General features: G+C 42.4%; 2 protein-coding genes and 1 pseudogene across 2 annotated transcripts; 1 reads left to right on the forward strand and 2 right to left on the reverse strand.

Moving 5' to 3' along the window:
- Positions 1 to 47,647: 47,647 nt before the first annotated feature.
- Positions 47,648 to 112,512, reverse strand: Ell2 (elongation factor for RNA polymerase II 2). The gene is made up of 12 exons (XM_051172577.1): positions 112,220 to 112,512; positions 94,694 to 94,741; positions 72,572 to 72,693; positions 67,810 to 67,973; positions 60,967 to 61,226; positions 56,580 to 56,704; positions 56,330 to 56,414; positions 54,767 to 55,331; positions 52,635 to 52,698; positions 48,833 to 49,004; positions 48,028 to 48,072; positions 47,648 to 47,916 (listed from the first exon to the last, which is right to left on the reverse strand). The coding sequence occupies exons 1-12, from the start codon at positions 112,364 to 112,366 to the stop codon at positions 47,800 to 47,802; spliced, it is 1,914 nt and encodes a 637-aa protein (XP_051028534.1). The 5' UTR covers positions 112,367 to 112,512; the 3' UTR covers positions 47,648 to 47,799.
- An 11,601-nt stretch (positions 112,513 to 124,113) lies between these two features.
- Positions 124,114 to 124,197, reverse strand: LOC127212530 (uncharacterized; annotated as a pseudogene).
- An 8,164-nt stretch (positions 124,198 to 132,361) lies between these two features.
- LOC127212413 (uncharacterized) lies at positions 132,362 to 134,449 on the forward strand. Its single transcript, XM_051172502.1, has one exon. The coding sequence runs from the start codon at positions 132,362 to 132,364 to the stop codon at positions 134,447 to 134,449; it is 2,088 nt and encodes a 695-aa protein (XP_051028459.1).
- Positions 134,450 to 144,179: the final 9,730 nt, after the last annotated feature.

Genomic DNA, 144,179 nt, shown 5'->3' on the forward strand with positions numbered 1-144,179 from the left:
GGTGGTGAGGGCCTGGTGGTGAGGGCCTGGTGGTGAGGGCCTGGTGGTGAGGGCCTGGTGGTGAGGCCCTGGTGGTGAGGGCCTAGTGATGAGGGCCTGGTGGTGAGGGCCTGGTGGTGAGGGCCTGGTGGTGAGGGCCTGGTGGTAAGGGCCTGGTGGTGAGGGCCTGGTGGTGAGGCCCTGGTGGTGAGGGCCTAGTGATGAGGGCCTGGTGGTGAGGGCCTGGTGGTGAGGGCCTGGTGGTAAGGGCCTGGTGGTGAGGGCCTGGTGGTGAGCGCCTGGTGGTGAGGGCCTGGTGGTGAGGGCCTGGTGGTGAGGCCCTGGTGGTGAGGGCCTAGTGATGAGGGCCTGGTGGTGAGGGCCTGGTGGTGTGGCCCTAGTGGTGAGGCCCTGGTGGTGAGGGCCTGGTGGTGAGGGCCTGGTGGTGAGGGCCTAGTGGTGAGGGCCTGGTGGTGAGGGCCTGGTGGTGAGGGCCTGGTGGTGAGGGCCTGGTGGTGAGAGCCTAGTGGTCCGGGCCTGGGGGTGTGAGCCAGTGGTGAGGGCCTATAAGCCCAGGTACCTGAGAGTTGGGGAGCAGATTCTCAGGGCCTTCATGGATTACAGAAGGATTTAAAGGCCATCACGGACAGTTTATTGAGATGCTTTAAAAAAACAGGGCTGAGAAGTATAGTGAAAGAGTTTACGTAGCATGTGCAAAGCCCCTAGTTTAAGCCCCAGAAGCAAGAGAAAAGAAAAGGCGGTGCTGAAGCCTTTTTTTTTTTTTTTAAACAACTAGTGGCAAGCACCCCAGATCTAAATGAGGCCTGTGCCACTGGGAGCCAGCAATTTTAGAAGCAAGGAAAGAGCCTAGGATACTGAGTTGCCAATGTATCAGGCATTTCTTTTGTGTTTGTTAACAGTACATGCACAATCACAAAAGTCATGGCTACATCTGGGTGCAAAAAAAATATTCCTTAAATGTGAAGTGAGATGCTGAAAGGAAATGAAACATTTAGGGAAAATTAATTAGAGGGGACAAGCTGTCCTACCTAGAAACCATCACTGGGAACAGGTGTACACACCTGTTACCTGAAACGACATGACCAAAGAGCATAAGGTAAAATAGAAGAGAAACAAACACCAGAAAAACCATAGCCCAAGCTACCTATAGACACAGAGGATGTGGACACCGATTGGTCAAGAGGAAAGAGAAGGTGCTGCAAGGCCTTCCTTGTCCCGAGATCTGCTTCTGTCTCTCTTACAGCAACATTAACCCCACCCCCTCCCCATACCCGTGATAACAAGCATGCTTCATTGCTTTCCCATAGAACAAAAAGTTTGTGAGTTGGAACTTAGCTCAGTGGTAGAATATTATCCTGGCAAGTGCAAAGCCCTGGGTTTGGTTGGTCCTCAGCACCACGCTCACCAATAAACACCCTCTACCACAAAAGCAAAACAAAACACCCCCCAAACCAAACTCAGCAACAACAACAACAACAACAAACCCAAACCAAACCAGCAAACAGAAGGACAAGGGAATTAATATAAGGTTCAGTTAAAAGATTTTCAGGCAGATAAATGAGAAGTTTATCTGTGACAAAAATGGTCAATATATTTTTGCTTGTCAAAGTGTAAGTAGGGCCTGGTGGTGAGGGCCTGGTAAGTAGTCATGGGAAGGGGCGGGGCTCTCCTTCTGACATTTGGGATGTTCTAAGTGGGGACCAGGGGGAGGAAGGACTATTCCCGTGAAGGACTCCACAGTGGGGGCAGGCATGGGGCTGTGGAACCACTCACTCACAGCCAGAGGGAAGGCAACACTCTCTGTCCTGGCTGTGCAGGAGACCTCCCTCCTGTGGTCCGCTCAGATTTACACTCTCGACAAAGACCCACCTTGTCAGGAGCCATAGGACCTTGCCTGACCTGCCCCAGTGGCTGAGAGGCCCTGCTGGCTGAAAGCCACAGCTGTCTGCATACTTGGGATAATTATTCTGCCTGGCAACCACAAAAGATCCAGCCTGACCTTGAGAAAGAGAACATTTGGTGTATCGCGACTTCTGAATAATCACCCCACTCCACACCTGCTGTCCTTGGGCCTGGCCCAGAAGATTTTGTAACTTTCCACTGCATTCCTTCCTACCCCCCGCCCTCCCAGAAGCTCACTTTAAATTTGGATACCCCCTTACAATAAACGGCCCTCGACAAGCAATGTTTCCCTGGGCCCCTGTCTCTCTCTCGCCCATTGCTTTATTCACAGGTCACGACCCTCCTCGCCACTCCACGAATAACTGAACCTGCGGGTCGGGGACACCACCTGATGGTGTGCTTTCTGTCTTGGTAGCAAGGCAGGAGAGCCTTAGTTCTCAGGTTTATGGCCAAATCTTGGAACACACACCTGTGTCCTATAGGCCATGCTCGATGGACGCAGGTGCTCTCCCACAACCGGAAATCTAGAAACAGAAGCACGTGAACCCAGCTAAAAACTGCACTGGGCTCGGGGAGGTTCTTTGCTTAGACAAACCGTAGTCAGACTCCAAGATCTTCTGCTGGGTCCAGCTGTCCATTTCCTTCCACCCCAGATGTGGCAGAGAGTCCTGCTAAGGTAGTTTATCAGGACTCCCATGTCACTTCCACTATGCCCCAAGTGACGACCGTGAACTCTGCCTGGCTTCAGCCGGGATTCCGTTAGGTTGACCTAGCTCAAATCCTTATGTCTCCTGATGTTTCCACATAGTAACGGGCTAGCCTTTGCTCCTTGGTTACGAGTCCCAACTGCCCTTTGTGATTTGGAGTTGAGTCTCCCCTGCCTCAACACCCGCCTTGCAGTGGTTGTAGCTGTGGTTATGTTCCTGAGGAAGCTTTCTTCATTGTGCTTTAACAGGTACCACTGAACCTGCCCTCTGCCTTTAGCATTTTCTCTGGGAAAATCTCCATGTACGAGAAGTTTCTATTGTGAAAAGCTCAAAGCTTTATGGATAGGCTGGTATAGCCGAGTAGAGTGCTAATAAGTCATAAGCGTGGTGGTTTTCACTATGTGGGAGGCTTCATCTTCCCTGTACAGGTGATGCTCTTGTGCTTTGGAATGGATGGGCAGCCAGGCATGGATGGCACAGGAGCTAGGTCCTCCCTTCCTCCTCTTGCCTCTCGTTTTCTCGGGAACTCTCCCAGGACAGCTTCAGGGAGGTTGCAGCTTGTCCTCCGATGTTCTTGGGTCACGTCTCCTCCTCCTCCCTCCTCTTAGGAATATTTTGAAAGCAGCTAGTTCATTATTTGGAAATATATACGAAAAAGTACCCCTCTCAATCCCCACCCTATACTTAAGCGGGTACTAGTTTCTTGTGTGTCCTTTGGTGGAAAGCTTTGTGTTTTTCCTTAGCAGTCTCATGTTAGCTCCCCTTCCCCTTTTCTTGCTCTGATCACTCAACCATTTCTCTTGAAATGCTGTAGTCGTCACACACCTAAGGCAGTTTAGAATTTCATTTAACAAATATACTATAGCACACAGATCCTGTTTCCAGTCATAAGAGGTTCTGGTTTTCACTCTAGCAGCAAATTGACAATGAACTTCTCTCTCTCTTTCTCTCTCTCTCTCTCTCTCTCTCTCTCTCTCTCTCTCTCTCTCTCTGTGTGTGTGTGTGTGTGTTGGGGGGGTCAGTTGGTAGGTTCAGAGAACATGGAAGGGTGGTGAGTCTTGGTTTGCAGAGACAGCTGAAGAAACTGGTCTGTGATGTTTGAAGTCAGAGAGCCAGGAGAGATCACATCCTAGGGGTCTGTTACTATTGGGGAGCTCTGAGGCAAGCCACTGATGATTTGAAGTGACTCTAAAGAAACCTCAAGGGCTAATGTTATGGAATGCCACAAATTCCACAGATCCTAGAAATACTCCCAGTGAACTTCTCGTGTTGTTTGTGTGAGTGTCACTAGGATAGAAACTACCTTTGCTTTCCCAGCACCATTACCTGTAGGCTGTTCATATGGTCCCGTTGAACAGACAGTGGCACCTTGGTCCCTGTGGGGATACCCGGGATACCCAAAATCCTTAGATATTTGAGTCCCTTATGTAAAACGGTGTGACCTCTGCATATAAACTAGATTTTTCTTACTGGAGCCTCTAAATCTAGATTACTTACAAGTAGATTGCAAATGTTATGTAAATTAAATGCCATATTAGGTAAAAGAATAAGAAAGAGAAAATAAAGCTCTACACTTTTAGTACAGCCCAAGAAGAGATGTTAAGGGAGATTTAGGCACAGGATTAACAGAAGAAGTGACCCATGGAGAGTCCACACCCAAGCGTGTGGGTGGGGCGCTCAGCAGAGGACCGGCATTTGACTGTGAACTCATACAAATGGTGCTCTCAGGTAAGAATCTGTGGGCACCAGATGCTCGACCGCACCTTTGTGTTTCCTGTTCAAGACTGGAATCATGTGCCTCATTTTCTCATCATCTTCACCAGAAATAAGTGGGTGGCTGTTGTATTGACACCTGCTGAATTTCCTCATAACTGAAGGTTGCAGTCAGTAGTCAGGCAAAGCCATGCAGAAACACAGGAAACATAGCTACCTGTTGTTACTCATCTTTGGTAATTGTTCCTGTTGTAGTCAGAGGACGGTCAGCTCCATAACAACGGAGGGGTTGGGTAGGAAGAAGGTTTTCTCGAAAGAGGAGCAGAGTTACGCAAACTTCACTTCCGTTTCCAGGGAGCTGTATTGCGCCATTGGTAGAAATCCGAGGCCTCATGCTCATTTTTAATCCCAGGTCTGGGGGTGGTGTTCTCAGACTGTGCTGTAGAATACGGTAGAGATCAGCAGTAGTTCTGATTATTGGGGTCCCAGGATATTGGAGATGTTATATCCTTTAAACATGTCTGGACATATTCTGAAAACCATATTCAATATTTTAGGATAGTTTCATATATAGAAGATAAGAAGTATTTTTGTTGTTTTAATTCCTACTACCATGTCTGGAACTCAGGAAAAAGTCTTTGGCAGATGACTTGAAAAGTGGGAAGGAAAAAAGTATTGTATCAACTTTTGGGGTGGTGTCAGTTAAAATGTTGCAGTTGACAGAATGGATACTGATGAGATACATTTGAGAAGTGCTCAGCTATAGAAAGTAGACATGGTCTGGCTTGGGGCCAGCTGGGGCACCAAGTAAAGAAAAAAAAATCTTCAGCATAATGTGTGTGTGTGTGTGTGTCTGTGTTATGTGCGTGTGTGCGCGTGAACCCACAAGTATAGTCAAATACTGAGACTATGGTCACTTAGCCATGGGGGCTTCAGAAGCATCTGGCTGAGCTTGTTCCAGTGCAAACATGGATTTTTGTTCTTCTGTGCCTTCAGGGTCCGGTGCTGGAAAAAGATCTCCTGTGGCAGAAGCCTAAGGGGCAGTGTGTGGCAGTCAAAGACATTGCTTCTAGGAAGGCTGGCTTTGTTCTGAGACCGTAGCTGCCACTCTAAGGCTGTGTCAATACAGGCCAGTGGCACTCTGTGGGTCTCGGTACCCTGCTCCGAGGAGGAGGAGGAGGAGGAGGAGGAGGAGGAGGAGGAGGAGGAGGAGGAGGAGGAGGAGGTGAGAATTGTATTTGTGATAGTTCTGAAGCACTTTGCACAGTGCCTGGCCCCACTTGCTCAGTTAAGTTACTGGGACCTCATTCTGACCTCTCCTCAGCTTCCCAGTGCTTGAATGCATTCTGTAAGACACAGCAGTGTAGAAGATGGAATTTATTATAGAGCTTGTTGAAGGGACCATTTCAGAGTAAGAAGCTCTCAGGAAGGGACACCGGACAATAGCCAGATTCTCCCAACCTACACTTTAGGCAGCTTTTATACTGTTTCCTAGTCTCTGGAGCAAGCATGGCTTCCTATTTAGGCAATTGGCAGGCCCACTTGGATTAACTCTTAGGAAAGGGGCGGTAGTATCCTTTGTCCATTACCTCCTGCCGGGTAATAAGCTTTTAATCCTCCTGGCAGCTAACTCAGGCCTTCATCCAGAGCCGAGACTCAGTTCAGAACCTTTTTTTTCCCCCTCACCACAAATCACATTACAGAGCACAGTTAAAAAACAAAAACAAAAACAAAAAACAACTTAAAAAAAAATCTATAAAAATAGCCACGCTGACTTGAGGAACTAGCCTCCTGTTGTTGGCCTCAACAAAGCTCCTTCAGCCACTTTCTTCTATTTGGTCTAATTTGTAGCCATATATTGCTGTCAAGTCTTAAAGGGGGATGATTTCCATACTACCATCTTTATCTGTCACTATTTCTGGTCGCATTATAAAATTAATGCATTTTCCAGGGCTTAGGAAGTAGGACCCAAAGCTGCCCATGAGGAAGGGATCTATTATCACTGCTCTGCTAAGTTCTGGCTAGCTACCAAACTAACTGCGGCAGCTGATCCAGTCAATTAGGAAAGCGATGTGTCCACTCCAGCCACAGTGGAGGAGAGAGAGATGGCACTAAAGTCAGGAGGCCCCCGGAGGTTTGGGGGGGATATAAATGATGATCAGGAATGACTATGGCAATCCCAGTCAGACTTCTGAATCTGAGAACATTACCAGAATCAGATGGGCACAAAGCTGGACCCCCCAGGTTCCTGTGTCCTAAGGGAAGGAGTTGGAGAGAGACATATGGATAGCATACAGAAACAAAGGCAATCTGTTTTGAAATAGCACACTTCCAGGAAGAAGGGAATGGGCCAGAGCTGGGGAGGAGGTTAGAAGCACAATAGCAGACATTAAAATGAACTGGGACTTTTATACTCTAGTAGAGTGTGTGTGTGTGTGTGTGTGTGTGTGTGTGTGACTCTTCTGTGCATGCTCACCTCCTGTTGGCCTTTAGCTGGGTGTTTCCAGTCTTCTCTGCATTACGTCACTCTTCACTCTGCCCTCCTGGCACACAGTGTACCCCAGCCTTGATAAAGGAGAGAACCTTTTCAAAGTAGAAGTGCCTGGAAAGACTCAGCTTTGCCTAGGCAAAGTTAGAAGAGAAAACTCCCTGGAAACAGAGTAGAGAGGAGAAGGGCTGGTATGAAAGAAGGAAAGCTGGAAACAATAGGCCAGGGTTCAAAACATGATCCTGGAGACAGCCTGATGTTTCCTGAGACACCATTCCTTACATGTGCTGGTCCAAGATTCTTGTTTAATGAGCATGTCATTGAATAGTAGGATGGCTTGGATAATGCTTTCTGCTATTTAGCTGCTCTGTAGGCTGTTAGGGGTGCCTTATTCCACCTGCACAGACAGGACAGGGCTAAGCAGGTACTCGGAATCCTCGGCCATGGTTTGCCTGCCCAATGTCGCTTCTTCCTGCAGCATCTCTTCTGTTAGGGACCACCTACCTCTTCCTGACTGCCATGGCCCTGATTTCATCTCTTAGGTCTTCCTGGACATAACTTCTGCTAAATTTTTTATCGCCAGACCTAGCAGGAAGCTTGTGATACAGGTTGACCAATCAGCTTCAAAACAGTTTTGTCCTTGGTGGGACAGCTGAGTCAGGTCATTAAAGGCATTGAGAGGAAATGCCCAATACTGGATTGACTCTGTGAGTACAGTATGGATATGAGGCTTAGCATTGCTTGCCTGTAGGGGGCTCTGAGTCAGCACAGAACACAGCCAGACACCAAGTTCTCAGCACAAAGAAGCCTTATTACCCCCAGGGAAAAGCGGGAGGCGGGGCGGAGGCGGAGTGTGTGTATGAAGGTTGGGGAAGTGGGGAGGGGTGCTGTCTTTGGATAAAGGCAAGAGTCTCTACAGAAGTGGTTTTTAAGGAGAAAAGGGGAAGTCTGTGCTAGCATAAGTTAAGTCCTGATTGGACAAGTTAGCTAGGGTGGGCAAATAATGAATTTTGATTGCTGGACCTTGGTGTTTAATGAGCCAGTAGCCACATAAGGGGATAGACTTTGGGGGCTAGCTTCAGGAATGTGATCTAAGAGATCAACACAGGAGAAGGAAGGGCACAGGCTAGACCTGCCAGCGCCCTGTTTGCCACAGTCAGGCCAGTGAGAGAGCCCTTCATTGTCTGCACCTGGTATGAGAATGTGTGTCCCTTAATAAAGCCTGGATAGCAAATGTAAACATCCTTTAGGTTCATGTGTTAAAGAAACATGTTTTATTACCCTGGGGATTAGAGGGACACCTCACCACTTAGAACACTCTCTGCCCTTTCTTGTGTGGTGCAAAGCCCAGTTCTAACCTCAAAAGGCATTAGAGTTTACTCTTAAACTAAGTGTGAGTGACCATGGCCTGAAAACACATACTCAGGTTGTTCCAAATAAATGTTCCAGTGTGGAAACGGCTTTATGAAACTATTATAATGGCATGAACAGATGTAATTTCCTTATTTGAGTATATATGTATGTTTGTGTGTATGTATGTATGAATGTGCATATGTACACGTATGCACCTGTGGTCCACCTTGGGTCTTGAGGCAGGATTTCTCAGTCTTACATGGAACTTTCTGACTCAGCTAGGGTGGCTGGCTAGTGAGAGCCATGGTCCTCTTACTTCTCCCTTCCGTATAGGTGTGTGCTGTTTCCTCTGCAGGTCCTGGGGAGTCTAACTCAGGTCCTCATGCTGGAACAGCAAATACTTTGCGGCTGAACTCTCTCCACAGCCTATCAGAAGATGTCTTAGTTAGGGTACCTATTACTGTGATGGAACACCATGACCAAAGGAACGTAGCGAGGAAACGGTTCATTCCTTACTTCCACAGCACTGCTGATCATCGATGAGATCAGGACAGGAACTCACACAGGGCAAGATCCTGGAGGCAGGAGCTGAGGCAGAGGCCATTCAGGAGTACTGCCTACTGGCTTGCTCAGCCTGCTTTCTTATAGATCCCAGGACCTATCATGGGCTGAGCCCTCTCTCAGCCTCTCATTAAGAAAATGCCAGCCGGGCGTGGTGGCGCACACCTTTAATCCCAACACTCGGGAGGCAGAGGCAGACAGATCGCTGTGAGTTCAAGGCCAGCCTAGTCTACAAAGTGAGTCCAGGACAGCCAAGGCTACACAGAGAAACTCTGTCTTGTAAAACCAAACAAACAAAACAAAAACAAAAAAATTAAGAAAATGCCTTACAGTTGCATCTTATGGAGGCATTTTCTCAAGCAAGGGTTCCTCTTAGATAAATCTAGCTTGTGTCAAGTTGACATAAAACCAGCCAGGACACAAAGAAAAAAAAAAAAAAAAAAAGAAGCCAAATCAAACCAACCAAAACATAGGAAGAAACATTAGGCAGGTGGGTTATAGAGAAGAGGGGGAAGTCTCTGCTATAGGATTAAGATGTTGATGATGCTCTTAGCTTTTGTGTTGGTAGAAGCTCATGAACTCTTCAGTTAGCACATTACATTCCAAAAGGTTTCCAGTGACAGCTGCCAGATGCTAGGTCAGGCACATGGGTGGGAGGGAAATAAATCCTGTTCCGAGACTACTAATCATTGCCGAAGATAATTATCTCTGGATCTGCAGCATTCCAAATCTTACAATCACTACATTCAGAGCAGTTGGCCTATGGACTCATTAGCATAGGCATGGATGAGTTTTCCCTCTGGGAATTTCAGCTCATACTTCCTTGTGGCCACCCGGTTCTTCCCTCTTCAGCACTTGGAATGCTCCTCCATCCTTGCGATCCAGTTCAAGGGGGATGGAGAACTGGCTCAATGGCTAAGAGCACTTGTTGCTCTCGCCTCTCGCTAAGAACCCAGATTTGGTTCCCTGGACCCACTGAGTGACAAAACAGGGTCTGTAATCTCAATTCCAGGTGATACCCTCTTTCTGGCTTCCTTAGGCACAAGATACTCACATGGTGTACATACATCCATGCAGGCAAAACACTCAAACACATAAAAAAGATAACTTTTAAAAAAGGGACTCAATTCAAGTCATAGGTGGCATTACATTTTTAGTGTGAAGTGAGCATTTAGGCTAGAATCTGTGGAAACAAAGCAAAGCAAATAAAACAAAAGAAGCAAAGAAACAGACGCCCCCCAAGGACTAGGACTTTATGTTCAAAATACCCATAGAACCCTAATTAGTCAGTCTGGATCGGTTTAGTTGATGTTGGTGTGGTGGGCTTGGAGTCTACTTTGGATGGCTTTCAGGGTGACTTGTGGGCACCTTCATGGACTTCTGGAACCTGGAGAGGCTGCTTGAGAACCCCAGACAGACCCTTGAGAGTCTTCTAGTAATGTCCCCCGCACAGATGTATTTATGTGCTTGAATGTTTTGCCTACATGTATGTAGTCCACACATATATGCTTGGTGTCCAGCGAGGTCAAAAGAGGACATCAGATTCTCTGGAACTGGAATTAAGGGTGGTTATGAACCACCATGTAGGTGCTGGGAATTGAACCTGTGTCCTCTGCAAGAGCAAGTGCTCTTAAGCAATGAGACATCTTTCCAAGCCGTTTAATCACGCTGGCTCTTGCAATTATTATTATTTTTTTTTGTCACCACTTAGCATGTATGGATATATCACACAGTCTGGCGTACATGTACACTGATTTGGTGTGTGTGTGTGTGTGTGTGTGTGTGTATCTACATGAGTGTGTATGTTTGATCGAAGCTTAAACAGTCTTGTATTTCTTTGGGAGTGTGACTTGGATTTGAGAACAAAGGAACAGACGGGAAAGCAGCTTAGCCCACGGACCAGGGACATCTGGACCTCTTGACTTCCCGAGCAAGTTATCTGGGCTTCTGGCATGAAGCAAAGGAAATCTGGTGGATGCTGAGCAGGACACAGCAAAACCAGTTCAGAACTAAGACCCTACACTGCTCCCCACATCCTTGTGTACATTAAGTCAGTTTCGGGTAGACAGAAAGTTCTGGAAGATGTCTGCATGAGCTGGTCATGGTCTCAAAAATCTGGCGTCTCAGGACAGCCACTGGAACGGGGAGTTAAATTATTGCTGAAGATACCGGTGATGAGACCCGGGCAGGTTGCCAACTACCCACCTGTCTTGGTAATTTCCTTACCTCTGTGGGCAAAAAGCTTTCTTTCCCTGATTGAAGTCATTTTTACTATCATCTTTAGTCAGGGAGCTCTGTGACAACTTTTCGGGGTTGAGAGAAAAATATATACTTTTTTCAGTATGTGCTTTGTCCAAGGCTGGTCTTGTTCAATGGTTTCAAGGTTCAAATAGATACATTGTGGTTAGCGCTCCACCTAGTGGCAGTAAAGAGGAGTATACATGCCGAAAGAAATCTTTAACCACTGGACTGTAAAGGGGACCCAGGGAGTTAACAGCTCCATGCAAATATGTTGTAAAGGCAACTGAACCTGCACATGATCTTGCTAAAAGTTTAAACTAATGCTTTTAAAGGCATGTTAACATTAAAGAATCTCAAAAAAGAAAAAAAAAAAAAAGAGTCTCTGTATTTTAAAAAAAGATTATGTATACAATGTTCTATCTGTTTGTGTGCCTGCACGCCAGTAGAGGGCACCAGATCTCATTGTAGGTGGTTATGATCCACTACGTGGTTGCTGGGAATTAAACTCAGGACCTCTGGATTTAGCCCTCTGTGCTGGATTTTGTTGATGTGAAACTGGCCATTTCTTAGAGAAAGGAGACATTTCTCACCAGTACAGAACAAAGCTGTACTGTTTCTCAGACCTGCTGTTGTGCGTAACTGAAGTTCTAGGTCCTGTTCCTGAGCAACGCTTACTAACCAATCACTCCTAAAGGTGGCCCCAGCCAAAGGTGTCTTCCCTGTGGAGTCCCGCCCATGGCTCACACCACCGCCGAACAATTGTGGCACGTGTTGAAACCATCCTGGGAAGAGGCTCTTAGACTATTTTGAGTGAGGCTCCAAGTTCCACAGAAACTTTAAGCAACTGAATACTGAATAGACGAGGCCATCGAGGTTAGGGACTCTAGATGCCCCTGCCTTGTGGTCAGAGCACCTGCTTCTGAATGCAAAGTGGCGGACTGCTGGAGATATCATGGCCAAGATCATGGCGGGGTCATCTAGAACACACAGTCCAGGCTGCCACAAATAGCCCCGGCTCTGCTTTGCATGTTAGTTATTCCTCTTGTAGTTGTCACGCTACTCGGAATCAATGACTCATGCATGTCAGAGCATGCCTTCCTACGAGTTGTATGACATGGCTGCAGCACCTTCTCTCAAAGCCACACTGAAGGATCTGTAGGAGTAAGAAACGTGGATTCTCACTACTGCTGTCACAGCACAGGCTCTGTTACTCCTCTTAAGGCTGGGCCAATCCCAGTGGAGGATCGAGTGGTGGCACTGTGGGAAGAGACAGCAGCTACAATACCTGGTGCTCATCACACCTTCTTCTTCTTCTTTTTTTTTTTTTAAAGATTGTGTTTATTTATTGTTTATGAGTGCTCTATTTGCATGTACACCTGCATGCCAGAAGAGGCTATCATATCATATTATAAATGGCTGTGAGCCAACATATGGTTTCTGGGAATTGAACTCAGGACCGCTGGGAGAGCAGACAGTGCTCTTAACTACTAAGCCATCTCTCCAGCCCCTCAACACCCCTTCTTAAATTCTCCTCCTGATTCAGAATACCAATTTCTTATCTTCTAAAGCAAAACCCCTCAATACTGGAGGAGAAAACTTATGTTAAAAGGAAGACCACAGTTATATATAGTCCAAAGCCAACGCAGATACTTTAAGAGAGGACTGTGGGAATACTACTCAGCTATTAAAAACAAGGAATTCCCGAAATTTGTGGATAAATGGATTGAGCTAGAAATGATCATAATGAGTGAGTTAACCCAGAAGCAGAAAGAGTCAAATGGTATATACTCACTTATATCTGCATACTAGCCCAAGGGGCATGCCCCACGAAAGCCTTCACTTACCAGGAAACTGGGACAGAGGGGAGGGAAGGACATCCTATTGGGACTCTAAATGAGAGAAGCATGGGAGAATAGCAAAGTAGAAGGATCCAGAGGGTCCTAGAAACCTACAAGTAGAACATTATGATAGGCAGATTTGGGCCCAGGGGTCCCACTCAAACTAAGGCACCAGCCAAGGACAATACAGGCAGTAAACTTTAAACCCCTACCCAGATCTAGCCAATGGTCAGAACACAGTTGAGTGGAGAGTGGGATATGACTTTCTCACATGCTCTGGTGCCTCACATTTGACCATGTCCCCTGGAGGGGGAGACCTGGTGGCACTCAGAGGAAGGACAACAGGTTGCCAAGAAGAGACTTGATACCCTATGAGCAGATACAGGGGGAGGTAATCCCCCTCAGGAACAGTCATAGTGGAGGGAAATAAGGGGAAAATGGGAGGGAGGGAAGAATGGGAGGATATAAGGGATGGGATAACCATTGAGATGTAACAAGAATAAATAAATAAATAAATAAATAAAAAAGAAACAACACCCATCCAAAAAACAAACAAACAAACAAACAAACAACAACAACAACAAAAAACAAAAAAGAGAGAAAGAGAGAGAGAGGACTGTGTTAGCAACTCAAGGCAAATAAGACAATAAAAAAAAAAAAAAACCAGAAGCATGTAGAAATGTTGGTGTCATTAGAAAAAAGAAGACAACATGGGAGAAACATGTGATAGAGACCTTAAAGAAGGAATTTGCAAGTTGCTAGACAGGACAGCACTTTTCCTGGAAGAGAGAAGGAAGGAAAAACGACAAAATACAAGAGAAAAGTAGGGTATAGGAAGGCCAGAAATGTCAATTTCCTGGTAATAGGAGTCCCAGAAAAAGAATAGAACAGCTGAGACTTGGACATTTTTGAAGTGATGCAGATAATTTTCCTAGAACTCAGGTTGTGTCCCTGTGTCACAATATTCACTGACACAACCATCATAGGACCTTGCTCTTATAGTTTTGCTTGTGAGTCTAGCCTTGAATGGCTGAGCCATTTGTCCAGCCTAGGACCTTGCTCATATCAGCAACATTTTTACACAAAGGTTTGTGCATTCGTGTACATTTCATATCAGGAAATCCATGACTCTGTGTGTGCATGTGTGTGTGTGTGTGTGTGTGTGTGTGCACATGAATGCTACACACCACATGCCCCATCCCCAGGTGGGAGCCTCTAGGTCCAGCTGGCCTGGCTAGGCGCTGTTTCTGTCCCTGAGTCCACCTGACAGACTTGTCCTCGGGTCAGGCATCACGTATTGTCCTCATGGGTCTTGCCCTGGTCAGGCTGCCTGTCTGAGGCTGTTATCTGCTCTGTTAGATGTTTCTGTGACCTTGTCTTTCAGAAGCTTGGGGTCAGTGGCTGCATCTTTGTGCCTTCTCTGTGAGGGTCTGCTATGTTGGAGTTACGCTCTTTCTGTTGCCATCGCTCAGCGCGTCCTCTTTTACTCTATTAGCACGGTGCTTCTCAGCTTTCCTCATGCTGTGACCCTTAATACACGTCCCCATGCTGTGGAATTTATTGTGTTGTGACTTCATAACTGTAATTTTGCTACTGTTCTGGGACATAATGTAAATGTCTCCATTTCTGATGGTCTTAGGCAGCCCCCGTGAAAGGGCCATTCAACCTCCGGGTTGGGAATTGCTGGGTTAGAGGAAACTTTGATCCTGAGAAACCCTGTATCTGCTTGTAGAGCCTATCATGGCATTTATGTGAACAGCTCATTGATTTTTCTTACCTTATAATCCAAAGCATGGATTAGTAGTGTTTTACATGTGTAAGTGGTCATTTTCAAGTGCACTTTTTACAAACAGCATACCTTTCCCAAAGAAAAAATATAAAAGTGGGATTGTTGTGGCTAAAAGCCGAGGTTAAGGCCAGGGGCTCTCTGGTTCTGCACCCTGCCTCTCCTGTGAAGACCAGGACTGTATAGTGACCATGCAGAGCATACACTTCAGCATGTGCGACCCAAGGTGTGATCGCACAGCTCTGCAGATAAGGAGGGTCAAGATGCACTCAGCTGCTGTTCTGACTTTCTGCAGGGGAAAGCTGCAAGCCTGACTCCTTTCTCTCCCAGCTTGGTTGTAGGCTCTTCCAAGTAGGGGTGCTAGAAAGTTATCTGCACTTGTTCAGTGTTTTAAGAGACCAACTTTGCCTTTCTTTCTTTCCTCTTTCCTCTTTCTTTCTTTCTTTTTTTCTCTCTTGCTCTTTCTTCTTTTTTTCTTTCTTTCTCTTTCTTTTTGTCATTCACACCATGTATTTTAGCATTTTTCCAGATGACCAGGAACAGACAGAATGGGAGGTTGAGGCAGAAGGGTAAAGGTGAGGGGCAGGTCCCTATTTCCCTTCGTGCCTAAACACATGGGGACCAAGACATGGTGGAGGAGGTGCAATCGTCCCTCCCCTGGAAGGATGCATAAAGCCACATTCATGCACACAGAAGAAACACCCCCCCCCCCAATTCAGGGTCTGGGCCATCACAGAGAACAGAGCAGTGTGGACTCAAGGATGCAGGAGAAGGAAGCGCCAAAGTCCTGTTGGCCCATTCCTGCTCTATGCCCAAAGTCTTGTGAGCACCCCTCTTCTTTGTGTGGCCATATTTCTACAGCCTCCAGCTCTTTTCTGCTGCTGGGGACAAAGAGAAAAGGGGTAAAGCAGGAGACTGAAGTCCATCCCTTAGTTCCTGTCCCTCATGTCAGATGGTCTGTCCTCTACCTGGAGTGGGAAAGGGTGAGAGTAGACACTTAGCCTACCACCCTGTAGTAGGAAGAGATGTAGCCCAGGCCCTTGGGTGGCTTTTTGGAGGCACACACTTTCTGGTCATTGTAGACCACCCATCTGCCTTCCTTCTTGGTGTGCCAGGTATGGTGAACACACATGGTAGATGTGTCCACATGACGAGTAAAGGCAAAGAGCTTTAGATGCTCCCGGACCATCCTGGAGTCATCAGTGGGGCATCCTCTGCAGCTTCTGCATCTAGGTTGTCAATGAGGCTGCAGGTCTAGTGTACAGCCTGTTCTTAACACTTGTTCATGGCCAGCAGAGCTTCCAGGTCCTGATCTGTGGAGAAGCTCATAGAGACAATGGTGGTCACCCAGGCCTCTGGGGGAAAGACCAGCAGCAGCACTTGTGCAGCCAGGCCCACTGGATACGAGGGTTTGCAACATCTGGATCATCCATGTGTGACATGACCCACTTCATGGCAGCTTTGGCCCCGCCATCCCCTGTAGTAGACAGCTCTCCGGTGGGCATCCATAGGGAAGCCCATTCCACCAACTATGTGATGACTGATTCATCTGACACAGGTCCTTTCGGGACAGTGTCAAACAGCTTCTCTTCCTCTTCCGCCTGTAGCCCTGTACCCCTCAACTGGGAGAAATCTAGCTCTGCTGGCATCTCAAGGATGTGTCTAAGCCTGCAGTGAACTACTTGATCTGGGTGGCCAATGAGTCAGAGGAGGCAAACTGCCAGAGACAAGTTCTTTTAAGGCTAAGATGGGAGCTAAAAGGATGTCATGTCTACCACGCTTCGGTGGTTAACATTGTTAACTCGGCAGGATCTAGGCTCACCTCTTAGACAATCCTCTGGGCGCGTCTGTGGTTGAGTTTGTAGACTGGATAAATTGAGACTGGATGGTTCACCTTAAACGTGGGCAGCACAACCTAGGTGCAGGGATTTTTCACTGAATAAAAGGAGAAAGTGTGAAGGCCACCAGCAGTCACCTCTCTGCCTCCTGAGTACAAATGCAGTATGGCCAGCTCTCCCAGGCCTCTGCTACCATTTTCCCCTCCCACAATGGATTGTACCCTCCAACTATGTGCCCAAGTGATCTTTTCCTTCCTCAAGTGGCCCTTTTCAGATATTTTGTCACAATAACAAGAAAAGTAATGAATCGAATAATCAATTTCCAAAGCTGTCATACACAGCCCAGATTTGAAGGAAGAGAAATAGATTCTACTTCCCGATGGCAGGTGTCAGAAGTTTGCAGCTGCTCAACTGTGTGTCAGGCACGGTGCTAGGATCCCTCCGTGCAAAAGCAAACACATCTGTAGTTCTAGCACTTTGCAGCTGAGGCAGGAGGAAGGAGCCCGAGTTCCAGGCCAGCTTGGCTACACAATAAAGCCACGGCTCAAATGAACAAAAGAAACAAAACCAAATAGGACACAGCCCTGCTCAGAGAAATTTAGTTATGCAGGTTACAAAATGAGCAAACAGGTAGATGCAGAAACAGGGTCATTGCAGAGCATTGCCTGCACCCCAATCTCAACGAGATGCTCTGACAATTGACTAGGTGTGAACACCCAGGGTTTCACCCCCCCCACCCCCCACCCCCGACAGCACCCTCAGTGCTTCAGCCTCCACATACCAGGACCTTCTCCATGCTTCTTGTTTGGTCACCTTGAGGTCAGTCATGACTCAGAGCCTGCCACTGCTTCTCTGTCTATGCCATTACATGAGATGCCCACATAGGCCTTTAGTGAATTACGGAGAACTTTCTTCTTCTTCTTCTTCTTCTTCTTCTTCTTCTTCTTCTTTTTAATAAAGATTTATTTATTATGTATACAGTGTTCTGCCTGCAATATATACCTGCAGGCCAGAAGAGGGCATCAGATCACATTATAGATGGTTGTGAGCCACCATGTGGTTGCTGGGAATTGAACTCAGGACCTCTTGGAAGAGCAGTCAGTGCTTTTAACCTCTGAGCCATATCTCCAGCCCTGACTTTTTACTTCTTAACAACCCAACTTCAAATGCTTTGAACTGTTCCTCTTTACCTAGTACCCTTGCTTCTGGTGCCCTCACTTGGGCTATGAGGCAACATCAGGCTTGTAGACTACGTGGAGGTGACATGTTTAAGGCGGCCTTTGTTCTGCTCAGAAGGCTGACCAAGTGCCTGTTTTGGAAAGTAGATGGTGAACCTTGAGTCTGGTCCTGCCTCAGAGATTACTCACTGTGATAGGATTTTAAAATTCTTTATTTTACACACAATTGGCTGTTATGAAGGAGTAAAAGCAGCTGCAAACTTCTGACACCTGCCATCGGGATGTGGAATCTATTTCTCTTCCTTCGAATCTGGGCTGTGTATGACAGCTTTGGCAATTGATTACGCTATTCATTACTTTTCTTGTTATTGTGACAAAATACCTAAATAATTTAAATAAAATGGTTTATTTGTTGATAAAGTGACACACAAATAATAAAGTAAATGTGTTTATTGATAGAGTGATACACAAATAAAAGCAGTGTCTAAAGATAGAATAATAAAGAAATGACTTTTTAAAATGTCAACATTAAAAAAGTTGGTTGATTTAGGTAGGCAAAGTTTAAAAAATATCTTTTTAGAGCAACCTTAGATTTATAGTAAAACTCAGTCAACAGGAGTGTGGTATACTTGTTATATTGTGAAACTAGTCTGAAGACGCCATCATTATGGGTGGGTGTGCGGCCTTGTGGGGAGAGAGGGTGCTTGTTTTGGGCAGGAGGGTCTGCGGTGGAGTCCAGGTACTGAACAGAACAGGTATGGAGGCCAGAAAAGTCCAAAAGGGCTTCTATAGCAAGATTTGGATAGCTTCACCACTTACGGTCTGTACTTCATGTCTTGCCTTAGTACCATCTGTTGACTGTGCGGTGTTTTGGTTTTCCATGAGCCTAGAAGAAGCTGCTTTTGTGTTACTGCCCTCTTTCACTACATATTTAAACTTCCACAAACTGGGAAGGACCATTGTCCTAACGCTGGACATTCAGATTTTCATTTATCGGGTAGGAGACTTTTTAAATTGGTTTCTGGAAATAGCTTTCCAGGTTCTTGGTAGCACTGGAGGTTGGAAAGGAAAGTGTGTGGTGTGGCTGAGGATTGGAGGCCCGTGCTGCTTGGGGAGATGGGGGGCGGGGCGCGGAAAGCCAGTTTCACATTTCTTTGGCTTGTGGCTCTCCTGGGGGATGGGCCTCACAGGAGGAAGCCGGAAGGAGGTTGGGTATAAGCTGATACTGAGCCAATTCTTCCTTGCTCCTGTGGGAAGAGCCAGAGCATTCATTCACTCAGGGACCCGCCCCCCGCCCCCCCCCCCGCCCCAGCTTTTTATAACAGTGGTTTTTAACCTGTGGGTCTTGACCCCTTGGGGGAGTGTCACATAGCAGATAATTTGCATATTAGATATATCTGTAACAGTAACTAATTTACAGTTATGCAGTAGAAGTAGCAACAAACTGTAATATAGGGTGGCAGCATTAGAAAGGTCGAGAACCACTGTTTTAGAGTCTAAAGTTTAGACCAATACCTGGCGTCTGGCGTTTGTTTTTTTCTGCTGGTAGGGACTGTTGGCATCATGGGGGAAAACCAGACCTAGTGTTGGTGGAAAGTGAGCTGGAGCTGTGAAAAAAAGATTTTGACAAAATACATCACTGTGACTACCCATCAAGTTCAAACCGCCTTCTGGAACCTGCCAGTCTGTATAGAAGGTACCACCAGAGGGCAAACAGTTGCAAGCATAAATGCCCCTTAGCCACCTCTCATGTACGTGGCACCCCAGATTGTGTGACCGGAACATTTTTTGTTTTGTGGTAGGGAAGGAAGGGCCTGTCCTCCCACGGCAGCTCCTGGTCTACATCTCAACGCCATTCCTGTGCAATGGCGTCACTGCTGCCACTTTACAGCTTAGAAGCCTTGGACTCCAGAGCTCTCAAGGCTGATGCGGCCTCACAAGGCTCCTCACATGGGCTGTGTACTTCCAAACGGCACGACCTGAGGCCGAATCCACGCCATGTTTTACCGGCCTGCTCCTGATGAGCCAGGCACAGTTCCAAGTCTGTTCACTGGGGTCAGGGTTTTGAGTGTACTCCTGCAAGCTACCGTGAGAGGCCCTGTTTTCTTTTGCCCGAGAGTCCAGTCCATCACCTGACCTCTAACCCAGAACTATTTGTTCCAGCCGGTTCTCGGTCTGACATTCTAGTTAAAAACAAAAAGAAGGGAGGAGCTCTCTTTGAACCATCCCTTTACACTTGGGGTCAGGGGGAGCCTGTTACCTTTACGGTTAGAACGGATGAGTCGGCCATGCAGCAAGTAGTGCAATACACTGTAGTTCAGAGACTAGCCGGGCACCAATAGCTGGGAAACTGCTGCGAACGAGAGAAGAGAGACCTGGCCAGAGTCCTTCCCTACTCCTCCTTGTGCTGTGTGTCCTTAAGGCAGTTGACTGATCCCTCCCAGGACACAACTTCCTCATTTGTGAAGCTGAGCTTGTCACGGTGCACATCTCAGAGCAGTTTCAAGGATTCCACGGACGATTCACAGGAAAGCTCCAAAACGCCCCGCCCTCCCGCATCAGTGAGCCTCAAGCTCATCCGCAACTAGGAAGCTATGGCATAGGCCACCCGCGGGCTTGCCAGTGTCCAGTGAACAGTCTCAGACCTCCACAGCGCCGGAAGAGCAGAGCCATGGGATACCTTGCAGGTCCCGCCTCCAACAGATGTCTGGTCTCAGTAGCAGTGACCGAGCCTCGTGATTGTGACACAGCACATCTCAGAACTGCTAAATGTACACTGGCAAAACCCTAAACCAGACGCTGGCCAGAATTTTCTGAGACCAGCTTCCAGACTCAGAAATAGCCGAGGCTTGATGTCAGCCCTATTACAGCTAGCTGGGATCAACTTCATCTCCTTATCCTTGCTCAGCCTGTCTTTATTTGCATGTGGGCGAAGACTTTGGTAAAGAAGGAAGGAGCCTAGTTAGCTGCCATCTCAGCCATGGCCAAGTCATGAGTAATTCTACTAGCAGAGCCAGTATTTGGCACCCCCACCCCACCACCCTTTTCTGCTTATACAGAGTAGTGAAAGATTATATGGGATTACTTAAGTATGGATTTCTGTTAGCTGTAAAATTTAATACAAACCCAGTAATGAGGGTGGTGATGGTCACTTTTCCTACTTATTGAAAGGTCATGTCCTATCTTGCCCCCTTTACACACACACACACACACACACACACACACACACACACACACTCTCACACACACACACAAACCATGAATACACATGTGTACATGTTTGCCATGCTAGATTCTGTAGCAAGGAAAGGACCGCACGTGGAGTCTCGAGGTCTGGTTTGAATGCAGGGTACATATTTCTGCTAGTGTTCCTTGCAAGACTTGCAGTCAAGCCTGGCAGCCAGCAATCTCAAAGCTTGCAGAATTCAGAAACCTTGGTCTATGTCATCCACTCCCAGGCTGTTGCTTATCCCACAAAGTCCAGCAGATGGCGCTGTACACCGCACCGACGCACCGGCCTGCGTTGGCTGTCGGGAAGCCAAAGAGTTACTGTGCGGTGGGGAAGTGGGTCGGTTCCTGAACGGGAGCAGCAGTGGCATACGCAAACGATGACACACAGGCTTGACGAGGGCCTTTGTCATAAGCAATGGGACCTGGCGTCACCACCCAATGGAAAACAAAGTGCTTCTGCTTGACTAGCCGGAGATCATGGTTGCTCACTGCTGATGCCTGGCTTTTACAGGCAGCGTGAGTTTATGCGGAATTTCAGAGCCTTGCTGTGACTCAGATTCACTTTCTGTAAACTCGGGTCAACAGTCCACTTCCCTTCACGTAGGCCATTATTTCAACTTTTAGGTCAGCAACTGTTCTCGTGCTTATTGCAGGCTTTTGAGTATTTCATAAGTTCGATTTCTTTCCTCCTCCTCCTCTTTTCAAATTTTGAGATAAGGTCTCACTATGTAAACCTGCCTTGGAACTGGCCTGTGTAGACCAGTCTGACCTCCAGATCCACCGGCCTCGGTCTCCTGAGTGCCAGGATTAAAGGCATGTCTCACCACCCCCACACCCCTGCAACACTTGGCACAGATCTGTAGTATGAAATTTTTATCACTCAGCCCTTCAAAACTGGGTTAGTCTCAAATATCACACCGTTCTGCCCTTGCCTCGGGGGTGGGGAAGTGACGTGAACAGAAAGCCTGAAACTTGGATGGTACTAAACCCTATACACACTGTTTTCTTTGATCTTGTATATGGTTGTATCTCTTGTAGATTGAGAAGCCAGAGAAAGCTAGTTCAGGCTTCTTTGTAGTTCTTCACAATTTTATTGTCCTTATGCCAGATCTTAGCAGCCCCATATATTTGTATATTTGTTTCTTTCCTTATTAGTGGAGGTTTTTATCCTGTCTTACACATTTTATAGATCTTCTCTGGAGTACCTGAATTGCAGGCGTCGTTCCTCTTATACTGTGTGAACTATAATTGAGTAGAGGTGAATTGAACACAGTCAAACACTGCAGTACAACAGTCATTCTGATTAATGGGTGTGTAGCATATCCAGCCTGGATACATGGGATAGATGATTCATACAATAGATTGGACTGTATAGAACAGGATGAGATTTCATCACAATACTCAGTGGTATGAGTATGCATTTTAAAACCTAAGAATTATTTCTAGAAATTTCTATTTAATACTTTTGGAATATTGTTTACTATGAGGCTAACCAAAAACAACAAAAAAACATAACAGTGACTAAGAAGACTAGGAAGACAGTGACTGCTGTTTACATGTACAGAAATTCATGTGAAACTCGCAAACATTCTTGTGGCAGGAAGCCCCAGAGGGGATTGCTCATGGGGACAGTGATGACTCCACCAGGTGTGTTGATGACTGGCGTCAATCTGCTCCAAAGAGTCTGGCAGAGCTGGATAAATGTGGGAAAGACACAGAGAAGCAACAAAGCCAGAGGGGGCTGGGTAACAGTCGCCAGCCCGACAGGGGGTCCAACCCTCGAGGGACTCAGGAGGTGGGGGGGGGGGTTGGTCAGTTTCAGGAGGATGTCCTGTGTGGCTGCTGCCAGGGTCCTGTGGTTGGTGATGCTCTCAAGTGCTCTGCTCTAGAGCCCTCTCTCTTCCTGAAGTTCCTCTACTCATATTGAAGGAGAAACACACAATTTTTGGTCCTTTTAGGTTTACACTTAGGAAAAGAATAATCTTTGGGGGCAGAATAAAGTAGGAACCCTCTTGTGGTCTCTCTTCAGCCCTCTCTCTCTTCTTGGCCTTACTGATGTGGGCTCTGCAGATATCCTGCTTAGGCCTGGCTTTAACGGCACTGCAGGGGGCTGACAATGAGAGTGGGTATACATGATGGGCACCTGACAGACACACAAACACGACATCTCAGGCAAGCAAGCAGACAAGCAAACACATAGGCAAAGAAAGGAAACGCAAAAGTTTTTTAAAAATAAAGTCCAACAGATTTAGCTTTGTCCGACCAAACTGCTCATTGCCTCGTAGTGCACAGGGAAAAATAATGTGCGCGTGCTTACTGGGTTGCTGTGCTTGTGTGCAGTGTTGTGAAGAGGTTGGGTCTTCTACCCTTTTCTTTCTCACTAAGAGAAATATTGGGGTTGAAGGAAGTGAAAGAGCTCTGCATTTCTCCAAGTGTGTGTGGGTATGTTCTTTGTATGAGAAGGAACAAATGCAGATGGAGCTTTGAGCACTACATGTAGGTTATGACTGACCCAGACATGGGGCACCGGAGACCAGTCAGGCTGCGGAGAAAACCACCACCGTCGGGCCACACACACTTCTGTATGTATGTGCACGGTTCATCTGTCATGTCTTAAAGTAGCAGTTCTCAGATGATAGGTTGCAGCCCCCCCGAAAAAAAAAAAGACCATTGGAAAACACAGATATTTACACTATGATTCATAAAGATAGCAAAATTATAGTTATGAACTAGCAACGAAAATTTTCTTATGGCTGTGGTCAGCACAACATGAGGCACTGTGTTAAAGGGTCTCAGCATTAGGAAGGTTGAGAACCACTGTCTTAAAGGGCCTTTGCTTGAACAAATATTTCTTTTAATGATGTGTATGAATCTGTGTGGGTGTGGCACACAGGAGTGCGGTTGGTTTGGGCAGCCAGAAGAGGGCAACGCACAGGCAGTTGTGAAAGCCTGATGTGGACACTGAGAACGGAGCCTGGAGTCTCTGGAAGAACAGCAAGTGGTGTTCTGACCATCTGTCTCTCTTGCCCTATGTGTCGCCTCTTAATCTGACTTTGGTAGAGTGTGCAAGGTAGATTTGGGTGACTCCGGTGAGACCGAGAAAAATTCCCTGAGCACTTGTATGTGTGTCAACTGTGTGACTAAGGCCACTTTGAACAATGCTTTAGGATTTCTGCCCCCCCCCCCCCCCCCCCGCAACCTGAAGCCTTTGTGGAGTGACAGGGAAGATTATTTTCAAGTCTAAAAGGTGGTTTCTAGGGTCACCATGTCCCACCACAAAGTTACGGAGGAGGTCTGGCCAGTAGGGCCATGAGCACACTCCCCAGCTGTCAGGTGAGGCTTATACTCCGCCCCCCCTCCCCTAACCCCCCACCCCCACCCCCGAAACCATTCTGCCCAGAGGATCCCAAACTCTTGCAATAACAGCTGAGAGAAAGGCTAGACTTTGCTCCATATTCTCAGGCCGATTGAGTTTATGTAATTAGAGGATTGGAGAATGTCAGCCCAAGTTTTTATTCCACACGCCCCTTCCCTTCCTGAGGACTGTTTGCATAATGGAGATTTCCTGTCTGCATCTTCAGTGTCTAATTCTCTCCGGTTGCTTAAGTATTTGTGGCCATGTTTTACTGACTCATGCCCAGATGCTGGTGGTGAAACTGATGACCACGGAATGAAAAGAAGTCAGCAAGGAAAGCCCGGGACTTGTCCCCAGCCTGCCTCATGGCCTTTTGCTGACTCTTCAGAGTTAAGTTGCCAACAGATTAACTTTCAGAATTGATAGTCTCGCTCATCATCCTTCCTCACGCCGAACTGGAAAAAGAAGAGGTAAAGTCAAACGGAAGTGGTCAGCGGTTGTGTCCAGCCTTCCTAGATGCAAGCTCTCAGCGTCCCACGTCCCCCCCTCCCCCCAAAGCTTCTGTGCCAGCTGGCTTCCTACAGCGGGCTCAACTGCAGAGGCTTCACAGGGGGGCGGGGAATAGCTGAGTCACAATTGTGCATTTCTTTATAATCACACACGTTATCACCTCATCTGACACCGAAAGGAGGTGGGCAGGACATGAGACGCTCAGCAGAAATAAGCTCTGATGCCAAGGCAAATGCTTTCATGAGGTCAGAACTCTTTCGGAAAGTCTGGGGCTGATTGTAAAGTCAGGAGAGTCCCTTCCTACAGGGAAAAGAGAAGAGCCTAACGACTCACACAGTCATTGCTTTTGCCTTCCAGCTGCCATGTCTCATGCCGTGCTGGCCAGCCACTCTTGCCCTCTTCTTTCCTCACATCTGCCTTGCTGGCCTTCTCAGCACCTTTTTAGTTTAATTTTTTTTTTTTTAGAGGCAGAGTCTCTTGTTGCCCAGGCTCGCTGTGAACTCGCTGTGACTGAGGATGACCTTGAACTTGACACTGAGGTCCTCCTGCCTCTACCTCCAAGTGCTCGGATTAGGAATCTGCACCACCAGTCTCTTTCTGCTTATAGTTCTTGTCCTTCAGGGCAACTTACTTTCCTCCCGAAATGCACACGCAGTGCCCTCAGGGCATCGTCTGGGTACATCCTATCTCTAACTGATTGGAGGTTCTTCCAGGTAGAATCGATGTCTATAAATGTCTCCCCCCCTCCCCCCTCGCTTGTTTCTACCATAAGTGATCTGCAGTACAGGTAGCACCCGGTTTAAGATATAACTCATTTCCTGCTTCTGGCAACCAAATGGCCTTTCAATGATATGAACTCAGAAAAACAAAAAACAAAAAACAAAAAACAAAAACCCTTCCTGTGAAGGGGCCAGTGGCCCCTAGAATAGCCAGGGCATGCAAACTAATTAAATTTCATATTCTACCTTTACCCGAACATGACTTGCTGGGATCACCTATTAGATGACAAATCCGGATGTTTCTATTGCATGGTTGCTGTTTGCCACATGCTTCCTGGACAGGTTTCCAGGTAACCATAATGGCTGTGTGCTTCCGGGGGAGGAGGAGTAGAAAATAACTCACCTCTTTGGTAAGTGGTTTTAAAAATATAACAGCAGTTAAAAGCTATTAAAGAGCAGTCTTTCTTTCTGGCTCCTAAGGCCATATTTGTTTTGTGATAGGACACCACCCCTGCCCCCCCTACCCTCCCACCTGCTCCCCCTACCCTCCCACTTGCCCTCCCACCCCTACCCCCATCCCGTACAGCTTCAACAGAAGGCAGGTTGAAAGGGTAAAAGATTGATTTTTCTTCTGGTGCCCAAGGTTTCCCTCTCCATATGTTTGTCAGTCATGTGGAGGCTAGACAAAGTCCCTCTCATCGACTAATCCCCAATCCGTGGGTGGAAAGTTTATCCTGTTGGGCCCCATGAAGTGTCAAAGACCTTGATGGCAAGGGCTTGGAATGCCCACAATCTTTCTGCCCACTCTCATTTCCATTTAAACATTGCCAGGGAGATGGGCTTGGATCATGCGCCTGTTTTGACTTGATGAGGCCACCAGGTGACTAATCGCACAGGCTGACTATGGTGCAAGCAAGGCTAAGTGAGGCCCGACAGTCCAGTTTTGGAGGGTGAGAGGAGAATCTTCTCTGTCAAGGCATGGGTGGGGCTCTTCTTCCTGAGAACAGTGAGCATGGATCTCATGTTCATAACATCTGAGGCTCTGTAGCATCTTCCTCTGGGGTAGCAAAGGATAAATAGGTACATGGTGCCTAGGAGCTCTCATTTTTTTTGTGATATATTTCTTCGACACTAAGTGTTCACACAGTTCTTTCACAGAAGAAATTAATCTAAGATCTTCTGTAGCATTTTCTACCCATGTGCACTGCCTAGAGTAAAAATGCCACCATGTATGTACAGTGATTATGTCGCCACTCCTGTTTCCTACCCTGCAGGTCTTGTCCATGAGCTCTTCCATCTTTTAGTGTACATTGCTTCTTAAAGTTGACAGAATTCTGTTACATAATATAACTCCTAGGTCTTAAAAATGCCAATGCCCATCTTATATAGTGAGTCTATATAGGACCAAATTAACATATGTATGTATGGCTTTTAGAAGACACAAGTGGAGTTGTATAAGGCTTTACCTATGTGAAGCATAGCTGCACATGTATTTGGTGTTTGCTGATTCTATGAAAAAGAGAATTCCAGGTAGTCCTCAAAACCCGCTTCACTAGTTGGCTTCCAAGACTCTCAGAGCACTGGCCTCACAATTTCCTTAATTATTTGGAGCCCTGTAGGTGTGGAATGATAAACACGCGATGGTTCATGTTGAGGCACATCGAGGCTTGACAAGGTGAGTGTCTCCTCCAGGAGCTCAGAGGAGCACAGGCCTGTCAGGTTCTAGAAAGCAGAAACGCGAAGGTCTGAGAGTTCTCACACGTCGGAGCAACCAAGGCTCATTTTCCTCGTCCCTCCCACCTATAGAGGTGGCCATTGGAGAGAATGCGGGCCCAAGGCTGCAGATGGCCCTAACTAGAGGGTAGCATCTCTGCCCAGCTATGGGCCAGAGAGAAAAAAGGGACAGTCATAGCAAAAGTTCCACTGTGGGTGGATTTCAAGGCCTAGAGCTGAGTTGCTCTTAGGCGCTCAGTGCTGGGGCTTAGTTTATGATTTTACACATTTGTCTTCTGGCTGGATGGCTACAGGCAAACAGACAGCTCATTAGGAAAATAACCAAAGGGCTAAATATAATAGAGGAAGTGGCTAGGCGCAGATCCTGGGCAGACAAGAATGGCTCATAGCACTTCACAGGTCACCAGGACCCACGCCAACCAGCCTGTCTCTCTGAGACCAGCTATCCAGGCTTTGTCAAACCAGGAAGGGAGGAGGGTTCAAAGGACCTTTTGTGGAACACACACACAGCTCTGGCCCCTGAGATTCAAATCAGGATCTGGAAACTAGTGAGGCAGCCACCTGCATGCATAATGCTTAGAGACAAGCCAGAGTCTGCCCTCCTCACACCGCTCACTTCCCACCGCGTCCACTCCCCACCGCACCCACTCCCACTCCATTATGAGCCCCACAGTTTCCCTATTGCTAGGACATTGCTTAAAAATATAAAATAAAACCTCCTAATTACAATATACAATGTGAAAGTTATTGGCTCATATATACAGAACAAAACATGGTAGACTATAGTTTTGTTAGGTGTTTGCAGAAAATTATATATTTTGTTTCTGATATAGATTATATTACCTGGGGCCAGTAAAAGGAATGCTTTAAAGATACATCATAATACACTTAATAAATATAATATTTATTCATGGGCTTCTAACAAAATTTCAAACATCATCTATCTATCTATCTATCATCTATCCTTCTCCCCCCCACCCGTCTCTTTCTCTTCTGTTTCTAAACAAAACAGATCTATGAGTAGATCAAACAGCAAACTTGCTAAAATTGGAAATAAAACTTAACTCATAGTCTGATTTATTTTTGACCTCTGGTTTTTGTTGGCTCACACCTTCAACACATGTTGTTATTTCTTTCTTTTCCATAAAATGGGCAGTGATGCTACTGTGTTCTTGCCTATCAGAATTCTGCATTACAAATTCTCTCAGAAAACCTGGGTATTGTGTCAGTGTTGACAGCTTTGTTTCTGGGTCTCACTAATCGTCAGTCAGCACACAATTCTTGTTTTGCTTAAGCAACTTAGTTTTCTTAGAGCACAACACCAAGGGCTTTGGGAATCTAGGGTTTATGTCGCAAGGAGACCATGTCAAAGAGTGGAAGACCTCACCCCATCCTGGCTCATTTCCTACTCTCTATTCTGTGGCCTCTGGTTGGTCCCATGGGTTCTCTCAGACTCCGTTTTTGCAGCTGCTTACCTCACAAAGTTGCTATGGACATTAAACAAAACAATAGTTATCAAAACACTGTTCAAACATAATTTCTGTATCATTACTAGTAAAGTTTCTATTTTCTACCAAGACAAAGGAACATTGGCAGTCATTCATTTGGTATGTTTTCTTCCTATTCTTGACATTTATTTAACATGCTTCTCTTTTCTATTTTTGTACGTGGTTCTCTTAGAATTTTATAAGTTTAAAATGATTCTGTCATTATTGAGTCATAACTGAGTCAGCCATTGAAAACAAGAGTCATCTGAAAGTCAGGGCAGAATTGTCTCAAATGTACTAGAAACTGACGTTATAAAGTCAGTGCTTGGTGTAGACAAAGAATCTTGCTTCATTGTAAAGTGCTAACTGAAACCCCGAGTTGAACTTACAAGCACAAGATACTAGTGTATGTATCTAGGGAACTACCTGTGCAGCCTGGACAAAGTCAGAAGTGTCTAGAACAGCTGTGGAAGGCAACGTTGAACCTTCAGGCCTGGTAACCTATAATCATCCTTGAAGACAAGAGGGTCATCATCTCAGCAAGCTGAACAAAAGTGCCAACCAGTGAATTAGACCTATGGTTATGCAATGTCTTGCCTTGCAGTTTAGAAAGCTTGCTGACAATAGGTGTGCGTGCTCTCTCTCTCTCTCTCTCTCTCTCTCTCCCTCCCTCCTCTCCCTCTCTCCTCTCTCTCCTTTCTTTTTCCCTCTTTCTCTCCTCTCTCTCCCTCTCTTTTCTTCCCCTTTCTCCTCTCTCTCTCTCTCCCCCCCCCCCACCCGCTCCCTCTCTCCTCTCTCTCCTCTTTCTCTTTCCCTCTTTCTCCCTCTTTCTCTCCTCTCTCTCCCTCTCTTTTCTTCCCCTTTCTCCTCTCTCTCTCTCTCCCCCACCCCCACCCGCCCCTTTCACCGAAGTTTCTTGGCCTAGAAGGGCTGAATCTCTGTCCAAGGCCCCTGTCTAAACTGAATTCCCTAAGCGTTGGTCATTATTACCTGCCTTGTTTCTATTGTGATCGAAGTATTTATAAACCAGCAGTTCAAGTTCATCTGTGAAGCCTAGCTGGTACTGAGACTCTCAGTTCTGGTTTGGAACCATGGCCTCATTTAAGCATATGGTGGAGTCCTCGGCCTCCTTGTAGAATGATGTTGTTTGCTGGAAAGCACAAGCAAAACAAAAAAGAACCAAGAAAACCAATACCCGTTATATGTATGTATGTATGCATATATATATATATATGCACACACATGTGTATGTATGTATGTATATATATATATATATATATATATATATATATATATATATATATGGTTTTCAAAGACAATTAAACTATGCTAATGTTGCACAGATGGTTCTTTATGTTAGATCTACTAATGGGCTTAATAAATATTTGATATCAAAATATCCAGGAATTGTACTTTATATAGTTATTTTAAGGTATTGGCAGCTGTTGTTAGCACCTATAATGATGGTAGTTTGCAACTGAAAGAGGTTCTAAGCTTCAATTACAGGTTAGTAAAGACATTTAAGATTTTTCCATCTCCAGATTTGTAGACTCTCAAACTTCTCCCCACTAATACTTTTCATCACTATAGGTACTAGAGTAAGCACCCCATCACAGTGGCTTCCTTGCTATTAGTGTAAAGCACAATCACATGGACAGCACTGGCTTTGTCTTCTTGGTAGATCTACTTTTAAAATCCAGGTTTCAAGGTTGGTGTGTGTGTGGATGTAGGGCTTTCAGTAATGTGCTTGCCGCATAAGTATAAGGACCCAAGTTTAATCCCCCAAACCCATAAACACAGGCCTGGCGGCTGTAATCCCAGTATAAGGGGTACTGTATAGATAGGTGGCTTCCTGGCACTTGCTGGCTAGCTAGCCTAGCCTACCTGGAGAGTTCAAAGACATGCTCTTTCATAAAACAGAATGGAAAGTGACTGAGAAATGACACCCCAGGTTGATCCCTGGCACGTGTGTATACGCGCGTGCGTGTACACACACACACACACACACACACACACACACACACACAAAACAAATTGGCCTTTACAGGTTGTCCTCAAGGCTTTTATAGTATGGATTTAAGGGCAAGAACTGATGAGCTTGGATTGGAAACAGCAGTGAATGTGCACTGTATTTGCACTGTGCCTTTGCTAAGATGACCAGATATTCGTAAAGATAGGTATAATTTGAGATGATTTTCAGAGCCATCTTGACTTTAAGAGCATCTAGGCTTTTTAAAAGAAATTAGAAGGTTGGCACAAAAATGGGTCAACAGCCAGATAAACATTACCTGAGCCTCCATCCAGGGGTGGCATGAGAGTGGGGGCAGGAAGAGATGAGAAATATCTGGGCGCAGGCACTTCTGGCAATTTCCATTTACAATGAAAATAAAAGGGTTTAATGGCTCTTGGAAATCACATGCTGTAACCTGTTTTAATTTCTGAATAAATTTTAGGAGAGAGTGTTATCAATGTCTTTTAAAAATGTGTCTTGCCGGGCGTGGTGGCGCACACCTTTAATCCCAGCGCTCAGGAGGCAGAGGCAGCCTGGTCTACAAAGCAAGTCTAGGACAGGCAAGGCTACACAGAGAAACCCTGTCTCAAAAAACCAAAACAAACAAACAAACAAAAAAATGTGTCTCACTTTGTAAGTGATAGCATCATTAGCAAATTTTAATGTCTAAGGTTAGGTATGTATTATGTAAAGTATGTATTATACACATACTTTGCGGTTCTTTTTGTCTGTGAGACTATTAGGTACAGCATACCAAGAAGCTAGATAAACATCACTTTTAGAAAACGAATGAAAGGTAATAAATAAATAAACTACCAGAGAGCTCATGCTTCCGGCTTGTCCCTGAGTCATGAACGTGTGATATCTAGATAAATATCTGAAGGCGATGCAAGGCTTTGGTCCAGGCTGAGTCAAGACTACACAAGGGAACAGCTGAAGACAGGATGCAACATAAAGCTTAGGAAACGTGGAGATGAAAGCATATTCAGAGAACAACAAGTCTACTTCTAAAATGGACCCTTTCTCTGAACTGGAGAACACGCAGTCATGACAACAGAAAGCCCTGGCTTTGGGTAGGGCTGACCACTGGCTCTGGACAATAGGTGTCATGGACTCCTGCAGTTGTCAGCATGTTTTCTTAATGCCACGTGCTTCACAGGAGTGTGAGTGTTTCCTGTCACTTGATGTCAACATCTCTTAGAAGCAATATGTTCTCACTGACTCTAGCCTTTGGTGGTCATGGCGTCTAGTGGAACCCCCCCCCCCCACCCCCCGCAAACTGTGCTCAGTACTGTCCTGTACATCCAACTCTGCTGAGCCCAGCGCTGGACTTGCTTCTCCTCCCTTCCCAGAGGCTCACGACAAAAGCCCCAGCCATGGCTCTATACGGAGATTTTCCCATTTGACCTTGGGAAAAATAGCAGCATCATACTTTGCTAGAACTCATCCTTGTAATGTTGTCAATGGAACTGTGAAACATTGAGGGTTCTGTGCTCTGGTGAAAAATGTGTTCCCTGCTTTGCTTTATACAAGTCATTTCCTTCCTGGAACATTAAAAAAAAAAAAAACCAAAAAACAAAAAACCAAAACCCAACAACAACACTGCACACAGCGTTCTGGAAGCAGTGGGAGGATTAAGAATGACCTTTAGCTGGGGAGTGAGGCCAGTACAACTCCGGAAGATTCTGACCTATTTTCTTTTCACGTGTATCAAGTTGCACCTCCATGGAAAACACGGGCAAAGTCCCATGCCAGCCTGGGGCAGATCCTTAGAATTCTCAGCAGAATGGTCCAGTTCTGTAAACTGAGGGTAAAACCCAGCTAAAATCTGCTGAAGGTGTCACCAGTCACAGTGGGGCTGACATGTTGATAATCCACCTTCCGTGCACTGGTTAGCACTTGATAGCTGAAAGAGCAGTTTCACAGTAGTGTCATTTGAGCCCTCAGAGGCACACAGTGCAACATGACCCGCAGGTGTTAGACAATTACATAATGAATACGGAGGAGCACCCCTTCCTCAAGAACCTTTGCATATGTTAAATAGTTCATAAACTAACATGACAATTAAGGGATGGATCATGTTACACAAACAAAGAAATAAAACGAACATTTAAAAAGATTTTAAAAGTGTGATATTTTTAAACCAGACACATAGATAAATGGACCAGAGTATAAAGGGTCCGCACATGAATACAGTCACCTAACCTTTGACAGAGGTGTCAAAGACACGCATTGGAGGAAAAACAGCCGCTTCTACAACTAGTGCGGGTAAGGTGCATATCCACAGGTTAAATCAATTCAAAAGGGATCCAAGAGCTTAATGAAAGAGGTGAACATCTACAACTGTTAGAAGCAAATGGAAGCAAACACCTCAAGGTACAGGCAGAGGCAAGGACTGTCCAACAGCTCAGGAAAGAATCCCAGGAACTGACAAACAAAATCAAACAGCCTCTGTGTAGCAAAGGAGACCACCAGCAGAGCCGGCCTACAGAATGAAAGAGAATCCTTTCCTGTTGTACTTCTGAGAAGGGGTTGATATTCAGTCTCTGAAGAACTCCAAAAATTAAACACCAAAGCACCAAATCATCCAATCAATAAAGTGGACTAAGGAAGTGAAGGCAGTTCTCAAAAGAAGAAATACAAATAGCTAATGCATATTTGAAAAGGGGCTTGATATTCCTAGGCAGAGAAGTACAAGTTACAACTGCTCTGACTTTCTAGCTGATTCCAGTCACAATGACTGTCATCAAGAAAACCAATGATGGGTCTGGAGAGATGGCTCAGAGGTTAAGAGCACTGGCTGTTCTTCCAAAGGTCCTGAGTTCAATTCCCAGCAACCACATGGTGGTTCATTAACCATCTATAATGAGGTCTGGTGCCCTCTTCTGGCCTGTTGGCTCACATGCAGGCAGAATAATGTATAAATAATAAAATAAATCTTAAAAAAAAAAAGGAATATGGGCAAAGAACACATATGCACTGATGGTCACAGTGTAAATTGGTGCAATCACTTTGGAAATGACCACTAAGGTTCCAAAAAATAAATAAATAAATAAATAAATAAATAAATAAATAAACACCAGATGCATTCTATTATGTAGAGAATGCAGACTTAAAGTATACACAAGTATATGTATGCAATGGAGCATGACAATAGAACTTGAACTGCAAAAAGAGAGGGAGAAAGGGTGACAGAATCCATGTGCTATGAAAGTAGAAGAGGGCACTGTTTGGGTGGAGCACGTGGCTCAGCAAAGAAGAGGGGTATAAGGGAGAGTAGTGGGAGCAGTGAATAAAACAAGGTCTAATGACGTGTGTGTGTGTGTGTGTGTGTGTGTGTGTGTGTGTGTGTGCGTGCGCGCACACACACGAGGGCACATGCATGCGCATGCACACACACGCACATAACCACAATGAAACTTGTTTTCGTATGACAGCCCGAAATTAATAATAGTTTTAAAAATACCTGCCCACTATGAGCACCACACAGGGATTTTGACATGCTTTATTTTCTTGATCTTTAAATCAGGCTGACCATGGTAGGTGTTTGCATCATTCCCATGGCTTTGTGGTTTTACCAAGAGGCAAGCCCATGGTTTATAAAGCTCCCAAACCTGCACTGTTACCATTATACAACCTTACACAGGACCGCATAAGATAAATAAACCAATCCCTTAGCTTAACAGGATCATCCTTTTGTCCAACTCCCCATAGCACCTTCTACCACCCATCATTTTCTTCACTCTGTCATTGTTATTAGTGGGGACTGGCCCTTCACTGTATCTCACTATGGCAACTTGTACATTTTCCTTACTGATGCTACCATATGTTCTTTGAAAGTAGGTCTTACTCATTTTTATATCTTTAGAAGCATTTTTCCCCAGTGCTCTGCATCTATTCTCTTAATAAATCTTTTAGAGAGAAGATAATTTATCATAACTTAGGGATTTCATGGGCTGGAGAGCCTAGAGAAATTGTTAAGCTATTACCTAAGAGGAGGGGGAGGAGGCATAGAGTATGTTGGCTTCACTCCTACAACACCCGTCACAGGGTCTGCCCCCGTCCCCGCCCATCCCCAGCTTGGGTTCTTTCACTTTTTTGAGACAGGGTATCATGTAGCTCAGGCTGGCCTCAATCAAACTCGCTGTGTAGTCAAGGATGTCCTTCGATTGCCAATCGCCTGGTCTGTACTTGCTGAGTGCTAGGGTTACAGGTGTGTTTCGCTCCAGTTATAGTGGCTCTGTGGACAACCCCAGGGGTTCAAGAATGCTTGGCAGGGACTCTTCCAACTGAGCTACATCCCTGTCACCCAAAATGACTTTTAAAAGTAGGAAATATTGGCATAAAAAGTCCATCTACAAGACAACTAGGAAGCAGCTAGATATGATGAATGTGCAGAAAGATGAAGGAGGGGCTTGAGAGCTACTGACCTACCTGCAAGCTCCTCTGATGGGACGGAAGAGCTGCAGGGATGCCTCTCTTCAACACGGGGAACAAGGATGCAGACAGGACAAAGGAGGAATGCAGAGCCTCCCCCCTGGGGCCTGGTTCTGCTTTGCACAGAAAGAAAGGATGCTCAGACAGATGGCAGGAAGTTATTGGGCAAGATATGTTTATTTTCTCTGAAAATAGCCATCCTATTTAGAAGGTTAACAGGGAGTATAAAAGGCAGGATGGCAGACAGCTTCGCATCTGGCTGGGCAGATTCAAGCCACAATAAACAACAACAACAAAGATGTAGAGCTGGCGTGTCCATCGTGACACTTACTGACAGCCTGCCTGGGCAGCCCACTCACCTGCAGGGTCAGCAGACCGCAGCTGAGTTTGCACCCCTGACTCAGCACCACAGTGTTTCAACCTAGCAAACCAGGAAAGGGTCCTTCCTTTAGAACTCAGCAATGCTTTACATGTACCTAAACACAACACCAACCTCAGATGAAGACAGAGTCCCAAAACACCAACGCAAAGAAGCTCTGTAGTTAAAAGGATGAAGAATAAACTCAATTTTTAAAATTACATTTATTTATAGGGGAGGTGGCACGCGTGTGGCCGTCAGAGGCCCTTGAATTCGGGTCATCAGGCTTGGCAGTAACCACCTATAATGACTAAGATATCCTGCAAGCCCAAACAAACTCTTAGGAAAGAAAGACTGTTTCAGAAAACCAAAGAGTTTTCTTTCACATATTTTCTATATTCTCGAAAACAAAAACAAACAAACAAACAAAAAACCAAAACCAACAAAAAGCCCCATAACCAAACCAAATTTTTAAAAATCCAAGAAACAAAGAATAAAACTTAAGCCCTCTATCACTGAGGTAAATGTTTTCTACCAGCCTGAGCAAGGTGTGGCTCTGCTCACCTCTGTAGTGATTATCTTACCTCACCCACAATACACTAGGAATTTAAACATAGTTTTGAATAAAGTGCGAGAATATCTGGGTTGTACGCTGCATTTTACTTAGTTTTTGAGTACCTTTTCTCTTGTATTGTTAAAGTTGGGTTTTAAATTGTTAATGGGTTAAATGAAAGTAAATGAAATATAGTAGGAAAGAAATATAGTGAAGGAAAAATAGAGAAAAGATAAAGTAGGGTAAAAGAACACTGAAAGAAATCGAAGTAATGAGATCATCAGAACAGTGAAAATCACAGAGCAGATATTGTGAAAAACGGAGGTCAGACTACAGAGAATAAAACAGCTTTAAAGCAGGAGGCCAAATAAATGAAATTAAGCAAAAAGAAGATGACAGCTGGTAAATACAAGCACCTGCCAACCAGGGATAATAGCTGTCTTTGAAATAGAGAACAGAATAAAGGGAAGAGGAAAACATGCCTGAAGTAAAATCGGACTCCGCTGAAGTCCAGTAGGATACAACTGTGCACACAAGGGTTCAGGTAACAAAACCCCAACTGAGGTGACCACACCCTAACACCAATGAGCTCTGGCCCATAGAAACAATGTAAGGACTTTATGACTGACTCTACAGAAAAAGCAAGCTTCGTGTAAGGGGAAAAAGAACAGGATAGTCTTTTTTTTTTTTAATCTTTTACTTAAAAAAATGTTTTTTAACAGAAATAGTCGTCAACTAGCAAAGGGGAAGGAGTGTATAAACTTTGGTAAGTAACCAGTAAAAATACAGTCTCAGGAAAGGGGAAGGCAGAGGCAGAGGGCTTTGGGTCCTTTTCAACACAGGGCAGAAAAACACATGCAGAATCTGGGCTAAAGAACCAAACACATGCCTTTAATCCCAGCACTCGGGAGGCAGAGGCAGGTGGATTGCTGTGAGTTCGAGGCCAGCCTGGTCTACAAAGTTAGTCCAGGACAAACCCTGTCTCAAAAAAAAAAAAAAAAAAAAAAAAAAAAAAAAAAGAGAGAGAGAGAGAGAGAAAGAACCAAGCACATCACCGTAAACCATAGACCCATAAACAGCAGGTAACATGGACATGACACACAGTGCAGTACACAGACCCAAAGCTTGGCTGGGAAATGAAGCGGTTTCCATGTCTTCCTCCCAATCCACAGTGTGGAGCCAGAGCCGACTCTGGAAAGAAACGAACTTCGTTTCCTGCATCCAGAAATTAACAATGTAAAATTAAAGGTGGTTCTTCTTCTTCTTCTACTACTACTTCTTCTTCTTCTTCTTCTTCTTCTTCTTCTTCTTCTTCTTCTTCTTCTTCTTCTTCTTCTTCTTCTTCTTCTTCTTCTTCTTCAAGTTTGGCACTTATTTTTGGAAATTCATTAAACATCTGCATAATTTTAGGTTTTTAAGAGACTTTATGAGGAAAGTAGGGCAGAGACTGTAAAAGGGTCACGTTTTGAACGTGAACACTGAGATAAATGAGAATTCCTCTGGGTATTGTTGGTGAGAATTCCAGACTTTCACAATGAGGAATAAATAATCTAAATCTCAGGAGTGATTATAAGTTAATGTTAACAACTATATTATTTATATATATTAATATATATTAAAATAAAATCATGAAAAAGCATGCAGCTATTAGCAAGAATGAACTAGGTCACAACGGACTACCCTAGAATAATGTGCAGGCAACGTTGCTTAGTAAAAACGTACATTTGCCATCTTATTTGGACAATAGAATAAAACAAAACATCTCTGTCAGGGTTTTGTCACATGAAACCTTCTGTGCCATAATAACTATAGCCTAATAATAAACATTTACTAGGCCATACTTTTAAATTAACTGCAGCAAGGACCTTTTTGATATCCTGGACTTATCTGTGGGTTTAAGGATAAGCCGTTAGAACGCAGTCAGGGATTATACTAGTTTAGTAAAGTGGTGCTAGGTTCTTCTTTAGGAGTCATGACCTCATTAGCTCTGACAGTTGGCTGTTTCCATTACCATAAATGATTTGTCATGTTGAAGACGATTTACGTCCAATTAGCAGCTGTTGGTCACTTCCAAGATATAAGTGCTGCGACTACTGTACCTTCAGGGATATAAATCCCTATGCTGGGCATCCCAGATAGGGAGGACTGGATTGCACAGAAGCTTCCTGCAGTGTGAAAGCTAGTCCTAGGGAGCTTTTAGGGTCAGATCCAACACGGAGCACATCACCATCCACCAACATATTAAGAAAGCAAAGGCCATGTTTTTATTTTCTTCTAGATCACCATTAGGTCATGGGCTGGAGTTAGGAAGACAATCAGGTCAAATCACTTCGCTTAGGAGTTCTCCATTAGCTCCTGTTCCTGCTCCCCATCCTGGCCCAGCAGCTGGGATTCAGGACCTGTTGTCCAAACCTGACCCCTCTGCCCTGGCCTGCTTCTGCTGTCATGCTGTGCTCTGACCAGAGAGAGAGAGAGGCCTCTAAGCATCATTGTTTGGTTCTTAGCATTTGCTCTACCTTGGCATTCAGTTTCGATACCTGCTAGTTGTTTTTGCTTGACTGAGTTTTGGGTTATAGGCCTTTTGAAGGCAGCAATTCTGCGTGTGTGTGTGTGTGTGTGTGTGTGTGTGTGTGTGTGTGTGTGTGTGAGAGAGAGAGAGAGAGAGAGAGAGAGAGAGAGAGAGAGAGAGAGAGAGAGAGAGAGAGAGAGAGAGATCTGGGAGGCAGATTATCCCGACAGGTCAAGGCCTGACACATCGCAGCTTCAGCCAATAGCCTGACTCTGACCTTTTGAAGGATATTAAACTAGAACAACCCAGCTAAGCTGCTTGTGGAGGCCGACACCCAGAGACTGCATGGGATAACAGACGTTTGATGTTTTAAGACACTAAATACAAAACCACAGCCACATATATGTAAGTAACTAGGCATCCTGGGGGAACACTCATAATGAGAACAAGGGCAATTTCAGAACCACCCTTGTGCTCTTCACATACACAGCCACTGCAACGTTTACACCCCCTCCCCCCCCCCCACCCCCCCCACCCCCCCGACGCCAGACCTCGTAGGACACAGGAAATGGTGTAAATGACCATTAGAATGGCTAATAATGAATGTTACCAAGTCATAGTTTCTAAAATGAAAAGGCATCACGGACTACAGTTGTGGGGTAGTAAGAGTACGGCATTTATTTGATCACGAGGGTCAGTTACCTTATAGCTGAACACAGAGTAAAGGTCAAGACAAAGGAGCAGCAGTGTGGACAGTCCCCCTTGCTCAGGGTTGAAGGGAGTTCCATATACATTGTGACACATACCAGCAGCGGTGATCATATCAACAAGTGGAAAGTAATCTGGGCACAGTGGATGACATTTCACTTCCAGGCAGGGCACAATGGGAGTGGGAGCGGTGACTGCACTAGCAGGAGCCCTAGAGGGCTGTTAGTGACCTGTGGGACGTCTCAAGTGAAGGGCTATGGAAGCACAAGAGGGAAGCACTTCCCTAAGAGGCAGGTGTTTACTCTCTGGGAGGAGACAAAGCAGTGAGAATACGGCATGAAATTTTACATCCTGCCAAAAGGTTTTACTTCAGTGGGAAAAACCAAACTTCATGGAAAGAGAATGCAGGTGGCCTGTGAGGAGATGTGCACCAAGTCAAAGGACAAATTCTTAGAGCTGGCTGACTAGAATTGGGGTCTAGTAGAGATACCTGACCTGCATTCTTGTCTGTCACTCATCCAGTCTGACCCTCTTGCGCCGTTTCTTCTTTGTAGGTCTTTCCACCTTACACACTAAAGGTGGTTTAAAGCAAGAGTCAGTTGGTGCCTGTGAAATGTTGTCAAGTAGCAAATAAACAGAGACATGTCCCTCCTCTTGCTCCTTGGCATTTTCTTCTTGCTTTGCTCCTTGTTCCCAGTTTTCCCACCAATAACACTGTTAGGGTTCCATCACACAGATGGCCTGACTACTGCCAGCAGAGAGTGCTGGTGACAATTTTAATAGTACAGGCATTCTCTTTTTCTGTGTGGCCTAGGTTTCTTGCTCTAACTACAGGAGTGTCTATGCAGAGAAGGCAGCAGCAGAGCTGGGCTGTTCTGTGTGCTCATAATGTACCAGCTTTTGCCTTTTCTAAGACAGGCATCAAGACCACTCCTGGGAAGGAAAGTCACCAGCCTTCCCATCCCAGACCTTTCTATGTTAAAATGCTATCAGTCCATTTTGGAAACTGCCCTGCAGGAATCAGCAACATGGGAAGGCTACCAGATGAGAGCTTCAAGTACCATGAGGCCAGAAACCAAAATGTATGGCCCCCAGGAGCACTGCGTTCATGTCTCTTGGGCTTCGCCTCCCCAGAAATGCTTTAAAAAGGCGAAGCAACAGTCAAGGAGCAAATGCAAAAGCAAGAGGGACAGGCCTGTCAAGGCTTTTGCTAGAGAGAAATGCATTGGATAAACAGACATTGGGTGCCAAAGGCTTTTCCAGGTGGTCTCTTTCTTCCCAGTTAACCTTCTCAGGCTGCCATTAGCTCCACACTGCTTCCCTTGGGGGACTTGGTTATTCCCTCACTACGGTGCCCCTTCACTTCTTATTCTCAAGTTAAACCCACTGTGTCGTGGTTGCTACAGTTGGACTCATTTTGCATAATGCGTCCTTGTCTTGTTCAGTGGTGTTTCCTGGTTCTCATGCACAAAACTGAGGTGCACGTAGATACTTGAACATAGAATGATAGGGCGAGGAACTAAAAAATTATGCAACAAGGATTATCAGAGGATTTCTGGACAGTTTTTGTTGATGACCCAGGACAGTTGATACCATCTACTTCTAATTCCATAACAGAAGCCAGACCCTGAACCATCCGCCAATGAGGCCTTTGAAGAGGGTGTTGGAGAAAGGCTAGTATCCCCCCCTCCTCCGGCCCCTCCCCTTGTCTGGTTCCTCTTATCGGTGTAAGGAATAGAAAGTGAAAAGCGGGCTGGTGTTACACTTCCTACAGGTTTTTACACAGAACCCAAGTCCTGTTCTTCCTTACCACAGGTTAATGGAAAAGCTTCATGACGGCCTCTTCCAATGACTACTGACTCCTTAAACTAGGGTGAAGGAGTCTGAAGGCTGGTGTCACATTCATACTTGACATAAGTAAACAACAGAGTACAGATGCACTTGGGAGGTTGCTGTACCCTCAGTGAGGGCCAAAGTGCTTATTTAAGGGTGAGAACATACATACCATTTCTCTGGTTTTCATGATGGTCTATCTATTTAAAAAGAGGCCTTAGGTGTCTAGCTTCCTGCGTGGAAAAGCCAAAGATGGCTGAAGAGAGGAAGATTCTGGGGGCTGGGGTAGGAGATAATGGGGACTCCCAAGGCTGGCCAAAAGAGAGGCTAGAGGCCACAGAGGTGTGAGAGGCCTGAGCTTCCCAGTGTCTGGAAGAAACCAATGCCGATTTCACAGGTGCCATGCAAGACCCCTCCTGCCCCATGACTCCCTACTGCTCCCTTCCTTTCACCCTGACATAAACTGAGTGGTAAGAGGAGAGGGAATGGCAGGAAGTCTTGGCTGTTAGCCTAAAGCAAGCTGAAGACAGGAGAGGCTCTAATTTTAAACACACTGTGGCATTTTGGCTGTTATGCAAGGCTGGACTTATAAGGTACTGAAATGAGACGCATATTACAGTAGCCGCTCTGGAGAAATTATGGGACCTGCCACAACGTCACTGCTGAGGCACCTTCCGGGGGACACCTGAGAACAAACGATGTTGCTTTAGGATTACAGAATCCAGTCACTCTAGCTCAGGGAAACAGTATTCAGTACCCCATCCCAAATCATGATATCCTAAGTTGCCAGAAAAGTCCAGAGTTGAGGCAAACTGTCCTGGGTCATGATGGCAAGCCCAGAACTAAGACTCACACCAGGATGTAGGCCTACACAGCATTTCAACGGCTTCCCAAGCTTGTAGCGTGTTGCTCTGTGGTTCCTGTTTCCGAACTGCTGGCCTTTATCCTCAGCCATAGAAAAACAATGTTAAGATACGCGTATAAACAGTATGGAGGAGCAAGGTTGTTCATTCGAGCAAGCCAAGCAAGAGCAGGGAGGAGCAGGTGGGGAGGTGATAATTGGCTCCTACAGCAATAGAGATTTGTCAACAGCAGAGAGGGGATGAGGGTGGATGTTGGAGTGGCATGCCAGCAGTCCCTAGTGTCCCCTTACAGCTGTTCTCAGCTGCAGAGTCTATAGCCCAGGTGGCTGTAAGACCCCTGGAGACCCTCTCTATTCTCCTTAGGCAAGTCTGATTTAAATGAACTTTTGTCTTTGAGAGGAGGAGCCTAGAGGTATAAAGAGTCACTTTTCCTAGTAGCTTTTCCCCAAAGCATCTTATGTGTAATAAACCCTCTCAATGACCCTCTAGTGATGAGGTGGTAAGAATTACTAGGCTTACAAACAAAAAAGACTTTTTGTGAAAAAGTCGAGAATTTTTTTTTTTTTTTTGACCATTAGTACAATGAGAATCAGATGTAACAACTCACTGAGAAAAAGCAGCCTTAAAAAAAGAGTTATGTGGGGCTGGAGAGATGGCTCAGCGGTTTAAGAGCACTCATTGCCTGTTCTTCCAGAGGTCCTGAGTTCAATTCCCAGCAACCACATGGTGGCTCACAACCATCTATAATGTAATCTGATGCCTGTTCTGGCCTGCAGGTGTACATGCAGGCAGAGTTCTGTATACATAATAATAAATAAATTTTAAAAAGTTATGTATATGTGTGAGGGCCTGTATATATGTCTGTGCACTACATATGTGCTCATGGAGGCCAGAAAAGGACATTGGATCTATTGGAACTGGAGTTTCAGATAACTGTGAGCCTCCTGACCTGGGGTCCTCTGCAAGAACAGCAAGTGCTCTTAACTGCTGAGCCATCTCTCCAGGCCTGAAAAAGTGATTTTAAAATTCTACTTAAAAGTATATAAAAGCATTTTAGATATAGCCATTTAATATATAAGTTAGATTGCATAAAGTGTGGTTTTAACTAAAACAAACAAACAAACAAACACCCAAAACACCACAACTCTGTCCTTTATAAAGATAACTGGAAAAGAGCTCAAGTTTGGAACAAATGTGCATCAGCACTAAGTGTGTAAGTTACTGGTGCTAAGTTAGTGTGGTACTTGAAGATTAGATCCAGAGCCTTTAAAACATTCTGCATTGTGTCTGTCTACCACAGCAGTTCAGTTGCCATCATGCCAAACTCTAGATAGAACTCAATGGAGTTGTTCATTGATACTGCAGCAAAGCTTTGCACATATGAATCAAAGAGAATGCCACAGCCAGGACTCTGCCAACCTGTTTAACTTAACTATGCTCCGTACCACTGTGGCCAATGCCTGTGCTTGTCTGGTCCTTTACCACTTCCTGTCTCTGAATCAGTTTCTAGCTTGGCTGCTGCCCTACCTGGGGAGTGTGTGAGCTCCTGGGACCTCATCTTGCTATGCCATGTGCTGTCAGTAAGCGTTATCAATTATAAAATGAAGGCAGCTTGTGGTGAACGTCCTGGATGGCTCCAGTATCTTTACCTTACAGAAACATCGGGGTCCTTCAATTATCCTCAGAGTGTCTGCCACTTGGACAGCTGAGCAAGTGCTAAACACAAAATAAATGTCAATAAAAGCATGTGTTGAGTTTAAAGAAACATCTCTAGAGATGCTGTGACTATGCTGGGAAATTAGTGTACCAACTGTAGACTATTATCTTTGACCACGTCCTTGAGAAGTGAGAGAAAGAGACTGAGAAAAATATTCGGCCAGCTATATAGCTCAGGAGGTAAAGGTGCAAATTACAAAGCCCAGTGACCCAAGTTCTCTGCCTAGGAGCCACACAAAGCAGAGAAATGACTCAAAAGTTGTCCTTTGACACATGTACACATACACATAAATATGTTAAAAAATTAAAAATTTAGGAAATGAAATCAGACCCTATATATACAAGTTTAAAGTTGTAGCCAGTGGTAAAAGTGATCTAAAATGATTTCATTTCAGATTCCAAAGGAATCTGGAGGTATGAATGACCCCTTTGAAAATATTCAGTTAATCACAGCAAAAGGACAGTGCCACAGACTACAATCTGCCACTGTGACCATTGCCTACATCCTGGCTTTGAGTGGACAGCAGCAGGACACAGGCACTTGTATGCTTCAGTGGACTCTTGCAATAATCCAAATCCTTTCTTCCTCAGTGTTAAATATGGCCTTCGTCAAGAGTCTGTCTCGCTTATTCTTCTGGCAATGCATTAGCGAGCACCCTTTCTATGCCAGGCACTAAGCCAGAGGATGCAGGTGGTGGAGCCAACAGGACAGTCTCCACTCTGTTGGAACTTAAGAATGTAACTAGTATCCAGTTATAATTGTGACAAGTGCCATGAAGGAGAAGCACAAAACCAAGAAACGTGTATCAGTGCGCATGAGGACTCAGCAGAGAGGCAGGGGGTGGAGCTGGTGATGCAGTGTTTATTTAGCATGGAAGCCCTTGGGATGGGAGGAACCATTGGCTCTGGAAACAAGAGTGGTGAAGCAGAGCAGGGTGAGCACACAGCAGCCCTGATCAGCTGTAAACCCAACGGGAAACCATCAAGTCTGAAGGACAGGCAAGAAGCCCCGGGCTCTCTAATGCAAACGTGGCAGCTAATCACGTGGGCTCCCATTCAGGAAGCGCTCTCTAGAATCCCAAAGACCTAAAAAAAGGAGTGTCCATTGGCCACTTGCAAGTTCCCATGCTGTCCTAATAATTGAAAACCTGCCTGGTGGGTCAGTTCAATCAGGCAGGCTGAAGTTGAGAATGAGACGTCTCTGATTCCCAACTTGAGAATTAGGCAATCCTAAAGTACCAGAACCACCTGCAGCCACTGCTGTCTTCCCAGTGCAACCTCTGAAAAGTAAAACCAGAAGAGTAGGTATGCATGGGCCTAGCATTCAATAAAACCCAGTGCTCCACCTTGAAACCTCAAGCCTACTTCGCCTTGCTTACCTTGTAGTCAGTAAAAATGGATTTACTCTCTTTGTCTAGAAAGCAATGCTTCCACAAACAATTATCTGCACTGGCCAGGTATTCACAGAGCTGATTTGGGTGGCTGGTTTTCACTGACTTCTCAAAAGCTTTATGTAAAGAAACTTCCACCTCAACAATGAGGAAGTGTAGTCTTGCTTTAGGGCTGAGGGCGGGAGGGAAATGTCTAAAACTAGCAGTGTAATGGTCTGATGGTGAAGGGCTGCTGCCTCAGCGATGGCTTCGGGACTCTTCATGTATCTTTGAGGATCCTTGTAAACTTAACCAGAGTCTCTGGTGAACAAATATAGTTGCAGGTTTTGCTTTGTTTTGTTTGTTTTGTTTTTTTTTTAAGAAGCCAAATTTTATTGAACTGAGGCATTCACTCAGCACTTAACACAGATTTCTCAACACGTAGGGTTGCTAGTTGCAGGTTTTAATGCCAATGCTCAGCTGAGGCCTTTACTTTTTTTCTACATTATTTCCTCAGAAAATGTTTAGAAACTAGAGTATACGTTCAGCTGGGATGGTCTTATGTTGGGTATCTGCTAAAGCTGGAGTCTATAAACTCAAGTTTCCAGATTAAAGGACTTACAATTTAGACCTACATAAACCTGAGCCAACTGAATTGTTACACATTAGTTTGTAAATGTCACTGCAGGGACCTTGTGAAAATGCAGGTACCTGGGCCCTACCAAGGGATTCTAGTGTGGGAAATGCCAGCCATTCAAGAACCCCACCTTTGAGAAACATTGCTTATAGCAAAGAACAGCAGCAAGCTCTGCACGGCCAACACGTGACTAGCATATACTACTGAAGTCATTACCTCAGGAGACTCTACCGTGGTAACGGGAGGCCCCAGTTTAGTGTAACTAAGCTTCTTTTCTTCTTTTTAAATCCAGAGTTCAAGATAAACTTCCACTTAATAATCACTGTACCAATATTGAGGTAAAAGAAAGAGCAGAAGGCATCTCAAAGATGAAATGGAACTTTCTAGAAGGACCATGATACACAATGAAATCTGCAGTGGTATCTGAGCTGCAGAATGAAGGGGATCTTGTCTCAGTGGCTGACAGCCTCTGTACTTCTAACACACTCAATCTTTGCAGTTAACGTTCCACCAGAAAAACTCAACATCGGAGTTAATCCCCATATTCTGTCACATGGCCTCATTGCTAACAGTTTCCAGTTTACAGTGATACACAACAAAATTATTCACTTTTTTTGGATGCTGGAGACAAACATCTTTATTAAAGATACTACCAAAATTTTGGCAAACATTTCAAAACAGATTTGTAAACATAATGCTTCCCTTTTCAACTGGCAGCACTGTGAAAGACGATACAAGGTAACACAACCCGAATCAACATTAGTTCAAAATCCTTATGTTTTGACCACATAACTTATGTTCCCACATGATAAGACAAGTGATAGTTTAAATCAACGTTAACAGAGAAACTCCATGAAATGAAAGTTTGTGCTGTTTGATGAATCACAGTATGTTATGGTTAAATATATCTACTCTTTTTTTATATTCCTGGTATCCAGGATGAAAAAAAAAATCTTTAAATATACATCTGATGTAGATAATAGCTTCTTTGCATATCTCTCTTCAAAAAATACTTTATAGCAGTATATAAATAGGTTACCTACACATTTAATTTTATCATTTTGCCCCAAAACTATAAGATCTGTTTCATTTTTATAACATATCTTTTTTTGCCCAACATTAATAAAGCTGACAAACTGTTGAAATGGAAATGCTTTTGTCTTCCACAATAGAAGTAGCAATTTAACAGAAACAAACAAACAAACAAACAAACAAACACCAACAACCTACTGTAACACTCATCAGTTGTTTAACCTGAGCGTCCGGCCTACTGAGAGTAGCAGCTTTTTACCTTCATGCAGCTCACATCCACAGCAGTTCTGCAGACACACAAGCACACATCCTGACAAACATACACATGTTCTGACGCTGGTAGGCCACAGTGTGCTTCCCGTGGCTGTTGTCACTGGGGATTAACCATACGATGTACACAACTAGGAAACACCTTAAGGCAGCCATTGCAATGGGAGGTTTAACTTGTAGGGCAGATTTAACACTCCGGAGCCAGTCAGCCCACATCTATGTGTGTACGTGTATGCATATACATACATACACACATAATGCACACAATTTTCTATTTTTCAACCCTCCACAACAATGTTTTGATTTTTTTTGTACTTTGTGCAAATGTCTAAATAGTCTACCATTTAAGGCAAAGAGTTTGCATTAAGAAAGGTCAGAAAATAGGCTTATGTTTATCCAAAAGCATTTCACCTTGCACATTACTGTTTTGTTTTAAACACACGCAACTCTTTTGTGTGGACATTGCATCCCTGATATCTAAAAAAAAAAATCATCTCTAATGACAAACACAAGTTTTCAAGGAAAAATTGATTTGAAGTAGAGACACTGGATCCCCAACTCTAAAAAGTTGCTCCTATCAGCAAATAAGTTCAGGAGAGTAGGAGGGGGAGTACCAGAAAAAAAAGCAGCTTCAAAATCCAGGGAAGCAAAGTGAAATGGAGAGAGAGAGAGAGAGAGAGAGAGAGAGAGAGAGAGAGAGAGAGAGAGAGAGAGAGAGAGAGAGAGAGAAAGTAACTCAAGTTTACTAATACTGAAACTTCCAACAAGCAAAGTTTCATCTTTTAGAATCTAGAGGAACTCATCTGGAATTTTAAATAAATAAGCTTAGGTTTATTCACATCTTCTGGTCCAAGCAGAGCGCTAACGCCAGGACTCTGCTTGCTGTTGGTCAAATTCACCTATTAGTCTTTTGATGTGAGCCAGCTTGTTATGAAGATACTCGCATCTGTATTTTTCTTCATGGTAATTGGGACTGGACTGCAGACAAAACCAAAACGAAACAAAACAAAAAAACAGTGAGGAATTAGGCCACACAGAATCTCCCCTGCTTCTCACTGTAGGCCACAAAGGTACAGTGGTGGTACCAACCTGCTTGATCTTCTGATATTCTTGTAAGACTTCTTCATGAACATTCTGCAAAATTAAAAATCACAAATAAGAAGAGAAGGCCTTTTAGGGGGCAGTACTACATCTAACAGCGACCTGGAAGGTTTAGGAAATACTGAGGAGGAGATATAGCTTGGGACATTTTTATGGAGGACAATTTGGCAGCAGCTATCAAAATAGCAAGCGCAAACTTGACTCAGCAATTCTGCATATTCTGCAGGTCTACTGCTGCGCGGAGCTTATGATGCAGATAGCAGCTCTGTCCAGCAAGAGGATCCACACTAAGAGAATACCCCTCAGGCTACACAAGGATACCAAGAGCACAGTAAAGAGAACACAAGTGCCTGCTGAGCTGATGTAAAAATCCTCTATGAAGAGCTGTACTAGTGAAAAAAAAAAAAAAAAAAAAAAAAAAAAAAAAAAAAAAAGAAATCAAAGTACAAAATAATACGGATGGTTTGGTATTCTCCTTAAAAGCAAGAGGTAGTATTATATTTTAATTGTTTGATCACTTTTAAGATTTCTTCTCAATTTAATAAAACCAGGGGACACAATTATGATTTAAGTTACCAGAACATAATGCAATGGTGTCTTTTACAACTGCAGAAAACTGACCCTACTTAGCTGAGTTTTGTATGTTTCACAATACATTATATATTAAAGTGGACTGCATTTACTTATTTAATACCTATTACAGGTATGTGTGCTTCCTAAAGCAGCAGAGAGAGACTGGTCTGCTAGACAGTTTGCTCTACAGCTAGTGAGGAACGAGAACATGTCCACTTACCTGGTACTCTTTTGAGCCCGGAGAAAGGCGTTTTCGTTGTGCATCCAGTTTAATGAATCTCCTGGCTACGGTCTCCATCCTGGCATGCAGAGCTCTGTACTCATCATACTCAGCATTGAAGTCATCCTTGTAATTCTGGCGTTGCTCGTAAGAGACAATAGCAATATATTTTCTAATGAGAAAAGACAGAGAAACAGGATAAATAGAAAGAATAAGCATGGTGGTATGAGTCTGCCAGTTAAGTCAAATACTCAAGACACTGCCCTCTTGTATGTATGTCCTGTAACTGAATGCCACTCTGCCTCCGGCGTGTTGCCAGGGCACTTTCACAGGACCTTCCAGGTGAAATGATTGGATAGAAGGCTGTAAGGTCATCCATGGAGAACGGATGAGGAAAAGATCTCAGTGGCAATGGAACTCAGAAGGAACCACAGAAAAAGAAAAGTGTTTATACAGACTTGCTTGCACAGCCTTTCCCTATTCCAAACAATCTACTACCACACAGTGGAAGAGATCAAGCCGTCTGTCACAAGTCACATGAAGACAGAAGTACTTGATGGTAGCATGACACCAGGAGGATGCCACACAGTCACGGACCACTGAAGTCTAGGCTGTCCCAGGACCCACTGCTTTGTGAGAGGTGTCTGTAAGACCTGTGGCAAGCAGAAGCTGCCAACAGGAGCTTCTGGCTTGCTTTCTCTGTTCCTTTCCTGATACTTTTTCTTTTTTCTTTTTCTTTTTTTTGGTTTTTCAAGACAGGGTTTCTCTGTGTAGCCTTGGCTGGCCTAGACTCACTTGTGGACCAGGCTGGCTTCGAACTCACAGAGATCTGCCTGCCTCTGTCTCCCAAGTCCTGGGATTAAAGGTGTGTGCCACCACAGCTGGTCTTTCTTGATATTTCTAACTAGACAAATTATTAAAAAAGTAACAGAGTATGGTCCTCCACCAAAGAAAGTTTCCTTAGTTTTATCTCTTGCCCCATTTTGGAATAAAGAAAGATTGTGTGTGTGTGTGTGTGTGTGTGTGTGTGTGTGTGTGCCTGCATGTATGTGTGTGTACCACATGTGTGCCTGATGCCCCGTGGAATTTAGGAGAGGGCATCAGATCCTCTTCAACTGGAGGGACAGACAACTATAAGCCACTTAATGTGGGTGCTGGAAACTGAATCTTAGTCTTCTTGAAGAGCAGTCAATGCTCCTTAACCACAGAGTCATCTCTCTAGACCTCCTTTTTTGGTTTTTGAGACACGACCTCATTGCCCAGGCTGCCCTTCATTTTACCATGTGGCAGAGGCTGGTCTTGAAATCACGATCTTTTTACACCTACTTGTGTAGTAAGATTACAGGTGTGACTACCTCAGGCAGCACGTTCCAACAGTAAGTCACCCTTCTACAACAGAAGGCCAGTGCTGTACTGCTTAGCCTACTGTACTGTCTTAACAGAGCGCCACAAATCCATAGCTAGTCCTGAGAGCCTAATAAGCGAAGGCTGCCTTCCCAATGTGCCAGTGATTCAGCAGTAAATCACTTAAAAGGTCATTTTAATAGTAAAACAAGCAGCATCATTAGTTCATAGTTAGCTTTTTTTCTCCCCTTTGTTTTCCTGCCATGGAAGGCCCAATTTCCTTGATTATTTTGGGTTAAAACTGACACTAGGCAGCTGGTGGGAGCTGCAGAATCCATCTTGGAACTTGGACCTCTCCAGATGGTTTTATTTAATCTTACCAGTTTTACTTAAGTTGCTGTATCACACTTTCCCTTGCTGGGGAGGTGAGAGAAGTGATGCAGTGTGCAAACTGAGCGTCCTCATTAATATTTTTATTTCTGCTGAGTTTGATAGTGTGGAGGTTGGGTTTTCTAAGTGTAACTGAGATAGTGCTAGTGCTGATTTAAGCTGCCCTGCTGGTCTCTGGTGCAAAAGGACCTTTGCCAGCCCCACAGGGACAGACCTCCACAGACGGTGCTGTGTGCACGGCAGAGGGAGCCCCAGGGGTACAGGAGGTCCCCGGGGAATAGTCATATGTAAGTAGGGACTAAGCTCATCTTGAAACTCAGGTTTAATTCATTGTGTAATATATTTATTTCTCTTTCTAGGAATCTGACTTTTGGTATTTTATTTAATAACTCTGTTAAGGAAAGCAACAACTAGGCCAACAATTGTATTGCTGTTTGATACTGGCATTTTAACAAAACCCAGTATTTTCAACAAATTCTTATGATTTTACAGTTGGTTTTTAATGAGGTAACAGAATAAAAACACACAAATATGAGAAAATTCACAATCTTAAGTAACAAAAGCACTCTTAGTATATAAAGGTTATTGTGGTTAAATATAAATTACTCTAAGACTGCTCATGGAGGTTTTAGTGAGTCTTCTTTTGTTTTGTTTTTTTTATGAGGAAACTTAAGTTCTGTGTTCTGGAAATGTTCTTGTTACTTTTAGAAAACAGCTTTGTTGGTTGGTATAAAACTCAGTTTTTAGTTAGGGTAAAATGATACCTTTTATTTAAGTAAATCAAGCATTCAACAAAAGCCTTAGATCAAATAAATATACAAGCTTTGCTGAGGCAGAGGATCAACACTTTTAAGTTTCTTGCTGAAAGACAATTACAGTAACATGTCAGGACTAACTAAACACTTCTTAAATACAGTCAGTCACTTAGGTTGCCAAACACCACACCAGTTTTGAATCTGTGGCAGACATTTTATGATACACAATTTTATACATATGGCGATTAGTAAGAAAGATGTAAGATTTATCACAGGAGAATGCTAGTGGTACCCTGACTGTGTTACGTCCGGGCTCAGCTCTCACAAGTCTAAGGAGAGGCAGGTGGGTGAAGGGCTGAGACTCCTCAGCAGTGGGCCCTGTGGGTTGTCAGGGAAGGCTGGGTGCTCACCTCTGACCAGGCGGGAGGCTGTTTGCACTACCTGATGGCAGAGTCATCAGGCTCCAGTCAGCTGAGAGGCGGTAACTAGCACAATGCTTTCGCATTCTCCAGCAGCTGAAGCTGTCACACTGGTGTTAAGCAGCAGCAACAGCTTTGTAAATCTACCATGTTCTCTCCTCTGCTAAAAATGAAGGTCCCAACCTCGCTCACTAGGAGACAGCACTTTATGTTCTATGTTGTACCTATTTTGCAAATTTCTTTCATTTTGAAAGCTATCTTCTATCCAAGCTTTTTGCTCTTTCGTGTTCCACTTTTCCGGGCACTTGCAACTTAATTATTTTCTTCTTACAGAAGCCTTTTATTGTATGAAAAAGCTAGAATTATAAGTCCAAGTTATAATTTCTGTGATAAGCACTTACAAAAACATCCCCAACTCAGCAGTTAGCAACTTGCTGTCACAAGAAAAACTTATACCTGGTATTAAAGGGAAATGATCTAACTTTCCTATTCTTTCCTCTTAAAATTAATTTGAAAAAAAAAAAAGACCCTTATTTACATAAAAATGAACCCATGCCTGCTCTGTATTGTTCAGTGCAGAGGTTCAAGCATGCTGGCAGCACTCTGGGCCCCTCTAGGGGCTGTGCATTGATGGACTGTTGGCTTTGAAGGCTCCGATGCTCAGCCTGGCCCTGGAACAAAGGATGCACTGGCCTGAGCGGAGAGACGCAGCATGCTCCTGCAGAAGGGTGGACTCGGGACAGCAGGCTCAATGGCGGCCTTTCCATTGCAGAGGTGGCTCCCGGACTCTATTTCTGGAACTTCTCACTTTGTTGATTTGCAAATTATGGGAAAAGAATTTGCAAACTTTCTAAAATTAAACAACTCTCTCCATGGGGCAGACAGAAAACTTACAGCAAATAATCTGGGAGTTCAATTGTTGAAGAAGGCTCCGTGGAGGCAGTGCAACCTTCAACTCCTATGAAGGGGGAAAAAATCAGAGTGTTCATCAACCAGTGTGGTTATCAAATGCCTCTAACTTTAAAATAGATTAGAAACATCTGGAACACTTTTCCTCAAATTCTTTTCTTCCACCTCAATGAGCAACAGCAAGCATACAATTGAACACACACAATGGAGGCCCGTGACCAGTGCCAGTGGAGCTGATGGCAGGCATTGAAAGCACCCTGGCTACTGCAGTGTCTGCACAATAAAGGAATTCCATCTTAACCCAAGGTCAATCTTCTGTGCTTTCATCAACAGTTGTGGCATCTGCCTAGCAATTCAAAGCCTGTGGTGGCAGATGCAGCCAGACAATGGGAGATACAAATTTTACATCAACATCTACTTTTCACAGAATTCAAACGAGGTGGAGGCAGAAGAAACAATGAAGGCAGGTAGCAGGCTGTTTGGGCCTCACCCTTTTCATAGCCAGTTAGTGGTAGTGGGGAGGAAGTTTCCCCACAGGTTCACAATAGGCATTAATGAGAGTGGACTCATATTTCTCTGAACTGTGGTTCTCACAGCACCAGACAGATGATTTAAGGGAAACAAATAAGAAACTGTTGTAGTCACTCATGCCATGCTGTAATAGTGGGTAAATTGTCAGTATTGCACTGTTCAGCACACAGCTATCCGGGCACATGCTTAGATATTTTATTACTCTTTAAATTCAAGGTACACTTAATAACTCAAACTCTAATTTGCTGGCAAAACATATGTGCACTATAAAATAAATGTGAATATTTGACAATTTCTCAGTCTTTTAAAAGGTAAAATACACTAAATAAAATATATACACTCAGTGGCCTTATTAGTCACCTATAAAATTTGACCTGGGCGTGGCCATAAGAGAGTCTTCAAGGAAGAACAGCAAGTATGGAAACCTTGCTCCTTGCCACAGAGCTGTAACAGATAACAGATATGGAGGGTGCACGTCTCCACCTGCGATGATCACACTTAGTTCTGAAGTTTTCCTACATAGCGCCAATGGAGGATTTAAAGATACAGGGCCCATTTACCCAGGTCTCCAACCCTGAGAACACAAGTTTCTGTGGTAGGTCTTAGCACACTGGAATCCACTGTTCTTGACTCTAAAACGACTCAGAGTCACCCTATGAGGGTAGAAGTGTAGAAAGGAGAGGCTATCCAGAAATCTGGCTTATTAACTCTAAACATGAAATTTTACTTCATGGGTTAATCCTGATGTGACAACTTCAAATCCAAATAGTAGTACAGCAGGAAATAAGATATACCTTGGCTATTATCTAGTGCTATGCTGGTCTACATACTTCAGGAAGTATGCTCTGCTGTGCAGTACACCCAATCCAGGTCACCTGTACCTTACTATAACTCCTCCTCTGCAATTTTACTAGGAGAAAATAATGAGAGTGTCTTCCACATGGCAGAATGTCAGTGAGATCTTGGGATTTCAGGTGTTCAGGGTTAGAAGCAAGATATGGACTAACAAGTGGTACTAGTTTCCTGACAATAATGTCCTTACCTCCCTCAAAGCTAGTACAGCCAGCAACCTTGTGAAGCCAGTCACTTCCATCGCAAATGCTGCTGCTGTGAGCTTGCGTGTTTCACAAAGAACTTGACAGTGTTTCTGTGCTAAGATCAGTTACAGCAGGAGTGCCTCTGGCTTATCAGAGAGGAGAAAACAGGTATCTATACTGCCTACTGTATATCTGTTTAAGTCAAGAACGGCATGTGCCTGTTACACTGAGGTTGCACAACATGACAGAGAAGACGGAGAAGAGCAGCGAAGGGGAGTCTTTAGAGAATGGCAAGGTGACTGTGAAGTGCCAGTATAAATACACACACAGGGGCCATGTTCAGTACTTGGCTAAAAGAACACTGAAATGATAGCCACAGGGTGAAAGGAAAAAACGTGCTACAGAAGCACAATATTAAGATTAGTTAAATAGATCATTTGTGTAGAAAGCATTATTCTAAGCAGCAGCATCTACAACTCATAATAGCATGTTCTTCCAGCTTATTTAATACGGGACACAGGTTTTTTCTTTTAAACAAACGTAAAATACCTTCATTGGGACTTGGACTGGCGTTACTCAGCTTGGCAGTTTCTTCTCTCTGAAGGTCTTCCTCCTTTTCCTCCACGGTCTCAATGTCATGATTCTTTGTTTGGTCCTTTTCCTTGTGTTTTTTAGACTTCTTTTTGGACTTCTTGTGAGATACTGGATGGTTCTCTTCCATAGGCGTTGGACACTTTAGCAGAGCTGAGCCAGGGGGCACCGTTTCCAGACAAGTCCTAGAGGTATATTTGTCTTGCTGGTCCTCAAAGATGCTACCATTTTGACTAAAACTGTCAACAGGTAGGTCTTGAGTTCCCCGGCCTTCTGGAGTGCTAGGGGAATTGGAGTTGGAATTTACAGTCTGAGGAGGATTTGAGACAGGCAGGTGGGTTGAAGGCAGTGGTGAGGGTGTGGAGATGGCAGCATCCGCAGGGGGCGGTAGGAGGCCTGCAGACTTTTCACTGGTGGGATTCAAATGGCCATTTAATGTTGGTGGGACTCTGTTTGTCAGGTGAGATATTCGAGCTTTTTTGTTCATTAAAGGATCAATGAAATCTGAATCCAGAGGCCGTTTCTGGGGGTTGGAGGGGAGAAAAGAGTAAGCTTTGACAGCTGAGCAGCCTACTCATCCATACTATACTCTAAGCTTAGTCAAAATGAAATCACAACAGACACCCCCCCCCCCCCCCAAAACACACACACAAACACACACATGCGGGGAGGGGGAAGAAGAGAGAACACACCGTCTAACAATCCCAAACCAAATGTAAAGCCAATATTAGTGCCAAGCAGAGCTTCTAGATCTTCTAGGCTACCCTGAGTCCCAGAAACTACTCTGACTTATGTGCACTAGACCACTCAGGACAAATCTCCTCAAATCAATAAACTAAGTCACAAACTAAAGGGTCCTCCAATGTCTAGTAGAGGGCTTTTCCCCAAGTGTGATCTTTTCCCACCCCTTAACTAAGGAGAAGGAGCTATTGTCCATGGTGGCTGCAGTTGGCCCTCTCTGGCTTGGTGTGCACTAGTAAGGCTGGTGAAGGGCAATGTGCCCACACTCTGGTTGTGAGTGTGTTGACTGTCACTTAGCAGTTTAACCATCAGCACATAGTGAATGGGCCCATCCTGTAGATTCAGCTGTCCTTGTTGAAATGCCATTTTAGTTTTTCACCGTACATCTATGCTCACAATGTTGTAAACTGACTTTAAGAAGAGGCATTTAAAACATGCCACCCCTTTTCAATTTGTCCCAAACATATTTTCCATAAGAATGTTCAAGACACATTTCAGATAAAATCAAGTATCTTCAATTTTTCATGTAACCCCAAAGCTGAAAACTTTACCATAAACTGAAGTTTAAAAATGGCAAGCAAGATATGCATTAAGTACTTTGACAGGCAGCTTGGCATAGTGTAAAGAATTCTAGATTGCGGTCAAAACTGAAGCCTGGGCATGAATGAGTTGTGGGCTTTGGGCAGATAATCTGTACAGTTTCCCTCACTCATAAATCAGAGACTGACTGAGCGCACTGACCTGCTGGCAGGCCTGTGATCTCAGAACTTCCTGACATACCTGAGGAGATGAGGCAGCATCCTTGCTGGAACACATGGGAGACTCTGACCGGCTAGTGCCAGCATTCTGAGACGGGTTTAGTTTTCTGTAAAGGAAAACACATTTTTTCCAGGTAATAAAGAGGCCTCTGAAGTGCACATAAGGCTAGCCTTGCTTCTTAATCCCATCTCAACAGTAAAATAACACTGTGACTAGAACATTACTTGTTTGTGCCATTTTTTAAAGACAAAAGGGAGGGAGGGTCCCTTACCTAGAGAGCACCGACTCCAGTGACCGCCTGTCTGTCTCGCTGTAACCTGGCCAGTCTCGCTGGAGCTCCTTAAACACATAATCCTTTAAAGTGTAGGAGAGATCCTTAGGATTCAGATTGGCTACCTGCAGCAAAGTGAAAACAGAGCATTAGCTACTTTTGCTGGGAATATAAAACAGGCTACACGTGATCCCCCTGGAAATATACTCAAGGGATGCTACATCCTATCACACAGACACTTGTGTCTTCATTGCTACCCTACTCATTCTAGCAAGGAAATGAAGACAGTCTAGCTGTCCATCTTCTGTTGAAGAATGGATTAAAAAAATGTGGCACATACATGTATACACATGCACAGTGATTTATTTATTTTTTACTTAGCCATTAAGAAAAGTGAAATTTACAGGAAAATAGATGGAATTGGAAAATATCATATTAAGTGAAGGAATCTAGTCTCAGAAAGACAAAAACCCTCATGATCTTTCTTACGTGTTTACCTTAATGTTTGATTTTTGCAGGTATGTAGTTTTATAAGCTAATCCATGCCACCAGAGCCATATGAAGGTCAGGAGAGAACCCTGTGGAGTCAGTTCTCTCCTTCCACCTTAGTATGGGTTCTGAGGAGCAACTCTAACCACCAGACCTGCAGAGCAAGCCCTTTTACCCACTGAACCACTTCCAGTGCTGCTGAGTCACAGGGAAAATCCATGGCCACTTCCATTAAAGCCGAAAACAAACAGGACCTAATGTCAGGTTACAAGCCCTCAGTGAGCAGCAGCAATGCCTGTACAATTGCTATCAATTTTGATAATCTTGTCTTTCCTTTCTTTTTTGGTAACCAAGTTTATTCCTTGTATCTGCCAGCTTTCCTGGAGAACTATTTGTTCAAGGCCCTTGAAATCCCCTCAGAACGATAAGCTAGATCAGAAATTAAAGGTTCCTCAGATCTGCTACAGGACTTTTCCCCAAGTGTAGTCTTTTCTTACCCCTTAATTACAATTCCTAGAATGTCCAGGGCAATAATCTACTTACAACACAAATCTATAGGCTTATGCCATTAAAAAATTTTACTAACAGCTTCATACGTTATATAATGAATTTTAGTCATTTTATCCAAGTAGCCTTCGTTCTCATCCGCTCAACAAGTCTCCCTCCTACCCACTAAAAATACTTACGGTAGGAACAAGGTATGCCTGCCTGTAAATATGGGAATGGTCTTTGCATGCTATCAGATTTAATAGTGCTTGTCACAGATGAACACTAATTTAGGATTAATGTTGCCATAAAGTAGCAGTAAATAAATAAACAAATAGAAGCTGCACCTGGACTTGCTCTGAGGTGTAACGTACAGAACAATGGTTTTCTTTTTCTGTTCTCTCTGACAATATGCTAAGGAACTCCACACCTGTACCATAGTTCCCTCCTGGGGTTTTCGTGTGGATGGACAGCTTCCCCTCCCTCAGAGGTCACTTCCCTCCCTCAGGGTCTTTCTTTTAATGTCTCCTATGCTCATGCCTTTCTATGGGGCTGTGCTCAGTAACGGCCTCCTGCTTGATTTTCTTCTTCTCCTACATGAATTCACTCAACTGCAACATTTACAATGCCCAGTCTGTAGGCTAATCGCTAAATGGCTCCAGCCCTAAATGCTCTTTGAATATGAAATTGCCCACCGACATCTACTGGATATGTCTAATAGACATTTCCAAAGAGAATCTTTGTGGCACCTTGGCCCACCGCAGCCCTCACACCTGCCCGCTTTCTGTAATTCTCTAATCAGTAGCTCAATATCCACTGAACTGCTCTGTGCAAAATGTACTCATAACCCCAGGACCCATTCTTTCATTCTTCATCTCTGTTAGCAAGTCTTTTCTCAAAATGTATCTCTACCTTATGAAACCAACTCCGCCATACTGCCAAGACATCACCCCTTGATTCTGCACTAGACTCACTGAAGCAGTCTTTCTCCTCTGCTCTCGACCTCTACAAGCCACCCTTGCCAAAAAAATGAGTGGTCTTTTTCGAAGTATAGAACAGATTACAGCATATTCTTCCTTAAACTCCAATGTTACTTCCCATCTAACTCAAAATCAAATGGATCACCTCATCTCTGGTCTGCCATGCCTAGAACTTAGTCTCCATCCCTTCTACCAGGCTTCCAGAAACAATGATTTTCCTCGTCTTCTGCTTTCATTTCAGTTAAGAGGTAGCCATCCAAAAAAGAGGCCCCAGTACTCCCCTTTATGAGTGGGTCTCTGGCTCAGCCCCTCTCAGTGCCACATCCTTCCTGAATTTATCTTGTGGATGCACTTCAGAAAGCCACGGATTAGCTGGTTGTGGGGTAAGCACAGGGCTTTAGCACCTTATGATGTTATCTGGTATAGTTCAGGCAGTCATTAACTCTATGATTCCCACAGTCCCCCATATAAAATTAATCTAGATTTATGTATCTTTCCATATACTATAAATAATCTCAAGGTTACTTACAATAGCCAGCAAATATAAATATTATATACAAGGTTGTTATATGTTATTATTTGGGGAATAATGGCAAGGAATAAAGTCTGGGTATGTTTAGTATAGATGCAATGAAAAAACTGTGATCTTCAATTAGCTGAACTCGTAGGTGTGTGTAGAGCCTATTGATACAGAGGACCAGCTGCACCAAATGAATGGAAGGAAAGTGATGAATGTGAGTTTGACTCAAACGTCCAAAGGCTAAGACCAAGATTATTCAGGTTTATCAAGTTGCTGTTTTTATTTATTCTAAGGAAAAGGAAGCTATATATTTGTACACCAACTTAATGACAAACAGTTTTAAACCACATCTCCTTGTACATAGTTAAGTATTTTACTATTTAAATTAATAACATTCACAGCATGCTCAAAGAAAACAACAATATCCATTAGCCTCGGCATCTTTGCTAGCTAGTTGGTGATAAAATAATCATGGTTTGATAATCTGCTTATTCTGTGACTGACTCTACATCTTTTCATGTCAGTTTTGGTCGCTTTCACAAAGCAAAAGTCATATTAGCTGTTACGATGCTCAGGATAAGGGACAAACAGGTAAGTAGCTTAAGTCAAAGTTATTAAGATATGCCTGTTTTCTACCTTGTGAAGATAAAATGATATATGCATCAAACGCCTAGCCACACTCTTCCTGGCATGAATTGCGGAAGTGGTAGGTAGGCCAATAACTCTGTATCTGTTTCCCCTAGTCTAGTGGTTTCAGCTCATATTGAACATCCTAATTATTCAAGGCCTTTATATAATATTGGTGCTTACATCCTTCTTCCAGATACTTCATTGATTTGTGTCGAGTGGAATCTAGCACAGGCACTTTTCTCCCCTTTTCTTTCTTTGCTTTTTAATTTTTTTTTATTTTTTGAGATTTTGAGATAGAGTTTTTCTGTGTAGCCCTGGCTGTCCTGGAACTCTCTCTGTATATCAGCCTGGCCCTGAACTCATAGAGATCCACCTGCCTGTGCCTCCTGAGTGCTAGGATTAAAGGCATGCATCGTCGCCGCCACCACTACCACCCAGGTAGCACATGCACTTCTTAAAAGGGTCCTTGGGATATTGAAATGTATAGCTAAGATGAAACTATACTCAATGATTCTGCAAAAAACCTGATCAATAACTCTCAGACCCAATTGTTCAGGATCAAGTATTTCCATTTTAAGATATGTCTATCCATACTTAAAACACAGTAGTAGCTTGTACTCTCCGTCATTTTGTCCTATTTATCTTCTGTCTCAGAGGGTGATACACAGATTTTTCTCGAGATGTACTTACCATGTATTTTGTGATATGCAACCTGGCTCTCTTTCCCCAATAGAAGACTGATCCAACACACTCTCTCTCATATTCATTTCCCCTTTTTATCCTTTCTCTTTAGTTTTAATAAGGGCTATCTGACATATAGATTAAATATAAATTTAAATTATTTTCACTGGGCAGTGGTGGTATACAACTTTAATCCCAGAAGAGGGAGGCACAGGCAGGCCTGTTCTACAAAGAGAGTTTCGGGACAGCCAGAACTACACAGAACAACCCTGATGTCCTAATTTAATAATATTCAAGAGTTATATTTTGTACATGAGATTTCACTGTCTCTAAAATAGTGACAATATTAATAACAAGAGCCACAGAGGTTTTACAGCCAGAACTCACTCTAGCTACAGATGGCCCTGAACTTGGGATGATTCTTGTGCCTTCTGAGTGCTCTGATAGGCATGTGCTGTTTTTATGAGGTCCTGGGGGGGGGGGGGTCAATCCAGGGCTTCAAGCCCACAAGGAAAGCACCATATCAACTAGGCTACACCCACCGAGGGCTCTGAAGCTCAACAGGAGGTACTTACACATCCCGCACTCTAGCTGTCCTCACCTGTTGCAGAATTGCTCCCAAGGAGTTCTTGTCTTTTTGATTGACACCATCTCTCTGCAGTCGGGCAAGCAGCTCAGGTTTCTTGTAGGCTTTTAGCGCCAGTAAGTGAATGACCCTGTCCCTGTATGGCCTCTGAGAAACGCTGCTGCCACCGTGTGTCTTTCGAATTGTATTTGCAGGGTTCATGGGGGTTGACCGTTTCCTCTCAGGCACTGCATCTGAGACTGCTTGAGGTGCTTTCCGTATTTGCACTCTTTTCCCTAAAGTTCAGTGGAAAAGACACTGTTATAGAGCTATGCACTGTAATATAATGAGCATTTCAGCTTCCACATCCAATTTAGGTAACTTTAAATTTCTAGAAAAAAATGTCATTTTATTTCAAATTTTACTCTGAAGAAACATACCAACAGGAAGTATTCTAATGAAGCTGCCTAAAATATGGAGTAGGAATGTTAGTAGGATAATTTTTAAAGTAAATATTAGAGATGTGCCTTTGCCATTTAGCTACGCATGGACAATAATTAGTGATACAAACAACAGAACAGAACACGTCAGATTGTTAACTCTTTGCCGACGGGTAGAAATAAGGTAATTCTGATGCTGCCTTGCATTACTTATACAGTACTGAAATCTTCATGTAATGCATCACGTCTAAAAGAGCAGATGTGACTAGAAACAGGAACTCAATACTAAGGGATATTGCCTCACAATAAATAACACCAGGAAACACGTGTCAGACTTCGCAAGAAAACACACTACCCCAGGCAGTGGCGTAGAACCTGCGCATACTGGGAGCCACTAGCGATAGAGATGGTCCTTCTCGCTAAACAGTAACACATTTTAGGAGTAAAATCCAGCCAACCAAGCACACACACACACCGCAGAAGAGAAGACAATAGGCCTGTTATTATAAACTACACAGACAGGTCAAGTATAGGCATGGAAATGGTACAGGAAGACAGCACTCCCTCAGGGCCAGTGTTGTTTTTGTCAGTAACGCTTTCTGCCTGGACAGAATACTGACAAGTGGCAAGTGGCACCTTCTAGAAAATGTGTGCTGGAAGTGACCTAAGAACCCTCGCTACTCAAATCTATTCGGATAGCACGTCCTACTTGTCTCTAGTAACTGCTCCTTTGTGAAGGACAGAAAGCAACATAAAATCCTTTATAATTTCTAAAGTAGAATCTCTTGGCTTATTTATTACACCTTATGCCCAACTCCATCCTGTCTGGTTAAGGAGAAGTGGAACCGGAAATGAATGCAACAAATGGGGTGACTGCACTAGGAATAAGTCTAAGAAGTACAAACGATGGATAAGTAAGAACAATTCTCATGAGCTGTGTCTGAAGATAAATCAGTTTCAGGTAAATCTACTGTTTCTCTCCAGGCTGGGCCCAGACAGAACTTAGGAATCACCCTAACTCATTCCTAGGAAACTTATGTCAGCTGGTCAAGTTCTTTGCAATTTGGACACAAGTGATGGCAAATACCAGATAAAATTACTGTCTAGTGAAGGAACATAGCACTAAGGGATACCGCCTCATAAGACAACTAAATTTAATTATGTGAAGTTTTAGAGGCAAACATATAACCATGTTTTATATATTTTATAATTTAGAAACAGCTGGATCAACATTATATGGAAAAGGACTAATATTTAGCATGTACCAGTTATGGTGTGGTGAAGAGAAGGCTATGTATACTAAAAATCTTCAAGCCAGTAGGTTTTTTTTTTAAAAGGTGAGCCTTATCTCCATTTCACAGTTGAGAGATCTGGGGTTTTCAGTGGAAGATGCTCAAAATAGTAAAGTGTATCCCGGCGTGGTGGTGCACGCCTATAATCCCAGAACTCGGGAAGCAAAGGCAGGTGGATTGCTGTGAGTTCGAGGCCAGCCTGGTCTACAAAGCAAGTCTAGGACAGCCAAGGCTACACAGAGAAACCCTGTCTCAAAAAACCAAAAGAAAAAAAAAAAAAAAAAAAAAAAAAAAAAGGAAAGTGCTTACTTAGCATGGTAGGAAGGCCTGTGATTACGCCCAAATCTCCTCACTTGTACCTCTTCGTGGGAAAGGTTTTATGACCAAATGCCTAATTCTGTCCTGCTGTTTCCTGTTGGGCTGTAAGCTCTGTGAGGGCAGGGCCATGGCTGCCTTCCACCAGCACAATGAGTCAGTACTAATGACAGAACAGCAGCAAGCAGAGGCGCAGGAGTCAACATAATCTCTACTTTCCCAAATTGCCAGACTGCTAGTCCGAAGGCGCATGGGAATCCATAAATGCAAATCATTTTTCAGCTGTGACAGTATTACTATCATACTCTCTGATCGTTCAGTAGAAATTTCTGGAGAAAAAATAGGGTCAGAGTCACGATACTTTAGGAAATAATCTAAATTCCACACTTCCCTCCTGCTTGCCAATTTCTGTAGAAAAGAACCTGCTTAAGTCTTTTTCCAATGAAGCTGTCACTGAGAAGGAATGAAGCCAGTTGGAGAGGAACAGTTCCATCACTCTTCCTGCCTGCTCTACCTTAGATCCCTGCTCTCAAAATGGCTCCCAGGGGTTGCTGGGTTTACTCTCACCCTCTGAGAAGCAAGCATAAGACACAAACAAAAAACAAAACAAACAAACAAAAAACAAATGAGGCTCGTTTTGCCTCAAAGAGCAAGGAGAGTGTGGTATTTGATAAAAAAAAATTGGATTCTGACGAGGGAAAGGACTGAGTCTCAACTGAGGCCTAGTACTCCCAATACACCAACCTCACCATTCCTTCAGGCGGCTGGTTGTTGGCTGGGTGGCCATGCCTTTCAAATGGTTGGATGAACTATTTGAAACCCAATAACACTGGCACTGAATTGCATTTAAGCATCACATGCTTGCTGTCTCCCCAAACCTTTGTGCCTGTTCAATCAGGAAGGAGACCCCAAGACTAACAAGATGCTGTAGACAAAGAACACTTAGTGATATAAATATCAATAGGATTGAGATGCTAAAGAAAAAGAGGAAAGATGTTACGTTCAAAGGCAGCAGGGCAGCTGTATTTTTTATTTTTAATATTTGCCTCAGAAAGGCCCACTTTTAAATAAAGCCTGTGGGAAAAGTGAATTCTCTTCCCAGACCCAACTGCTAATCAATTCCCTGGGCTCCTTTGTATACAGCAGCAGTGGTACCCACAGGGCTGGCTAATCTGGGGCTAGGGCTGAATCACTGCTACATTTATGAGCCCATCTCTAGTTCCTCCGTTTAATACTAGATGGTAAAATGATTTCTCCTTCAGCCGGTGGCTTTGAGTAAACAATGTGAGAGAAAAATGTTAAAGTAGGCCACCAGAAAGAGAGTAGGAGCCACAGCCATCTTCTGTAGTTGTTTTTCTGCTTGATGGAAACTAGCCAGCACCTTCAGCAATGGAGACTCAAGGCTGTCGATACTATCAGCAGAGCAGCAAGGACAGCTTCGACTCTGGTTAAATACCTAATCTCTACAATAGTCTCTGCTGGCACCATTTGGCACCTGTGGTACTCTTTCAAAGGTTTAAAACACACACACACACACACACACACACACACACACACACACACACACACACACACACACCATCAGAACTGGCATAAAAATGTCAGATTGACAACAGATCTTAGATGTTCTCTAGTTCAGACACTCCTTTATCTAGTAGCTGAGAAAATTAACTCACCTAGTAACTAGTTCCATCATTCAAATATATGCTAACTCATCAAAAATAAGGAAGGCGAGGAAACTGAGAAGAGAATCATGACTATCAGATCTGCTGGGTTGTTTCCCACACCTACCTAAGTTTCAATATATACAAAGATTTTTTTTCTCCACCAATTCTCCAGAATTTAGGTCGGAGTCAAGAGGCAGATTTGCCATATCAGGAAACAAAGTGCTCAGGATTAGTGGCGTCTTCTCATAAAAAGATGACAATGCTCACTACTGACACCAAGGCTACTAACGAGGTAACCATCATGTGGTCTAAGTAAAAACCTGGTTCCTCTCCAGACCAACAGGATTGCTCTTTGTTTCCTACAAGAGAGCTTCAGAAGCTCAACAGGCCAGGGAAGTAGGCCAGGTGACCCCTAGACTCCTAGCCGTACAGACTTCATCCCTTAAGCTTGGCTTGTGGCCTAGCTCAGCTGGCAGAGGCCCAGCCTGGACCTGTGCCACACCACACCACAGCAGGACCAGCATGACTCTTGTCTGCCTCCACCCAGGCTCATACCACTGAAAGGAACCTTGTTCTGCAGGTACCTAGGCTGGCATAGGTCAGCGTTTGGTGTCATTTTACACGGCACAGTCAATTATAAGCTACATGGGGAACTCCTGCTATTTAAGAACGAGAATACAATTTGCTCATGAGGACATGTGCACATCATTAACTTGTTCTTTCTCTGAGCCCAACAACTAGATTTGTAAAATGGAGAGATGGTCATAGAGTATCTCAGATGTGGAACTGCAAAGTACTACAAAGTACTGACATATACCTTGTATATAATGAGCACCCAATAAATACTGAGTAATATTAACACTATACATTTTATAGAACTGAATGAGCCAAGTTTTATAAAAAGCAGGAAAATACAGATTGAGCTGCCTAGCAGGAAAGGATCAAGTGGTAAAGTGACAGAAAAACCTCACTTGCAAATTATCCAGGTAGAGTAAAACTCCAAATAAACAACAGCAAGCTCAATGGGACCCTGAGTCTTCAGAGTTCATCTGGCTTTCACTAACACTACTATTGGCTTTAAACTCTAAGGTGAGAAACCAGAGGCAGTCCAGAGGATACAAATAGAAATAACTAAAAGGTTGCAACACAGGCCATATGAAGGAAAGCCAAAGGGAGCTGGTGTTAAGTGACTAGAGAGAATGGCTGGGGAGGCCAATGACAAGATTTCAGACCAGAGAAGAGCCCTGTACAGTGATGGTGAGTGGCTAGGGCACTGCGGACAAAACTGGAAGGAAAAGAGTAAAGAGGATATGCAGGATGGAAGAGAAAACTGCAGGGCTTTGATAGAGTTTGGTTTAGACCTAAACTTTGATAAACTTATACTGGGCCACCCCAAAGGCATATGTAAATTATAACCCCATGAGAAACCCTGGGAGCTGTAAACTTCCTGGTACCATTAGAAAGTACACAGCCAGAAAGATTCCCGGATGTTGAAATGTTTGTCACATTAGTTGAGTGTGGGGCTCATGCCTGTAATCCTACCTCTTATGACACTGAGGCAGGATGTTTGCAAACAGGAAGCCAGCCTGTTTGACACAGTAAGTTCCAGGCTACCCCAGGCTACCCTGGGCTCCAAAGTGAGCAAGCAACCAAGCAAGCCCACATGCACCTTGTAAACTAGTTGTGTAAACTGTAAGTGAATTGTACGTAGTTCCTACAGTTTCAAAACAAACAGAATATGTCACCAACACAGTGGGAAAAGTGTGGTAGTGTTTGCTGCTTTTCAACTAAATCTAGGTGAGAGTTCGCAGCTAGTTATATTAGGGGAAAAGTCGTTTTGATAATCTGAGTCTTCTACACTAACTGCTTTGTTGTTTATAAAAGTGTTGTTTATAAAACAACACTTTTAAAAACAGTGACAGACAATTCACACTTTTAGAGTTCAAATGTTAAATGGAGGAAAACTTTATGGATTGAAAAATAATTTGAGATTTAGCCTATTAACACAGACAGCTAATTAAATTATTTAATAAGGAGAAAAGAGAAAGAAAGGCAGCTGAGTGAGACCTGTTACTTCACTCCACAGGAAAGGGAAGATGAAAAAATCTCAATGTTGGTAACTTACTAGTCCGGGTGCTGGGTCCCGTGGGTATAGATGCCTGGGGAAGCCATGAATTGTTGTTAAACCAAACTAAATGTATCTAAGCTGAGCACCAAGTCCCAGGAGGTTTGGCTTTGTTCCAAAGACACTTATTAAAGGCACTGGTGGAGCCTCTCAAAGTTGAAGGCAACATAGCTAGATCAGCAATGCAAAACCAAAGCACTTACAGCAAGCCTGGAAAGGTGTTGACTAAGGGATTTGGATCTGTAAGAAACCATTTGTGGAAACATTCCCCTTTCCAAATTAATATCTATTCATCATTTACACTACAGCGACCGGAGCCTTGAACAGCTCACCTTCTACCATTTTGATCTTGCTAACCACTCTGAACTGCCGTATTAAAGGCTCAGGCACTGCCCATAAAAGGCACACTCATCTTGCTGATCTAGTCTTGCTTCCCTTCCATCCGATGAACATTTGCATGTGTTGATGATAAAACCGATGGGGGTGGGGTGGGGTCTTAATTAATGGGTAGATGAGAATGCGGATCCTAATTGTGACTGGAGAATCATCACCCTGCTGCTTGGCTGTGACACTCCAGCATAAGCACTTTTATAATACAAGCTCACTATTGTATAATAATCCTCTGTAAATACAAGCCAAATCTATAAGGCCAGGCTATCAACTTACGCTTCTTTAATAGATTTTGAAATAAAATAGCTCTATAAAGTTACAAACAGGAACCGCACTGTCCATCATAGAACTTACATCATCCAACGACAAGGAAAACACTGAAGGTCGCTATCACAACCTCATGCAGTATCATGACCAGAACCCAGTACTGCAAAAGTTTCAAGAACTATAAAAGTCATAAAACTTTAAAATATGTTCTTTAATGTATCAGCAGCCTGAAGGGGGGAAGGATGCCTTTTTTTTGAACCATGTTGTGGAAAATGTCCTGAAAATTAATTTCTGTGTCTTCAGTCTTAGTATTACCAGTTACGTACAGCCATCTTGAATTTGTCCATTCAAGCAGTATGACGAAGGAATATGTCTATACAAACCTACATATGGTCCACCGGGTTTAATGACTTTTGTGCTTCGATTGCGGGATTCCTCCTCTGCCTGGGTCATTCTTTCTCGCGTCATCTGATAGGAGTCGTTTGTAGCACACACTGTAATTTTATCTTGTATAAATCCCAGGCAATTGAGCTGGGAGGCTCCAGAGCTGTCAAACAAGACAGTGGCTTTGTTAGAGATGACGTTCATTTTCACAAGAGAGGCAAACAAGAATCTTACTATCCTAAAATCAGTAGTTTAAATAAGTTAGCAATCCTATTTTTTTTTTTTTTTTCCGAGACAGGGTTTCTCTGTGTAGCCTTGGCTGTCCTAGACTTGCTTTGTAGACCAGGCTGGCCTCGAACTCACAGCGATCTGCCTGCCTCTGCCTCCCGAATGCTGGGATTAAAGGCGTGTGCCACCACGCCCGGCAAGTTAGCAATACTAAAACAGCTGATGCTAATTTTTAAATATGATTATTTAAGATGTTTATGCCCTTACTTTCCTTTTTATATTCTGAACAGAATGGGTAAAATGAGCTCCTACAGACCAAACTGAACTTTGAACAACCGTGCTGCAGCGAAGACAAGTGTCCCAGCAAGCCCTGGAATTCTACTTCAGTCAATTGGATTTAAACTTTTCCTGCTACAGACATGAGCAATGCTTAAAACAGTCCTTTTTTAGGAAAAAAAAAATGATGTATATGCTTTAGAGAGGACAAGGTAAGACTTTATTCACAATCTTTTTATTTCCAATAACGTATTAGTAGTAGAGTTAAAATTTGTAGAATCTTTATTTAGCACTTCCTTAAACCTCTATATAGTGAATACTAAAAAAAAAAAAAAAAAAAAAAAAAAAAAATTGGGGCAAGCAGTCCTTGCTGAAACATACATTAGGAAAGAAAACATCAAAACAAACAAATATGGATGCTAACAGTGACTCTTACAATGGCTTTTCTTCTAATGTAACATGGAACAGCTCTAATAATGCAATCCTAAACATCTAATACTAATCCTAAACATCTAATACTAATCCTAAACATCTAAACAACTAATACTAATTTTAAAATGTAGTGATCATTTAAAATGTTTATGTCCTTATTTTTTAGGTCACAGTAAAGTCACGCCTAATATTTTAAAGGAAAATACAATACGCCTCACAGCAAGCTGAAAACTATGTAGTGAAAATGGCACTTCTGCTCCTCTTCCCAAATGGAATGGAACAACTTTGTTACGGCACTGAGAAGTTGACTAAACTTCTGTAAACATTGCCAATAACTTCATAAGAACTATTCTTAAAAACTTAATTCATCCCATAAATATTACTTGGCAGAACAAAACCCAGGACGAGGACAACGCAGAGGTGGCCCCTCCTCCAAGGAGTTGCTTCTCTGGTGGGGGACAAAGATGGGCAAAGTGGCTGAAGCAAGGAACGAGGAATACCTGGGAAAAGCATGTGGACTCTGCAGAGGAAGTGATGTCTGAGCGCATCATACAGCTGACTGAACAAGAGGGAAGATGAACACGAGTGCTGTAGACAGACAGCCTGTGCAGGCCCAGAGCGAGCACGGCCTTCATCCAGTTCAGTCAAAGACAGACAGGGTAATTAGGCATGAAGCTGTAGAGTGAACAGTGCATCATGCAGGGCCTGGGGGCTCGTTATGGATTTTGAAGAGAGTAAGAGACTGAACACAGAAAACTAACTCAGCTGTGCTGTGGAAAGATCAGTTCAGATGGAGAACAGACAAGGACGAAAGGGAACACAGGAGTGAACAATTTGCGACCAGTTAGGGGTCCAGTGGTCTGCTAAAGGATCAGAGCTAGGACGTGGCTTTTGAACAAGAGCACAGTAGTCAGAGTACAAGCAGGTAAGCTGACTCCAGAAATGTGGAGGAGGCAGAACTGAAGGGGTTTGACCAGTGATTAGACACGGGAGAGAGGAAGAGGGAGAAAGGCAAGATAAAGGTCATGTCCAGGTGACTAGCTATAGGGCCCCACCTACTGCAGTAAAAAAATAAAGGGGCAGGGGACAGTTTGAAGGACAGGGAGGGCAGCAATTAGCAAACAGGAAGAGAAGACGATGCTAAAGAGGTGCAGCCACTGATGCACTGTGGAGGACACTATGACAGTGCTTCACCAAGTACAGTGGTGAGTAGTGTGGGACAGCGGACCAGTGCGGAGAATTGTAAGATGCTTCTCATGTGTGCACTGGCTTTAGGGGCAAGGAAAGGCCCCTAAATGAAAGGGAAAAATATTATATATGTATTTTTTAAATAAGGAAGACTCGAGTAGCTTTGAATACTGATAAACCAATCAAAGGGAACCAGGGAGGAGGTCTAATTCCTTCCGTAATGAAGTGAAGGTCTGGTGTCGGGGAGTCTGCGTTGTAGCACATCTCCCTATGACCTCATGTCAGTCACGAACTAGAGATTTTATATGAAAGCTAAGGAGTGCTCAGCTGCGCAGGCTGGAAGCTCTTCTCCAAGGAATTCTTTACTTGTGCCTGTCAACTTTGTAACTTTGAAAACAGGGAAGATTCACAGTGTACAGTGGTTCCCTTTGTCTCTCTTTGGCCTGGATCACTGTTTCCCACACTTGAGTAGGCATTACTTTACGTCCTCAACTATGCATTTTCAATAAGCTTGTGAATAAGTACACTGAAGGAATCTTTGGAAGATAATTTTGACTTGAGAGTTCCCCCATTTTATATGAGAAAGGTTTTGAAGGTGGAGAAAGGCAGCAATGGAGACCAGTTACTAATGTTTGTTGACTATCCATTTATTGAGCTTCTGTGTGCAGCTCAGCCCATTGACAATGTGGCACTATTATAAGAGTGAAGACTAGAAAGGATGGGTCTGGATTACAGGTAACTCATTATTGGACTGAGAATTAGGGTCTCTCTACATATCCTTGGCTGTCCTGGAACTTAGAGATGCACTTATCTCTGCCTCCAAATGATAGGATTACAGGTCTGACTGATGTCTGACAGAAAAGGAAAAGTGTTTGGTGCTGTGTTTTCTAGTGGAAAGGGACATTAATGTATTTGCCTGAATTCTCTTGCAAAATTATCTGTTTCTCTTCTTTTACTGTATCTTAAGACACTTTTGTATATAACCAACCTTCCTTCAGTATTGTCCAGGGTACTTTTTATAAGGTGATATGGACAAGGTATAAACTAAAATTTAACATCCTGAAGACAAAAGTATCTCAGATGGTGGCACCATAATTGGACACTGGAGTGCTTCTGCTGCATAAGGAGCACTGGGCTAGAAATTTGGAAGACTCAGTTCTTCTGGCCAGCCACAGCCTAACACAGTGACCTAACTGTGGATAGGTCGCTTCTTAAAAGACCCTGATAGCTGGTTACTCTACAGTCTTTTGAGGTGCTATCCAGGAACTTCCTACAGTGATAGAAATACCCTGTATCTTTGATGCCCACTGTGATAAGTACATGTGTTTTTTGAGACTGTAATTTTTAACAACTGAATATACATAACTACATGTAGCCAGAAGATATGGAGGCGAATGGTGCATAAAAGGTTGTATAATCTGTAGCATATGCAGTTCATACCAAAGTTTTAGGGGCCATTATTTTAAAGCTACACCAATATATACTACTCAGGCTGTTTGAGCTAAGTGGGAACAACAGTTTGGAACTTTTTCAGGAAGGTGTTTCCTGTTCCAGCTTCCTTCTCACAGCAGTTCTTACAGATTCATGTACTATGTAGATGAGCCACAAATATGGACTGATGTTAGTGCTTTGCTCCAGTGTCAAAGCTTTACACTGTGGGGGACTGATACTCACAACCTTTCGTCTTCATCCAGGGGCAGAATACACACTCCTACTCAAGGCTTTATCACAAACCACAGCAGAGCAAGCAAATGGCTCATTGTTTCCTAAGTCTAGTAGGCCAGAGAGTCATGGCATCTAGGGAGTATCCAGTCTTTTGTCCTTCTTTTATTTTATCTTCAGTTTTTTTCTTACATTTTTATTGGAATTAATGTCTAGTATCTGGCAGTCTGTGCAATAAAACTGAAAGAAGTCTTGCTTTGCAGTGGTGGTGTATACCTTTTATTTTTGTTTTTTTGAGACAGGTTTTCTCTGTGTAGCCTTGGCTGTCCTGAACTCGCTTTGTAGACCAGGCTGGTCTCGAAGTGATCCACCTGCCTCTGACTCCCGAGTGCTGGGATTAAAGGCGTGTACCACCACGCCCCGCCCGGTGGTATATGCCTTTAATCCCAGCACTTGGGAGGTAGAGGCAGGTAGATCTCTGAGTTCGAGGTCAGCCTGTTCTACAGAGTAAGTTCCAAGACAGCTAAGTCTACACAGAGACACCCTGTCTCAAAAACAACAACAACAACAACAACAAAAACCCCAACCAACCAACCAACCAAACATCTCCCTTAAGGCAAGACTTGATAGAGCAGAGGAGTAGAAAGAAAGCATGCAGGTTATATATTTTTTTCCACCTTACTTTTACATAAGTCCTTACTTAAATACAATGAACATTAAAAAAAAAAATCTTCCAAACTGACTTTAATTTAAAAACTCATTTTATAGTATTTTTGAATTCTGTAACTTTTGTGACTATACTCCAGTGGCATACAATTTCTAGTATATGATAGGTAGTTGATATGTTTAAATAAATGAGCTGTGTAATCAAATTCAATAAACATCGAGGAGGTAGTTAATAAGCATTTTGTTAACTAAAAAAAAGCACTCTTAATGCAGAAATGCCCCCGCCAGCATGCCCTTGGAATTACTCACCTGGAGAGTGTTTGCTGGATGCAATCAAAGCTACCCTGGGGGTTATCTCTCCCCACGTTTGACAAGTAGAAGTTAAAGTTGTGGACTTCACTGAGGGGATCATTTTTGGGAATTTTGACAAGCTAAAAGGCAGGAAAGAGAGAAACACTTCAGTGCTTATGAAGCTTTGCCTTGCTGTTGCTCAAGTGATTCATATGATAACCTCCTGATGCACATCCCTCTTCAGAGCATTTAAATGACAAGAGTTCAAGCAACGTGACAAACATGCCTATAACTCATTCCAGTTTTGTTTCATTTCTACCCATAAGTGTGGGTAATCACTCCTGTTCAGATGTGATGAGTCCTGCTGAACAGCTTCTAGATAATATAGTGGTCTCTGAGGTATACTCAACGGTCCAGTCTTCTGCTGTCCTGCTGCAAACACATTTCACATCTTAATTCTAACTTTTTTGAACTGTACTTCTGAAGAGCAGTAACTAGTACCACAAAGCACACGTGCAGCTGGGGCATCCTTGATGTCCCAGCCATGGGAACCATCCCGCATTTAGTCTCATGTCTGTGCCACAGAGTCACCAGCACACAGAGGACACATGGCACGTCTCTCCCAAGCTGAGTCCTAGGCAACGCTCCGAGATGGTCACACATGGTTTCCCTTCTATTTGTTTTTGAGACAGAGTCTCAGTAGCCAGGCTGGGCTTTAACTCATACAAGTTGAGGTAGGCCTTGAACTCCTGATCTTCCTGCTTCTACCTCCCAGGTGCTGGGACTATAGACACCTAGCTAGGTGTTTTTTTTTTTTTTTCCTGAGGCTTTCCTCAAGTTCCTGTTTCCCTGCTAGAGAGGAATAGATTGCCTATCAGCAAGGGTTTCCTTTGACACCCATACTTCATGCATATGGCAGGAGCTTAAAGCCTTGTGGCAGGGAACCAGAGTCTGTTATTAGTTGCTCCTTTTTTGTCAGCACCTCATGTTTTCGTCTCTGGTTTACATGGGCTTCCACTGTGTTAAGTGATGGTTAACAAAGGGATACACGGGTATGTGAAACATGCACCAACACTCTCTAGTCCCCAGACACACTGGATCCTAGTAGCACAGTAGACAAGGAGTTAGGAACATGTGTTTTGCGATACCCATTCAGCTCAAAATCTGTTTTCTCCGCTACTGAAATAGTACAAGGCACAGTACAGTGGCTCTACACAGGTGGCACCGACACAGACGAACTAGTGAATGCATCCCCGTGTTATCCCTGCCTGTGCAGAGGACACGCCTGACTTAAGCCATGTAAAGGAGCTCAAGCTAAGGTAAGGAAGTTGGAGCTACCATCTCCAAGCCCCAGAAGAAGGAAGGAAAGCTAAGAGTGGATGGATGTCTGTTGTCTGGCAATGGTGGTCACGTAATAAATAGCTGCTCAGGAAATAAGAACTTGAAGAAGTAAGTCATAAGAAGCACGTCTTCCGAGGAGGTCCAAATGATGTGTATAGAGCTAGAAAGATTTCTGTGTATCAGATAATCCATACAGCTTCAATTATCCATCAGTTTTAATGATCTTTGCCTCTTTATTTTAGTCTCAATCCCTGAAGAACCAAGTCTCCGCACATATTGTTTACTCTGTAAGTATCTCTTAGGGGGCCTATGGCACTCTATGCTTCCTTCTTGTTTCTACCAGCTCTAAAGCGCAGCACCTTCCTGAACGTGTCTTAATCATGTTTGCAGGTTCTTAGCAAGCTTCCTTACCAGGTGTACAAACGCCACCCCTTGTCCGTATACACACAACATCTTCATCCTGTATTTCTGAGAAAAGCAAGAGCCAAACGATGCTAGTGCTGGACACAGAAGTACACACGCCCCACTTTGAGATGGTGTGTGCACATGCTGAGACAGTGCTCATTTGTTTCTTCCCCCTGAGAGAAGCAAGGTCTTGCTGACAGGAGTACCACAACCAAAAGCCTCCCCTTAAGGCCTGGGAGAGGAAGTGCGAACGTTGGAAAGGTTGGACCTCTGATGAAATCCTCCTCGACCACGGAGGATCACTTTCTATCCACTTCTATCACTTTCCATCCTAACCCTCCATCTCACCTTGCAGAACCTGGCTATTAGGGGGATTTTCACAGTGGCTAAGGCGTCATTGCCATGTCAGGCTGCAGTCTAGCAGTCTAAAGTTTCTCGTTTGTGTATCTCAGGCTTGGAAATAAGATACCACTTTTCCACTCAGAGTATAGAAGATTTGTCCTATTTATTAGATTACAGCTTATATTTTAAAAAACTATAATCATATATATTTTTCTATTTTTAAAATGAGTAGAATGTAATCAAATTTTATAAATGCATATTATTCATTCAGCAAGAAGTTTTAGCATACTTCATCTTTAGCTCAAGTATCTAACAGAGCTCCACATAATAGCTAAGTCTTTAAAAAAAACATTAATTAAATTTTGCCTATGTATGTATGTATGTATGTTTGTATGTATGTACTTCACATGTGTTATATGTACTCATGTGTATGTGTGTATGCTGTATATACTAACGTGTGTGTGTGTGTGTGTGTGTGTGTGTCCCAGAATAGGAGAGAATCACAATGAAATATGGGTATATAGCCAGCTGGTTCAATGCCTTTACTGAAAGGTTTGAAATTTATCACACTCAGGTTCAAATGGAACAAAGGGTGATTTGGCTACGTCTCTAAGACATCTGGGAAGATATTCCTGGCATCTCCTGGGAAGTCAGAGACACTAACAGGTACCTCGCAGGGCACAGATTCAGCAACAAAGCATTGCTCAGTCTGAAAAGCCAAAGGCTTTAGGTTAGAGACAGGTAAACTGTAGCCTTAAAACAGAAATCAGATCTCACTGACTTCTATAAGACAGAAACTTATGTCTTTAAAGAAATAAAATATCTACTTCAAAGGTAAAGAGTCATTTTACTTTGATTCCGTATTTTAGTCTAACTTCCAATGAGAAAATTGAAAAGCAGAAAAGATAAGCAAGAACCTACGAGAGCCATGGGATAGCTAAATATTCTTTAAATATAGCTTATGTACTTTATTTCATCTTATAACTTCCAATGAGAAGATTAAAAAGGCAGAAAAGATAAGCAAGAATATACGAAGCACAGAATAGCTAAATATTATTTAAATATGGCTTAATCACACTCATTTACTTTTCTTTCTCCAAATGGGAGTAACAAAACTTAACATATTCAGCTAAAAATTTTAAATAGATCATGAGTCCTTAAAGACATTCCTCCGACTAGAGGAAAAGCTTAAAATACTTAAAATTAAAATTGAGAAGTTCCTCTCTCACCAAGGGATGTTCTTGCAAGATTGCTTCTAAATTAGGCCTCAGGACTGATTTCCCATGAGAGTCAGCCCAGTCCTCCAGGCTGATCCTAAGTCCATGCAAAACAGCACATGCCCTCCCCGCACCCTTCCGCTTCTTGTGTACCCCAAGCTTGACGCCTGGTCCTTAGGAAAAGGAGAAGGATGTACTACTATTTAGGTAAACTGTGGGAGAGGACTCCTATATGTCACAGTAGAACGGTGCATATTTCCAGTTTTATTGAAACTCTAGCTCTCTGTAATGGCTCTGAGTTAAAGAAGGTTTCAGACTCACCCCAGATACGGCCTTCACTGGAGCCCTCTAGGTTAGTTGTGATGTTCTTTGTCTCTCACCTGTTTTGTCATATACAACCTGCTTTTTCCAGTGTCAATTTTCCTGCTGAGGGGCTAAAGGGCTACGCACACTTGCCAGCTGTAGACCTAAGTGCTACTTTGTACAGGCATTTCATTCTTGAGGGCATACTTAGATACAAATAAACTGCATCTAATTTGCACCTTGAGAATAAAATATTATTTAGAAAGTATTAAAGATTGTGTGATTTCGGCTTCTTATTTAGGATGAAGGATGTAGAAATACATCTCCATATCCATATAATTGGAAAAAGAGTTATTAATTTTCATTCCAAACCCAAGAACCTAAACATCAAAGGCTTAGGTCCACAATCCACAACCTTCCTCTCCAACTGCAGTCTGTCTTCGATAAAAAGCCACACAGAAAATGTTTCAGGAAACTTTCAGACATTTATAATTAACATAGGCATTGTATACCACGGTGTGTAAATCAAAGCTTCTAATTACTCAGACACAGGCTCAGGCATGTGGCAAGGGAGTACTGTCTGAAAGGTCATTTCAACATAAGTTGCAGAGCTGCTATCTTCAGGATCTAGGACAGAAGAGCACGTATACACTGCTGAAACTCGTACACATGCACACTGCTATTTCTTCAAAGTAGATGCTGCCTGAGCTGCAGAAGTTCCCCACTGTTAAGTAAAATACTCCATACTGGATCAAAGCATATGCTAGATTAAAAAGAAAACCAGTCAGGCCTTTTCAGCTATTGGAGTGTTTTGTTTTGTGGATATTACAAAAGACTTAAATGGCAGTGCTCTTCTTTGGCAGTAATTAAGAGCATTAATACCTAACTTTTTCTGCTACTGCTTTGCTGACTGTAAAGGCTCATAAGACATTTATGAACCAACAGTCAGATAGTTTGATATGGCAGTTCTTGGAGTTGAAGTTGAACCATAGGACCAGGGGAGGCCAGATTATTTTTTCAAATTTCTTCATTTTATAAATTAGAGACAAAGAGGCTCAGTGAGCTGTTCAAGGTTGTATTCACATTTAAAATTGCCACCCTTATACTCTCAGACCACTCTCTCTGCTCCATGGCTATCTGAAACACTCATTACTTCGTAATACTGACATATTATGTTTATGGTATTTCGTCCACCTCTAGAACATAAGCTGTGCAAAGACAGATGCCTTTGTGCGCTTGTGAATGTACTGCCAGCATCTTGAATGGTACAGAGCACAAAGTAGTCACTCGATCTGCATCTGCCGAATGAGAAAAACTGTTGATTAATGTCTCATGCAGAACTAGAACTGGTGTCTGCTTTCCTTCCACTCATGCTTCCAAAGTATGCTCAGACGTTTTATTTAAAAAGAGGGCTTCTATCCTCAAATAAGGTCGGGGAATGCCAGGTTAAACAAAACTCTCTTGGCTGTAGATCCTTTGAACCAAAGCGTCACTTACCAATTAGTGTGACCTAAAAGTCTACTTCTTCCATCCCTCCAGCACCTCCGAAAGGCAGTGTGTCTCTTAGTGTCATCTGACTGGTATATCACCACTCAGCTCCCCAGTGTATAGACTGCACGCTAAGCTTAGATATAGGTAAAACTTGCTGTAAGAATTAGGATTCTCTGTTGCTTTCGAATTCTTCCCAGACTTCTAATGATTCTGATTTCCTAACAATCTAGAAAACGGTTTAGAGATGTGTATTTGCATGTACTATACAGGTCCCACAGCCCTGAGGCAGAATAGATAATCCAGAATCAGAACAGAAAACAGAAACCTGAACCTGAAAGCCACAACCTGAATGAGAGCTGCTGTGATGACTCTAGGCCCCACATGATAGGTTTAGGGAAGGAAAAAAAAAAAAAAAAAAAAAATGGCCCCAGCACAACCCACATGTACAAACCAATGCCAGGGACAGAAAGTAGGAAAAGAGGTATCCTTTAAGGGCGACAGTAAAAATAAAGTATGGAAACACAAGGAAAAAACTAAGGGCAGAGGCTGAGAGATTCTAATACTTGCTAGAGACATTTGGACGTTATTGACATACTGTTGTTGATGAGAGCAGTGTAAAATGTCAAATGCAACTAAGAGAAATACCGGACGTCATAAAAAGAAACACCACCTCATGTTGTGTAGCAATTCACATAAATAATTCTGGATAATATAAATCACTTGCTTCTTTTTTTTCTTTCTTTCTTTTTTTTTCTGTAGCAAGATGTGTGCTAAGGGAGGAAAACAGAAAAGAGACTAGCTTTCTCTTCTAGTCTCCGCATACCTCACTTAGACCCAGCTTATTTTGGAAGTAGTTCAGGGTTAAAAAATGCAGCAGCCCAATACTGAAATCTGCCTTTGCTGCTGTTGCTCTTTTGTGGCAGAGAGACTGACTAGAAAAATGATTTCTAAGCTGGACACTTTATCCCTGAATGTTTTCTTTTCAGTTTGTCACCACTTTAGAGGAAACACTGATTTCTACAACTGGCATTATTTGTAAAACTACAGTTTCATTTATTTATTTCACAAATAACTTTGTGGAATATTCAGTGAGTGCTATTATGTTGTGAATTTCCATGGTATACTATTCAATAAAACTAACTAAGACCTTTGCCACTATGGCAAAAATGTACAGAAATTTAGGAGGGTGCTGGTGGTGGCTAGGACCAGGAGATGGAGAAATGGGTAAAGTTCTGATGTATTTTACAACAATGGGCAGCGGAACTCCCAGAAATGTGAAGTATAAAGGAAAACAGTAAATGATGGCATAGTGTTCTGTCTGAAAAAGAAAAATGGAACTGCTTGAACGTGCACACACATACGGACGCCCCACCACCTCCCTCTCCGCCTGCCATCTTGAAAGGGATGATGAGTACCTAAGGGTAGCAGAACCCACTAACAAGCTGGGCACGTATCTTAAACACAACTGACCACTGCTGGTTTCGCCAGCTAAAAAGGGCTTCAAAGTGAGTTCTGTTATGACTCACTTTGCAGCTTCATGGCTAAAATTACTTAGAAGACACCAGGTGGCTAGGAGTAGGCTTGTTAGTAGCTGGGCATTTCCAGGAAAACATGTGGTGGGGTGGGCAGTTATTGGTAAGGGAAAGATGTGAACAACAGATATTAGAGACAGACCGGGGGAAAGCTAGATGGCTGAAGGGACGAGCATGAGAGAATAATAATTTATATTTAAAAATAAACGGAAATTTGAGCTTAATGCTAAAGCAGCTTTTGGAAGACAGTAAGAGAGACATGGGGAAAAAAATCTATGTAGTTTGTTCAAAGTGCAGTCACGGCTGAACTACACATATATGCAAAGTCTTGGGGAGCAGAAACTCAAAACCTACCAGTGAGCTCAGCGATTCTCATTATTCTTATTTTAGGAAGGATTTAAAAATCATGAATACATTACATAGAATTGATGCTGACATAGAAAAGAACTGGATTGTCTTCACGTCCCCGAGTCATCTCCCAGAACACTACCAGAACCCTACTTAGCTCATCTCCTCCTCAAGCCACCCTTGACACCGCAACTCGAAGCCATCACATGCTTCTCTTTTCCTCCCAACTGTTTCTCAAACATGTGCTCTCCTCTGTCTCTCTTGCTTTGGTTCTGATGCCCTCATTCCTGTGACCATGTCTTTCTGCTTTCATTTTGATCCCGTGTCAGTTCTATTCTTAAATCATTCAGTTCTTACCCGCTAACTCACTCAGTTTTTTAAAGTCAAAATCACTCTCAAATGCAGTCTGAACACATCATTCCCATATAACCACTGATTTTTTCCCCCACCTCGCTGTCCATAAGTGGTTGGTAGATTGAAGCTCCTTTACAGACACACAGAGTTCTCTTTTACTAAACCAGCTGAACTGGGCCTCACTCTCCATTGTGTACTTAGTCTTAGAGGCAGTACTATGCCACCAGAAAGCACTGGGCTGTGTCTCTACTTCTTGTTTACCTTGTGGCAACACTTCTTTTATTTATGACTCACCTCAGGCCCTTTTCTCTGTGAGGGAACCATGCCTCCCTGGTGAGGCGAGCTGAGTTGTACCTGTTCTGGGTCTCCACAGTCCCCTCACTCTTTACTTCTGTTAAACACTGAGTACTGAGTTATGCCTTTCTCTCTCATTAGACTGAGTTGTTTAGAATCAAGGGCCATGGTCGTATTCTTTTTTTTTTAATGTTTGGGACATTGTAGCTGCCTCATAAATGTTTGCATTTATACAAACAAACAACCACGCTAGTGGTTAAAAAATTACAAATGAATTTGAAATAGTTCACTTAAGGCTCTTTGAAAAACTAGGACTGCCCAGAGAAGACACAGCTGGAGGGTAGAGCTGCCTGCTGTGAGACACGGATGAATGTCAGTCAGGGTGAGGAAGCTTCTGACCTCTCTTGTGCTATGTTTAGCCTGAAAACCTAGGCGAAGTGGCTTCTTGGGTTTGTGGTACTTAAATTTATATTACACGCTTGTCTTTTTTTAAAAAAGTGTAGGTCATCATTACTAAAATACAGAAACTCTGGCCTCAAATTCCATCTGAAAACACACCCCAACCTCTTAAAAACACATCTTAAAAGACTCTGGGAGACAGTTTAAGGACTGGGGAGAGCACACTAAAAAAAAAAACGTGGGGAGAGACCAAAAACTCGGTTGAGAAATTTTTCTGGTCAATTTTAAAGCAGACATTTGTCTTTTGAAAAAAAAAAAGTTTGTTTTTTTTTTTTTTTGTTTTTTTTTTTTTTTTTGTCTGAAACAAAGCTCAAATCTGAGTCCTACAAGGAAAAAAATGTTACATGCGAACAGCAAGTTCTGAATCTCTGCCTGTCTTCTCTCTTCCCGTCCCTCTGTGGTCAGGAGGAAAGCCACACCACGCCAGGAAGAACTGCAGGCAAACGCTGGCAGACCCAGGGTGTGTGCCTGGCAGTCACCAGCAGTGGTGTAAATCTAGTGGAGAGACTGGGACCTGACAGGTAGGAGCTGCCCTGAAGATCAACAGAAAGGTTGGCCTAGGCCTGAGATTTTGCAAAACGCATGGTTTTAGCCCAGTTCAATCAACATCACCACGAAAACTTGCACGCTCACTAATAAAAACAACTGTTGTGTATGAAGAAAAATATTTCCGAATTGAAATAGAGGGGTGTCCAGCTCTTAATTCTGTGTTCCACTATCAACTAATGTCAAGATTTTTTTTTTTTTAAAGCTTCTTAGTTTTCAAAATTAAATCTTCTGGCACTCATCTATCTCCCAATGGAGTTGATTGGTTGTCCCTCTCCCACCCTTTTCTCTCCTCCCCTCCTGACTTAACTCCTGGAAGCAAGCAACCAGTTGGCCTTAACTGAAAAAAAATAATGTAAAAGAATAAGGTTGGCCACTTGTTTAATTATCATTTTAATAAATATACTGAAAAAGGTGGTTGACCAGTTGACCTTTCCTTTTTGTTTTTCAAACTTCTTGTGCTGAAGTACAGTCCTAAAGAAGAGTGAGGCCTGGACTATTTGAACCTTTTATACATCTTTCCCCAATTATCTGCTCTGAAAATAATTCCTGTTCTAGAATATGCATATATAATTCCATAAAATGCATTTCCATTTAATTTTCATACATCAAACTCACATGTTAATTTCCTAAAACCTATAAAGAGATAAAAACACTATTCCTAATTTCACAGCTACTGATGCCGAACATCAACTACTAAATGAGAGGACATAGTTCTTATGGCTAAAGAGACCTCAGGTAACAGGATGCCATATAGGAGATGCAAAAAGAACCTATCAAACCTCCAGATAAGTTGATTTATGACTATAAGAAATAAAAGGTTAAAAGATGTCTAGGGATGGTATGGCTGGCCCATTGAGAAGACCTGTCTCCACACAGAGGAAGAGATATTGTCAAAGAAAGGGTGAGTACTTACACACGAACGGTAGAGTAATACTGCATGTATACAATGCAGACAATGAAACATCTAGGTGATTATCCTCCATATAGCCACAGACTTCTAGAGAGTACACCACCACCCACTAAGCCATCACGCCAGGACAAAAGTGCTGTATGAAGTAGTAAAGTATTTTCACCTCATCATAGCCAATAACTCACTGAATTCCTACAGTGTGAAGAAGCCATGTGGGAGGGGGAAAGAATGTTCCTTACAGGAGACCGCTCCAAAGGAGAGCAGAAATCCAAGCATGTTAAATTATTAGGATTATAAACAATGGTAAGCAGAAATGTCAAAACAGCAAAATGTGTAAAAGGTTACATAAATACTGTATTTTTATAATTACTGAAATAAGGTAGTTATCTCAAAGAGTCTCATAAATTATAAACATAAAGACTATCCCCACTATATTGAAGAGAAACATGAGTAATAAAAAGAAATGGAAAGAATTCAAAACCACTCCTTCTGGCATTATCAAATGGAGAAAACATTTGATTATACTTCATGGCACCTTAAAACACTACAGTACTTAGCATATGCCAGGTATAATTAAGCAAATCATACATCAGTTTTTAAAAACAGATTTATTTTATTTGTGTCGAGTGTGTGTGTGTGTGTGTTGTACCTGCAGATACTGGAAAAGGATGTTGGATCCCCTGGAGTTACAGGGGATGAGCAGGCATGAGCCACCTTACATTAGTGCTGGGAACTAAACCCAGGTCCTCTGTAAGAGAAGTGTGTACCCCTAACCACATCAATTATCAAATGATGATTAAAAAAAAAAAAAAACAACCCATATGCATTCAATATTGGCCAGGGAAATCACCCCCTGAGAGCACTTCCAAAGAGAACAGAAAACAGTATCCTTCCAGAGGCATTACTGAAAACCATTCACACTCCCTGACCTATTGTATTCTACATCTCTGAACCTATCCTAAGAAACAGAGATGAAAATAAAACAAAATGCCCAAGGATGTTCCTTGTGGTGTTATTATGCATAATAACTGTGTAAGTAATCACAGAATAGCTAACCTTTACTATACAAAAAGGATCCTACTGTGGCTTTAAACATAGAACATTTAAAAGTAATCAATAAATACATTGTCTCTGTAGTTTAAAAGTTTTATTTAGTTTTTTTATTTTTATTTTTATTTTTTTAAGATGAAGTCTCATGTAGCTCAGTCCAGCGTCAAACTCACTATGCAGCTGAGGCTGGCTATGAACTCCTGATCTTCCTGCCTTCGCTCCCAAGTGCTGGGACTGCAGACATGCAACACCATACCCAGTTGCCTCTGCAAATTTTTAAAAATTTATGTGTAAGAATGAGAAAAAAATATACTAGAAGAAATCCAATGGAACTGCTTACCATTGGTCCACACCGCTGTCCTCATCTTTATTTTTTTTTCTGTACTTTAAACAGTTCTAAAATGTTTATTCGCTTCATTTATCTTTCAAACAGAAACAATACAGGGTTTATAAAAATAAATTAGATTTTAGGCTATTACTATGCAACTTGCCCTTCATGACTCAGTCAGCTTAAATATTTTGAAAGCTGTATTTAAGAAAAAAAGTGTCATCAGCTGTAAGATGCTAAGAGTTTCTTCAATATTAATCTTGACTTGTAAGGTTCTTTTCTTCAAGTTCTCTAAGGAAGATACAGAACATTACCATCCCTAAAGAACAAGAAACAAAACTAACTGTGAGCATCTTAAGTCCTATTTTTCTTTATAAACAAACACAAGACTTTCAGACCGCTGTGGCAGAGCAGGTCAGCACTTGCTCACTGTCCAATGGAAATGGGACTTCATTCCTCTTAAAGGCAGTCTCTACCGGAGTCAACCCAAATGAATTGTTCATCAGTTTCCTACTGAGCTCAGTCTTGTTAACCTAACTCTTCTAAGCACACTAGCCCTTCAAATCTAACTGCTGCTGCTGCTGCTTATTCCCTAATCGGCCTTTTACAGATTTCACCCTGGGTAGGCCTCAGTAGCCCTCCCAATACCACTGCCTCCATGCCTTAACTCAGCAGGCACACTCCTCTCCTCCCACACCTTTGATAATGGTAGCAACTCCGCCTGTGGAGAGAGCAGACAGAAGGCTTTCTCCACTGATAGATGACAAGGCAGCTCTATCAGTAGCTAAGCGGCACAATACTCAGCTGTGTCTAACTCCAGATAAAGTCTCAAGACTTGCCTTTTCCAGTCCTCTTGTCAGCTTGTTAAAAAGCAAACAAACACAAAACAAAACTTTAATATTTAGCTTTTTACCCAGATTTTCATATCAAGCCTGACATCTCCAAAAATTTCTCTTGTGTTTGTTTATGTACATTTAGAAAATACTGGTAACAAATGACCTTTTTGGGGGCATCTATTAAAACATGTTGTAGTTTTCTTTTTCATTTAACCCATGAAGATAAAAGAAATACATTTAAAATTAGTAATAACAAGGACAAACCTTAATCTATATTTTTACTTCTACAAACAAATACATTTTGAATTACAAAGCTTGACATCTGTAAAATCACCAACTTGTGGACAGCAAACTCGGTCTCCTCCTCTGAGCCTGCCTTTCCATACCAAAGGTAACAACCAGTACCAGAACTTCTGCTGTTACCACTGCGTTTGGCTTTTAATACCTTTATCATATGATAACCACAAAATGTGCCTTTCACCTGAATGGCTACTCAGGACTATACTCATTCGATAAAATGGTATCACCCTACTTGGTCTTCAGCCCAGGTGAAAATTTTCACCACTATGCTGTAGAGCTATAATGATGTGATAACTGTGGGGCGTCCTACCGTTGAGTCAGTCCACACAGTCCCTCTAGTCTGCTGCTGCTCCTAGTAGTGATGCGCATTTAAGTATTCATAAGTAAGGAAGTATTCTCTACAGCTGAAAAAAAGTCTGTAAGTGCAGCTTCATGTCAGAATCGCTCTATAAATACATCTCCCTGTTTACTAGAAACAAGCCCTTTGGAGTCACTTTCGAAAACCCTTTTGGTACAAATTTCTAGTGTTGATGCCAACTGGGCAGCTCCACGTTGACAGAAGAAGGCTGGAAGAGCTATGAGAGACCTACCTAAACAGCTGACCCAAACAATCACTCTTTTGTTCTCATCCACTTCGATCTTTGAGTGATGCCTATCCATCCAACCAAATACGCAAGCAACCAACACAGAGCGAGCTCAACCTTCCCATTTACCTTTTCTCTCACCAAGGTCAAAGCACGTTAAAAATACAACTCTGACCACATGACTGACTATTAAATTAAAACTTAAATTAGGTGACGGTCTCCTGAAGTGTTTGAAAGGCACTGATGGTAACCGCCTGGAAGAGAACGGCATTAGTTCAGCAGACTGTGGTCAGGATTCTTTGCACTATTTTAACTTTCTATTACTTGTATTTAGTGTGTGGATATTTTGTCTGCATGCATGTTTCTGTACCGTGTGTGCCTCGTGCCTGCAATAGGTGAGAGAGGGCATCAGAGCCTTGGGAACTGGTGCTGCAGCTGGTTGTTAGCTGCCAAGTGGGTGCTAAAAACCAAATTCAGGAACTGGGCAAGAGCAGCAAGTATTCCTTACATAGCGAGTTATCTCTCCAGCCCCATCTCTTTAGAACATCTCTTTTTATTTATTTACAGGATTCTTTTTAAATGAGAAGAGAATATAACAAAAGGAAGCCTTAATGTACAGATGAAGTTAAGGTAAATAAATCTCACACAGTGGAACTTTTGTTTCAGCTTTGTGAATGTGTGAGCCCATATGTACTAAGGCCTTAAGGGAACTGTTTTGACTTGGTGCGTGGTCACGAGTGTATGTGTGGGGTACGGGGTGGTATGCACATGTATGGTTGCTTATTACATGTGACTGCGGAAACCTACACGAGTATTTCCTCTATAATTTTCCACCTTTATTTATTTTTTTCAGATGATGTCTCTCACTAAAACTGGAGCCCATTGACTGGCTGCATTGGCTGGGCATGGAAACCCCAAGATACTTCTACCTCTGCCTTTTAGGGATAGGGTAAGGGATGGACACCGCCACACCTGTTTTTTGTGTGGGTGCCAGAGATACGAACTTAGGTCCTTATGCTTGCACAGCACAGACTTCACCCACTGAACTATCTCCCCATGCACAATTGTTTGTATTAATGAAGATGATTTGTAAATATGTTTGAAAGATATTCATCCTCAGATATAACTTCCTCCCATCAGAAGTCTTACTCAGAAATTGTTAACAGTTATAAGTCTTCGCCTAAGAAAGACTCTACATATTTGCACATCTATATACACACACCATACCACACACATTCATACACATTCTATTTTTTTATTTTTAACTTATTCAAATTACATCTCAATCGCTATCCCCTCACTTGTATCCTCCTGTTCCTCCCTTCCTCCCGCTTTTACGCCATTCCCCTACCCTATGTCTATGACTGAGGGGAACCTCCTCCCCCACCATATGGTCACAGCCTATCAAGTCTCATCTTGGTAGCCTGCCTATTCTTTCTCTGAGTGCCACCAGGCACTCAAGGGGAAGTGGTTAAATATGGGGCACCGGAGTTCATGTCAGAGTCAGTCTCTGCTCTCCACACAACTGTGGATAATGTCCTGTCCATTGGCTAGATCAGAGTGGGGGGTTTAATGTTTACTGCGTGTATTGTCCTTGGTTGCTGCAGTAGTTTGAGCAGACCCCCCCCTCCCCCCGCCCCCGGGTCCAGATCTGCCCATCATGATGTTCTTCTTGTAGGTTTCTAGGACCCTCTGGATCGTTCTATTTCCCCATTCTCCCATACTTCTCTCACCTAGAGTCTCATAGGAGGTCCCCATATCTATCCCAATCTCCAGGTAAGTGAAGATTTTTCAGGGGACATCCCTGTTGGGCTAGTGTCCAACTATAAGTGAGTCTATACCATGTGAGTATTTCTGGGCCTGGGTTAACTCACTTATTATGATCATTTCTAGTTCCATCCATTTGCCTGCAAATTTCAGGATTTTCTTATTTTTTAATAGCTGAGTAGTATTCCATAGTGTAAATGTACCACAGTTTCTTTATCCATTCTTCGACTGAAGGACATTTAGGTTGTTTCTAGGTTCTAGCTATTACGAATAAGGCTGCTATGAACATGGTTGAGCATATGTCCTTGTTGTGTGGTGGAGTCTCTTCTGGGCACACACACACACATTTTTTATAATGAATCCAGCTATGAGAAAACTGGATGGGAAAGTTTTCAAAGTCTGGATTTCCAGACTTTACCACAGACCTCCAGAGAGATTTACAGACAAGCAATTCCATGAGAATTGGAGACACCTGCCACCCTGTTTCCAGTTTGCTCATACTGTGAAAACTCAGGTCCAAAAAGTATTCACCTCTTCTCTTACCAGGTAACCCTGGTGACATTATAAACTTAGCTCCAAAGGGACTTCTCTGATGTCTTCCTGTCTATCACTTTACTTAACAGTTGGTGAGGTGATCAACAAATGTGTATAGGAATGCGAGAAAAAAATTAAAGACATATGTACTGAGCACTTAATCACAGGAAGGTAGGGAAAAGAACTGATGCCTTGAACTGAATCAGGCAGCCTCCTTCGGCAAGCAATGCAAGGCCAAGTACCACCTGCTGGCATTTCAGTACCATTAACTTTACAGCAACAGTTCACACATCAGGAATAAAATCACCGTCTCCTCCATAGCATTGCTGTAGTAATTAGGCAAGAATAATATACTTAAAGTGCTTAGAGTCCGTAGCAGCAATACAAAATTCATAAAGATACTTCTTCTCTTTAAATTCTCTAGATTTAACAATACATCAGGATAACAGTAATAAATAAAGCAGCTGAAAGACGATATGAAGCCATCAGGGTGTTAGATACTTGCACTGCACTGTCAAGAGGCCACTGAATCTAGGAGGCTAGCAAGTTGGAGAAGAGTCACGGCCTGATGCAGCACTATGTACCTCAAAACGTCAGACTATGACACAATGAACGTGAAGATGCTGCTGATAACGAGATGCATCCTAGTTCAACTTAAATGTTAAAATGGAAACTGCATACACACACTGGAGCCAATGCCACCGTTTTCTTTAACATGTGTAAAATGTTGTCTGAAATAAGATCTGGAGCACTACATATTCTTTGTTTTTTTTCAAATACAGTTCTTAAAATCTTGTCATTTGTGCACACAGGACATAGAAAGAGGTCAAGAGCTAATGGTTCAAATTTAAGATGTAGTTTAGCTAACAATAGGAAGCACCAGTGTCGTTGACAGATAAAATTATTATTTTCAAGCTTAAATCACTGAGTGCTATCAAAATGACATTATCTGTAAAAAACATATGACTCAGTTGCATGAATTTTAGTTTTTCACGGGTAACGACCCGTAAAGCTATCAATGACAGATTTTTATCAGCAAACAATATATTACATAATGTCGGTTAGGACTAAGGGCTAGTTAGCAGCTGGAGGTCACATTTACCGCTGTCCATCTGCACTGTCTACCCTGGTGCCTGGATGTTGCTGAGCAGAGACTGGAAATCAGCGCCCTGCTGAGCAGTTTGTAGCATCTGTGACCCTTCAGATTGGCCAGCTCCAGTCCTGTTCCCCAAAATGAAGGGCAGAAGGGATGAGCACTCCTCCCCACACTCATGCTTTTGGGGACCTATCTTACTATGCTCCTTATTGGGGTCTCTGCAAAACTGTAGTTAGGAAACACTGCCAGATAGTTCTCCGAGGCCCTACAAACATAGGCTAAGTCACCCTCTTGCCTTCTGCCATTCTAAAACACCTGAGAGGCAGGGGCTAGCCTAGGCTCTTTTTTTGTGTTTTAGATGCCTGTAACAATACCCACTCATGCTGTGAAGATACTGAATTTAGCTCACTGCCTCTGCTAATTTAGAAAGCCCAGAGGCTAGTCCTTATTCACGAAGAAAAGCAGGGCACAGACGAGTGACAACGTAAAATTAGAGAGGCGGTTGGTTCACAACAGCTTCAAAGTAAGACTTCACTCATTAGCGATAATGAGCGTCCAGAGGCAGCTCACATCTTTAGCTAAATGAGATTTTTAAAAAAAAACTATGTTCGTGTGAATACAAAAGTTAAATAATTAACACCTTAGACAATATGCAAGAATTGTAATTCAACATAAATATTAATATAAATGTTGTTTTTAGGCATAAACCACTATAGTATGCAAAACATTAAAACAAAATACCATGATAGACAAATATAACTTTAAGAGTCTTCTAGAAAGAGTCACATTCAGAGACAAGAGAATCTATTGGCCTCTAATCAGCAACTTTTGAGCAGACTGACTAGACACAACTGTTTGCAAAACTAGTGGGCTAGCCAAACCAGAAACAGCAGGGGCCAAGAAGCCAGAGGAAGGCATATCATCTAAGAGAAAGGCAGTGCTGAGGATTTATTTTTGTCTTTGCTGCTTGTTCCAAGCCCATAGTTATCTTTGCTTTCCAGGTACCAAGTTGGGTAGGGAAGGGCAATCTGCGGGAAGCATATGCAGGGTGAGTTGAAATTGCCTACTAATTTCAAATACTATATAATTTAGCCTTTTAGACCCAATCTTCTCCTCAATCCCTACAAAGTAAAATAAATAATTAGCAAAGTATTTCTGAATGCTATGCTAAGGTCAGAGCTTAAACAGGAAATTTCAAAGCAAAATCCAAACCTCTGGGCTTTTGAGTTAATGATGCTAGTGCAAGAATTTACAGCACTATTCAAGCCATTAAAGCTACCAGTTATATCAGGAGTTCCCTGTGCCTTTTTGGAAGGCAAACATTTATAACTTGTTTGGCTGGATTCTTCTGTCTTGAAAAGGCAGGTGTGATGGTGTTTCACTCAGTATAAAAAAATACATAGTATATAGAAATTTTTTTCAACATCTTTCAGATAATTTCAAAATTGTATATGCCAAACTACTATTTTTTTATAGCCTCTGGAAATACTAAATATGAAAGTATGCAATTAAAAATAACTTATAAATAACATTCTCATAATAAATACTGAGATAATATAGATTCTACAATCTCATACCACGAAAATTTTTAATATTATTTCTCATTTTCCTAGGATGATCATTCTCTAGACAATAGTACGTGAAGCCACAGCATATCAATTACAAGGGCAGCACATACCAGCATTATTTGCTAGTAGAAATCTTGCTATTTTAGATGTTATCCCAATTATCACATTTCTCACATTTATTTGTGAGTACAAAATGTCGTGTGAACACACCGTTCTTAATTAGGCTTTTAGAATTTTATACATTTATTGCCAGCACAGACTTTCCCTCACTCTCTTCCTTTTTAATATAACGTCTTGATAGGTGCCCCATGCTGGCCTTAAACTCTAAATTTTCTGGATTCAGCATGCAAAATGCTGGCATTACAGGTATATAACATATGTATAGCTAACATATACCATTTTGAACCCGCAAAAACCTTTGTTTAAAATGTTGATTCTCACAGTCAAAAACACACACAAAGCCTTGTTATTGATGGTTCCTATAGAATGAATAACCCTTTTATAGAAGTGCTGTGTGAAAGTTCTAGCTTAAATCCTTTATTTAGTATTAACCCTTTCCTGCATGTGTTTGTCAGGCTGGAAATCCTGTAAGAGTGAAAACCGTGTGTTTATATTATTTCATACTAATGCAAATCTTGGGCATTCTAGCATATGCCTGTAATATTAGTGCTTTGGAAGCCAAAGCAAAGGATCTCCAGTCCTAGGCTAGCCTGTGACATGTAGGAAGGCTTCACAAAATAAACCCATAAGCTGAGCGGGTAGCTAAATGCCTGTAATTTAAGTATTTGGCAGGGAGAAGTGGGTGGATTCTTTCAAGTTCAAAGTCAATCTGACCCACACTGAAAGTTGCAGGCTAGCCTGGGCAACACAGAAAGGCCATATCTGAGAAAACCAAAACCAAAACCAAAACCCAAACCCAACCAAACCAAACCAAACCAAACCACAACAAAAAAATATGAAACCAAGAAGCAAGCAGAACAATTACTTAACCTATGAACTAAGTCAATTAGGTACTTGTATAGTTTGTGAAATAACTGTTAGTTGTCAGCTGTATCAACAACAGCTGGCTGGATCAACCACTGAGTGAACTTTCCAGAAACACTTTTAGAGCTCGCCAATAAGGTGGGAAGAGCGTTTCGCCAACTCTGTTCCCTTAGAAACGTTCAATTCCATAAAGCTACACGGACTGGTTTTTCAAACTTCACTGGAATAAACATCCTTGACAAAGTCACCTGCTTTGCTTTTACTATTTAAAAGGAAGAGAAAAAAGTGCTACTTTTTGTAAAGCTTACTTAACTATGAAGATGCAGCTTTTGGAGACTGGTACACTGTGCTGTCATTTTCCTCTGAATATTCTAACTTAAAAATCTTAAGTAAACCTGAAGTCATATGTAGGTACTCTAGGTATAGATTAGACCTGTGAAGATAACTGGCTGCACCAAACGGGAGAATAAAGAAAGATATTTTTAGTTGTACTCAGTTCCTAGCATTCAAGGTTAGCATTCAGAACCAACTGCTCCCCTACAGAAAACAGCCTCAATGAGCATCCCATTTCCTATGTGCCCTTTCATACTATAGGAAAGGGGTCGGATGCCTCTGAGACACAGTTTTCATTTCCTGCCATGAAAGCTGCTGCCCAGCTATAGAAATGAAACCCAAATAACCAATGACTCTTAGAATTCCACTCTTTAACAACATGCTGTCATACTTTGATGTTTCAGTCTGTATTTATGTAGAAGTTAGCATCAACCTAACAGAACATGTTCAAACGGCTTGAATTCTAATCTGCCAAGATCTAAATTCTGACCCTCCACAGACATTACAGCAGTGGGGGTGGGGATCCTATAATTACAAGGAGGAGTGGCATAACCATGCAGACTTAGCAAAACTTCACCAGCCAAACAGGGTATATCTGTAACCCAGTAAGCTCACCTTTAAAAGGCCACTTTAATGATGTTTCAGTTACACTTCAAATTTGCTTACATATGGTACTATCGTGACAGTTAAGGTACATTTCCAGTTACATTTGATATAAAAAGACAACATCTCCCACCAAGAAAGTTATCTTTTGTGGGAATTCTAAGTTTAATCCTTCCAATTTAAAACCCTACACATTTTCCACACAGGAAAACTTCGTAAGTATACTCCTGAAGGGTTTGAAAAGCCATCAGGCACAGGCAATGTTAACTTATCATGGCTGTAAAGAGAAACAGAGGAGCACTGTATAGAAGACCCTCACAGTCATGGCTCTGCGTGCTCCCTGTGGGCTGTGCCAACCCACTCTCTCCCCTGTAATGAGTCTTTGTTTTTACTAAGTCCCAAAGGGCTGGGGAGAGCGCTGCAAAGGGAAGGGGGAAGGGCAGACGGAATGCAGCTGCAGGCTCTAAAACAATGCTGAGTCCATAATTTTGTTCTCAGGAGAATAATAAAAAGGGTAGAGTGTTGATGAGACAGACACAGAACAAGCAAGGTAGGGCCAAGCATCCTCTTCTCTCAGTCTACAGTGCCTCCAAGCCTCGTGCACTACACAAATATAATCACAACTTGTTTGAGCCGAAGCTTACCTGTTAAAATTCAAACACACATTGAGAGTTAAACCTGTCAGTCATTTTACGACCAAACTACCTTTGCCAGCAAGGGACAGAGCAGTATAAGCAAAGATCAGTAGTACAAGAGGGCTGGACACACGGGGAGAGAGCCGAAGGCTCCGCCGTAAAGTGCCTTGCTCGGTGGTACCCAGGACCTACGCTGAGCAGCAGACCCAGATCCCATGTCTGCACGTCAGAGTCAGAATCAGAGCTCAGTAGCCCCAAGTGTTCACTCCGTCATTTGGCTGTTGTGTCTTAACGTGGGCCTCCTAAGAAAATGTCTCTTATTTGCATTTTGTTAGCCTGAGATCTCAACCAAGTTAAAGAGAAAATTAGAGGAAGCAGCAGATCTAGGAGAGCAGTGGCCCCTCCAGCTCCAAACAGCTCAGGCCTTACTTTCCTGCCTGAGGTGCTGCTGGTGTCGCTCTCCAGAAAAGCCGGCACTCTCGGGCTCTAGGACTCAGGCCTGCCACTGGGAGCTTTCCTTCAAATACTACACATGCCATTAAAATCTGCAGGAAATCCCAGAAGCCTTAAATAACAAGTGGACTAACCCCTCAAATATAGACTCACATGCAGTTAAGTAATCACCACTAAAAAGCTCTACAGCAAATCTCAGAAGAACGCTCATCCATGAACACTGAGTTACTAAGGAGGAAGAAGAAACTTCATTGTAAAGCCGTCATGTAGAAGCAAAGCTGACATCCACACAAACATCTCCTACAAGTTAGCATTATACAAAAGGCTTACAAATACTGTACTCTTAGTCCACAGAATGATATAATTAATCTGGCTCCAAAGTTTTTCATATTATAAGGTTTAAAAAGACTGTATTATTATATAGGCATATTTTTATATTTCTGATGTTATAAAAATTTACAAGTATGTAGATTTACAATGAGCAAGCTTATAAGCCTCTTCCTTGAGCTTGCCTTTTTTCTGAAGCCCTAAAATCCACTTATAGGTAATCCAATGGCCATGCTATAGCTCACATATAGGAACAGGAATACTAATTAATTCAAGCAAGGAAGCAAAATAAACATCTATTTAGTTTGTTAATGTTAAATATTAATAGCAACAATTAAAAAATAATACCAGGGTTGGAGAGATGACTCGGCAGTTAGGAGCACTTGCAGCTTTTGCAGACAGCCCAGGTTCCATACCCAACACCCGCATGGTGGCTCGCAGCTGTCCGTAACCCCAGCAACCCACAGCACCCGCATGGTGGCTTGCAGCTGTCCATAGCCCCAGCCACGCACTTCTTACCTCCAAGAGCCCCAGACGCACATATGATACACATTAATACATACAAACAAAACATCATATACATAAAATTAATAAATGTAAAAAAGCTAAATTACTCCTATAAAGTTAATTATCTATTAAAACCACAAAATTTGCAGGTCCACTTAATTAAAAGTTATCTATTATGCTTGTTGTCTTTGGTGTTGGTGACTGGACCCAGGGTCCTACACATACCACCTCCAAGCTATACCCCTAGGGCAGAATAAAACAGATGTGCAAAACTGCCTCTACTAGCAGAGCATGTTATCTGTTTGTACATTTAATTTCCTACTGTGTAAAATTAAGAGATTAAGCACACAGCTATATTTTATTAATAGTAACAACTGTAGTCATAACTTGCATGAAATTAGGTCTTTGCTTAGTTGTGGTAAATATACTTCCATAAAACCATGATGTTTAGTCTTCAATGACAAGGTTTAAATACAGCCATCCATGATTTGAAATAAACAAACAAAAACCCATCAGTAACCAGCTCTGAATTGTTTTTTAAATAAAGACAATTCAAGCATCTTAAATATCAGTTATGAAGCTCCCAAAACATGAGACTGATTATATGAAGAGACTAAGATAAAAGCAGAATTTTAAAGCTTTTTGGTATTTTAGACAATTAGATTTTAATCTTAAATTGATATTACTCACCCCTTGGAGTCCTTGGAACTGAATTGAAGGTTGAAAAGGAATTAAATTCTATAAAAAAGAAAAAGAAAAGAAAAACAGTTAAACTTTCGTTACTATGACACAGAACTAAATAATTAAACCTCAAATGTATGTGCTTTTCTGTCTCACATTATGAAAACCTTTTTTAGTAAATGGTGACGTCTGCATGTAATCACAGCTGTTCACATTTCTATGCTAATACAAACAAAAAGTACATTTTGGCAGTACAGCAATCATGACTGCAAATTGACAGACATGATTTACAAGAGGAAAAAAAATACACTAATTCATAAAAAATTCCAGGTTTCCTATTTTTCATAGGAATGGGAGGAAGAGAAGGAATAATTGGAGGAACCTTGAAAATAAAATTCAACATGGCACCACAAAGGTAAAAATTAAAAGTCCAGGAACCAACCAACTGCAGTTCTTCACCCCTCCCAATTTTGCCAAAGACTCACTTTTACTTAAGAGTCCAAAGGTGTGCCAATTCACCCACAGAACCCTTATTAGGACAGTATAATTTCTTGAGATCTGCTGTGGCTTTTTGGGGGGCGGGGGGCAGTAACTGCAGCATTTTATCACAGAGCTGTGCATTTGGAGGAACAGCTGTAATTATAAATATTAGCCACCATTTCCAGGGGTTCCCAGTCGCTACTCTATGTTCCAAGAGAAGGCATTTTGAATTGTTAACAGAATTGTGGGGAAATTAGACTTGAATAGTACTTAATAGGAACACATCAGTTTTAAAAGCACTTTTCATTCCCTTATATTTAAACCCAGTGAACGGAAATGAGAACTGGTGTCTGCCTCGTTTGTGCCTGAAATAAGGAGAGAAGCCTCTATGCGCCCTTCCCTTTGGCACAGCACATACCACTTCTGGGTCTTCCCACACTCCTTTGCAGATCTGAGCTTATTAATCAGGCTTACAACAGAGTAAAGGGGGAAGACGGAAAATTTCTTTTTGGCAATTAGGGGAATATCAGAATCTGAAAAAAAGTGGCATTACTATTTAGAAAAATGGATAATGTCCAGGGAAACATTACGCTAGACACTGTATAGTTCTACCACTATAAGGTAATATTTAACTTCAGACATAGGGACAGAATCAAAATGCTTCTTGGTGACAAATTCAAGTCTTGATGTGGAAAAAGTCAGGTTCTTTAAAAAGGCAAGATGAAAAGGTAATGGTTGATTTGGGGGAAAAGTCAATGGTGGCGCATTCTAATTCATAGGTTTCTATGGAAAAAAAAGTGTGGATTACTTTTCTTTCAAGGGGGAAATCTTACCCTAAACTATCTTCCATGGCTAACCTTACTCTTCCTGAGGTAAACCCTGTGTGCAGAGCCTGTGGAACCCCTCTTCACGTGGGACTAGGGTGGCCCTCCACAGTAGCTTCTCAGCATTTCCATTAGTCCTGCCTCCTTGACTCTCCGGACTTTTGCTTGGAGGCTGCTCAGAGCGGCCCTGGACTCCTGCTCCCACTGGCACTGAGCTTCTCCACCAAGCCCATCCACCCTCCTGTGCCACTTAAAGGCACACGGTTTTCAAGCTGCTGACTTTCCCACTGCATGCTACCTCTTCCTTGTGCTAAGAGACACTAGCCCTTGTTTCAAAAGCTAGTACCTGCCCCTTCCTCATTCTACCTCAGCCCCACCCTGGAGGCCTGCTACACTTGTAGGATGACAACTGAATCTCTTCTCCGTTCCTTGGCTGTCTTTCTGCAAATGGCTCCTTACTACTGCCTACAGGACAGTCCTCATTAGAAACCCAGCAGCACAATCGTTCACTGGCCAGCAAGCACTAACATGACTCTCCCTCAGCCTGGCAACTCCCCTCCATCGCTGGTCCTTGTGTTCCATTAATAACTACGCTGGTGAAACACAGGACTTAGATTCTTTCATCCTGCGACTTTCCTCATATGGCCTTGTCCTCCACACATCTGCTGTGGGATATAGGAGAGCAAGGGGGTGGGGGGGCGCCTAATCCTCTATGCTTGAGGTCACATTTTAGGAGGGAAAAACCTGAGAATGATCGAGCACTAGGTTAAGTTTACCAGGAAACAAAGTAAGAATTCCAAGGAAGTTTAGAATGCAACTTAAAACAAACACTAGAAAGGCCAAAGGGACTATGGGAAAGGTAGATCTTGAGCAGCTGATAGAAAACAAAAAACCCCAAGCAAACAAAAACATGCTCAAGAGAAAAAGTTTCTTTAGGAAAAACAACAATGATCAGTCTATGGGCAGAGGGTATGTCAGCAGTGCAGAGGTCTTTATAAAAAAACAAAATGAAGGACAGAAAGTAGAGCCATCAATTCCTGCCCGAGCTCTCCTAGCTTTGACATCTGTCTTTGTTTTTAGTTTCTGTCTGCCACAGTAGGTAAGACACTTTAAACTTGAGATTTCTTTTCTTTTCTTTCTTTCTTTCTTTCTTTTTTTTTTACTTATTAATCATCATTTTATTTGTATATAAATTATTTTACTACAATTATTTTTTTATTAATTTATTCATATTACATCTCGATTGTTAGCCCTTCCCTTGTTTCCTCCTATTCCTCCCTCCCTCCCACTTCCCCCCTTCTCCCCTCCCCTATGTCTGTGATTGAGGGAGACCTTCTCCCCCTATATATGCTCTTAGAGTATCGAGTCTCTTCTTGGTAACTCTCTTCTTGGTAATTCACTATCCTTCCTCTGAGTGCCGCCAGGCCTCCCCATCCAGGGGACGTGGTCAGAAACGGGGTACCAAGATCTCTGCTCAAAGAGTTTATCACCCTGTTAAATAACCTTAACCCAACCTCCTGGCAATCTCGCACTGATGATCTTTAAACTTTGTCTTCAATGTGCTAAATAATTAAAGGCTCTTAAAATTTTCTGAATAAAGACAATGATCTGAAAAAAAAAAAAGAACAAAAGAAAGCTGTTGAAAGTTTTCCCCCTTCCTTCCTTCCTTCCTTCCTTCCTTCTCTCTCCCACCCTCTGTCTCTCTGTCTCTCTCTGTGTCTCTGTCTCTCTATGTCTCTCTCTCTCTCCTCTCCGCGCCCCCTCAAGGAAGGCAGCATTTAAAATATAGGAAGAGAAATGAATTAGGGTAGGTAGGTAGGGGAAGGCTGGGAAAGTGGCTTGAAAACAGCTCCAGGGGCTTTAGAAGATTCTGAATTAGTGTGACTTGCATTTGAAGTCAACAGGAGATGGTGAACCCACAGACACTCCCAAGGCCCAATGAGAAGGTGCGTTGATAGTCTGAGTATCAGTTACCAGAGAAAAAGGGGGCTAGCAGTCATCCACTAGAGTCAGTATGCAGTAGATTCCCTCAAATTAAGCTGTTAGTCTCCTTTGGAGGTTCACGGCCTACTTCAGGTATTTATCACCCGGCAACCGAATAAAGGCCTCCCTCTCTAACCTCTAAGTTTTCAAGGAGCTAGCCAGCCCTGTCAGACTGGACTCTCAGCATGTCCCACAGCCTGAGTGGTTCTCCTCCACTGTCACGGCAAAGTGAATCTTATAAACACATACATATCAACATGACAATACCAAACTAAGCTAATTCATTTTTGTCCAAGTGGGTTCTGTTTGCTTGCTTGTGGTTTTGTTTGTTTGTTTTTTGGTGGCTGTTGTTGTTTGGTTGTGTTTTTTGTTTGTTTGCCTAGTTATTGTCAAAAGAGTAATGTTCAGGGCTGGACATGAGATGGCTCAATGAGTAAAGTGCTTACTGTGCACGCATGAGGGCATGGATTAAGATGCCCTACACCCACAAAAAGCCAGGCATGCTCATGCATGTCTGTAACCCTAGCACTGGGGGTGGAGATAGGTGATCCTAGGGCCATACTGGCTAGCTTGATTAACTGCAACTACCAGTCCAGGTTCAGAGAGCACCTCTGTTTCAAAATAAATAAATACAATAAAGTAGAAAGTGACTAAAGAAGACACCTGATGTCAAACTCCGGTATTCTTACATGCCTGCATGAGAAAGTGTGTCGGGGGGGGGAGGGGAACATGTACACATATAGACACATGAAAAGTAGTAATGCTCAAATCATTGTATATTTAAAATAAGATTTAAAAAGCATGTCAATTTTAAAAGATAATTCTAGGTGGCCTGAAATGATTCAGCATGCTTTACAATAATGCTAATTCAGTAAATACATTCCCATTTAGGGATAAGGTATTGATGGAGCTTCAGTCTTTGCTGTTTAGCTTTAATTAAACATTTGTAGCACATGGCTCTTTTGAAAAATTAAGTAACTCTAGGGCAGTGGTTCTCAACCTTCTTAATGCTGCAGCCCTTTAATTTCCTCATGTTCTGGTGACCACCAACTATAAAATTATCTTTGTTGCTACTTTGTAACTGTACTTTTGCTTCTGTTATGAATAGAAACATAAATATTTCTGAACATAGAAGTTTACCAAAAGGGTCACGACCCACAGGTTAAGAACCACTGCTCTAGGATTTAATTTAACATCATTTGAGCAATAAGCAAGATAGAGATATGATGTCTACACCCAGCCAAGAAGCACAAGATTGGGAACAGCAAGAAAATTTCTTTTTTAAAAAATATTTTATTAATTTATTTATATTACATCTCAATAGTTATCCCATCCCTTGTAGCCTCCCATTCCTCCCTCCCTCTCTCCCGCTTTCCCCCTACTCTCCTTCCCTATGACTGTGACTAAGGGGGACTTCCTCCCCCTGTATATGCTCATAGGGTATCAAGTATCTTCTTAGTAACCTGCTATCCTTCCTCTGAGTGCCACCAGGTCTCCCCATCCAGGGGACGTGGTCAAATATGGGACACCAGAGTTCGTATGAAAGTCAGTTCCCACTCTCCACTCAACTGTGGAGAATGTCCTGTCCGTTGGCTAGATCTGGGTAGGGGTTCGAAGTTTACTGCACGCATTGTCCTTGGATGGTGCCATAGTTTGTGCCGGACACCTGGGCCCAGATCTGCCCATCTTAATGGTCTTCTTGTAGGTTTCTAGGATCCTCTGGATCCTTCTACACTCCATTCTCCCATGCTTCTCTCACTTGAAGACACAATAGGATGTCCTCCCCTCTGACCCACTTTCCTGGTAAGTGAAGACTTTCATGGGACATGCCTCTTGGGCTAGTGTCCAGATATAAGTGAGTATATACCATTTGACTCTTTCTGCTTCTGGGTTAACTCACTCATTATGATCATTTCTAGTTCAATCCATTTGTCCACAAATTTTGGGAATTCCTTGTTTTTAATAGCTGAGTAGTATTCCATAGTGTAAATGTACCACAGTTTCTTTATCCATTCTTCTACTGAGGGACACTTAGGCTGTTTCCATGTTCTGGCTATTATGAATAAGGCCGCTATGAACATGGTGCAGCATATGTCCTTGTGTGCTGGAGCATCTTCTAGGTATATTCCAAGGAGTGGAATAGCTGGGTCTTGAGGAGGCCTTATTCCCAGTTTTCCGAGATAGCACCAGATAGATTTCCAAAGTGGCTGTACTAAGCAAGAAAGTTCTTTAGATGTTTTTCATCTAAAAGATTCTTTAAACCTCTTAGTAGTTTCAATAATCTTACCCCTTCGGCTAACTCTGTACACATCTTACAAAAAGACTCTTATGTACAGAACAGAGATAGATCCTAGCTTCTTAAAGCCTGTGTCATGATCTCTCGTATAGACAGGGTTGTGTAACTGAATATAGAGACAGGGCACAAAGATCTGCAACAGCAAAAGGTTTCTGAATGTGCAATTATATTTTCAATTATGAAAATCAAACTCAGATTGTGTTGGAGTACGTGACTGCAAGGCAGCTTCAGTTCTGAATCTACGATAGAGAAACTTATATACACTATGGATGCCATCACTTCACACAGTGTCAATGGACACCATTTGAAACACCTCAGCTCATATTCAAAACTGCTGTGTGTTGGGAAATGTGGTGCTTTTATTGCATATGTTATAGGGAAAAATAGTTTTCTGCTCTAAATGAAATGTAAATGTTTAGTTACAAACAGCAATGACTCAATTTGGGATTAGGATAGGATTTCTAACAATTTCTAAAATGGCCATTTTGTGCTTTTAGTACTGACAATTTTGAAATAAAACTACTGACCGACTCTGAAAAACTTTGAAGGTATCTACATCCTACAGTATCAAAGATTCAGCCAAGATTTAATTCTCTGTTCTCTGTGTAAAACAAGCATATCCAATCATTACATTAATAAGCAAATTTGGTTCTGTTCTAGTAAAAGGTAAAATTATATGTATACAAAAGAACTGTCTTAAAATAAAAAGTAGATTTCTTTATAATTGATCATCAATGTTTGCTTTGTATGCCTATTTTCATACTTATATCCTATAGGCATATAAAAAGGTTTTGGTTTTTTTTTTTTTTTTTTTTTTTTTTTTTTTTTTTTTTTGGTTTTTCTTTTTGGATAAAAAGGGGCCTTGAGTGGAAAAAATGTAAGAAACTCTGGTATAGACATAGACAACATTAAAACACTCATAAGTTGGGTCACTCTTGGTGTTTACTATTTCAAACTATTCTATAACAATATCTATACTCTATCTATGACCAAAGACATATATATCCACATATTTCCAAGTACTCAAAAATATATCAGAGCCATATTAGAACTAGAAAGTTCACTAAGTAATTATACTAAATGGCATTGGTTTTTCTGTGTTACCTGGGTTTCTGACATGACCTGCAGGGTCAGATAGAAGCAAAGCTTGGGTTTCTTGGGAACTGAATAAGAAAGTCTCAAACACCCTTCTTTGCCTCACAAGGCCACACAATGCCACACAATGCCACACAATGCCAGAAAGTTACTACACATCATAAAACCAATCTACTATTTTGCTAGTGAGTCAATCTAATCTCAGGTGAGAGAGAAACCTCCTTTTTACAGATTTGGGAAAACCAAGATTAAATAGCATTGTAAATGGTAATTTCTTTTTAGCTATTAAAGCAAAGAAAATAAATAACCCAAACAGAAGAAGACAAAAACAAACAAATAAAAACCAAACAGCAACAAAACCCACAAAACACCCAAATTTATGTAATACAGTCCTTGTTTTGAAATAAGAATTCTGAAGAAGCTGTACTTATTTAACGCAAGGCAAATTAAAAAAAAAAAAAAGACATTGCCCTAAATCTTAGGATTTCCAACAGCTCTTAAGTGAATACGGAAGACAAGAGTCTGAAGTGGAAAACCAGCCAGACTGTGATCCAGCCCTCTAACCAACAATTCTTGAAGTATCCCACCATTTCCCCTCAGGAACCTCATGTGGGCATTATAATTGTATCATAAGCTTAATGCTAAATATAACTTGTAAAAAAAAGGCAAACAAAACGTTGTTCCCAAGGTCATGAAAAGATTTGTAGCAGCCAAGTCTCAAAGGGGGCCATTATAGGAGATGACACTGGCAAAGTGTGTGACCATATTCAATGTTTTAAAAGACCACTCTGGGGGCTGGGTCTAACAGGCTATGGGGAAATCATGGAAACCCAGAAGTCAGCTGCTAGCTAGCTCAAGGAAGTGGTCCTGAAGAGCGAAGATAGGGCTGCGACTGGAATGGTGAAATGGCTGGGGTCAGATTCTAGATATTTTAAGACGGACAAGACTTGATGACAGATCAAGTGGGCCAAGAAGAGACACATCAAGGACTATGAATTAGCTTTTAGACAACTGGGAAATGTGGTCATGAACTGAAATGGGGCTCAGTCAGGTGCCGTCAGATCAAGAAGTGAAAGAAAGTCAGAGAGGGAAGATGCTGAAAGAGGAGTGGGTGGTGAAAGCCACCAAAGCTAATTATGTGAATATACAAATGGTCAAAGAATACAAGAGCTATATTTGATACAAGTTTGAGGTGCCTGTGAAATGCTGATGAACAGGTCATTTGCTAAAAGTAAGTGTATAAAGTGGAACAGGGCTGGCTGGCTTGCTTTTCTTTCTTTCTTTCTTTCTTTCTTTCTTTCTTTCTTTCTTTCTTTCCTTTCTCCCTCTCTCCCTCCCTCCCTCCCTTTTTTCCTTTTTCTTTTTCAAAGACATTCTCACAAGGTAGCCCTGGCAGGCCTGGAACCCCCTATGTAGACCAGGCTGGCTTTAGACTCATGCAGAGATGTTTGTTGTTAGTTTTGAGATAAGGAACTTGCTTAGAGTCAAATCCATCTGATCCTCGTGCCTCCCTTCTGTGTACTGGGATTATAGGCTAAAGCTACCACACCCACCTTGAAAAGGTGTGATCTCGAGATAAACATTTGCAATTCATCAGTATATAGATTCATAGTATACATTTAAATCCTCACAACTAGATAAACTGACCCAGAGAGTGAACAGACGGGAGAGTGGGAACCTACAACAACATGCAGGGACAATCGAAACAGAGAATGGTCCGCAGAGGAAAGATGGAGGAATTCCTGCAACTGACTGTTTCAATACAGAGATACGGTCAGTGGGATGAAATGCCTGTCTTCCCAGACTGCCTTGATTGTGGGACCACAGGGATAGAGATGTTTGGAAACAGGTAGATTCAGAGGTGTGGTAAAGACAGTAGGCTCAGCAGGTGACAGCTGAAGACACCAGCTCGCTTCAAAATACACCTTCTCCTTTTCAGCGTTTCCTCTTTAACACAGATGTATGTGCTTCCTATCTCAGCCTTTCATTATAGGAAGAAAACCATCCAACTGAGTTTTTATGATATGAGTTCTTTTCCTAGTCCCTTGAGGCAGCATGATTTCTAACATGGAACCAGAAGCAAAGATAACGTTACCCTAAAGACACACATAGGGTAGTGGCATGGCCTATTGGGTAAATGTGCTTGCCACCAAGCCTGACACCACGGCTAGATTTGATCCCCAGTCCCCTATAGTGGAAAGAAAAACCTGACTTGCAACACATGTCCCCTAATCTCCACATGTGTGTTGTGTCACACTCATATCTACACATAAACACATAGGCAAGCATACATTAAATAACATATATAATAAAAAATTTAAAGATACACTAACAGTTAGCATATTAAAGTCTCTAGGCCAGTGGTTTTCAACCTGTGGGTCATGACCCCTTTGGGGATCACCTAAAATTATTAGAAAAAAATATATTTACATTATGATTCATAACAGCAGAAAAAAATCACAATTATAAAGTAGCAACAAAAACAAATTTATGGTGGGGGGGGGGGTCACCACAACACAAGGAACTGTATTAAGGGTCCCAGAATTAGGAAAGTGAAGAATCACTGCTCTAAACTAATCTTATATATATATATATTTAAAAAGTTCAATCCTGGTGTTACCCTTCCACAAGCTTGCTGTTGAGTGATAGTCCTCAAGTGGAGGTTAACTCCATTAATCAACAAACACTGAATCAGTTCATTATAGTGTTTAACTCTCAGAGACAAGCAATTAAGGAACACACACACACACACACTCACACTTCTGTTAAAGGCAACAGCAGGTAAGTGCTGAATTCCTACTCCCAGAGCCAAAACCAAAGCAACTCCGCAAAACAGCGAGGGGTGATCTGGAAGAAGTAATGCTGGCATACTAAGGGCCTTCAGGAGCTAGGATATTTCGACACTTAAAATGTCAATCCAGGCATGTTACGCAGAATTACTTAGTTTCAGTAAACACTAATGACAGAAACCACAATTTCATGCTAGAGTCTAATTAGATTTTCATATTATCTTTGTTCTGTGATGACCATATTAAAGGTAATTTCTAGAGGTTATTGAATAAAGGAAGTCTATAAAAAATACAAACAAAAATGTAAAAGCTCTTTCCAGCTTTCTTTAAGATTACAATTTCCATCCTATGGAGGAACAGACGTGGCATATGAGCAAGCCTATCTGCCTCAGATTCTCACCTGTATTTTCTTCTCTCTTTGAGATAATGGCCTCTAATCCTCCCTCTCTCCTCTCTCTCCTCTCCTCTCTCTCTCTCTCTCTCTCTCTCTCTCTCTCTCTCTCTCTCTCTCTCTGAGACAAGGTCTCTAATTTCTATAGTCCTGGCTGTCCTAGACTCACTTTCTACACTAGGCTGCCCTTGTACTCACAGGGATCGGCTGCCTCTGCCTCCCCAGTGCTAGGATTAAAGGCGTGTGCCAACCAGGCCTGGCTTCTCTTTTTTATTTCTAAACACAAAACATCTAATCAACCGAGAAATATTTTGATTGCCAAGCAAAAGATGTAATGAATTTTCACCAGAAATGGTGCTTATTGCCTTAGTTCCCGCCCCTGTCTCATGCTCCACCTGTCTCTGCCTCCCCCCTTTTAAGTGTACCCTGACTAGGATCAACACCAACAAATTCTGACTTGATCCTCTCCTCTAAAATCTTAAGGTCCAGTGTTCATCTCTAATAAATGGCAATGGTGGCCCAGCGGAGACTCCACCATCAGACCCGGCATCCTAACTCTTCTTCTTACATCCAGATTGACATTATAGTCATTCTGAACACCAACCCAACACTATGAAAGCACTGTTCAAAGCACCTTCCCCTTCCACTCAGCCTCCCCACAGCAACGAAGAACAAAGCACAAGCTCCTTGGCAGAATGATCAACTGCTGCTTTCTCAAGCCCAGGTATTTCTATCTCCCTCACTCCAGGTTAAGAGGAACAGGGTTTTTCTGCCAATTCTCAGAAACTGCCCTGGCTTTTCTAACACTGTTTCTTATTTACCTTTGACACTCTGTCTGATGGAGATATGGTCCCTCAGACAGGTTTCTAGTCACTAAAAGTCTTAATATTCAAGTCTTTTAATACCCAAGGTTCATTTCTTACAAATCTTTTTTTGTTTTGTTGTGTATGTGTGTGTGTGTGTGTGTGTGTGTGTGTTTTGAGACAGGGTCTCTCTGTGTAGCCTTGGCTGTCCTGGACTCACTTTGTAGACCAGGCTGGCCTCGAACTCACAGCGATCCACCTGCCTCTGCCTCCCAAGTGCTGGGATTAAAGGCGTGGGCCATCATGCCCAACCTGAGGCTTGTTTCTAAACTAATAACACAAAAGACGCAGGGAAGCAAAGAAGTCCCTGCTGGTTTAATGAAACAGTTACTACCAAACTACTAACCTAATGTCCAAAGAACAGAGGTCAGCACAAGGTGCTGATCTGACTCATGAGTTTTTAAGAAGCGAGTACATTAATATCCTCTCATGTCTTCTGTTACATGGCCACAGCAATTTGAGAGAGGTTTGGATTATGTGACAAAAAACTAGTAGAAACTCTTTGTTGTTGTTTTTGAGACTGGGTTTCTCTGTGTGTAGCTCTGGCTACCCTGGAATCACTCTGTAGACCAGGATGACCTCGAACTGAGAGATCTGCCTGCCTTGGCCTCTAGTAGAAAACTCTTAAACCAGCTCTTTCTGAAGTTTGAAATTATTCACAAGAACCCTAATACCACAGCAGGTATTACAGATGGTAGAAATTGAGGAAAGAAGAAAGGAAATTTGTTTAAAAGATAAAAAAGCATTAATAAAACAAAGAGAAAGAAGTTCTGCCTGGTAACCCTGATTTATGCTATGTCTTTTTGCTTTAATTTGGCAGTAGAAACACAGCCAGCAATTTATTATATTCTCTTCCCCTCGGCTTTTCTACATTTCTGCTTAGGTCATAGAAAATGTTCTATGTGGTATGTAGGAGGGTCAAATGTGGGGTGTTCTCTCTCCCTCCTCCCCGCCCCCCTCTTTCCCCCTGTCTCTCTCACTGTGAAAGCAGAAATGCCCATCACACCAGATCTTCTCACACATTCCACATACATTTGGCCCAAAGAGGCTGGATGATGGTCTGGCTTTAGAGGTTTGCTGCCTGACCATCCTACAGCACAGCCTCTGTGACCTTCTCAGAGTGTGAGAGGAACAAATGGAGAAAGGCTGAAACTAGAGGCTCCCCTTGATCAGAGTCCCCCGGAAGCCACTCCAAGAATTCTAAACTCCTTTCCTTTTAAGTTCTTTTCTTGAACACATTCCAACCCTTCACACATGTTCCTTTTCTCTCCTCCCCATCTGAGTGCCAAGGCTCCTGGCTATCTCTTGAGGCAATCTGGCTACTACTTTTCTTCAGGAAGGAGCACGGAGAACTAGCGGAGCATGCAGGTAAACGTTTTAAGTGGTATAGAAGAAATGGGGCACAAAGTTATCTTTCCTTGAGTAAAAAAAACCACAAGCACATGATGATCAAGTGCCAATTGAAAATGGGTCTAAGAAAAAAGTAGGTAACATCTAAACCAACCCAGCTACACGTCTGAAGCCAAACAATTGGAATCTACAACAGGCTTCACGGTTTTACTTAAGCCCATCTGCGAACACTGGCACCGCTGTGGCAGCAAGTCTAAATCTTAAAGTGGCAACTGGGGAAGAGCATCTGGGTTTACAAAGTAGAGTGTTGAAAACTAATAGACATAATTATTAGGGAGCAAGAAGGAGGATGATTTTCTGTGTCTTAAACCACAGTGAATCAACTGCTAAAAAAAAAAAAAAAAAAAAAAAAAAAAAAATTATCTAGAAGAAAGCCTGAGGCACGGAAGCCTATCCTGTAACCTATTAAAGCAAGGACTAAAGAAAAAAAATCAAGTGACACGCTACCTGAAGCTACTATGAAGGACAATATCATTGGAGGCTAATTTAAGACCATATGTTTTGATTAGAAATAATATATAATTCTTAAAGTACAGATAATGAGCTATCCTTACTCTAAGTTAAGAAGTACACTTGTAAAAAAGATTCAAACATCTTTTTCTAAATGACACTAATCAAAACAAAATAATGATTTCAAGCCAATAGAGCTGACAAAAGAACTGAGTAAATCCTACACAAAGGCAGCTACTACCTGATCTTCAGGGATGGAAAACACACAGCTATGCTCCCAAACACACCCTTGTTAGACTTTTATGTTATAGTTGGGAAAGCTTAAAAATATTTGAGCCAATTACTTTTGAAGCTCTTTGTTTGTTTGCTTTTTGTCGGGGTTTCTCTGTGTAGCCCTGGCTGTCCTGGAACTCATTCTGTAAGACAAGGCTGGCCTTAAACTCAGAGCTCCGTCTGCCTCCCTCAGTGCTGGGATTACAGGCATGCTTGCAAAGGCTGAGGGAAGGGAGTTACAAGGCTGAGGTATACCTGAGCTACTGAGTGAATTCAAGGCCAGCTCTAGTAACTCAGTGAGATATGTCTGAGCTACTGACAAAGTTCAAAGGCAGTCCTCTTAACTCAGTAGGGTCCTAGCTCAAAACAAAACCACAAAAGAAGCAGGAGACCTCTGGAATATAGCTCAGTTGGTAGCAGAGTACTTGCCTAGCACAGGAAACCCTGTGTTTGATACCCAACACTACTTCAAACAGCATGTAGGGCCTGCTACGTGGTCTGCAATCCTAGTACTCGGAAGGTAGAGGCAAGAAGTTCAAGGCCACTGTCATCTACATAGCATTTTCTAGGCCAGCCTGGAATGCATGAGATTCTTTTTCCAGAAGGGGTAGAGAGAGTGCTTGCCTAGCATATGTGAGGCCCCACATTCAGTGTGTGGCCTCAGAATCTAAAAAAAGAACAAATTGATGGGCTCAGCAATAACAAAACCTAAAAAACAGTATTTGGAGATTTTTTTTTTTAAATCATAGAAGTATATTATTAAAAGGCCAAAAGAAAGTGAGCTATATTAGTAAGGAAGTCAGCCAAAATGTATTTTAATTTTATATACAGTTTGACATTTGGGGAAAATATAAAATAGTAATATAGGATCTTCTCAAATATGCTTGGCACATGTAGACCACACAATCACAGACTATAAAGTTGTAACATATGATATGATTTGCTTCCTTGTTCTCTTAATTCAAAATCATCTATGTTTGGATAAAACTTGATATCCTGACATCTGTATTAGAATATCTGAATATCTCCATAAATCATGAGAATTATTTTCCAGGTATTACTTCATATATAAGCAATTTTGAAACTGGCTCCATATTCAAAGTGTGTGAAAAGCAACTTTTAGCAGACATGCACCCCACCTGGGACTGTCAGCATCCCCAAGCCCATTTACAGACATTCTCTGTTTCTTCTCTGAAAATAGAAAACTTGAATAATGAAGGCAAATCAAATTTTGTGTTATGAAACAATGAAGAATTGTGATCTGAGAGGATCAAATTTAAATATCTCCATCAGATTCTGTTTCTATGAGCCCTGAGAACTCAGTACATTTGCTTGATTGTATCTACAGAAATAACACTTCCAGCCCTTTGAAAAATCATTAAAAATTCATCATCTCTTTTATAAGTCAAAGCTTCTTGGTAGCCATTTGTCACCAAGTACCCTCCTCTGTTAGGAATGGCAAGTGCTGTTTTGTGTAAGAAATTAAAAAATCCCCAGCTCAGAGAGGGGATGAGCTTAGCCATCCCAAAGCTTTCCCCTTATTCTCTACCACAAGGCGAAAAAGTCGCAAACAGCAGTTACAAATTAAGGTTATGAGCCTTTCTTCTGATGATGGGAAGTGAAAAAGACCAAACAAATACCCTTCCACTGGAGGATAAAAGGGTTCAGGCAGATGCTCACCACCAGCAACAGTTACTGTTGGCTGAGGAGCCCTGGTCTGGTTGGACCAGGAGAGAGGCACCCAGGCATGCCCACAGGACGCTTTAGCTATATTTCCCAGAGTATGCTGCAGCGTCAGTAGAGAAGAGCTTTCAGTGCTTTATGTCCTGCCCATGTCCTACAACAGCCTTGTCATTTTCACCTTATGTTACACTCCATTTCCAAATCTCTTAGGTGTTTCTTTTTAACAAAAGCATAGCTTAAGTGACAGAACTAAGGACAGGAGCTGGTTAACTCGGAACAAGGCAGTGTCCAAAAGAAATGGCTAAGTCAGCTTATTCTCCACCAACCCCTCCCACCCGCAGCATACCACTGTTTCTACCACCAGTTCTTCAAGAGAATGAGAATTCTAAGACTGATTTAACCTACCAGGCTTCACACTCAGAAAAGTGGACACACATGACTGATTTGACCCATTAATTTATATGCCAGAAACGGGAAGATGAGTGATATTAACAGGCATCAAGGACAGTTAAGAACAAAGCCACTGACTTCACTACCTTTAACTAAAACAAGCAAAATAAAAAGATTAAAAATTAAAAAAAAAATCTAAGAGAGTTGACAGAGAAACAAGTTTCGCTCTTCCGTGTCTCTAGAAAGATACTGGCATATGAACAGAAGTGAGCTGGGCACTTTAACCTTAATACCAAGTGTGAAAACACCAGGCAGAGATGAAGGCCACACAAAGGTAAAAAAACAAACACCCTTCCAAGGCCCCAGAGGACAGGCAGACCGGGGCTTCTCTGTCACTTCAGTTAAACCTGGGCACTACCTTTTCTTTCCTTCAAGTGGGCCTCTTTATCTCAGCAGTTCCCTGAACCAGTGTGTGCAATATCACTGTTTAACCGTACAATTGGCCTGTTGCTTCCCAAAGTGGCTGACAGACCTCTAGTTCCCACAGATGCCTTCTCAGCCCACCGTATTTCAGTTTTGTTGTTGGCTTTTTAAATTGGGGGCTGGGCTCCTCTTCTTTACATCCCCCCTGACCTAACTTCTTCCCACTGCCATTCCTTCCTGTGCCCTTAGAACCCGCCACCTTATCTCTCCATCTTGCAGGGCTGAGTTTCTCTCCACTGCCAGCCTTGTCCCCCCTCCCCCTGCCCCCAATCTGGCTTTACCCAGATGGGCCTCCTCGTCCTTGCTGGTGCTGGCCTCTTTTCTTGCTTGTGAGCCTGTCTGGAGAACAGCTTACAGCACATTCAGTTTTTGCTATTTCCTATATCTTTCTGTCTTTATTGGTGGCATTCTCCCTGGGTATAAGGTGTATTTCTCCCTGTTCTTGCACTCCTCCCTGTTGCCTTTCCCTCAATGTTCCACAAAACTTGTGACCATTTCTCACCATATGCTTCTCTGTTCACAACACATGTGTCCAACCAATCCTTTGGGAGCCTCTGCAAGATGGTATGCTCTGAAGCTTTCCTTTTGCCGTGGGAACTCACATACTCCCAAGATGTACACACAACTGTTTGTGCCCTCCTGTGTGTGTGTGTGTCCCTCTGGAAGCTCTGCTGGCTCTGACTAAGACTATTTTTCTCTGTATGCATTTAAAGTGCCTGGCACTAGTGGGAGCTCAACAGATGTTAATTCTTTTCTTCACTTTTATCTAAGTATATGAGGTCTGAGTCGGGTGTCCTTCTGCCGAACTGTGCCTGTTTTACGAGACGAATTGGAATATATTCTTTAGTAGGCAGAGGTTTGCCAGAAACCTCTGTGGGGTGTAGCTCTTTTGGTCTCTCTTCTCTGAATAAAATGCTATTGGTTTCCCCATATGGTATTGCCTTCCCCTTCGACAATTCGTCCACTTCAATATGCTCCCATTACATGTCCATAATCGGCTTCCTTGTACCCCTCACCCCCACCCCCAATCTTGTTAAACTGTCTTCTTGGTGCCCTACTCTTTTCAGTGTTAAAGCGTTCCTGGGTTTGGGTTCCAGCTGTGGGGCATGTAACTCTGAGCTTCTTCCTGTAGTGGAGACAGGCGCTCAGAGTATGGTATGAGAGGGAGACCGCAGGTTTCTCTCCTCTCCGGGGCCTTGGACGAGAGCAGAGTCTCGGTCCAGGATGCCTTGTGTCCGTCTCCCCTTAGCCTTCGGGCTCGCTCCTCGCCAAGAGACAGCGAGTCAGCAGAGGACGCGGCGAGCCTTTCGGCTGAGCAGAGCTTCCGAGAATTCCTTTCCCCGGAACCTGCCGTCTTGTCCCGGCTCTAGTTGTGTTTGAGTCTTCTGGTGTCTCTCTCCCCGAGATGCGGTGTCCGTTCGCTGCTACGCGGGACGCCCTGCGTGTCCGGGAACCCAACGCAGAGCCAGCGTTCCAGAGTCCGGGAGAGTGCAAGGTGTGTCCCCACCTCCCCCTCCCCCTCCTCGCAGCGCCCGTGTCTCTGGCCTTCCCGAGTACACCGTGTACACTCCCGCCTACACTCGGCGCGTCAGTGTCTCCAAGTCTCTGAGAGTACAAGTTGTGTCCTCAACCCCACGGAGCGCCGGTGCCCCTCACTCAGCGGCTCCACCGTCACCCCCCCCCCCCCGACCCCCGGCGTTGCCCCGAAAACTTGGACCGCTCGCGGCCGTCCTCCCTAGCTTCTTTACTGGTAGCTGCGCGCGCCCCCGCCGTGGATAAGACGGTCGCCGCACTTCTCTCCCGGGGACCCGGTCCCTCCTCGGGACTAAACAAGCCAGGAACCCCCGTGGGCACCGTCGGGAAGTCCCACAGCGGCGTCCTAGCCTTGGCCGGGCTGACCCCGCCGCCAGGGGCCGCCCGCCCGCGCCCCTCTCCCCAGCGGCCCTGGACCGCGGCGTCGGCGCCCCCCACCCCACCCCCCGGCCGGCCCCGCTCCCCTACGCGGGCACCGAGGCAGCGGCAGCGGGAGCCAGCGCCCCAGCGACGCTGCGCCAGGCGCCCGGCAGAAAGCGCAGTGGCCGCCGCCGCCGCCGCCTCCCCGAGCGCTGCCCGGCCCGCCGCTCACCTTGTGGCTCTGGTAAGTCTCCAGCGCCCGGATCGCCGTCTCGGTGAGCTTCACATGCAGCACGGTGATGTTGTCTTGCCCCAGCCGCCCACACGCCAGCCCGTAGCGCTGCTCCTCCCGCAGCCCCGCCGCCCCCCCCGCCGCCATCTTAAACTCCCCGGGGTGCCACCGCGGACGCCGCTCGGGCTCCAGCCTCCACTGCGGCCGCGGCTGCTCGGGCTCCTGCAGCCGCCGCCACAGCTACGGCCATCCCGCTGCTGACGTACTGTCATATACTGCGCGCAGCTAGACCTCGGGCTTCCACAGCTGCCGGCCGCCCCACCCTCGAGCCCACGCCCCGCCCCAGCCTCTGCTCATTGGTCCCGGTCCACACAGAGCCGCCCTCATTGGCCGCGCTTCACCTCAAGGGGCGGGGCCCAAAGTCGCTGGAGTTTTGCTCTCGGGACGGGACGTCCGACAGAAGAGAGCTTTTACGTCGGGGTGACGAGCCTGAGTTAATCGCATCTGACGTCACGTCTCGTCTTGGCTCTCTTGCGGCGATTGGCTGGACGGATTTGGGGGGGGGAAATCCCCTGGCTAATTGGGTGTCAAGGTTACCAAGTCTGGTAGCCTCAGTCGGAGCCCCGCCCCTTGAGGGGTAACAGTGGACCGAACGCAGTGACCGAGTCAACCTGTGCCCGTGGACCGTGGTGAAGACCTGTGTTCGGCGTGGGTGAAGGCAGGACAGGTGACCAAGTACAGGTTTTGTCTCCCGACTGCTGCATAAGCTCTGGACCATGATGTGCCTCTGTGGGGCGGACACAGTAGGCAGACGCTGGAGAGCTTTTCCTTAAAAGGAAGTCGGTACTAGGGTGGAGCAGAGGATTTTTTAATTCCAGACTTGAAATTACCAAATCGGCTGTAGTCTTCAGTGGCTGTGTGAGATTGTGTGGAGCAACTTAAGCACAAAATTATGCCAGAGGACTAAATGCGGTTCGTGTGGTGGGTAGGATACAATAAATAGAGTTGAACCTCAGAGTCTTTCAAAGCCAACTCATACATGCGTGTGATCTCAGAGGAACGGCATATGCTCTGGAGCTCACCATATGATCCGGGTTATGCCTTTTTATGGGGCATGGGAAAGCCATGCTGTTTGGGTCTCTTCTTTCAAAGGACCCTAAAAGAGTGAATTTAGGTGAAAAGAAAAGGGATACCTTCCATTCTCTTAGTCTGAGATCTCTTAAGTTTCATTTGACAGGGCTGTGAGAAAACCTGGCAAGGCTTTAAGGTAGGAGAAGCTCTTATTGAGGGTAAATGGAGGAGGTGGAGGCCAAAGTGGAAAGAAGCTTGGTTTACTTGCCACTCCAGTTTATGCTATGTGTGGGCATGGCTAGAGGAAGGCACCTAAGCCAGTCCTCTTTAAGCTGTGTGTGGATAGACTAGATAGGTTTCTCCTGAGAAGGTCAATTAATTGGATGATCAAAAACACAAGAAAAACAATTGCCAAGCTGAGGCTGGGGGATTGACTTTGGAGGGTGCTAGACCAGCTTGGGCTACAAACTGAGCCCCTGTTTCAAAAAACAATAGCAACGAAATAGAAACAACGGCAAAAACTAAACAAACAAAAACAAGAGATATATTTGAAAGCAAGGATAGGCACTCTATAAAGATACCATTTTTTTCATTTTTGTTTTATAAATTGAGACATTCATTATTATTCTTAGATTGTAAAACTTTACTGTGTTTTTTTTTTCTGAGATTCTTTTTATAGGTGTTTAATCAGTGTATTTTTCTAGCTTTTAAATATAGTAGGGTCTATGATCTCCTCTGATTCTATGTCCATCGCACACCTAAGTAACCTCACCTTTTCCCCAGATTTCAAGCGTTCTATGTGTACACTGCAAGTCTCAGAAGGAATCCTCTTTTTTTAGTATAGAGATTAAATAAAAGCTTGGGGATCAAGCCTAGCTTCATCAGGAGAGATCACTTTGTAATTTATCTTAAATTCAGCCCACTAGTATTGGTTCTATCAAACATGGCTTACATCTGTTACTTTAGTGATCACATAGTGTTAGTTTCCTAAAATGTATTAAATAAGGAAATTATGGCAATAACAGAGAATAAATTAAGAAATTTACCTTTACATGAGAAAATAAAAGCTTCATATTTCCTCATAAAAATACCATACTCAAATACTTCATATCTAGATGAAATATAATCTGAAAAGGAGCTGTGAGAATTCTCCTTTATTCTTGTTTTATTTCTATGGGGAAGAACTTACCACATATCTAAAGCCTTAGTTATTTGAGGGCGGAGTGAGGATGGAGATGGGGGAGGTATGACTAGAACAAGTTAAGCCTGTATCCCACTGCTTTTCCGGTGAGGGTGGGTAAATCCCCACCCACAGGACATCCTAACTTAGTCTCCTCTTACTAAGAATTCTGATGACATCCAAAGGGCAGGGGAGTTTTCATTGTAGTTTTCAGATGTCTAATTTCTGCCTCCTCGTCTTAATTTTAGGTATATTTCTCTCCTGCCTTATTCTTTTAATGGGTAGTATGGTGGTGTAGCAAGCTAATGTTTATTTGCATGTCTTTCCCCCTTTGAGCTTTCCAACTGGGAATGGAAGCCGTCTTCACATACACTGTGACCTGTTAACACAGCACTGTCCCACAGACATGTAGATTGTGTCAGTCCAAACCTGATGGCCAAGTTGCGCTTCCCCTAAGGATGGATAGTTTGAAGGAGACTGGAGAAAGTAACCCTTTGTCAAGGTTACCACTGTATACATGTTTTCTGTTGAATGCCAGTTAAGTGTAACATGTTGTGGGTGGGAATTTTCTGTATAAATGTGAGTGAACAAGCACATAGCAAAGCAATTATAGAATTAATAAATGCTAATTTGGATATATTGGTAATGAGCTTTTAAAAAATGCAGAGAAAAAATAGAGGTGGTAAAACTTTCTTTTTTTTAATTTTAGGTTTTTGTTTGGCTGGGTTTTTTGTTTGTTTTGTTTTAGTTTTTTTTAAGACAGAGTTTCTTTGTGTAGCCTTGGTTGTCCTGGACTCAATTTGTAGGCCAGGCTGGCCTTGAACTCACAGATATCTACCTGCCTCTGCCTCCCCAAGTGCTGGGATTACAGGTGTGCACCACCACGCCCAGCTGGTGGTAAAACTTTTACAGTCTCTGGAAGGCCAAGTAGATTCTTGATAAGTTGAGGTAGTACAGATGGTAAGAGGCAAATAAAAATTATTGTAATAGTCACTCTAGATAAACCCATTCATTTTATGAATGAGGAACTAGAGACCCTATTAATTTAGAAGCAACCTGCCTAGCCTACTATAATTGGAAGAGGTGGGTCTGAGTCAGTTTTTTTTAACCTAGTGCCTATTACACTGAGTAGATACTGTGTTTCACTCAGAAGAAATCTACTTTAGTGCCACAAAGGACAAAGAGAAGTATTCTGAGGTAAAGCTTATTATGGCTCCAATGTGCACATGTGGAGTTCAAGCAGGGGCTGCCTGACCATTAAGAAATTTTCTGGCCTTCAGATATAAGGGCACCCCTCATCTCTGGTTGCTGCATATATAACAACCATCTCAATGTCTCTGATATCTTCAGGAACCATTTGGTACCCAAATAATAGGTGAACCAGACCAAACAAAATGTCACAGGGATAGAGGTTCTAGATTATGTTGAGCTGGGATTATTTAAAGGCCTGATAGTTTCTTGGTACAGCACACTGGTATACTTGAAGGAGTCCAGTGTTGACATTTAATTTTTAAGCAAAGCTAGAAGACAATACTATTTATGTGAGCCTTTTTATTTCTATTAACACCTAACCAAAGTCTTTGAACTGGGCATAGTCACACTGCCATCCTAGCATTTGAGAGGCAGCAGGAAAATTAAGAGCTGTAGTCCAGGTTGGACAATAGAGTGAGTTCTAGCTTAATTTCTTGTTAGGAAGGGTTAGAGATGGAATGCTGTATAGATAAAAACAAAAACAAAACAAAGAACCCCAGAGAACGTAAACTGAAGTGCTTTTCAGCAAACATTTTGTTTATCTAGGGATGTGTGGATGTTGGGAAGGGAGGTGTCATCTTTCTGTAGTTATATTACAGAGAAGGCCTAAGGCTGATGATTTTCTGAAAGGGACTGTCCATCACCACAGGTCTTCAGGTACCAGTTCCGTGCTCCCTCTTGGATATGGAGACAATGGGATTGGTTTGTGCATATTCTGGCACAGGAAGCCCCTGCTTCCTCTCACAGCCTCTCCATCTCTGACTATGTTGGTACCCATCCATCCATGCAGCGTTCCTGCATCCTCTTCTGTTCTATTCCTTCCTTCAGACTTGGAGCTTGGTAGTGATAGTGTAGACAGACAGGCTTCTCTTTATTCTTTTTAGAGCTATTGAACATAGCATTTTCTCTTTTATAGATCTACACTTCATTTCATACCTTTCTAAGCTGTTTACTGCTTTAAAAGTGATGGGATGTGGGAGAATGGAGTCAACAAATAAAGTGGACTAAAGTCTCATGTAGCAGCCAACTTTATTCGGAGCATCAGACAATTTATACTCTGAGAATTAAGAAGAGTCACACAAGTAAAGTGTACCTTCACAAGGGCATGGTACTTGTGGCAGGCAAGCCAGCACATGGCCAAAACATGTTTTTCCATGGAGGCATATAAACAAATAGCAAGAGCCAGTTTTAATAAATAATCTGAAGCAAACTAACTCCTATCCACTAAACCCAGGAGGGGAACGAAAGCATAATCCAAGAACAATTTTATGTTTTTGAAGAAACTGAGGTCACAAGGCTTTTGCCTTGGTTTCTTTTGAGTTTTCTCACAAGAACTTAGAAACCTCCTCACAAAGAAGCTTCTTTTTCTCTGATTTTGTTTGTTGTCCTCCCCCTTTTTTCTTTCTTTTTTTTCTTCCTTCTTTTTCTTTCTTTTTTTTTTTTTTTTTTTTTTTTGCATTTCCTCATTTGAAGAGACATTTTTAGGAGATTGTTTACCCTTTGGAAAGAAAAGTCATATTTTTTTTATTGTATCAGTTTCATTTCTCAAGTCATTAATATTCATACTTAATTTCAATTATTATATAAGATGCTTATAATTAAATTTGGCTATCTTAAAAAGAAAAGAAAAGTCATTTTATTCCCTAGCAAAAAGATCAAACAAGCAAAGCAAACAAACCAAGCAGCTCTCCTTTCTTGATGCACAGATCAGTCCATAACACATTGGCCAACGGATCTCTTTTTCACGTGTGATAATTGCTTTTTGGCTTTTCAGCATATTGCAAAGGCTCAAAAGATTTCAAATAGATTCTAAGAAGAGTGCTGAGAAAAAGCTCGCATGTTTCCAAATAAATTCAAGATTTAGGTAGAAGGGGACTGTGCCCAGCTTTTTATTTCTAACATGCTAATAGTGCACAAATCATCATCATCAGGAAACAGTCTTGCTGTAGGACTCAGGGTGGCCTCAAACTTACCATCTCCAATTGTTTGAGTGCTGAGATTATAGCCCTGTTCCCCTAGACCAGGCTTACGAGCTTATCCTGATAAGGCCTTATAGTTTAAAAGCAAATTAAGTTACGTTATCTCTGAATTTCTTTCCCCTAGAACTTTGTGAGGTAGCCACTGTTACAGACTCTTATCCTTGAGATCAGTGAGGCTCAGAGAGGTTGAGCATGTTCCTTCCACATTGTGCGTAGCAGAGCCAGCCAGATCTCAGACTTGATTCCCACATCTAGCACTCTACGTTTGGACATGGCTCTGAGGTCCAAGAGGTAAACTGAACAGGCCGTACAGTTGGACATTCAAGGGCACATTGGGAACTGGTTTTGCTGATGCTGTTGAGAGAACACTGAGTTTTTGAACTGTCCCATTTCACGACAACACTAAACATCCTTCTAAATAGCAAGGAAAAAAAAAAAAGATTCATTTGGCATTGGTGACTTTTCATGAAAACTGATTGTAATTTTTTGTGTATGGCATGTATAATTTGTACTGCATTACATTTTGTGTAATACGCGGAGAACATACATGCCCATTTGAGAAAACTTATATCATAATTCAAAATCATATTTTATAGTTGTCATATCTTTGCTTATATTGGAAGTCATTCATTTCCGTAAGTCATTTGACAATGTGTCTTTGGTCAGAAGTATCCCAATAATGTCACTTGTTCCCATGGGAAAATGCCAGTTACTTTATGACATGATTTCTAGTACTTACTATGGCAGAAAGTATACAATAACTATAACTCACTTATAAACTTGGAAGATCATTTTGGTCTGGATTAATTTAGAAGGCTAGAAACACAGCTGTGGTGGATCACATTTTATTTTCAATCAATTATTCAAATGCTGATTCAAGTATTTGGTCCTGGGCCCTTTATAAGTATACTATCTGGGAACCTTTTGCTAATGCTTGGAATTTGGGAAATTAAGCAACGTGATACTTTTAGGTTAGACTATTTACAGAGCTGGAACTAGGCAGTTCAGCCTAACAAGAAACAGGCTGCACGAATACGGCCTGTTATGCAAAAACCATTGTATAGACATCAATTGGTGACACTGGCGTTCCAGATAGCTAGAAATCATTCAGTGCAGAGAATAAGGGGACGCTTCCTGGAAGAGTTACCCTGGGGTGGGGGTGGGGGGTTAAAGCTTGTATTATGGTTTTGAGCTAGAGTGTTCCCCACAGACTCACAGATTCAGTGGTGATCCCAGCTGCTGATGCTGTTTTGGAAGGCGGTGGCTTTTGGGATGTAAGGCCTAGCCAGCAGCCATAGCTACTGGGATGGCTCTCAAGGGTGATATCCTAGTTTCCTGATATCCTGAATGGGGGTCAGAACCTTCTAAAGATACTTCACTATGGACAGAGACAACCTGGCCACTATGTCTTCCCCACCACAAGGGACTAGTTGATATGCTTTCAAACTGAATTAAAATAAACTGCTTCTTCCTTAAGATGCTACCAAGAAGAGACTTGATACCCTATGAGCATATAAAGGGGGAGGAAGTCCCCCTCAGTCACAGTCATAGGGGAGGGGAGTAAGGGGAAAATGGGAGGGAGGGAGGAATGGGAGGATACATGGGATGGGATAACCATTGAGATGTAACAAGAATAAATAAAATTTAAAAAAATGCTTCTGTCAGCTGACTGTCACAGTCACAAGGCAAGGAACCCCTGAAACATTTCAAGTGTAAAGATATTGGGAACTAGTACATGATTTAGGGGCGGGGGAAGACAGAAGTACTTTGGTTTAACTGGCACATGAGGCACACGAAGTGGTTTACAAGAAACTATGAAGAGTTTTACCTGTGGTATAAGGAGCACAGACTCACCAAGCAGTTAGTGGTGCCCATCTTTCATCCCAGAAGGGGCAGAGGGATCTCTGAGTTCAAGGCTAGCCTGGTCTACCACCTGATCAGGAAAGCTGAGGCTACACAGAGAAACCCTGTGCTGGAAAAAAAAAAAAAGGTACATGGACTTGGGAGAAGTGAGGAACCAGTGGAGACTCTTGACTGGAGTGCTCTAATCCAAATGTGAGTTATTCAGGAGACAGGAGACTAAGTAATGGGTGAGAATCGGAGATTCATGGGGAAAGACACCAACGCCAAGTGAGGAAGCAAAACACAATGAACCCTATAGTCAAGTACTAATAGTGGAAACAGAGAGGAAGAGGAGGCTATGAAAGGCTCTAAGTGGGTAGGAGTGGCTGGCTTGGCAAGGCTGTTTAGGTATGAGAGGTGAGTATGTACCCAAAATTACTATCCTCATGCTTGGTTTCCTAGGAGATGTGTTGGGAAAAATAATAAGCAAATCAGGAGAAGAGATGGCTATATTAGAGATATTGTTGGGCTCAGTGCTGCAGGATCATTTGAAAGTATAGGTCTTGGGCCTTGGAATCTACCCCTTTGGAGTAATAATAGTTGTAAAATTGAACCAGTTTTCTAAGGGGGAGGATAAGGAAAGAGGATCAGAAAGGAAAGAACTGGGGAGTCTTGCTAAATTTCAAACCCTCTCCTATTTGAAATTATGACAAGGTGGACTACTTATAGTGGCACTGATAACTGTTGCATCTGTGTGTGTGTGCATGCACGTGTGTTGTATGTTTCTATGTGTGTTTCTTTTTTTATTCATAGAATGTTTTATAAATGTTTACAAATTGCATCTCTCATATATTAGAGAACTTCGTTTTCTCTGTGTTAAAGATTTCTGTGGCAATGGGAATTTAATAAAAGTTTTCATAAAACAGTGGATACTTTTCTCCAAATAAACATTTATTATTGTTCTAAATTTTTTTAGAGAAAATAAATAAAACTGTATTTATAACGATTTATGGTATGAGAGGACCACCCTATGTGTGTTTCTAAGATCTTCCTAGATTGACATTATTTGCAGTCACTTGCATACAGACATGCTATATTTTTGGAGTGGAAGAAAAGAGTTGGATCCCATTCTGCTCTTAAGGCATTATGATTGACTGGTACACACCCATGGGAAGTTATTTGCACAGGCAATAGCTGGGGAGCTTGACAGCTTTTTGATCTGAAAAGTACCGAGGACAAGAGAGATAACTAGGGGAAGTCAGCAGAAAGACCAATGACCAGAGGTAAGTTTTGTACTAGACGTTTGAAACAGGATTCTTTCCTGAGATGATGAACAATTTGAGGCCCAAACAATAATTTGGAAATAGTATTTAGTAAAATCTCATTGAGATTAGTAATTATCACACACCTACTGAGTGAAGTTTGCTGAGTGTACACTAAATACTTATCTGTCTAACTGGATCAAAATTTCACTTCTGTCCAGTTATATTTTCAGCTGGGAAAGGAAAGGAATCCGTGTAGCTCCAGGACCTAGTATTGACGCACAAAACTAAAAGTGATGTTACTTTAAAATTGTCTTAGCAAATTAATCTTAATGATGACTAATTAACAGAAATGTGTTTGAGACTCTGTAATCTGATCCCAGAGGCAGGGCCACTGATTGAGAATGAGGGAACTTCAGTTTCAGGTTCTGTCTCTCTAATTCTCGCCTAAGCCAGGTACCTTCTGGTATGTAAGAAAATGATTCTGGATTATTTAAAAGCTCATACTATTTTAACTGCAACATTTCCAATCTCTTGCAACTGAACCAATGTAAAAAATGCAAAAAGTCTAAGGTTGGCTTTTTGATTTACCTGCAAAGGAATGTTTAGGCATTCTTCTCATTGTTTGAAACAATGATGTTCTTGCTTTGTTTTACTCTTTCATGTTCCAAAGCAGGTTGCTGTTGACCTTGGAACACTCTACATCATAAAGTAAAGCTCTCTCACACTCTTCTAGAGGCCTAGATACTTCTTCATTCTGTTCTTTTCCCCCTTTAATTTGTTTATTTACTTTACACTGTGATTGCAGTCTCTTCTCCCTCTTCTCCTCCCAGGCCCACCCTTATATCCCCTCTTCCTACTCCCCTCCCCTTCTTCAAGATACCCACATTTCTTTAAACCAACAGTCTAGAATGTTGATGATTTATTATGACTGTGACCAAGGGTGAGATTGAAGTCACCAGGTTATATTAAACTTCAATAGTATAGACAGCCAGGCAGCATGATTTTACTTCACTGAAAAATTAGCTTTACATAAAGATGTCTGAATTAAGTATATTTCCACTTGCTAAATATCTTTGCCTCACTTTAAGTTCTTTTTCTTTGAAAAAGTTCCCTCTTGCAGTTAAAAAAAATTGTGTTTTATGCATTCACTCTGATTATAGAAGTTTGAGCAGATTGGTTGCATGCTTATTTTGAGTGTTTGACAAAAATAGCACTGGGAATTAACCTTAACCATATCAAATATGAAGAAATTGGGGGTGGGTCAGAGTGGTAATTATCCCAAAAGTTTAGCATAAAAATATTCAAGTACTAGAACCAACTTTTCAATTTTATTTTTAATTTTTCCATAGTAAGGCTTCTTCGGGGGCATATAACTTTCTATTATTGACAGGCAATGTTAATTTTTTTTCCTATGCCACTGCCTCAGATAGGGTTACTATTGCTGTGATGAAGCAGGGTTTATTTGTCTTATATAGCCTGAGTTACAGTCCACTGAGGGAAGCTAAGGCAGGAACTCAAACTACTCAGGAGGCAAGAGCTAATGTAGAGGCCATGAGGGAGTGCTGTTTAATGTCTCCACCGTCATGACTTGCTTAGCTTGCTTTCTTATAGCATCCAGGACCACCAGCCCATGGGTGGTACCCTTCACCGTCGGTGGGACCCTCCCATACCAATCACCAATGAGGAAAATACTGTACAGGCTTGCCCACAGCCTGATCTCATGCAGGCTCATTTCACGCCTCATTTCTCAATTGAGGTTTCCTCCTCTGAGATGGCTCTGCCTTGTGTCAAGTTGACATAAAATTAGCCAACATAGCCACCAAAGAATGTCCTTGAAAATGTACTATCCATTTGTGTTCAGACCATCACCCTTAATTGCTAGCAATCTCTGATCTGTTCTCTGTCATCCTACTGTTGCCTTTCCCAGAATCCCATCTAAACTGCTGTCAACAGTCTGGCCTTTTCACTAAGCACAGTGTACTTGAGACTGACCCATGTTGCTGTATGCTCCTGTAGTTTATCCTTTCTTGTAGCTTAGAAATATTTTCTTTTGTTGTTGATACATCCCAGTTTATATAATGGTTAAAGAGTGTGAATTGTGGGCATATTATATATTAAGCTACTATATATGTTTATTAATGGCTTTCACATGAACATAAATATTATTTCTCTTGAGCAAATACCTGCAAGTGGGCTAAGTATGCATTTGATGGTTTAATTTTCTCTGCAACCCTGGCATTTGGGAACTTAGTACTGTTAGTTTTTACTTATTTTTAGTTGTCTTAGAGCAGTGATCCTCAACCTTCCTAACTCTGCTTCCTAATGTATTAATTCTTTAATACAGTTCCTCATGTCGTGGTGATCCCTGGAGTGGTTTGAATAGATATGGCCCCCATTGATTCATGTGTTTGAATTCTTGGCCATAGGAAGTGGCACTCTTAGGAGATGTGGTCATACTGGAGGAGGCGTGGCCTTGTTAGAGGAAGTGTGTCAGTCTGAGGACAGGGCTTTGAGGTCAAACATGCTCAAGTTATGCCAGTGGGACATTCTCCTGCTGCCTGTGGACCAGCTCCTTCCCAGCACCATGTCTGCCTGGATACAGCTATGCTTCCCACCATGATGGGAATGGACTAAACTTCTGGAAATGTAAGTTGGCCCCAATGAAATGTTTTTTATTACTAAGAGTTGGTCATGGTGTTTCTTCACATCAATACAACCCTAACTAAGACAATCCCCAACCGTAAAATTAATTTGTTGCTGATTGTCCTGGGCTCTATAAGAAAACAGGCTGAACAAACCACGGGAAGCAAGCCAGTAAGCAGCACCCTCCACGACCTCTCCATCAGCTTCTGACCTGTTTGAGCTCCTGTCCTAACATCCAACAGTGATGAACAGTGGTGTAGAAGTGTGAGCAAAACAAACCCTTGCTACCCAAAGTTGTTTTGGTCATGGTGTTTTACCACAGCAGTAATAACCCTAACCAAGATCGGTTGTTCTGTTTATTTTGAGACAGTCTTCCTAAGTAGCCCAGGCTTGCCTCAAGTTACCATTTCTCTTGCCTCAGCTTTTGTGATGATGCCATTGTAGGTCTGTATTATCCATCCAGGATAAGAGGATATCAAACAACTAAACCTTAGCCAGTCAGAGGCTGCAAAAGATAAACACTCACTTTTAGCAGTCGGGGTGTTCCTGTTCCTTCACCTCTCCCCCACCCACTTCTCTTTTTTCTTTTCTTAGAAATGCTTTAATAGTAATTTTGAAAAGCATTCCCAGGAACCTGGCATCCCACAGGTTCTTAACAGTAAAGACTGTTACTTGTGCAGATCAGAATCTGAAACCAACCAAACGGGGACAACCTTGCCAATACGCATGAGTAAGCTCTTCCATGAGGTTGCTTCTTCATGTGTATTATTACTTTGGCTATGAGTGTCACCTGCACCTGTGGTATGTGGGCTCAACCATCTTTGGAATAATGTGTGTTTCTACAACCCCTTTTCTTGGCCAAGTTTGTTTTGTTAGATTGACCTAGTCTCAGTTTTATTTTTTTTTAAACGAATAGTAGTGTCTCAATTGTGGCCTTAATTTACATTTCCCCAGTGAATAATGTACTGAGGTGGTTTCATGTGCTAGTTTACCATGTGTATCTCATTTGTCAAAGTCTTCATATCTTATGTCCTTTGGGAGGAAATGAGTATTGGGTTATTTTTGTTTTGTTAAGTTTTGTTTTACACACACACACATACACACACACACACACACACACACGCACACACACACACACACAGAGAGAGAGAGAGAGAGAGAGAGAGAGAGAGAGAGAGAGAGAGAGAAAGACTTTTTTGGTTATTAGTAGATGTCTTCTCAACATGTGCCCTGGGTCTGTGGCTTTATTTTATTTTATTTTTATTTTCTTAAAACTCTCTTTGGCAAAGCAGACTTGTTTTTAATTTTGATGCAGTCCACTTTATCATTTTTCCTGTTATAGATAATGTACTGATGTTATCTTTAAGAACTGTTTAGATCAAGGTCACAAAAGTTTTCTCACATCTTCTTTTCCTCATGCCTTAGAACTTCCCCAATGGTATTTAACTCAGGTGCCCACTTTGAGTTAGTTTCTGTATGAGGGAGTGTCTGGCTTTGCTTTCTGGCATTTGGAGTTATACTGTTTGTTAAAAAGACAGTTCCCCCACTGAATTACCTTTGCACCTGTGGCAAAAATCAATTGTCTAGTATCTGTGTGGGCCTGTTTTTGGCCTCAGGGCTCTGTATTGACCTTTGTGTCTAACTGTTTTCAGTACTGCAATCTCATGTTTATTGTGGCCTTTTAACATCATGGCTAGGAAGAAATTCTGTGAAGTACTTTAGCCAATTTTGTTTTAATATTCTTACCTAAGCCAATGAATTATTTGTCAACAATTTTGCTGTCTTAGTGAAACTTAGATATTGATTATGAACCTAGAATAAATGGTACCCATACTTCTTTTACCCCTTTATTGGATAGAGTGAGACCTCAGCCCCTGTGACATTTACCTTGTGTTTTCCCAAATTAATGGCAACACATACACACAATTATAAGAAAACCATCTACTAAACTCCCATCTGCAAAATTTGCCTTGAGGGGCTTCCCAAGAAATCACCACCACTGACAAGGCCCTGCCTTCTGCCTAAGCTGCCAGACCGTGGTAATACCTCACCAGTCATTAATAACCAGCTTCCTGTCTGCTAGAGTGGCAGTTGGTGGGACCCAGCTGTTATGACTCATCTATTTAAGATAGCCTTTTGAGGAGTGACATTTATAAGAGTGAGGCTACATGATGTCTGATTGGGAGAATTTTCTTTATAACAGTCATTTAATTTCTAGTGCCTAGGAAACTGAACTTTTTGTATTATTAGCAGGTACTCTTCAATTTCCAGTCTGTATGTGAGCTCAGTGAATAGAGAAATGTTATTTTCACCAAGTATTTGTATGGCTGTTATTTCCCCCTGAAAAACAAACAAGCATTGCAACTTCTTTTAAAAAGAGGGGGAGGGAGGGGGACAAGAAAAAATATTTTTGCATTACTATTTTTTTTTTTTTTTGTAGCTCTAAGCTTTCTTTGTTTTAATATTCTCAGCACCTACTCAAGGAGTGATCTGTCACACAGGAGACAGTGGGGGAATCCTTTAGTGCGTCAGAAGATAAATCTGCATACACTGAGGGCACCTCTTGGGTTGCTGAATTCAATCCTGTTTTATTTTCTGTTTGTCATTGTCTTAGCTATGATAGGCTTATGAATGTTGTTTTAAAAGACAGAATATTTGTTTGGTATTGCAATCTTTATAGTTGGTAGATAAACTGTTATAAATACACCACAAAGAACAATATTGGAGCAATATGCATGAAAATGTTGGTCAGGAAAGATGTAATTAAAAATTTTGTTACAAAGATAATATTTTTCTTACTTTAGAAAAGATGGAAGAAAGGAAAGAGACTGTGATTAAGCTTGTGACAGGGCACAAATTGAGCTCACTGTTAATAGCAGGCTTAAGTAGGGTAGATAAGATCTCCTTAACATCTCTATAGAAGTCTTTGGTACATAAATAACCTTATCCTCAGATAAAAGGAAATTACAACTGATCTCTTTCTAATACTAAGACATGCTGGTTTCCTGTGGTCAACTGAATTTCTGTTGGAAATTCAACACTTTATAACACTTGGTGATAACAAACAATTTTTGGCTTTGGATTGGTCACAACTTAGGGCAAAGTTCCCAGACCTTATTATACAAGCAGGTGACCTGGGAGCTTGTTAAAATTTAGATCCCTGGGTCCCAGTGCTGATAGATTGAATGGGTCTCAGAAGTAGCCAATCATCTGCATTTTAGTAACCTTGCTTTCAGCACTGTTGGTCATTTTTCACAAGGTTGCCACATTTTCCAAACAAATACTTTTTCTCTTTCCGAACTTTAGCCTAAGCACTATGAGTCTTCATGACTGGGCTTAGCTGTGACTAATTTAGAATCCCTGGGTGTAAACTAGGACATAGTATTCAATAAGTATTCAACATACAGACTTAAACCAGACTTCTTTCAATTAGAAGTTATTGGTTGTGCAATTTCCACTTTCAGGCTATCTGTGCACTTAAAGATAGTATGAGATAAGGGTGTAGCCCAGGCATAGGTACCTAGGGAATTTCACAAGGTTCTTTTATAATCATTTATTGCCTACTGTGCCCTTAATGATGTTACTCAGAATCCCATTAGGTTACCTGTGAATTTACTAATTGGTCCCTTGGTAGTAGCCAGGGGGTGTCAAACCCTATTACTCCATCCCATAACGGTCATGCTGGAGACAAGACAGAAGTTGCTGCTTTCTACCCTGGTTCCTTTCAAAGGATAAGGCACAGTGCTAAAAGGACATTTTCCACACTACAAGAAGAGTCTCTAGGGAGTTTTGGGCCTCTAACTTGGGAATGTACCCATGACCTACTTCTAAAAGTAATTTAAAGATGCTGCCAAACACAATCAACACAATCATAGCCTAGAATTACCCACTAGCTATTCTGAGGAACTAGAATGACATTGATGATATCTGCCACATACATTACCAGCTTTAACTCCAGTTTGAATAGGGTTTTCTCCTACCTCTGTTGATACTTAGACTAGATGAAAGTTGTCTAGTGTCTGGATTCACAGCAGTTGCACAAACAAACTCATGTAAGTTGTTTCTCTACACATCAGCAAATGTTTGGATATGAAGTACCTCCTGGAAGGATACTGGGTTTCAGCATTGGTCTGTACCATGTAGGTCCAATATGAGAGGTGATTGGCTCACGAGAGCTCTGACTTTGTCAATGGATCGATCCATTGGTAGATTTATAATTTGATGCCAGTATTGATAAGTAGTGGACGTATTAGGAAATGGCTGCTGGGGTCATGTGCTATGAAGGGGAAGATAAACTCTGTCCCAGGCCTCTCCACACTTGTTTTTTTTCTATGGCGTTGCAGCGAGGTGTGTGAGCACCCTCTCCTGCATGGGCTCATTGACATGGTGGAGCCAGCAGACCACAGATCAAAACTCCTGAAATGGGAACCAAAATAAATCTTTCCTCTTTCAAACTGTTTCGTCTCAATGATAATAGCTGACAAACCAGGCTTGCAAAGGTGACTCAGTTGTTAACAGCGCTTGATGCTCTTATGGATACCCAGGCTCCACTCCCAGTACCTACATACATGGTACCTCACAAGCATCACGGGGTCCCACCACCTCTTCTGACCTCCATTGGCAGTGCGTGCATGTAGTACACATCCATCCACATAAAATTAAAAGAAAATAAAATATTTTTTAAAATAGCTGACAAACCTGAAAGTTAATCCCATTTGCTGACCCGGTATTTATAGCCAGAATTCCTCAGTCGGCAGATGAGAGTCCTAACAATCTTTCCCTTGTTGAAATGAATCCAGCGCTGTGGTTCATGTATAAATACTTGACCTAATAAAGCGTTTCTGGATTTTTAGAATCCCCAGTCTGCACCATTTAACAGTCTCTTGGATTGTGAGCCGGAGGAGTTCTGTTCCTGCCAAGTGCTCATTCCTGGTCACTCCAGCAAGCCTCTGCTGCCTTAGCTCTAAGTGTTTCTGAGTGATCGAGCTCAGCTAGCCTATTTGTGCTGGTGTCTTTTTCTAGAGGGATTCACCTATAGCAGCATTTTTGCTTAGTAGAAATTCTGTAGCAGCAGCAATTGTACAGAGTGTGGATATTCTGGGAAGACAGACTGGGGGACCCTGGGAAGATAGACTGGGGGATCCTGGGAAGACAGGCTGAGGGACCTTGATAGGCTAAAGAGCCATAAGGATGGGTAGCCTGTGGGGTGATACTGAATCTGATACTTCATTGTCTGATTGCACTAAGTAAATTTACTTTGATAAGATTCAATTTATTATGAGAAAGTAGAGGTGACAATAGTCCTTATGTCATGGGTTAAAGCATTAAATGATTCAACATATGCAAAAGCACTCAACTCTATTGACTAGTATTGGTAAAATAGATACCATAGCCAAAGCTTTTCCTGTGATTCTGAGCAGACTGATTTCCGGTGGGGCTCAGACATTGATATATTATAAAACAAAACGAAACAAAACAAAACAAAAAAGTCTTATGTAGCTTTATCATGCAGTTAGGTTTGAGAGTCACTGGGGTTGGTGACCCTCAAAGTCCAAACTAATAGATACTGTCATGGATTTATATACTTATTTTTTGTCCTTTAATTTTGTTTTATTTAGAGCTGTTTATATTATTAGTTCTGTTTAGAAAGTATTCTAGAAAGGCAAGGCACATTAAGAACAAATGCACACCAGCGTACTTTATAATGGTAGATTCTTTATTACTCTTTCTTAATGTACACACACACACACACACACACACACACACACACACACACACACACACACACACACGCTTGTGTTAGGGTTAGCGCTCGTGCATATATATGTGTGTGTTGACGCTAGAGGACAACCTTGAGTACCATACTCAAGAAATTCATCTATATCCTTTGTGACAGGGTCTCATGTTCTCAAAAATTTGGCTGGTGTTGTGTGACAGAATGTTTCCTGGGGAGATGGAACGCACGCACGTATTCACTCCGGATAGGGATCCCATGACGGATCAAAGTACTTAAACCACCAAAATCCATCTCAATGAACCAATGAGTTTTATTAGGGTTACTTACAGAAGTGTAAATAATTGAAAGACAACAGCATCACCAAAGACAACCCCAGCATACGAGACAGCTGATAAAAGCAAAGCCAGGAACCTGGAGCACACTGCATAGCCTGCAGGCAGCTCAACAGGTTGGAGAGTGTCCTAAACCTCTTCCAGGCAGCTGGCTTGTTTCTGCTTCTTCCACACAGCTGTTGTGTTCTTAGAGTCTTTGCAGCTCAGTTTCCATCTGTCTTAGAAGGGATCTCAGCTTTTACCATTTACTCCTGCAGGAAGGGACCTAGCAAATCTGGTCACTTTCAGGGACGTTTTGAAGCTTCTGTGGGTTCTTTATCTTCCTGTTTAAGAGGATTCCCTACCTGATGGACTGTTTCTGTCTTAGAGGAAACTGTTTTCAGCCGCTAGACTACCAGGACAACAGGGCCTAGGGATCCTTATGTCTCTGCCTCCTAAGCATTGATTTGATAAGCATCCTTTTATGTAGGATCGGGTAGAACTCAGGCCCATGAGCTCTCAGGGTGTTTCACTCACTGAGCCATCCTCCCAGCCCAGATTCTTTTTGTTTTTAATGTTGTTATTATTTTATTTTTAAGTCATGGCCTCACTTTGTAGCTTTAGCTGATCTGACTGGCAGAGATAGTCCTGCCTCTACCTCCTGAGTTCTGGCCCCAGTCTACACTCTTAGTGATTTTAAGTTAAGCATTTTTTCAGCTCAAAACATGACAAGTGTTCTTTACCTACTCCAGCTCACTGCCCAGTAACATCACATAGAAATTTATAGCTTCACAATAAATATGGTTTGCTAAATTCAGGCTATGCATGCTCGGGTAGAGCAGAGAAGAACATTTTGATTGAATATTTGGAGCTGGTGAGTTAGGTTACCAGGCAGCTACTTAATTATGCTCTTGAATGGATTAACACTTCTCAAATGTGGGATATTCACACCTAGCTTTATCACTTCTTCCAGTGAATTCATGGCAACATCCAAAGATTGTAGTATATTTCTGAAAAAGTCCAAGTGTGGTTCATTTTAAAAATTGATGGATTTTTAGAAGCTTTGGGATTCTACCATGTAATGTTGATAATTTTTTTTATAGACAAAGTAGGAGCAGGTAAATGAGAGAGAGAGAGAGAGAGAGAGAGAGAGAGAGAGAGAGAGAGAGAGAGAGAGAGAGAGAGAGAGAGAGAGAAAAGGGGGGAGGAAGAGAAGGAGGAAGAGGAGGAGGATAGGAGAGAAATTAAAGTTATCAGTAACTTCATAACCTTAAAACTCATCACTAAGAACATTATATACCAGTTATTTCAAGCATGCATATATATATATGGTGAGTTTATACACACACATATGCAAAAGATTCTTCAGGTCACAAATGAAAATTTACAGCTATACTATTAAGATATCAGAGTATTATTTTTAAGGCAACATAAGTTTTAAGTTTTATCTTTAGTATAGTATGCTAGGTGACATCAACTCAAGATAAGGAATATAAGAGGAATATTGGTATTGCCCAGAGCAGAAAAACTGGGTGGATGTATGTATGTTGTTTCAGAACATTTTTACCAGTAAATTATTTATTACCATTAATCTGGTTGAAAAATGTGGGGATAAAAATTATGGAAAAATATAGGATCTCAAATGTACTTCAGAAAGAATTAGTTTTAAGTTCACTGTTGGCTTTTGGGAGTGTCTGTGTAACTTCATTATATGAATGAATCCAAGAAATGCTAAATCTATAAGGATGTATGTAATAGTCCCTGAAATGGCTTGAAAGTATTTCTCGAAGTTCATGTGTAGAAAGATTGTTCCATAATACAAAGGAGTAAGAAATGAGACATGTAAGATGATGAGGTCATGAAGGCAGAGCCCGCATTAGTGGAATAATGTTATCGTGGGAATGACCTTTCTTTTTTTTTTTTTTTTTTTTTTTTTGGTTTTTCGAGACAGGGTTTCTCTGTGTAGCCTTGGCCATCCTGGACTCACTTTGTAGACCAGGCTGGCCTCGAACTCACAGCGATCCGCCTGCCTCTGCCTCCCGAGTGCTGGGATTAAAGGCGTGCGCCACCACGCCCGGCTGGGAATGACCTTTCTATAAAGGATACACATCCTTCTGTTCCCCTGCCTCAGGAAGCTCTGACATCATATTGAGTAGTCAGAACATCATCGCCAGGAATGGACCCTCAATATTGGACTTCCTAGCCTTTAAGTTCATGAATATATATTTTTTCATATGTATGTATGTATGTATGTATGTATGTATGTATGTATGTATGTATTCTGGGCAGGGTGGCACACACCTGTCACATAAGCATCTTGGAGGCAGAAGCAGAAGGATTAGGAATTCAAGGGGTCAGTCTTAGATACACAGTGAGCTCAAGCACAGCCTGGGCTATGTGGCTATGGTGGGCTACTGTACAAACCCCCTACCAATGATCTGTCCTCAGCAATTCTGGTGTAGCAACCCAAGAGGATGTCTAAGACAGTGCCTATAACCTTGGACATGGGAATCCCTGCCAGGTTCATATAGATTTTCACAAGGCCTCACTCTGAAACAAAGCACTCATACCATATCTTGGTCACTTTGTTCCCTTCTTCTGTTTGCTAGCCTGAAGCATGCCTTGCGTTTTAGGTACTTTTCTTATTGCTGTGATCAAATACTTGCTAAAACTCAATGCAAAGGAGGGAGGGTTAATTTTGGCCTACTGTTTAATGGGGTACAATCAGTCCGTCATATCAGGAAAAGCATGACGGGAGTATGAGGAATCTGGCCACGCCATAGACATAGCCAGAACATCACATGAAAATGTGCTTATAAAACAGAATATGCTGAGTTTGAAGGGAAGGCATGGAAGTAGGGGCATGAAATACGTGGTCACATTGTATCTGCAATCCGGAAACAAGAAGGAGACAGGAAGTGGGGCTTGGTGTAAAATCTCAAGGTGCCCTACCTCCAGTGTCCTACCTCCAGTGTCCTACCTCCGGTGTCCTACCTCCTGTGTCCTACCTCCGGTGTCCTACCTCCTGTGTCCTACCTCCAGTGTCCTACCTCCTGTGTCCTACCTCAGTGTCCTACCTCAGTGTCCTACCTCCAGTGTCCTACCTCTAGTGTCCTACCTCAGTGTCCTACCTCCAGTGTCCTACCTCAGTGTCCTACCTCCAGTGTCCTACCTCCAGAGTCCTACCTCTAGTGTCCTACCTCAGTGTCCTACCTCCTGTGTCCTACCTCAGTGTCCTACCTCCAGAGTCCTACCTCCCGTGTCCTACCTCAGTGTCCTACCTCCTGTGTCCTACCTCCAGTGTCCTACCTCCTGTGTCCTACCTCAGTGTCCTACCTCCAGTGTCCTACCTCCAGTGTCCGACCTCTGGTGTCCTATCTCTGGTGTCCTACCTCCACTGTCCTACCTCATTATCCTACCTTCAATGTCCTACCTCCAGTGTCCTACCTCCAGTGTCCTACCTTTGCTGTCCTACCTCAGTGTCCTACTCCTGCGTCCTACCTCAGTGTCCTACCTCCAGTGTCCTCCTACCTCCAGTGTCCGACCTCTGGTGTCCTATCTCTGGTTGTCCGACCTCCGGTGGTCCTACCTCCACTGTCCTACCTCAATGTCCTACCTCCAGTGTCCTACCTCCAGTGTCCTACCTCCTGTGTCCTACCTCCAGTGTCCTACCTCAGTGTCCTACCTCCAGTGTCCTACCTCAGTGTCCTACCTCAGTGTCCTACCTCCTGTGTCCTACCTCCAGTGTCCTACCTCCACTGTCCTACCTCAGTGTCCTACCTCCAGTGTCCTACCTCAGTGTCCTACCTCCAGAGTCCTACCTCCCGTGTCCTACCTCAGTGTCCTACCTCCTGTGTCCTACCTCCAGTGTCCTACCTCCTGTGTCCTACCTCAGTGTCCTACCTCCAGTGTCCTACCTCCAGTGTCCGACCTCTGGTGTCCTATCTCTGGTGTCCTACCTCCACTGTCCTACCTCAGTATCCTACCTTCAATGTCCTACCTCCAGTGTCCTACCTCCAGTGTCCTACCTTTGCTGTCCTACCTCAGTGTCCTACCTCCTGCGTCCTACCTCAGTGTCCTACCTCCAGTGTCCTACCTCCAGTGTCCGACCTCTGGTGTCCTATCTCTGGTGTCCTACCTCCGGTGTCCTACCTCCACTGTCCTACCTCAATGTCCTACCTCCAGTGTCCTACCTCAGTGTCCTACCTCAGTGTCCTACCTCCTGTGTCCTACCTCCAGTGTCCTACCTCCACTGTCCTACATCCAGTGTCCTACCTCCAGTGTCCTACCTCAGTGTCCTACCTCCAGTGTCCTACCTCAGTGTCCTACCTCCAGTGTCCTACCTCAGTGTCCTACCTCCTGCGTCCTACCTCAGTGTCCTACCTCCAGTGTCCTACCTCCAGTGTCCGACCTCTGGTGTCCTATCTCTGGTGTCCTACCTCCGGTGTCCTACCTCCACTGTCCTACCTCAATGTCCTACCTCCAGTGTCCTACCTCCAGTGTCCTACCTCCTGTGTCCTACCTCCAGTGTCCTACCTCAGTGTCCTACCTCAGTGTCCTACCTCCAGTGTCCTACCTCAGTGTCCTACCTCAGTGTCCTACCTCCTGTGTCCTACCTCCAGTGTCCTACCTCCACTGTCCTACCTCAGTGTCCTACCTCCAGTGTCCTACCTCAGTGTCCTACCTCCAGTGTCCTACCTCCAGTGTCCTACCTCAATGTCCTACCTCCAGTGTCCTACCCCCAGTGTCCTACCTCAGTGTCCTACCTCAGTGTCCTACTTCAGTGTCATACCTCCGGTGTCCTACCTCCAGTGTCCTACCTCTGCTGTCCTACCTCCAGTGTCCTACCTCTGCTGTCCTACCTCCAGTGTCCTACCTCTGCTGTCCTACCTCCAGTGTCCTACCTCTGCTGTCCTACCTCAGTGTCCTACCTCCAGTGTCCTACCTCTGATGTCCTCCCTCCAGTGTCCTAGCTCCAGTAATGCTCCATAGATCCTACAACTTTCTAAAGCAGTGCCATCAACTGGGGACCAAGTATTCAAATATACAAACTTACTAGAGACATTTTCCTTTCAAAGCACAATACCCTGGGAGACAGTAGGGAAGAGACGTCAGGTATCTCCACTTGCCTTGTACCCACTGCCTTCAGTGACTTCTGGTGGGAAAGAGGTCCAAGAATAGGACCGTCTCCATGCTGAATGTGCCACATATCTGGTTTGGAATGAGAGTGAGAGACTGGCTTTAGACACTGTCATTAGAATGGAATTCTGAATAATCCAGGAATCCTGAAATAATTGATGGCATCTTATTTTACAGCAATAGATTGCTCTTTAAGTTTCAAGCAACTAGGTGCGATGGTAAATGCCTCAAGTGATTTTTAAGATATTACTTATAATGATGAGTGGTAAAAAATGATTTGACTATCTACGAGTGAAGGTGTTTGATTTCATATTGTAAATCTAAGTGAGCCAAGATGCCCAAGATATGTTGCGTTAAAAATAGATAATGCTTCACATAAAAGAAGCCAGACACAAGAAAATACATATGATCTAAATCTATAAAACAACAGCAGCCTAAAATATGGAGCTGGATACCATCAGTTTAGAGCACTTAGTACTCGTGAAAAAGATCCTGGTTTGGTTCCACATGGTAGCTCACAACTGCTTTTAACTCCAGTTCCAGGGGATCGGATGCCTTCTGGCTTTCTGCTGCATGTACACGGTGCACAAGTACTCACACAAGAACACCCACACATACATATCAAATATGTGTCTTAAATATTAAGGAACTTAAAATCAGGAAGTTACAGTGTTTAAAAATGCGTGTATATGTGGTAAAATTAAGAAAGAGTAAAAGAATTGCTGGCTTGAAAGGACTAGCGGAGGTCTTTGAGCTGGAGGTTGTACAGATGGTTAGTAACAGGTGGGAATGAAAGACTTCTAGAAGGCTAGCCTGTGTGACAGTTTAGTTTGTGTTGTGGTGCTAGGGAACTTACTTTGTTGGTCTGTTCCCTACCTGTATGCATGTCAGAGTTCACAATGAAAACACATTTCATAGCTCTGTGTGTATATTTATGTAGACTTTTACAAGAAGTCCACAAATACAGGAAGAACTATGAATATGCATTGCTGTTCTTAGGCTGTAAAAATGTGGGATAGGGATAATTTTACATTTATCATTTGCATTTTCTTCTACAGCCATATGTTACCTTACTTAAAATACCTCTTAAAATATTGCATGTGAATATAACTACTCCATTTAAGTTTACTTCTACATTATTTACATTTATTCATAATCATGTTACTATAAAATATGTCCTGAAAACTTGCATCTATTTTTATATGTGTATACATATGTGTATACTGTTCATATATAGCTAGGCTTTTGGAGAATTCTGGGGCATCACTTCCAGCAGTGGTCATTGCTACCAGAGCACATGGGGATAATACTTTGAGAGGGGAGAACCTTTACTTTTTATTATAAAGAATATGATTTGTCTGAATATTTTCCTTAACATTATATATGTGTTGCTTTTTAATTTGTAGCATATGTTGAAGGCAGAATTGTTTTTAAAGGAATAAAACGGAGTCCACTTAAAACTCTATCCATTTTTGAGGGTGCAGGGAAGTCTCATCTATATAAAAAGACTCTGTTCCAACCCTCATATGGCAAAGCTTCTGGTAATAGGCCTAATGAGACCTTTGAAATTAATCACAAGGGCACACTTTAACACAAAGCATAGTAGTATAATTTCTGGCCAGTAGAAGTTATTCAAGAACATTTGTTGAACTCACTGGAAAACAGTACAGTGATTAAATGATATGTTACCTATTAAACTTCCTTGCTTGCTATATGTCAGATTCTCTCTCTCTCTCTCTCTCTCTCTCTCTCTCTCTCTCTCTCTCTCTCTCTCTCTCTGTGTGTGTGTGTGTGTGTGAGAGAGAGAGAGGGTGGGGCGTTGATGTATCATTTAGAACATGAGTAATAAAATGCAAATGATTGGTTTCTGCAAGTAAAAATAAAGACCTTAGCCTTTTGGGTCAGCTAGTATTTTAATGCAGTTCAAAAAAGCACTAGGTATTTTAAAACTATTAATTCATAATTATATTGTGTCCTAATTGTTCTGTCAAATTCAGAATCAAAACCTAACTACCATTTAAGAAATAACATACTTGAAGACAATGTATTTTAGGGACATAACTGCTATTAATCAAAGATCTGATAATAGAAAATGAGCAATCTAAGTAGTTTATCATTTAATGCTGATGACTGGATATTATCAGTAAGTGATAATAAGTTATAGACATATAAAACTGAACTTCTTACCAAAATATAAAATCTTTGGAATAATAATGCCCAATACCAGTCTAAAAATGTCTTATTCAAACCACTAGCCAGAAGTTGAACTATGGCTATAAATGGAAAATATTTTTATCAATTACATATTGAAGGCCTAATAGATTGTAAACAGTAATATTATCAAAATATGAATATATTTATAGAGATTATTGTTGAAGTGTTGATGATTCAAATATGCTAGGAAGAATAAAATCATAATTATATCTTATTTCAGTTCTAAATATACTTTAAAGTAGCTACTGAAAAATTTAAGATAATATATTGTGCTTAAATATTTATTTCTTAGTGTCAGAAAAGGGTTGAATTAGAAGCAGACCAAAGAGTAAATAATCTGTGCTTCTTTCCTTCCTAGAAGGGACAGGACTTTCAAAGAGAAGACATGCTCTGTTCAAAGGCACAAAGCTGGTTGGAAGAAGCTGAGATGTTCAGTGTTTATACTCTTATTCTCGGTCTAGAGTTCCTAAGCAATTCATCTAACTTGATGGTACAAACAGTAGTTTAAAAATGGGGAGATGCTTGCTAAGGATTGAAAGTAGAAAATGATGGGGCCTAACATTCTATTTTATTCACCTCTGTCAACTGTGGTTTGTATGAATATACAGAAAGAAAAGGGAGGCCTAAGGGATTAGGAAACAAAAGATAAAAAAAAAAAAAAAATAGTCATGGCTTGACACTGAAGTCTGTAGGTTTCTTAAATAGCCTTTTATACTAGTAACTTCTTCTGTATCTCTGTTTATTCTGCCTGAACACGTAGGGTTATTTTATTTTTACATTACTAAAGCAAAATCAACTGGAACAAACTAGATTTTGATTCTGCAGCTGTAGATGAAAGAAACATAAATCTATTCTTGCTTTGTAAGCAGCAGGCTGATGAGAATGATTGGCGATTTTGCTTTTAAAAAATACAAGCTCGCCTTCTAAAGGGCACTTGTCAACAGACAGGATGTTTCCAGTTGAAGCCATTTGCTACAATACTTGCAGAATTTTTTGCTTTATAGCTCTTAGAGCTGTTACTTATCAAAGCATATTCTTAGAATGCAAGACCATTTAGCTCCAGAACACACAAACTCCATGTTGGAGCAGCTGTGCTGAGTTCCTGAATAGAGAGATGACTTTCCCAGTGCATTTCAGAGCCATGCTCCATTCCTGATGACACTCGAAAATGAATTACTTTTAGTTTTGCTCCTTTATTGTATAAGAGTCTAGGGCCAGGGTTTATAGCAACATTTTCTATTTTGATAAATTTCCTTTAAGAATTTGCATATATTGACATTTTCAGTCCTGAATTTGAACTAATGAGTTCTAAGCAAAGATGTAAGTGGCCTGTACATGATAGGCCTCCAGCTGTAAGAAAATGCTTCTGTTCAACCTTTTGTTAGTATTCTCTTTTTCTTTTATTTCATCACTCTTAATCACTTTGGCACCTGGATCAAAGAAATAATTTGTCTTAGTGATTGATATAATTTTCTCTAAATACTTTTGTAGGACTAGTGATAAGGGTTGAGACAGGACTTTTAAACCCATCTTCAATCTGAATAATTCCAGTCATTTAAATTGCAAAATCTGCTTCTGGGCCAAGAGGCTAGCTCTTTGGGAGAATGCATACCTAGCAAGCAAAATGCCCTGCATTTGTTTTGCAATACTGCAAATCATGAAAGAGCGAAATGAAATGATTCCACTCATTTCAAAACGATGATTATAAGTACTTCTTATGTGCAAGTGTAGGGCTAAACACATCGGAAGTAACCTTGGCAAGATGAAGCATGAAGCACAGAAGCTTTGGGGTCACTTCAAAAGACCTTCAGGAAGGCAGGGAGGGGAACACAGGATAAGCTAAGACATCTGAAGAAACTGAGTGTTGTTCTTACATCTAGGGACAATGAAGCATTCATGTTGTTACCCTCTGTCTGTTCAGACTTCTCTTTTGCTCCCTGATTTTCTGGTTCCTCAGTTGAGCTTTCCTAGCTTGTTTTTGTTTGCTCTCTTGCATTTCAGAAGTCAGAATATCTACCCAGAAGCCTAGAATCCACTGTGAAGTACAGTAACAGCCAGCAACCTTATCATACCAGGCCCTGAATATTGCAACATAGCTGAATCACTAGAAAAAGACCCTATAATAGCCTTTTGAGTATGACAGAGGTCCTTAAAGAAGAAGTGAACAATCCCTTAAAGAAATCTATGAAAATACAAATAGTGGAAAGAAATGAATTAAGTTAGAAATTTAGAAACTCAAACAAGAACCTCAGAGGTAAGCCTCACCAAAAGAATACAAGAAATGGAAGAGATAATCTCAGGTATTGAAGACACATCAAGGATAGACATCACCTCAGGGTAAAACAATGAAAAAAAAAACCCAATCAAATGGACATGAGAAACAAGATGGTGTAGCCATTTTAGTATCTAACAAAATAGACTTTAAACCAAAACTAATCAGAAGAGATAGGAAGGAAACTACATACTCATAAGAGGAAAAATCCACCATGATGTCATTTCAATTCTCAGTGTCTATGTACCACAAGGCACCTAAGTTTGTAAAAATCACTACTATAGCTTAAATCACAAATTGACCCTCACACACTCATATTGGGAGAATTCAATACCTCACTCTCACCAGTAGACAGGTCATTCAGACAACTCAGAGAAATGGGAGAGCTAACTGAAGTTACAAACCAAGTAGACCTAACAGATATTACAGAACATTTTACCCAAACACAAAGGAAATAAACCCTTTACTTTACTTCATGAAAATTTTCTTCAAAATGGACCACATACCCAGACACAAAAGAACTCTCACCAAGTACAATAAAATTGAAATAGCACCCTGAATCCTATCAGACCACCATGGATTAAAGCTGGTTATCAACAGCAGAAACTAGAGAAGGCTTACAAACTCATGGAAAGGGAACAACTCACTATAGAATAAAAAAATAGATTAGAAAAGACTTCCTAGAGTTGACTGAAATGAATATGTAACATAACCACATAGTAGATGGTTCTGAGAGGCAAGTTCAAAACACTAAGTGCCTACACACACACACACACACACACACACATACACACAAAACCGAGAGAGAGAGAGATCTTTCTAGATACTTAACAGCACACCTGAAGCACCTAGAAGAAAGAGAAGAAATCATACCCAAAAGGAGTACACAACAAGAAAAATTCAACTGAGGGATGAAATCAGTAAAATAGAAACAAAAAAAAAATACAAACAATTAGCCTGGCACAGTGGCACACGCCTGTAATCCCAGAACTTGGGGAGACAGAGTCAAGATGATCTCTGTGAGTTCAAGGCCAGCCTGGTCTACATAGCCAAGGCTACACAGAGAAACCCTGTCTCAAAAAACAAAAAACAAAACAAACCAAAAAAAAAAAAAAAAAAAATCAATGAAACAATTGATTCTTCAAGAAAATCAATAAGATTGACAAATTCTTATCCAAATTAACTAATAGCTAGAGATCTAAATTTAAAGAAATTTAGAAATGAATAGGTGAGTGTGTATATTAATACACTGAAGAATTCCAGAGAATCCTAAGATCATACTTTAAAAGCCTGTATTCCACCAAGTTGATAACTTTAAAAGAAATGGATAATTTTCTTAATGTATGCTACTTAGCAAAGCAAAATCAAGATAATATAAGCAATTTAACCACGCTTATAACCCATATGGAAATAAAAGCAGTAATTAAGAGTCTACCAACTTAAAGGCCAAGACCAGATGATTTTAGCCCAGAATTTAAAAAAATATATTTTATTATTTATATTACATCTCAATTGTTATCCTATCCCTTGTATCCTCCAGTTCCTCCCTCCCTCCCATTTTCCCCTTACTTTCTTCCCCTATGACTGTGACCCATATTTGGCCAGGTCCCCAGGATGGGGAGGCCTGGTGGCACTCAGAGGAGGGATAGCAGGCTACCAAGAAGAGACTTAATACCCTATGAGCATATACAGGGGGATGAGGTCCCCTTCAGTCACAGTCTTAGCCCAGAATTTTATCCAGACTTTCAATGAAGAGTTAATGCCAATACTCCTCAAATTATTCCACAAAATAGAAATAGGAAGAGTATTGTCTAATTTTTTTCATGAGGCTACCCTGATACCCAAACCACATAAATACCCAACAAAGAAAGAGAATTACAGGCCAATTTTTCATATGAACATAGATCTAAAAATCCTCAATAAAACACTTGCAAACTGAATCCAAGCACACATCAAAAAGATCCCGCCATAATAAAATACACTTCATTCTAGAGAGACAGGGATGCTCAACATACGTAGATTAATAAATGTAATCCACTATAAATTAAAAGGGGAAAACCCCCACATGATTATCTCATTAGATGCAGAAAAGGCCTTTGACAAAATGCAGGACCTCTTCATGATAAAAGTCCTGGAGAGATTAAGGACTCAAAGACATACCTCAACATAATAGTGAATTATAACAAGTCCATGGCCTACATCAAGTTAAGTGGGGAGAAACTCAAAACAAATCCACTGTATGAGGAACATGACTAGGTTGTAGGTTCTCTCCACACCTATTCAATACAGTGCTTGATGTCTTACCTAGAGCAATAAGACACAACTGAAGGAGACAAAGAGGACACAAATTGGAAATAAAGAAGTCAGAGTATCTTTATTTGCAGATAATAAGATAGTATACGTAAGTGACCCAAAAAATTCCACCAGGACACTCACACAGATGATAAACACTTTCAGCAAAGGATATAAAATTAACTTATAAAAATCAGTTGCCCTCCTATATACAAATGGAGGACTGAGAAAGAGATTAGTGAAACAGCATCTTTCACAATAGCCTCAGATAATATAAAATATCTTGGGGTAACTCTAACCAAGCAAGTGAAATACTTTATGACAAAAACTTTAAGACATTAAGGAAGAAATCAAAGAAGATATCAGATGATGGAAAGATCCCATATGCTCATGGATTATTAGGACTAATATAGTGAAAATGGCCGCCCTATCAAAAGCAACCTACAGATTCAGTACAATCTCCATCCAAATTCTAGCACAAAATTCTTCAGAGATCTTGACAATTTCAGCTTCACATGGAAACACACACACACACACACACACACACACACACACACACAGAGAGAGAGAGAGAGAGAGAGAGAGAGAGAGAGAGAGAGAGAGAGAGAGAGAGAGAGAGAGAGAGAGAGATCAGTATAGGAAAGCAATCTTGAATAATGAAAGGACTGTGGGAGGCATTACCCTGCCTGATTTAAAGTTGTACTACAGAGCTATAGTAATGACAGCAACAAAGTCATGGTATCGGCACAAAAACAGACCTACCAATCAATGGAATCTAATTGAGGAAACAGACATAAGTCCATACACCTACGGACACCTGAGTTTTGACAAAGAAGCCAGAAATACACATTGGAAAAAACAAACCCAGCATCTTCAACCAGTGGTGCTAGTCAAACTGGATGCCTGTATGGAGAAGAGTGGAAATAGATCTATACTTACCACTTTGTACAAAACTCGGCTCCAAATGTATCAAAGACCTCAACATAAAACCAGGTACACGGAGCTGATAGAAGAGAAATTACTGAGTAGCCTTGAATGCATTGGCACAGGAAAAGACTTTCTGAGCAGAATATCATTAGCAAGGCACCAAGATCAACCAAAAAAAAAAAAAAAAAAAAAAAAAAAATGGGTCTCATGAAACTAGAAAGCTTCTGCATTCCAAAGGACACCATCATTGGGACAAAGCAGCAGCGTACAGAATTGGAATATATTTTTTACCAACTACTGATAGAGAGTTAATATCTAAAGTATATAAAGAACTTGAAAAACTAGATATCAAGAAAATAACCCAGTTAAAAAATGGAGTACAGCTCTAAACACAATTCTCTAAAAGAGGAAACTTACATGGCTGAGAAACAATAAGTGTTTAACATTCTTAACCATCAGGGAAATGCACATCAGAGCTACTCTGAAGTTTCATCTTATATTCATCAAGATGACTAAGATCAATAAAACAACTTGAGCTGGTGAGGATGTGGAGTAAGGGGAATGTTTTTGTTTGTTGCTGGTGGGAGTCCACATTTGTGTAACCACCTTGGAAATTAGTGTTACAGTTCCTCAGGAAGATGGAAATTGATTTACATCAAGATATAGCTATAACACTCTTGGGCATGTACCCAAAAGATGCATCATCTTATCACAGAGACATTTGTTCAACCATGTTTATTGCTGCTCTATTCATAATGGCCAGAAACTGGAAATAGGTTAGAGGTTCTTAAACAGAAGAATGTATAAGAAAAATGTTGTGGGACATTTATAATATGAACTACTATTACTTAGCCACTAAAATATGAAATCATGAAATTTGCAGGTAAATGGATAGAACTAGAAAAAAACATCTGGGTCTGGGTGAGGTATTCCAGACCCAGAAAAACAAATATAGTGTGTATCCAATTATATGTGGATATTAGCTATTAAGTCAATTAGAACCAAGGCAAAATCCATAGAATCACAGAGGTTAGGTATAGAATAAAGGACTTGGGGGGGAATATCTCCCTAGCAAAGGGAAATAGAATAGGTAGCTATGGATGGATGGGGGAGGCAATCGAATACAGGGAGAGACAACTAAAATTAAGGGCGCTTTGAGGGTTTGTGTGGAATCCTAATACAGTGAAAGCTTCCTAAAGTATATACATATATGAAGTGATCTAAATGAAATTTCCACACAGAGCCTCAACCTCACATTTTTTATATGATATTTCAGTACTAGGATTGGGTTACATCTAATTGAGTTGTTGGCCTCATGGGAACCCCTAAATAACCCAGGTGTTGCCAAGATTATATGTTGCTCTCCTACTGACAGGAAGATTACATTGCTGTAGACAATGCCTATACAATTCATTGAACATGGAGAAGTCAGGATGGCACCTACATAGAGCTTCCTCTCTGACATGCTAACGTGTTTGGTATAGGAAGGTGTTCTGCACACTACCAAAAGGGAAACATAAACATCAACCCAGCCACAATTCTGGGATCTACACTTGTCTTCTGCCTGCAAGATTTGCTAGGTTGGCAGTGACATAAAATGTGTGAGAGTAACCAACCAGTATTTACTTTAACTTAAGATTCACCCCACGAGATGGAACCTATACCCGATACTGCTTAGGTGACCAAGAGGCTGAGACTAGATAGGTCATGGACCGAGGGTACAACTAAAACCTAATACTACTCTTCTAAATTTGTTTAAAACAGTAATAAAATAACTCCTAACGGCATCCTGCTATACCCATAGATCAGTGCCTTACTCAGCTATCATCAATGAAGC

Source organism: Acomys russatus, chromosome 30, assembly GCF_903995435.1.
Source record: "Acomys russatus chromosome 30, mAcoRus1.1, whole genome shotgun sequence".
Classification (NCBI taxonomy): domain Eukaryota; kingdom Metazoa; phylum Chordata; class Mammalia; order Rodentia; family Muridae; genus Acomys; species Acomys russatus.

Bases quoted from the DNA above. Each gene is read 5' to 3' on its own strand.
- Ell2 (XM_051172577.1), bottom strand. From the start codon at position 112,366: ATGGCGGCGGGGGGGGCGGCGGGGCTGCGGGAGGAGCAGCGCTACGGG. The intron at 56,705-60,966 runs GTGAGGACAGCT...ACTTTGCTGCAG, and splicing joins TGGGAGCAATTCTGCAACAG to GTAGCCAATCTGAATCCTAA. The intron at 52,699-54,766 runs GTATTTTACGTT...CCCCCTTCATAG, and splicing joins CAGTCCAAGTCCCAATGAAG to GAGTTGAAGGTTGCACTGCC.
- LOC127212413 (XM_051172502.1), top strand. From the start codon at position 132,362: ATGAAATACGTGGTCACATTGTATCTGCAATCCGGAAACAAGAAGGAG.